The sequence below is a fragment of the Castor canadensis genome, chromosome 12, assembly GCF_047511655.1.
Source record: "Castor canadensis chromosome 12, mCasCan1.hap1v2, whole genome shotgun sequence".
Taxonomy (NCBI): Eukaryota; Metazoa; Chordata; class Mammalia; order Rodentia; family Castoridae; genus Castor; species Castor canadensis.
The window spans coordinates 92,400,033-92,544,211 of NC_133397.1; the positions used below are offsets into that span (position 1 = coordinate 92,400,033).

The 144,179-nt window shown below is 43.3% G+C and overlaps 1 long non-coding RNA gene and 1 pseudogene across 2 annotated transcripts; both read right to left on the reverse strand.

Annotated features, from left to right (window-relative positions):
* Positions 1–2,622: 2,622 nt before the first annotated feature.
* On the reverse strand, positions 2,623–83,526 carry LOC141415069 (uncharacterized). Of its 2 annotated transcripts, none has more exons than XR_012440094.1 (6): positions 83,478–83,526; positions 9,707–9,773; positions 6,913–7,089; positions 5,937–5,985; positions 5,012–5,183; positions 2,623–3,486 (listed from the first exon to the last, which is right to left on the reverse strand). It is a non-coding gene; the product is annotated as an uncharacterized lncRNA (long non-coding RNA). The 2 variants fall into 2 exon arrangements; XR_012440095.1 differs by having other exon boundaries at positions 6,903–7,089.
* Positions 76,450–79,061, reverse strand: LOC109679363 (E3 ubiquitin-protein ligase TRIM45 pseudogene; annotated as a pseudogene).
* Positions 83,527–144,179: the final 60,653 nt, after the last annotated feature.

The window sequence follows — 144,179 nt, forward strand, 5'->3', positions numbered from 1 at the left end:
TAAGTTCTATTTTCTTATATTTGCTGAGGCTTGCTCTGTGCCCTGGGATATCGTCTCTTTTGGAGAATGTTCCATGGGCTGCTGAGAAAAAGTATATTGTGTAGAAGTTGGATGAAAAGTCCTGTAGACATCAACTAGGTCCATTCGATCTATTGTACGTTTTAGATCTAGGATTTCATTATTGATTTTTTGTTTTGCTGACCTATCTATTGAAGATAGTGGGGTGTTAAATTCTCCCACAACCACTGTGTTGGAGTTAATATATGCTTTTAGGTCCTTCAGGGTATGTTTGATGAAACTGGGTGCATTGACATCGGGTGCATATAGGTTGATAATTGTTATTTCCTTTTGGTCTAGTTCCTCTTTTATTAGTATGGAATGTCCTTCTTTATACTGTTTGATCAATGTAGGTTTGAAGTCTACTTTGTCTGAGGTAGGTATTGCTACTCCTTCCTGTTTTCGGGGGCCATTGGCTTGGTAATTCTTTCAGCCTTTCATCCTAAGCCTATGCTTATTTCTGTTGGTGAGATGGGTCTCCTGTAAGCAACAAATTGTTGGATCTTCCTTTTTAATCCAGTTTGTCAAATGGTGCCTTTTTATGGGGGAATTAAGTCCATTAAGTGTTGGTATTGATAGGAATGTGGTGATTCCTGTCATTTAGTTGTCTTAGTTGTTTGAGGGTTTGACTGTGTGTAGCTAAATTAATGTTACTCTCTACTTTCTGGCTTTTTCTTTCCCTGTAGTTTGGTACTGCCTGTCCTTTCATGGTTATGTTGGGTTTCATTTTCTGTGTGCAGAATCCCTTGAAGAATCTGTTGTAGGGGTGGCTTTGTGGTCATATTGTTTTAATTTCTGCTTATCATGGAAGACTTTTATTGCTGCATCTATTTTCAATGATAATTTTTCTGGGTAGAGTATCCTAGGGTTGAATTTATTTTCATTCAGTGCCCGGAAGACCTCACCCCAAGTTCTTCTTGCTTTTAATGTTTCTGTTGAAAAGTCTGCTGTAATTTTAATGGGTTTACCTTTGTATGTTGTTTTTTCTGTCTTACAGCCTTCAATATTCTTTCTCTAGTCTCTGTGCTTGTTGTTTTTATGATAATATGTTGTGGGGTAGTTCTATTTTGGTCAGGTCTGTTTGGTGTTCTGGAGGCTTCCTGTACCTGTATGGGCACAGTTTTCTCCAGAATTGGAAAATTTTCTGTTATTATTTTGTTGAATATATTATGAATTCCTTTTGCTTGCACCTCTTCTCCTTCTTCAATGCCCATGATTCTCAGGCTTGGTCTTTTGATGGAGTCAGTGAGTTCTTGCATTTTCTTTTCACAGGTCTTGAGTTGTTTAACTCATGGTTCTTTGGTTTTTCCTTTAATTACAATTTCGTCTTCGAGTTCTGAGATTCTGTCTTCTGCTTTTTCTAGTCTGCTGCATTGGCCTTCTATTTTCTTTTCCATTTCTGTATAATTTTTTTGTGAGGTTTTCCATATCCTGAGTCACTTCCTCTTTGATAATATCTATTTTCCTCCTGATTTCTTTTATCCTTTTATTTATCATCTTCTTTGTTTCACTTTGGTGTTTATACAGTGCTTCTATGGTTTCTTTTATTTCTTCTTGTGCTTTCTCAAATTCTCTATTTTTGTTGTCTTGGAATTTCTTGAGTGTCTCCTGTGCATTTTGGTTGACCATATCCAGTATCATCTCTATAAAATTCTCATTGATTACTTGCAGGATTTCTTCTTTCAGATTGTTCTTGTGGGATTCATTGGGTTCTTTGGCATAGTTTATCTTCGTTTTGTTGCAGTCTGGATCTGGGCATCTGTTTTCTTCATATCACTCTGGTTTCTGTACTGGTCATCCCCCAAGCAGGTTAGGAGCTGGCATCTGGCAGCGTGGAGCCCTCCTAGTTTCTCCATTTAACGTGGCATGGGGATGCTATGCGCAGGCTGGTGGTGTGTGAGTGTCAGAGTTTTGCCACTTCTTGGTGGTTTTTCCTGCCTGGTGTATCTCCAGCGGCTCTCCAAGAGTTTACTTTAGGAAGCATGCTTTCTGCTTCCTCCCTCTAGTTGCCATCTTGGAATCTCTTCAATTTTTATCTAATTCAAAATCCAAGGGGTGAAAAAAGGAGGGAGTAATTTTTTGGGTTGAGATAACACTATAAATGGCAGGCACAGTAGGTGGAAATGAAGAAAGCAAATATTGTCATTGACTTACCCAATTGAAGTGGCATGATTTCATGGAAAACTTACAAACCAAATTATTAGATATCTGTCAATTAAAGGATGCTAAAGATATCAAAAACACTTTAAAGGTAATGCTTCCTAAATGCCACACAACACACACACACACACACCCTCACACAAACATGGAGAAAGAACTGCAGTAAATCCCATCTACTATCTATTGTAAACATAGCCTTAATTATATGGGAGAGTTTAGAATACACACAGGAAAATAAGAATGTTTGTGCTTACCCCCAAAATCAATCACAGTAATAAAAGATTATAACAATAAACTTTATTAAGAACATGAGTCCACTCATTAACACAAATATTTTAATCTTTCTGGTTAATGTTAACTTTGAATTCAAATTAAAATTCAGAGAGAAAATGTCCTTTTAAAACAAAATACAAGCAAAAGAAGTACATGTGAAAACCTAAATTTTAGAATGGATGATCAATTTTGATGTAAAAAAAAAAACAGGATGTGGACAAGGTGGAATGATAAATAGTAATTTTTCTAGAGGAAGAACATTGGAGAAAAATATATTTATACATTCTCAAAGTTTCTGCCTCCAAATTGCTTACAATATGCCATTTAAATGGACTCCCAAAGTGGATGCCTCCTTCTCCAAGTAGACAGTCTAGATACAGACATGAGTGATGGACAAACTGGAAGGTCTTCATCTTCAGGTGGGGTGTGACAGGAAGCATATGGCATTAGCTGTACATGGGTTTGGCTACAAGTTTATGCTAAATTTAATCCTGAGAAAATTATCAGGGAACTGAAGAATGTGGGCCATAATGCCAGCCATCTGACGTGTTCCCTATACACAGGTCACAGTCATCACAGACTCTGACAACAAAAAAATGACGAATGCTTTTATATTCAAAAGGACTAAAAAATATTGAAACAGGGTCCAGTTTTATGTGCTGTCTTCTTCTGCTGTTCCTACCCTTGGGTTTTAGCATGGTGGGGATTACAAGGGCTGGAATTAATGTCTCTCAATTGTTCTATGGACTTGGCCTTGGTCTTGGGTATTAATGACAATTACAGGCTAAGGAACAGTGATTTCTCCAGGAAAACTGGCCTTTTGGAGTGAAAATTGTCAACATCCATTCATGATTCTGAAATCCCATGAACATGAGGACCTCTTCAGTGTTCTATTTGGCCATACATACTCATGTATGTTGTCAACTGAGCCTTCAGCAGTATCACATTCCAGCATTTCAGGCTTCTTCACTTCAATGGAGGCATCCAAATTTGACTCTGAAAATAAACCCAGAACCATTGTTATCCTGCCGTTATTGGGATATAAGACAGCCATCAAGAAAAGACAGTACAATGAGACAAATAAGTGCAAGCAGGGAAGTGAATCCTATAGACACTCTGATGTTTGCATTTTGGTTGATGCTTCTGGCATATTCACAGTAATAATAAGATTGCCAATAACAATGGTACTTCCAATTTGTTGTCAAAGAAATTGTCAAGCACAGTGTGAGAAGTACTGAAAGGAGCCAAGGCAAGCTCCACTTGTTACTAAATAACAGACATGGATGGCTTTGGGCTGAACTTTAAATGAAGCCACATGACCTCTTAAAGTTTAGAACAGATCTGTTCCACCAACATTGAGGAAGAGCGAGGAAGGCATCGATGGAAGCCACAGCAGGCACTCTGGATGAGAAGATGCTGTGAAAATCAAGTAACCTGATAGACATCAGGATGAAATCAGAGCATGGAGTAATAAATGGAGGATTCACACACCCCATGTTCCCCAAAACTTTCCTGACTTGGCTTATTGCTCTGGCATCTGTGAAGGTGATGAAGAGACAGAGTGGGTGAGCCCAGGTGTTGAGTAATGGCTGGGCTTGTGGGAAGCCAATGGAAAGGAAAAGAGAGTCCAGATGGACAGGAAGACAGTTAAATACTACATGTTATTCACATGGGTCAGGGCTACATGTCCCTGGGGGTCTCAGGAGCACTTCCCAGGGGAGTCTCACAGAGGGAGACTGTGGCCCCTTATCCCAGACAACCTTCACCTCCTGACATTACTACCATGCAGCATCAGAGGATCCAGGAGTTGATATTGACAGTGACACAGGATAAAGATGAGCACGACCCAGATACAGTGGGCATGAATGGTTGAAACCTCAATCTTAAGAACATCCAGAGCAACCCAGCTACTTGGGAGACAGAGACTGGGAAGAAGGTGGTCTGAGGTGAGATGGAACAACCAATAAGCAGGGCTTGGTGGATTGTGCCTGTCATCCCAGAAAGAGGACCTGATGCCTCAGGTCAAATGGTAGTTGCCCTAGTAGGAGTGAGGCCCTGAGTTCAAATGCCAGTAATGCCAAAAAAAAATTGTTTGCTACAGATTTGTCAAGCACAGTCATTGTTATCTACAAGCTTATTGGGATATAAGAGGGTCATCGAGTTAACATAGTAGGCTAGGATGAGTCATGGTCCAAGGATAAGATGACTTCTGAAGACAGACATTCAACACACCCTTGCTGCTCATAAGCTTGTGGTGGCTCTACATGGCTCATTATCCCCTCTCCAACCTGCTGCCTATGGATCTGTGGCCTCCACAGAGGACCTGGCTGATAAAGACCTGGCCTGGCACCAGGAAGTCAGCAAAGCACTAGAGCCACCTGACCTCTCAGCTTCACTGAACAAAAATGGGCCTCATAAGTGGCTTACAGACAAACTTCAGCCTAGACATCATGGCAACACTTCATTGGGGGTTCCCTTGGCAGACCAACTGAGTTTATTCCATCATGTCAAGAGTACTTACAGTTTTGATTCAGGGCAGGGCTGACTTTAGGCCCATCCAAGGGGAGGGCAGTGCCTCTGAGACATTCTTGTGAGTCCAGTTGGTCAGGATGAGTAAAAGGGAGAAATACTCTTCACCTGATGAACCTGTGAAGACTTCTTTCACTTTCTCCTCTTGCAGCTGACTGTTGAGTCTAGCGGGATCAGAAGAAACAAAAGATGAAGTCAAGATGGATTACATGCCACAGCAACCCAGCTGGTGCTGATGAGAAGCTTATACGTGGGGTCCAATAGCATGGAGCTCTCCTTTCCACAAAGACAAAGGCAACCATTCTCTGAAGTGGGCACAGCTTGATTTCCATGGAGCTGACAGGAAGGCAGAAGGACAGAGAGATTGAGTGTGACCCAGATCAGTGCACTGGCCAGCTCACAAGCTGATGGGGGGAAGGAGACTCAGCTCCACCTGTGAGGTGCAGTCACCATAGCGGACAGGCAAGGAGAACCATAATGGTGGGTGGGCCTTTCATAAATGACATTGAATTTTACATACAGCTATGCAGTGAATAATGGCTCCCTCACTGTAGACTCCCAGAGAACTTGTAACCTGTAGGCCCTTTTCCATCAGTAGTGGTATGTGATAGGAACTTTTGGGGGCATATTTATGTTTCATGACACATTTGTCCATAACCTGAGGCCAAGAGTGAAGACAAGAGATGTGCATCTCATCATGATTTTAGCTTTTAAAAGGGAACAAGTGATTTTTTTAAGGGCAACAAGTACCGAGACTGCTTTGTTCACCTTGGTCACTCATCTTACAAATAGTTAACCTTGCTAACTGGTTGAATGAGTGACATCACTACCCACAGCAGTCTTTCTTTACATTCAATCTGTAGCAATTTTCACCTCATGATTTCTACTTTCAGAGCCCCTTAATCTTTCATTATTACCTGGAATTCAGGGAGTCCTCTTCATCATCATCCTCGTCATTATGGTTTTCTGCAAACAAATTCAGAATCAGAGAGTCATTAGGTAATTCCATCTGACCCATTTCAACAGAGTGCCCTACCTGGGCATGCAGATATAAATCATGTATGTATGAGTTCAGGATGCACTGGGAGAACTATACTCAATGATCTTCTATGTTGACTTTGGTAGTGGGGCAGGGGATAAATACAATCAAGGTGCCATCTAGACAAGTAGAAAAAAGTCATAACAACACACATTCTTTTGTAAAATTAATATATACCAATAAAAATACATGTAGAAGAAGAAAGAAACAGTCTCTGACAATATGCAGACCCTTTGTCTACAATGCCCTGATTTGGTGGATCATTATTATAGCATCAGGTGTTCAACTGGTTAAAGTTAAACTGTATTTTGCTCTACTGAGCACTGGATGTGTCCAATTTCTTCTGCATTTAGTTAGCTATGTCTTTCTTCCTTTTAAAATGCTCATTGCCAGGCTTTAGGGGCACTGAGGGGTTATATTTTCACTTGAGTGCATTCGCGGGCACTGCCTCATTCACTCTTTACAGCTAAGAAGCAAAACATGATTATTCTACTTTACAGATGAGAAAGCTGAAATCTAGAAAGGACAAATTAGCCAGTTGCTACAGTCATGAAGTGAGTGCACAGGAAAATATGGGAAACTCATTCATAGAAGGCTCTCAGCATTCTAAGAATCTACTTCCAGTCCTTGAGCACTGGGTGGATACACCTCCTGTCCCAAAGACAATGTGCCATCCTTCATGGACTAGAGAAAAAACTGCAACACTGTGACCTCTGAATGCATTTCTCCACTCTGTTCGCACCGAGGCTATTTGCATGCTGCTGTGATCTCACATGTGACTGGAAACCAGGACAGCTGGTAAGTGTTACTACTGGAGGTGTGGATTGGGCTGTGGTCCATTTACCTGCACTTACCTTGTAGACAAAGGGCTCCAACAGCTTGCTTGCCTCAGTCAGTTGCTCTCCATGGTCCTGGCCCCAGTGGTTGTCAGGGTTTCCTGAGTGCAGAGGTCCTTGAGTTGCTGACTGAGGGAGAAGGAGGACTTGCTTTTTTCCTCTCCCATCTGAACTTGAACCAGGATATCATCTTTTCTAAGGTGGGATAGAATAAATTGTTAGAGTAGAAATGGTGTAATCATACATGTTGAGATTTTGAGAGAGATTTCTGTGGGAATAACTCCATAATACCATCCAGGTATAATTCTGGCTCATTCCTTTGTGAACAGTGGCTTTTTCTGCTATTATATTCTGAATTCAGTGGTTCAGCAGAAACATGCTCTTGAGATATTTATAGACTCCCAGAAGTTTTGTGACTTCTAGGCATTTTTCTCTTAATGTCAGGGCAGGATAAAACTTTTGTTCTGGGGGGACTTTTTGTTTCTTTGTTTTGCTGTGAAATTGCCTGCCACGTGAATGTGAACCATGGAGAAAACAGGTGCACCTCTGGATTTTAAGCAGGCAGAAGAGAACAGCTCATCTCTGAGTGCAGGATATTCCTCACCCTGGTTCATTCACTCTATGAATGAGAGAGACTCTGTGAATGGGAGAGACTACAAAGTGCCACTCAGAACAGACAGTGCTATTGGCTGAGTCAATGAAACCAGAGTAAGAACAGTTCTCCTTGACCTCTGCATCATGAATGTGGCTATGTTTGGCTTCTTTGTATATCTTTTGGGGCCACATTCAATATTTTCATGATCATTATCTTCTCCTATCACTGGCTGTTACCCTGGATCCAATTTGGGTAGTACTTGTTCTTCATTATCATCATCTTCATCTTTGAGATTTTCTATGATCAAATTCAAACAAGCTCACTTAGACATTAGGCAGTTCTACTCAGCCATTAGAAGTGGAGAGACTTATCTTGGCACAGAGTCATAAATTATCTGTGTGTGAATTCAGAAAGGCCTTGTGTCTGTCAAAGAAATGCCTGCCGTGACATTTTATCCCATGAAATGAATGGCCCAACTGGAGGGATCTCCATAATAGAATCCTCTACATTTAATTGGGCCAAGAAAGAAAAATGTCATTTGTTATCTAGATTCATATATACTGGAGTATCCAGTTGCCCTCAGGCCTTTCAAGTGGTACCTCCCACTGTCACACAGCTGGTCCCCAGGCTCAGTGGCTTGACCATTGCTTTCATATCAAGCCAATTACCTTCTCTATGAAGAGGAAAAATATCCCCATCCCATCTATCTCAATAAATCTAGTGATTTCACTGGGTTCTTTATGCCTGCTTCTGTCATTTAATCAGACATGTTACCCGTTAAATATTCCAGTACCCCACTGCCAGATTCTATGTCAGGACCCTATGCCAGCCCCTGTCAGTGAGTGACTTTGTCCTACTCTATGTATGCTCATGACTTTACTTTTCAAATGCTACAACTACCATCAGCACATGAAGAAACAAATTTTTAAATCATGTTTGACATGAGAAAACAAATCCAGGAAGGATAAATCACTTCTCACCCTTGATATTTCAGGGTAAGGATACCTGGGAAGCTTCCATTCTTAGTGCAGAGTCTTTTCAATCTAAATAGCTTCTGCCTGTCATACCCTCCTTTCTCTGGGATTGCTGGTAGATGCTGACTGCTGTGCAAATGCCATGGTTCACCAAGGAGCACAGGTGGAGTTGGAATTCCCAAGCCTGAAATCAGTGCATTTCTTCTCTCCTCAAACTGAGACAGTCCTGCTCTATTAAGGCTCCAAAGGAAATGTAGATAGGAGATCCAGGAAAAGATGGCTTATCCTGTGGAGTCTTGTGTGAGCTGAGCACTGAGGAGCAGCTCAGTGGAAACTGGGCCTGTGGCCTCCTCACCTGGGCAGAGCCTGTGGGCTAGGTGCTCCGTCACCCTGCACCCCTCAGCCAGATGCTCTCGGTGGCCCTGACCATGATGGCTGGCAAAGTTGTCCTGGGTGAAAAGGTCATTGACATGCTGACTGAGGAACAAGGAGGCCTCTCTACCTTCCTGCAACTTCTGCCTTAACTGGGTCAATTCTTGTGCCTGAGCTTGAATTAGAAAACTGAATTCCCTAAGGTAGATATAGAAGGGAAAATTAACAGTTAGAACTAAATAACTGTCAGATTGTTAGGGCTTTGACAGAGATTTCTATGAGAATATCCTCTTAAAGTTAGAATTCTGGTACATTTTGGGCATCTATATATAAGTTTTTGAAGGTTAAATACACTATCCAGGACAACTACTGAAGGCTTAGAAACCCCCAGAGGCCATAAACTTTGTAGGTTTCTTTGAATATGCTTTTTTCTACATACATATAAATATGTATATATGTATGTATGTTTATATGTATTATGTATATATATGATGTGTATATATATGATGTGTATATATATATACACATCATATATATGTATGTGTGAGCTTCATATACAGGTAGATGAATATAAATTCTACACACACATGCATCTAATTCCCTTCCTTGCTGTGAATGTGAACTGCCTGTCAGTGACCTAGATGCAATATGAGGAACCAGGCATGAATTTCACTCTGCCTTATTACCATGCACAAGAGGACAGGAAATCACCTGACACTGATTCAAACAACTCTACAAGTATCAGAAGGACAATACACATGGTTGGCTGAGTGAATGAAACTGACTGAAATGAGCAGTGTATGTTTAACCTGGCATCATGAATGGGGCCACATTGTTCTTTTTCCTTTCAAGGACCCTCTCCAAATTTTACCTGTTCTGATCATTCATTTTTGACAGTGGCTCCTTTTCTTTCTCTTCTCCCTCATTTTCATGATTTCCTGCAAATTCAGAAATGACAAGTCAGACAGGAAGAAGTTCTGTGTCTCTCTGGTCTTCCAGGCCATGATGACATAAATATTTTTGTATGATTTTAAGGTACACGGAGAGAATTGCTCTGTGTGGCACATATTTTCTCTTTAAAGAAATTGTCTAGCTTACTTTCTTGATTCTTCAGAAAAACCATCTGTGATAAAATGAATCCCCATCATAGCATGTTCTTTCTAAAAGTGGGTAAAAGTTTAAAATGCCTTTTGCTCCCTTGATTACCAGATCCTTGTCCAGCTTCCTCCTGGACTTCTCCATCTGTATCCAACCTCCTGTCACAACGCTGGTGCCAGGCTACAGCTCTATGTCCTCTACCCCAGTGTGTTTCTCTTCTGCTTTCCCATCCAGCTGGTCCTGACATTCTGAGAAGGCCTAGAGTGATGTGAAAGAATAAGCTTCATAGAAAGATCACTGGGGGAGATGTGGAGTGTTCCATGAGCTGGAAACCTTGTAGCAGCTCAGGATAATCAGGACCTATGGTCACCTCACCTGTGCTGATCTTGCAAACAAGGTGCTCCACCAGCCTTTGCCCTTCATCCAGCTGCTCTCGACAGCCCTGTCCATGGTAAAAGGCAGTATCTTTCTGGGTGAGGAGGTCTGTGAGATGTTGACTAAGACAGAGGGCGGCCTCTCTCCCTTCCTGTAATTGCTGGCATAATTGGGTCAGCTCTTTGCCTGATCATGAAGGAGGGCACAGTATTTCCTAAGGTAGGTAGCAGGAAACATCGGGTGGAAATGGTGTAATGATAAGTGATAAGTTCTTTAAGAGAGAGTCCTCAGAATCCATCCCATATTAGTCTTACTGAAAGCATTGTGTCACATATTTAGTGATTAGAGCAAACATTTTTTGAGTATTTATAGAAAAAAATAAGTGAATTCCTGAGTCATTGTACATCTAGATCTAATGTCTTTGTAAATTTTTCTTTATCAAGTTACTTTCCTTGCTATGAAATGCCTGCAAAAGCTAGGCACAAAATGTAGAGAGCAGGTGTGTATCCCTCTTATTTTGATCATTCAGTGGGAACTGGCTATATATATGTGACTGTTGAAAACCAGGAGAATTTCCCACTCATCTGAACTCTATTTTTAATTTAAAAAAATAATTAGAGGCACCTAAATACCCATGTTTATTGCAGCAGTATTCACAGTAGCCAAGTTATGGAAACAACCAAGATGCCCCACTACTGACGGATAGCCAGGGCAATGCTAAGCAAAAAGAACAATGCTGGAGGTATCACATTACCTGACTTCAAACTATATTACAAAGCAGTAATGATAAAAACAGACATGAAGATGAGTGGAACAGAATAGAGGACCCGGATATGAAGCCACACAACTATAACCAACTTATTTTTGACAAAGACGCTAAAAATATATGATGAAGAAAAGACAGCCTCTTCAACAAAAACTGCTTGGAAAACTAGTTAGCATTCTGCAAAAAACTGACAACTTTATTCATAACTGCCCTAACTTGGAAGCAAGGAAGGTGTCCTTCAGTAGGTGAATGGATTAAAAAAAACTGCATGACCAAACAATTTCAATACCATAGGTGCTGAAGAGACGTGAGCTATGGAGAGGAGAAGGGACGGAGGAACCAAATGCCTACTGGGAGGTGAGTAAAGGGCACCTTCTGATTCTGGCAGAGGCTCCCTGGACCAAACTGTAGCCTCAACTTCTAGACTTCCATATCTGTGTCTCTGCGCCAGCCAGAGTCAGCACCCTCAATATGGATTAGCTTCCTCCTCTGCCACCTTCCCCCAGGTGACCTCTGATCACCCTGCCTGATTCAGCAGGCATCCTGTCAGGTCCTCTTAGCCAGAATGTGCTCCCCACCCTTTTTCTCTTAGTAATTTTCCCAACACCTTTCCCTGTGGTCATACATCCTCCCATTCCCAGCACGGGTCTGGAGCTACCTCTTTCCTTACTGCAGAACCACCACAGTAACCCTCCGGACAAAGTCTGCCTTACTGTCCTTATTTTAATAAGCGTCTTGAAGAACAATTCCAACTCGATGACATTCTGGAAAAGGCAAATCTATGGAGACAGTAAGATCAGTGGCTACCAGGGGCAAGGGGGAGGGTGGGATCAATAAGAAGGCAAAGCACATAGAATTCCCAATGTGGTGCAACTGTGTTTAATACTGGACTAGCAGGCAGATGCCATTACACACTGGCATAACCACGCATGTGCATTTAAGATCAACCAATCCCTAAGCACTTCTTCAAAACCTTGGCTTCCCCAGACTTTTAGCAAGCCAAGCTCTTGGCACATGAGACCGATTTAGCAATCTGCCTTTCCTCAGTAAGCTATGAATCCATTTGGTTTCTTGCTCTGATACTGAGCAGTGGCCTGCACAGATAAAATAAAATGAGTAAAATAGAACAAATCACCCTGCATTTCTGCAGATGTCTTATCTTGCTGCTCTTTGGCAAGGCAGGTCAGAAAGGCTGGCTGGAAGACTACTCTGGAGGACCCTGCATGTTGGGCAAGAGTGGAGTTTCCCCTGGGGTCTCTGGAGGCCACTGCTTGGGAGCACAGGGTTACTCCCAGTTAAGAAGAGAACCCGCATGGAGCAGGGTAGGATGGACTGGAACAGGAAGGGACTGGAAACAAATCACTATTCTGCAATAAAGAGAGTCATTCAAACAGACGTCACTGACCAATCAGAACAACCCCCTAAAAAACAAGTCTAGCAAGTTCAGAAAGTTCAGGCCTGAGATGGTGCTCAGATTTATGTAAGGATGGAACCACAGAGGTCAATTCCAAGGCATAATGCACATTTCTCTCACCAGCTGAGGCTGTTCAAGGAAACTGAATGTTTGCCTTCACTAACTACAGCTAGTTAAGTTTATTGCCTAGGTCTAGCCCTCATGGGGAAGAGTCAACAAATCTGATATTGCATAGCCAGATCACAACTTGTATGTCACATAACTGCTCTAGAATAGAGCCTGGCAAAATCCCCAAGTTATGCTAAGAACAGCAGCTAAGAGAACCTTACAAGCTCGGCCATTTTCACAAGACTTTGATGAGACAAACAGAATGAAGCAACTCTAACACCATTCTTGGCTCAATGTTTTCACTAATCCCTAAAATAACATTGAATCTATTCTAGGGCCAGTGTTCTTTCTAAAAACAACCCCATTAACGGTATCTTGTTGGGTTGCACACTTCCCAATAGTCACTGTTCCCACAACACCCCAAGTGGTGATGGGTGCCAAGCTGACAGCTAGACAAGTCAGGGATCTGAAGCACCTGAGATCTTCTCAGAAACATCTCCCTTGATTTCCTCATCAACATCAGTACCACTGCCCTGGCTTCTCCATTTGTTTTCCTAAAGAGTCTTTATTCAGTGCCACCTGAGATGACCTGTCCAATGTGTTGACAGTGCTATTTTGGCTTGCCACCTGGCTTAATGGAAGCTTGAAAGAAGGAAGATTCAGGACTCAAAGTTAGTATTTTAATCTGCCTTATCCACACCCCTACTGACTAAAGACCAGAGTAGCAACAGAAATCTTAGCCAAAGAGCATATGGTTTCATGAATTCAACTCAAAACATGTGCACACACAGACAAAAGAAGTCTTTTTACTTCCAGGAGTGACTTGAAATTCCAGAAAACTATGTATGTGCACATGTACACAGACACACCAAAATATATGTGTCTATGAAGAAGTGACTAATTTAGAGTAAGCAGGTAGAAGAAAAAGTAGAGATCATATGGGAAAGAAATGTTATTCCTCATCTCTACCTTTATTCAACATGCTGCCTGACTTCTTCAAATCATATAACCTACCTTACAAAAGGCCTTTAGGGTTGCCTTCTTTGTAAAATCTCATGCCTTCAGGAGGAAATTCAAACAACCAATTCATGGATAGTAACTCAAATAAGGGTTTTTCTTAAATGTGGAAGGTTGCTGATCACCTCCTCTCAGAATGGGAGGTGACCTTGGGCTATGCAGGAGGGCTCAGGGTGATCAGCAAGGTCCTTGTTAGTGAAAGGAGGTAGAAAAGTCAGAGACTTAAAGATGCTATGCTACTGCTAATCAGTGAGGGAAGTCAAGTGACACCCCACTTTTCACCTGATGAGACTTATGTTGGACTTCTCACTCCAGAGCTGTAGAGAACTAGGGTCACACGTCATTGAGTATGTGGTAATTTGCTATCACACAACAGCAAACTGATGCAATGAGTGATTATGCTACAGCCAGTCCAATAGAGAAATACTTTTGAGTTCTCCCCATTTATTATAATGTTTTTCTTCCTTGCTGTATATTTGCAAATATCTAAAAATAGTATATTTGCATTAGGGAGACTGACTTGTGAAAAGTCTTAGAAGCAACAGAAATACTAAAACTCTTGGTTAAAATTACAAGTTGTGTTGTAGATAAAAGACTTGCCAGATACCAACTTATTTGACCATAGGAAGGAATGTGTGGTCTCTTGCGGGGGAACAGAGAGGCCAGCTGGTGGCTTTTTACAACAGTATCACTAATTACAGTTAATACACTTCAACTCTAACTAGGGAACAGTATGGAATCTTGTGGCCATTTCAATTCTCAATATGTTAAATAAGCTGTGACAAGAGTCAAGGTCTCACCACCTCCTTAAGACACAAGAATACACTACATGTAACAGAGAAAACTAACAATAGATCTGCCCTATGGAGAGGCAAAGGGGCCACTTGCCTGGTGTCATCTGAGTGGCCCAAGGGGGCATAAACAAGGAACATTCACCGCTACCCATGTGCTGCTATTTGGCATGGATAAGCCCATTAAGTGTTCAGAGGAACCCTTTTTAAGTAGACTCTGCGTATATTCAGATTTTATAAATGATGACTCTGTGGCCTGGAAATATTAAGTAACTCAAATCCACCAGGCCAGAGCATGCCAGAGCTGGGATGCTAGCTCCCTAGAAACAAGTGTCTGTCGACAAAGCCCCAGGATCCACGTACTGTTCTTACTTCTGGTTACTTTGTGGCAAAATTTTGCTGCATTACTTAAAAAGTAAGTCCCTAGGGGAAGACAGATGCTGAAAAACCAAAATTGAATTTCAGTTTCCTCTCAATAAATGGGTAAGTGACATTACTAAAGGAGAAACAGCAGTAGATCCGACCTTCAGAATCATTCAGGAAGAGATTTGATTTCACTATTTTACTGGAGGAGAGACAAGGTGAAAGGTAAGAGTGCCATGTTTGCCAGGCATGGGGCTGAAGGACTCAGGTCCTTGGATGCCTCTCTCCTACAAGTAGGGGGATGTACGCAGCCCAGTCCTATGCGTGGCTCAATGTTACAGCGCACTGCTTTGAGCCAGTGAGACCTCAGCTGGCTATGCTGGATAGCTATCCTGTAGAGGGTCTTTCCATGATATGTTTCCTGGTTTTGTTGGATGGCAGTTAGAGATCATGAACTGCACACTCTGCTCTGAAACCGTGATTGGTCTCCTGTGTAACCACCAAGGCCACCACTTCTAAGCATGTGATTCTTTAGCTTGAGGTCAAGGGTTGAACACCAGTCTTGACCCCACTCTGGTGGGTGGCCTTGTGGGGAAGGTGCCTGACTGCTCTGACCAAGAGTCAGACCACAGGAAGTAGTCAATGCTTGTCTGTAGCCACAGTCAAAACCACCGGTTCACTGGGCTTCAGTGTAATGCTGACAGGGCCTCAAAATGTGCTTGCATCAGATTATGCATATTTAAAATAAAGAGAAAACTTTTACTCATTTTTTCTTCAACTTCTTTTGTCCTTACTGGGGTTTGAACTGTGGGCATTGCACTTGCTAGATAAGTGCTCTACCATTGAGCCATACCCCTAAGTCCTAAGAAAACTTAAAAACACAGGCCAATGCTCAAAAAACTAGGGTGTCATGGGAAGTTTTACAGGTGCTGGGGACAATGCAGCTTCCTTCATCTAATGGCCCACTGTAGCTAATACTAAAGCCATCAGCTGTATCCAGAGCGGTTTTCATGGGTCTATAACAGCTACTACAATACATTTCACAGACAAGGAAGTATAGCCAAGTTTTTACTAAAAACATCAATTTAAAATATTTGTTGATACTAAACTTCAGACAGTGATAACAGACCTTCCAGCACCTGGGAAGGGAGGCCACCCAGCTCCTTTCCTGATGTACCTAAGGGCCGGGGCCAGGGAGAACCTCTCTAGCTGGGAGGCCCTATGAGGTCATCCATGTCCCACTGGCAGTGAGCCTTCTATTCCCAGGGCTGCCCACTGACAACCCCAGCACAGCAAAGACCACTTTGTGGTAAAAAAAAAAGTGCACAGTTCAGTGAGTAGGGTTAAGTACATTCACAAAGTCATGTCCCTGCTTCCCAACATTCTACCATCTGTGTCTATGAATCTGACTACTCCAGGTTCTTCATGAGTAGAAACAGAGAGCATTTGTCCCTTTAAGTCTGGCATAGTGCACTTAGCATGGTATCTTGAATCTTCCTCATGTTGTCGCTTGTGTCAGAATTTCCTTCCTTTCCAAGCCTGAATAATAATCTGTTTTTTGCTTTGTTCACTCATCTGTCAGTGGCCACTTGGTTGCTTCCATCTTTTGGCTACTGTGAATACTGTTCTGACATGAGTATGAGTGTAAACATATCTCTTTGAATCCTGCTTTGCAAATTTTCCAGTATCTCTTCAGAATTAGAATTATTAGAACTTTAGTTTTCATTTTTTAGGCAGGTGCTTTACCACTTGAGCCACTCCACCAGCCCTAGTTTTCATTTTTTAAAGAACTGCAACTGCTTTGCAGGGCTGCTGTGCCATTTTACAACTCCACCAAAAGAGCACAGGGGTTCCAAGTTCTTCACATCCTTGCCAACACTTGTTATTTCCTGACCTTTTTTTTTCCTTGACAATAGCCATCCTATTGGGAGTGATACACACATAATCTGTTAAGTGAATCTTTTTTATTGATTTCTCAATAGGATCTATTAGCACATAGCAATTCTCAAAAAGAAAATTTTATACTAACATAAACAACTAGTTTTCTGTTGCACCTTTCTCCCCAAAGAAAATCTGTACTACTAGTTCATTTTTACAGACAGGATTAGGTCTCTCTTCCCACATGAAACATTAAACAAGAAAATGAATGTAAAATGTCCCCACAGGCTCACTGTGAACTGTTTCCCAGAGGGTGGCACTATTTGGGAATTACTTTCTCCCTCCCTCCCAGTTTCCTGTCCTCTGCTCCTGCCTCAATGACATGCAGCCTCCTCTCAGGCCCACTGCAATGGAGCCAGCACTTGGGACTGCACACTCTGAAACTATGAGCCACAATAAATCTTCCTTTCTTTAGGTTGTTTCAATCAGGCAATTTGGTCAAAATGTCACAAAATAATTAATATACCTTAAAATGTGAGTTTATCAACCAGTTCATCATCGGTCAACTCATTTTATCATGTGCATTCTAAAAACTAAACTGTACATCGGCACAGCTCAGTGGTATCTAGGAAATTTTACAGGAAAGAGAGAATGGTGGCATCTGCTTCAAAACCAGGGCAGTGCTCTCTCTTTACACTGACTGACCACTCAGGCTGAAAGCACACACTCTGCTAACTTTGCTCTGCTCCCTCATGGGCCTCTTAGAGACTGAGTATGCTGGAGGCAAGCTGAGATGCCCCACTGCTATAATTTTGAAGAATTACTGCCAACCTAATAAGTCAATTTTATTACACAATACAAACTGTGAACAAGAAACTCCAAATAGCTGAGCACAGTGGTTCATTCCTACAATCCTAGCTATGTGGGAGGCTGCGTTAAGGAGGATCACAGTTTGAGGTTACCCTGGGCAAATAGTTTGCAAGACCCTATCTCCAAAACCAGAGCAAAATGGAGTTCAGGTGTGGCTCAAGAGATTGAAGCCCTGAGTTCAAAGCCCAGTCCCATCAAAAAAAAAAAAAAACAAACAAAAACAAACCGGAAATCTCAAATAACTGCACTGGGCTTAGAATGGGTACTGCCTTCTGCCATCCTGGAAGGTATTATAGTAATGGGGTAAAGAGAAAAGTATCACCAATGGAAAAATACACGAACATTAACACTGACACTTTTGGTGAAATTTGGTTTCTTTTAAAACACTACCCTACAGGAAGAATTTTCATGTAGGGTACATGCATAACCGAGGCTCCCAAAATAGACAAGTCATTATTTTGAGGGATTTACTGGGCCTTCCTATTTTTTTTCCATAACAATGAAAGTAGTTGCAACATCTATAACTTAAAGTATAGCTTAAAATATAAATGTTGTGAGCTTCCTTGGCTCTTAAGAATGAAGTCAGCTGCATTAATCAATACCTGACCTTTCTCCTTACCACCTTATTCGTCACAGTTCTTACAGAATTTTGAAACATGCAAAGTACAAAAACAGTGACTTAAAGAGCATATGCCATGTAAGTCTGGTCTTAGAATGTGCAAAGTCATTTTAGTTCTTCACATATGACTTATGCCCACATTCTAGCAGTTATGTCTGCTCTAGGTTTTCCTATTTAAAGGGACAGAGAATTACAGAGAGCCCCTTTGTACAAAATGCTAGGGACAGGGACCCTCCTCACTCATTGTACCGGGATGGAGGCAGGGACTAGTGTAGGTGAAAAGAACTGAGCTAACTGTGGGTTTAGTCAGAATACAGACACTTCTACAAACAATTCTGGAAAGATAAATACTAGTATTTATTTATTCCAAACATATGAGTCTTTTAAACAAATCCTGTCTATTATGGTTTGAATCAAATGTTCCCCAAAACTCACGTGCTAAAGGCTTGGACTCCAAGGCAGTGGTGTTCCAAGGTGAGGCCTTTGGGAGGCTCTGACCTCACCAACAGGGTGATGGAATCACAGCTTAGTGGGTTAGGGGGAGGAACTTTGTCATAAAAGCCAGCTCTCTGCTTCCTGGCTGTCACCAGGCAAGCAGCCTTCCTCTGACACTTGCTTCTGTCATGACAGACTGCCTCACCTCAGACTGAGGAGCAACCAGGACAAACAGCCATGGACTGAAACCTTCAAATCCATGAGGCAAAACAACTTTTCCTCCCTAATGTCACCACAGTGGAGCGCTAACATACGCCATCATTCAAGAAATCAGAACAAGGAAATAAAGACTTTTTTAATATTATATTTTTAAGAGCCATTTTAGTTTTCTCTCTTAGCAATGTCTGACATGAGTATACTGCATTTATTACCATTAATGAACTAGTACCCACACAATAACTGAAGTTCATACTTTTTTCAGTGGTCATTAGTTCCCCTAATGGCCTTAGATCCCAGGTGGGATCTTACGCTTAGTCATCATGTCTTCTCAGGCACCTCTTAGCTGTGACTGTTCCCAGACTTTCCTTGTTTAAGGAATGCTGATCGGTATTCTGTCCTTCAATTCAGATTTTTATATTGTTTTCCTCAGTAGTTTAGGGCTATGAGTTTGGGGGGAAGGCCACAGAGGTAAAAAGCTCTGTTATTGTCCTCACAATCACACCAAAGGAACACACTGTCAATATGACTCATCACTGCTAGTGTTGACCTTGACCACCTAATATAGCTTTCTCCAGGGAAAAGACTCTTTCTCTTTCCACACTGTCCTCTGTGGAAAGAAGGGGAATGAGGCACCACCTCTCTGAGGACAAGTAGCTTAACAAACTCAAGCATGCAATTCTTCTACACCCAAGATTTCTTTCTTTCCCCAACTTACAAATGTATGCGTATCTAAGTATGAACTTATGAATACTTATCTTATACTTTAGGTTACAATTCAATGCTACTTTCTTCACATTTTGCTGCTTAAATTGTTCTAACTTTGGCTCTTTCTTAAGACACCTGTGTCCTGCTGATTTATCACCAGCATATCCACTTTGAGACTATTCATTTGCTTCTTTTGCTTTTTGAGCAGGGCACAAGTCGCTCTAGGTCACTTCATATATTTGCTATCCCAGTCTCTGAAGCAGTGTGGCTAATTTTACTGTGACCAGCAGTATTTCTGCCCATCTTCTGTGTATTTTACATGTGAATACTTTGTAAAGAAGCAGAGGCTATTTGGTTTGTTGTTTGTTTGTTCCTCACAGTGACTATAATGTAGAATTTCCCACCTAGCTCCTGGGTTACATAGGATTTAAAGATGCTATACTGTGATCCTGAAGATACTTGGTTTCCATCAGGTCATTTCTCTTGCTATGCAATGCTTTTATGTAATATCTTTCCTGGATGCCTAACTATTCCTGAGGGTCCATCCTCTTGAAAACTCATTCCCGGCAAAGCCATTGTGAAGTCTAGTACCATCCCCTTCCCCACCTCACCACTCCCCCGTCCCCCCAACTCCCCTCAACCTCTCACCTGTCCCCAGCTGCTCCTTACCCTACAGGTGGCCTCCCTGCACTACCTACAGTCCCTGCCTTAAGTACTTCAAGTAGAACTATTTTTACCCTTGACTTAGGTGACACAAAACTTAGATTACACGTGTCAGGAGCTCAGATCTTTGGACACTGTAGATCAAGAGTCTGATACGGCTATCAAAAGCACCAGGAAGGCCTTTAAAATCCTACTGACATGATGTAAAACGTATGATAAAGGTTTTGGGGATAAGGAGGCCATGACATTACATCTACAATATGTTCCAGTTTTTTGATTTTTAAAAGGTATTGTAATGGGTAAAAAATAATGATAAAAACTATCCTCAGTGTTTTGGAGTTCTACTACATTTATGATTAAAAACAAAACCCTCACAAATTCTACTTTCCCCACTCACCAATCAGCTCCAGGTAAAGTCCAAGTCTTCCTACTCCTCCCTCCTCCAAGACAGCTGCTTCCACCACCCATCCCCTGCCAGCCAAGCCCTGAAAGACCTTTCTTCTCCTCCTCTCACATTTTCTCCCCTTTCTGCAGTCTCAGGTGAAGGGGGAGGAAGCAATCAGAAGGGTCTGCCTGTGATGCAGAGAACACTTCACAGTGTCCCATGTTATTGGGAATTGGGCCCCTGTGATGAGCCTTCCTCCTGTATGGAATCTCCCCTAGCTGTGATGTCTTTCTGGAGGACGCCATCTGGCATAAAGCATGGAGCAGCACACCTCACTCCAAAGCACTCTCCCAGCAAGCTGTTCACTCTACTGTATCCACTCCTGCTAATCAGCCTTTACCCCTTCCATGTTGCCATATCTACATGTTGTCATTTTGCCTGCACACTCAGCAGAAGCTGATTGTTGTCCAGCCCTCCTGCAAATGCAGGCCATTCGCTGGGCTGCCCTGTGGCTTCTCCTTCCTTGCATCCTCTTAATTTCCCAACAGGCTCTACCAGGGTTTCTGTCCTAGAAACAGAGGTGCAGCCTCTCATTCATCCACTCTTGGCTTTGAATCCTGTCCATATGTTTCTGTACATGTGTCCACCCCTACTTCATCCACAACCCAACTACCTATGGAATGTCTACATGTGGATGTTCAATGTGCCCTTCAAATCTCACAGGTCTGAAACATAACTCTTGGTTCTCCAACCCCAAACAAAAGAAAATCAATGCAATAAACAGCAACAGCAAAAATCTCTGGAGATCCCCACACTGTTTCTTTGCAGTAAATGACATAGTAGCAGAGAACCATCATCAAGTTGCCTGGGCCAAAATTCTGAGATTCCTGCCTCAGACTCTTTCCTCTCACTCTGCATCCACTGCACCAGCAAACCCCACAGGCTTATCATCAAAATATGCCTGAAATCCAGCTGCTTCCCTGGCCTCTGCTGCCCAGTCCTGCCCAGTGCGAAGCACCTCCTCTCTCAGGCTGCCCCTTCCCTGGCCCATCGCTGTTCTCTTCCTCCCCCCAAGTGCAGCCTGGCTCCCTAGTAAGTGATAAGTGCAGCAAAAGATATGGGAAGATTAAAATTTACCAAAGGACATGTAATAACAGAGAAGGCAATCTGGTTATTTATATGGTAAAAAAATAATCTATCTGCTTTCAATAAAATTTGACCATTGAAAAATTTGTTTATCTTTATCAACCTCAAAGTTTAATTTAAAAATAGGCTGCTGAACATTGAAACAACACAAAATGCAAATGGCCCTTTCAGCAGAGCTATGAGAATTCAAGATTCTCTTCTTACATGAAAACGTTGCACCTTATAAGTAGCAGGATTTTATAAATAGTAGCATCTGCTATTGGCACAGTAAAAGGCAAAAGGTTCCAGTTAAACAGAAAGTCTGGCTCAATGGTGGGTTCACATGTAGGAATTAACAGATTGTCAGAGATCAAAATATCATTAAAAAGACTAGTTTTAAAAGGTTTCAAGCAATGTATATAATTACAAAGGATTGGTATCTAGAATATATAAAAACGCCTACAATTCAAAGAAAAAAGACCAACCACTCAAGACAAAAGCAGGTAACAGACAGACATTTAGACAAGTGGCACAAATGCTGAATAAACATAAGAAAAACCCACTCAATCCCATTCATCATCTGAGACCACAATGGTTCCATTTTAACATTAGTGGGGTAAAAATGGCTGATGTGAAAGTGTTAGAAAGGCCAGATGTGATAGGCAGCCACATTTCTGCTGGACAGAGTGAAATGGGATAACTATTTTGGAAAAAAATTCGGAATCATTTTGTAAAGCTGTACACTGACCTCAATGCTGCAATTGCACTCAAACTGATATTCCAGAGACACTGTCAGTGCACCAGGGAACTGCACCTCAGTGCTTGCAGAAGCCTAACTGATGAAGGCTAAAGGAAAGACAGAAACGATCCAATCAGTGGCAGGGGGAGGAGATGGGCAGTACAGACACACAATTCAGTATCTTGCAGCAGAGAGGATGAAGCACCTTCACCTCCCACGATCACACAGACGTCTCCTGGAAACAATATGGAACTGAGGAAAAGTCCAAGGACTGCATGCCACACGGCCTCATTTTCATAGAGCCCCAAAATAAGCAAAACTAAACACTGCTGTTTAGGTTCACACTTATACTAGGTAAAATTAACTTTTAAAAGGAAGGGAATGAGTGACGGTAAGCAAATAAATGGGAGAGAAGAGACAAACCTCACAGGCAACAGGTTCTAAATAACAGGTGGATTTTCTGTCCTCAGGGAGGTGGAGCTCCTCCCCACCCATAAGTGTGTCTGTGCTTGAGGACTTCCTTCACCGAGGACAGCCGGGAAAGGGGGAAGGAGCAGCTGTGCAGTGGAGAAGCCTGCACTGACAGTCATGTTGACAGCACGCACCCTGCATGAGACATGATGAGAACAGCACTTCACGTCTGTGGTTGTCCTCCCAACAACCCATCACCCTCTGAACATGAGGAAAACATCAGCCACCACCCAAAAGAGAGACCACCTATCAAACACCTGACCCCTCGAAACTACCAAGGTCATCAAAACAAGGAAAGTCTGAGGCGTCAAGCTAAGGGGAGACTAAGGAAACGTGGTGACTATTAATAATGAACCATTGATTCGATAGCTGGGACCAGTGTATCACAGTCTTGTAAGATGCTGAAATTGGGGGACACAGGTGCTGGGTATACAGCGGACTCTGCATTTTCCACAATGCTTAGGTAAATCTGAAACTTCTACAATAACCTGGGGGAGGGGAGAGAGGACAGGACCAGGTGGAGAACACTGTAGCTTCCTCAGAACAGATGACACTCCAGTGTTTAAGTTGAGAGGTGGGCCTATGGGTATTTTTATTTTGTTTTGTTTTCTGGTGGCACTGGGGTTTGAACTCAGGGTCTCATGTTGCTAGGCAGGCGCTCTACCACCTGAGCCACTCTGCCAGCCCTGGGTATGTGCTTTATTATATGCCATAAGTGAAGGAACAACACCTGAGTATTTTGTACCTATCAAATATCACAAAGAAATTTCACAAAGGAAGTATACAGCCAGGCAGGAAGCAGGGGCAGGGGCATTCAGAGTCACTAGCTGGCACATGCTGAAGTTTTCTGGTACACTAATTAGATGGCTGTGCCCCTAAGGCTGGCACCCCAGTGTCACCTGACATAAGGCATCAAGCCCCTTGGGGTCAAGTACAAATATCTACTTTTGGAAAGGTCTAAGTCTGAGAGAGACAGAGTGTCTAAGAGTAGCTCTTATTCAGAGCTACATTTTCTACCAAAGATGACATTTCAGGCAGTGACCACGATTTTCCAGAGGGCAAAGCTGGAAAGAGGAGCCAGTGGCCCTTCCCTGCACAGAGTGTGCTCTAATCCACTAGAAGCACACACACAGCAAGTTTCATTCCCACCACAGCTCAACTGGCAGATCAGTTCTGCCAACTGAGAAACAAGGACATGGAGACTGTCGCACTGGTGACCGCTCAAGATGCCTTTTACCCCAAGGTTAGCACTCGTGTGTGTGAATCTATGAAAACAGGCACTTCACTTACGATAGCTGGTGTGATTTATAAAACATTCTAGTCTTCATCCTTGTTTCTTAGACTTAAAGAGTCAAAGCAGAGCATAATACTGCATTGGTCTGGAATGTGTGTGTTTATATGTGCATTAAGTGCACATGTGTACGCATACATATGGCAGTGTGTACTATCATGGGGCTTTAACTGTAGTATTCTTACAGTTAATGTATGTAGCTTATATTTTATTTTCATGTGATCAACATTAACAGTATAAACTTTATGGATTATAATAATATGTGAAAATAAGAGTATGGTTGGACCCTAAGAAGACAACAGAGAAATCTCTTGAAAAGGAAAACATATTCTACAGAGACTTTGAAAGGAGCTCAATTTCCCGACCCTTTCCTATTTCCATGTTCCTTTTATGACTAACTCATCAACTGCTATGTAAACTTAAGAAATTTCACAGATCCCAAACTACTGCAAAAAGAGGAAATGAAATGAATTGAACTTTTTAAAAAAAGTTAAGCTTTCATTTTAAAGTACAAATTCATAGGGAATTCCAAAGATGGTGCATAGAGCATCTTTTAACCTTCACTCAGTTTCTCCTGAAGGTTGCATCTTACACAGCTCAGTATAATACCTGACATTAGGACAGTGTATAAATGGTTCTGTCATTTTATTGTATGTATGGTTCACAAAGGCAGCACCACCATCAAGATACACAACTGTCTATCACCACAGAGCTCTCCCTCACAATCCCCTTTATAGCTGCACTTTCGACAACCATCATTACCTTCCCATTCCCAGTGAACTCTAATCTGCTTTCCATCTATACAGCTTTGTCAAGTATGATGGGGAGACAGACGATCTAGTTGCTCCAAACTTAGTGTTGACATGAGGGGTCCTATGGAAATTCGTTGGGAATGGGGCACACCCTAGGGGGCCTAAGACCATACAAGTTCAGAGCCTTTGCCCTTTACCACCAATCTCCTTGGTATTTGATTCTAATTTGGAAATAAGACACTTTGGTTTGTGCTCAGGTATTCTATATAACAACCTCTTAAGTTTTCATTTTCTGAGATTGTCAAAATGACTGTCCTCCCCACAAAGGTATTATTCACTCTGCAAGCAAACTACCTGAGACAGGACCAGGCCTCATGAGTCAGGCTTCTAAAGAACATGGAATGCAATCAATCATTTAAATCAATTGGAGCTCTACCAAGATCTTGTAGAGCCTAGAGCTCCAATCCTAATCACGAGGATAGTACAATCCAGTCCCCAGGATAGGAGAGTGGTTAGGGTACAGAACCTACTACAAAGAGTAAAGTCTGCATATACTGCCTTCTGTACAGTTACAAATATTTTCCATCCCTCGCTGCTCTGCAGTTTTACCCAGTATGCAAAACTAAGACCCCACTGAAATCCCTAAAAGAGAAATTACCATTCTCTGTGCTATGTGATAATTCAGACTCTGTTGGGTGATTTCTCCTTTTTTCCAGGAGCCCACTCTGTACCAAGCCAGACTCTGCAAAGCAGAAAAGGATAGGTGTGGGAAGAACATATTGGAGCCCCCACTTCTGGTATGTTCTAAAGCAGTGCAGAGCCTGATGTGCTTCCTGTTTCTCCATTAAATTTCTCTGCACAGGATAAGTCTCCACTTAGGGTTAATGCACTGTCAGGATCAAAGATCAGAATATCTAATAAACACAAATTAGTCACAGAAGCCCAGGTCCCATGTGCCCACTCCAGGTTGGTCTGGAATGGACCCTGACCCTCCCAGGTGACCCCAGAGTACAGCAAAAGGCACTGGTATACAAAACCTCCAAAGGCCTGGGGAGACATCATGCTTGTCTATCTCTACTCTGTCCCCAAGCACCTGTTCCCATCCCCACTGGCCTCCCACCATTTGCACTTGGCCCCTCTCAGGCAGCCAAGACTGGCAGCAGCTGCTTGCAACCTGGCAACTCCCTATTCCGCTCTCCTGGGATTGAGAATCAGGTACAGACAAGCTTCTGATGTCACCGCACATGGGGTTGGCAGGGTGTCACTGCTGTCCCACACATTCTGACAGCTTTCCCACAGTTTTGGTGGTCAGTGGGTGGCCTTGGCATTGCAAGGTCACAGAGCCAACATCATCTATCTTCTCCCTCCATGCTACTGCCACAGAAAGGAAGGCCAGTGGCTAATGCACAGTCATGGCACTGACACCCCTAAGACACCCACACACACACAGACAAACATTGTAGATCTAGGAATCCTAATCATGAGGACACTACAAACATAAGGAATCCAATCCTGAGGAGAGGAACAGATGTCCGTTCTAAGCAGAAGCTGAAGAGGCGTGGTACCATTCTAACCAATGGGAAATGAGGCCAACATTTTATAAAACTGTCTTCAAATGAGCACTTAGTTTGGAAGACCTGGTTTCTGGAAGATGGTCTGCATGTGGCTTCTCACACAGAAGAGGCCTCCACCAGTCCAGGCTCCAGGCAGACCGATGGCTTTCCCTAGAATTTCTGATCTTAGTCTGTGTGAGCACAACAAATCCTGCGGGTAAGGTCGACAGCTGTCGTCCCTGGATCCTCTAAACAAAACAAGCCTGACTGAGGGCTGGGGGCTCACACAGAAGGCAGTACAGAAGCCCTTCTTCCCGGTGATCTGCCTTCAGAGGCCTGATACTCAAGGTTAGCCATGGTCCAAAAGATTGCTACAGTGCCATGAAGAATGGAGTTATTTGAGAAACCATATTCACACAGCTGCTATGACAGCATGTCATCGCAAATGATCTGTTCACTATTGCTGTTAGTCACTCACTGTGCCTAATTTATAAACTGAACTTCATCATAGGTAGGCTCACACATAGGTAGGTCAAGCACAGTATCTGTAGTGTTCAGGCACCCACTGGGGGTCTTGGGGTGTGCCTCCTCAGGTACAGAAGGATTACTGTATGTGGAAATGTTATGGAGTAAGCATTCCATTGCGTGGTCAATGGGAGCTAGGGGTGGGATCTGCCACTCACCCAAAACAAGAAGAGAACAATACCAAACAGAACCCAAAATGCAAGGCTGGCAGCAGACAAGACAAGCTACTTAGAAAAACTACTAAAAATGCCGAGTCTAGGGACTCCCTCCACCCCCATCCCTGGAAGGGACGAATGGTCTGGGTACTGGGAGGGGTGTCACCACCCCTCACCCATCTGGACAGAAGTCTACACTAGCAGGGGCTGCTCCTGACAGGGGCTTGCCCATGCTGTGACTTGCACAGGGCTTCAGACAGGAAGGTCACAAGGCAAGGGCTGCGGTCAAGAAACAGCCACAGCCTTTCAAAATTAGGATCATTCTTACTTCTTTTTTGGGGGGGGGGCACTACTGGGGTTTGAACTCAGGGCCTTGTGCTTGCAAGGCAGGTGCTTTACCTCTTGAGCTATGCTCTAGTCCTCTTCTGCTTTAATTATTTTTCAGGCAGGGTCTCCCATTTTTGCCCAAGGCCAGCCTCTGATGCATCCTCCTACTAATGGTCTCTTATGTAGGGAGGTGTGCACCAGGACACCCAGCTTACTGGTTGAGATGGGGGGTCTTTCCCAGGCTGGCCTCGAACCCTGATCTTCCTGATCTTTTCTACCAAGTGCCTGGGATTATAAGCATGAGCCACTACGCCTGGTCTCATCTTTACGTCTTGCAGACAGCAGTCATGCTCAAAGTTCACCAATGAACTTGTCAATGTTGTATCAATCAAGTGACTCCAATAGGCTGGAAGGCACATGTCACTGCAGAGCTGGCCCCTAGGGTCACAGACCCTAGAGGACAACACAGCCACCATCTGCACCAAAATGAGCACTAAGAGATTTTCGTTTCCGTCCAAAACGTGCATTTTGTTCTTATTTTACCTATTCATTACCAAAGAACCAAAAATGACTCTCCTAAACCATGACCTCTTCCTTTGTTCCAATTTACTCATCATGCCTTTGCAGCCACTTTAACATCTAGAAGCCACATTTGCCAAGAAAGCATTTACAATAATATAGTAAGAGTCAAGGGGAAAATCAACACTGACAGGAAGAAACCTAAAACTTGGGCTGCTCTGTCTCCCTGCAGTGAGCTCCACCAGCGGCATATGAGCCAGAGGTGCCACATCCCTGAGACCTCTACCCCCATCTGCCAGGACCACGAGGTGCTTAATGAGAAAGGCACTGCTGGATCCCATGGATCAGCACACAGTGGTGGTGCCCCATACAGCATTCTCACAGTGACAATTTATATTTAATTCCTGCTTATGGTCTAGCTTGATAAAAGCCCACATCACCTGCCCAAAGACACACACATGTGGCAGGACTATACTTTCTGCTTTTCTCAAGGACAGAAGTCAAGAAAATCACTATCTACTTCTCCTAATTTTGTAACCATAAAGTAGCAATACTCTCATTCAAAACTCTAGTGTGAGGACTGAACGTGGTGTTGCATCTCCGCTACCTGGAAGGTGAAGGTAGGAGGATGGAAGTCAAAGGTTGACGCAGGTAAGGCTCAAGACCCTATCAAAAAAAAAAAAAACCACCTAAATGAAAAGCAAAAGCACTGGGGGCATGGCTCAAACGGTAGAATGCCCACCTAGCAAGTATAAGGCCCTGAGTTCAATCCCCAGTACCACCAAAAACTAAAAATAAATTTAAAAGATAATAATAAAGCTCAGTGTGGCCTGCTTCTTTACTCTTGTGTTCTCATGTCCATCATCTAGAACCTCAGCTAGGAGTTCTTAAAGTAAGACAAAGCACTATTAGACCAGGGTATCTGTAATTCAACATTCAGGCCTGTGTCACAGGTCACCCACACAGTACTACTGCACTAGGCAAGTGAGGTAAGCTCTCTGGGCTCATTTTCATCTTATATATATATGGGGTGGAGAGAGGCAATACCCACATCACCTGGCCTTAAAGAAAACCCACAAAAATTCCTTTGCAAACTCTAAGCCACAATTCAGAGAATACTGTAGCCTGCACTATCCTGCAGGTATATGCTCCAAGATCCCCAGTGGATGCCGGGAACTATGAGTCACAGCCACATCCTCTACACAGCCCTGCAATACCTTGATAGTGTGATAGACAAGATGGCGATGGCTACTGAACGACTAACAAGAGGGTAGTACACATAGCATGGACACAAGCACTCACAGCCTGGGTGGAATGCATTTCACCACACTGCTCAGAACTGCATGTAATTTAAAAATTTAGTGGATTGTTTATTTCTAGAATTAATATTTTCAGAGAGCTTGACCACAAGCAGCTGGAACTGCAGAAAATGAAACCATTGATAAAGGGAAAGGGGGCTACTTCAGCTAAAAAAAACAGAATGCCATGCATCTACTTTCTACAATCTGTCATGGGGAAAGAAGATGGGATGGGGGAAGCAGGCAGGGGCCTACTCTCTTCTTTTTGGTTTGTTTCCTCAACTTTCAAGGAAGCCATATTGCAAGGTCATATTAGCTGTTTGAAAAAAACAAACAAACAAAAAAAGGCATTGCTTAATTTCAGTCACTAGCCCAACCAGAAGAAAATGATCATTTCACTGACCAAGTACAAACTGCGATGTTGAGAGCTTTGCTCCATGCAGGGCACTGTGGGAAGAAGAAGGGACCAGAGAACCCCTACCCAGAAATGGTTCTGAATACAAAATTAATTTCTCTTTCTGCAAGTCTGATGGTAAATCAAGAAACCTGGATCCAAGATGACCCTGAGCACATCCAAGGAACAGTGCCCAAGTCCTTGCCTCCACCCAGCTTACAATGGGTCACTGGGTGCCTGTCCCCACCCTAGCAGAACTTCCCCATCACTTTCCTTCCATTTCCAAAACCAGAGTCTTCCAAATAGTACTTCCTGCCTGGAGACTTTTTTGTACAGGGGGAAAAAGATCAACTGTAACTCATGCTGCAGTAAGGAGGAAAGGCTTTGGGTCAGCAACCAGTGAGCCTCCCGGCCTGCTCTGCTACCTACAAAGCTGGGCTTTGCCCAACTTGTTTGATCCCTCAGAGCCTCAAGTCGAAGTTCAAGGTAAGCAGGTAAAAAACAGGTTGTCACTGTGTCATGTCCAGTGTAGCAAGGGTAGCAGAAAGAAGCCACTATTCTGAGCAGCAGACTTCAGTCAGAGTGCTGTCAACCTCTGTCTCCAAGGAACACATGGGGCAATACATCTGTATTTGAGGCTAGAGATGATACAGAGTGACAAGCCTTGTGCCAGGCACCCAAACAGGCCACAGCTGCTTCCAGAAACCACAGCACCAGTCCCCGTGGAGGAAGCAGTGCTGCATTTATTTTTAAGTAGCTGTCAACACATACTGGGCAGCCGTTTAATCAGCTGTTACAGAAACACCAGAAATGTGTGCAGAACAAAGGCCATGTGAGAGGCACAGAAGAAGGCAACCATCTTCCAGCTAAGGAGAGAGACCCTAGAAGAAACCAACCCTGGTGACACCTTGACATTGGACCTGAATCTCCTGAACAGTGACAGAACAGACCTCTGTGCTGCTCAGGTCATGTGGCACTTGTTATGGCAGCCAGGTCTATCATGAGACTGTTGATGAAAATTTCTTAGGACGTAAGACACAAGCAACAACAAACTTTAAAACATTTCGTGAGCAAGTGCAAGAATGAGTGAATGGGGAAACCAAGACTCAAAACCATGAGACAACACACACCAGGATGTCACCCAGCTCCTTTCTCCTATGCACAAGGAACAGGTTCTCCAGTTTTCAACACCTACTCATTCTCCAAAACCCAGTTTAAGCATTGTCACCTCAGGGGTCCCCCCACCAATTCTCCACAGAACTGGCCTTCCAGTCCCTGTTGCAAAGACCTGATGAAGCATCCCCCTCCTTGTACCACAGCTATGGTATTTTCTAATGGTGACATTTATTTGTATGCAAAAGTAAACTCAACACATGTGGCATTCCCATATACAATGCCACCCAACCTCAACAGTACAGGTACACACACATGGCCTGCACTGGATGACTTTGAAGCAAATCACATGCAAAATCTAGTTTGCCCACAGACACCTGGGTTCACATCCCCAAAAGATAAGTACCTATTACCACATCAAAATAATTAGTAATCTTTAATATAAATCTTCTATCTAGTGTCCTGATTTTCCCAACCATCTCATAAATGTCTTTTTATAACTGATTTATTTGAAAGAGGATGTAAATCCTGTCCACAAATTATACTCTCTAGTGCATCACTATTTCATTTGAATGATAATGTGTTGAGGGTCCAGGCAATCTCCCTGCAGAAAGTGGGGGCATTCTGCACCTGTGGATTTGGTCTCCCTAGGGTCTACCACTCACTCCCCATCCCAGACATTTCCAGTAAGTTGATGGTTATGCCTAGGACCCCTTAGATGGGAGATGCCAATTTTCTCAAGAGCAGGGGCTCTTGATCTGACCATGCTAGGCACTGAGAGCAGCAAACCCCGCTCCCCGAATCAGTGGTTTAGTAAAAGAGAAAACAAGGCAGATCAGGGAGCGTAGCCTTCTTCCCATCTTTGCCCAGCTTCCAACTCCACAGGGGACCTGCCCAGGGAACAAGGGCCCTGTGTTCTCACCTCAGCTGCAGGGTCCTTCTACAAGTACTTCCCTACTGGGAAACCATACTGAAATTTAAGGGTAAATTTAAGGCTTTTTAGACTTTAATTACAAAATCACCTCAAGTATCAAATGATGTCTCTTTTTCTATTTTTAAGAAAATATTTAACAAGAGTCATCTCATGGGCAGATTAGCCTCTGTAGGGGCTCAACTCCATTAACAAGACAGGCTAGGGTCCCTCAGGGTACACCACTCTGGGAAGGTGGCATCTTATGCCTGCCCCCAAAGCTCCTACTGAGAAACACTTACATTTTATATTTAATAGGCCAATATGAGCTCTATGCCTCTAAACACCTTTTCCAGCGTGCTTCCCACCCTTCCTCCCCCAACGGTCTGGTCTCTAACTCAAGACCTTCCTGCCTTATCTCCCGAAACTGGGATTACAGGCTGGCATTCTCTATGGTGTTTCTATGAAAGGAAAGTTCTACTTTTCTACAAAGAACATTCTATTGGCTTATATAAGTCTGAGGGTTTCCCATAGCCCAAAATTAATGAGCCAAACCTTATTCCTCTGCCCTTCAAGCAGAGCACAGAGCGTTATTTTAGAGTCACATATTAATTTTAGCAACACAAATGCTACTCCTGCCAAGGCTGTCATTCATGCAACTGTGCATCCCCTGGGCAGAAACATCCAGAGAGCGGTTGGGGTCCAGGTCTGAGTTTTCATGAACTTAGGATGGAGACACTATGTCTCCAGGTGAGTGGGCTTTGGGAGTGGAAATGGGGCTCAAACTCTACTTTATTCCACATGCTGGTTGCTAAGGGAGGTCATGGAACCTTTATGAGGTGGGGCCTAGCAGAAGGTCTTTAGGTCACTGTGGGTGTGTCCTCAAAGGGGACTGTGGGACCCCAACCTTCTTCTTTTTCTCTTTCAGTTACTGGCCACGAGATGGGTGGTTTGGATTCTGCCAGGATATTCCACATAGGTTCAAAGCAAGGGGACAAATTGACCATGGACTAAAACATCAAACAGTGAGCCAAAACAAACCTCTTTTCATGATAAGTTGTTTGCCTCCAGCATTTGTTACAGTAACAGAAGGCTGACTACCACACTGGACTTTTAAGAAATCAGAAGAGGACTCTCAACATAATTTTTCAGCAATTAGACAAGCACAACTACCCCTACCTTTGGCATCTGAGGAGTCCCTGAGTACAGCGAACAGCCTAATTCTGGAGCTAACAGTTAAGAAACATTTGTCAGAAGAATGGGTATTTTTTTAATTTTGCAAATTTCCGGAAACTAGGAACCCTCTTATGGAATGGACTAGCTTCTCTCTAAGAATCTGTTGGGAAAAAGAAAGCCCAAAGCACATCATCCTCTTGAACCTCTGGTAAATACTCCATCAACTAGATCTGTTTTCCCATTCTTGAATAGTAATTCAATGACAGATTCTCACATACAGTATCCCATAAGTGTTCCGCAAAGTTCCACAGAATCTGAATAAAAAAGGAATTTAAACTTTTCCACTTAAAAAAAGACTAATAGAGATAACAGAAACAATGCAAGTGCCCATTGAAGGGTGAATGGAAAATAAGGATGCGAGATTATGTGCACATGGTAGAATATTATTCGGCCTCAACAAAGGAGGAAATCCTGCTATTCACCATGACTTGATTGAACCTAGAGGACATTATCCATAGCGCAATAAGCCAGGCATGAAGAAACAATACTCCATGATCTCACTAACGTGTGGAATCTAAAGTATTTGAACTCACAGGAACAGAAAGGAGAAAATTAGTCACCAGTGACTTTGGGGTGGGAATACCAGGAGATTTGGATCTCATTTAAAAGATGAATACATTCTGCAGACTTAATTTAAATTTACTTTAATTTTTAAAATTTAATGAAAAATTTTGAAGCTGGTATAAAATTTCACTTATATAAGTTTGTGATTTTAATTGAATAAAAGTTTAATATTGCTGTGATTTTAAAGTATAAACATACATGTGAAAGTATTCCTAAAATTGTCAGAGTTTATTCACCCACATTCTCTCTCAATGCCAGACCCTTTCACAACTGCCTTTGTGTCTGTTATTTCTTCCCTCTCCTGGGAATACCTTTGTCCCTCCAGCTTCCCAATGCTATTGTCCAGCCATACTCGACTCTTGGTTCAGGAATAAATCCAAGCATGTTCCCTTCTGGGAGACGGACCTCCACACTTGTAGAAATCAGTTTTATAAGCTCTAGGCTGTCATTTACGTGACTATCCAGAGGAAGAGTCTCCAGGAAGGGACCTCACTGCCTGTGTGGGACTGCCCATGGGAGGCACATGCAGGCTCTTAGACTGCCCATGGGAGGCACATGTGACTCTTAGCCACATCCACCGGTCCCCAAGCCTTCGCTTTCTTAGTTCCCTCTGTGAGATACATTGGAACTGCCCAATACCCTGCAGCAGTTGGTGCCATATTAAGTTCCCAAATCTTCTTCTCCCAAATTTCAATCCAAGAGGCCCCAAATCCCATATGTAACTGTGCCTTGGAGTCAGACCATGAGTATCAACATGGAGCCATAAATACAGATAATAATGTAAATATGCTAAAAACAAATGATAGTTTCCCCTTATAAACTGTATTTCTTAATTTCAGGGCTCTGTGTTTATTTTTCTTAGGTATTTCGTTTATGAGGTGAATTAGCAATTAGCTAGTGAAAGGGACTAAACCAAAAAGTACTTCTACATTCTAAAGCTCAAGTACATATATATGACTTCCTTTGGCAGCTGCCCAATGAACACCATCCATACAAAGTCATTCAAATACTGGGTCTAGGCTGAAATCCAATTAAGCCATTTCTGTCTGAATATCCCCCAAGAGCTACCTGCTGAGCTCAAAGTGGAAATAATCATAAATGCCAGATCAGCCATGTAATCACCTCCAAAGCTGAAGCCAGACGAGCATGGAAGTCTACAGGCCTAACCTTTTAACTGGGCACAAAGAAAGAAAACACACTGTGGCAACCACTGGCAGAAAGTCAAGCTGATTCCTTGTCCAGACAGGTCTTCTCAGACAATCCTTATCCAGTGTAAATGTCAATGAAAAGCATTAGTCCATTCACCTATGCACATTTCCAAAAGAGCAGGTTCAGCTCCACAATGCAATTTTGTGCACTGAGGAAACACAGGAAGAGATTTCAAGCTTTCTTTGATTCCATCATTTTATTTAATCAACGCCTTATAGTGTACACCATTGAAATCAGTACATCCTGTATATAATTTATCCCATAAACATGTGCAAGCAAAGCCAAAATGACATGGAGAAGCAGAGGGATGGAACAGATGCAGCTGATGAGTTAAATTACTCCTTATCCTTGTAATCATGATGCAGTTACAACTTGCAAAACAGTGTCTTCAGGTGACACACAACAGCAGAGACCATGACTGTTCTAACCAGGCTTTTGAGAGGCAGAAAGGCTCCGGCCTGTCTATTTTTTACAAGGAGATCCACCCTGAGGCACGCAGAGTTAGAATATCTGCAGATACAAAAACCCCCAGGTGTTTATCATGGCCAGTGGCTAGGAACTACTACAGCAGAGAAAAGAGGGGCCAATTCCAGAAACCCTTATTCTGTAAACCTCCCCAAATGTGAAGATTCTGCAGCCCAAGAGAAGACTCATCTGAGTAAGGAAGTAGGCAGTGTTCCACAAATGACATAGATGACAAAGGAACTATTTTAAACTGGAAACTAATTCCAGGTTCCTTGTCTTCTAGTTGTACGATGTTGAAGCTGCTGCTTAACCTTGAAGACTAGGTTTCTTGAGAGATGATGTCCGTCACTGTGCCAACAGAACTAAATGAAAGTCACACTCCATGCAAAGTATTGCCATCTGCCACGTGCAAATGCTGTACATGTGAAAGGCACAATGTAGATGTTGCCTTCCTATAGACCTCAAGCTAGTGCAGGCTGAAGTAAAACATGAGACCACACAGCAGGAATTCTTCATCTGCTACAAGAAAATGTGCTGATTTAATTGAAAAAACAAACAAACAAAAAAACACCTGAACTTTTCTAAGCTGCTTCTAAAACAGGTGCATACTACCCAAAATACCTGCCTTAGAGGAAAATATTCTGGGATAACCCAAATAAGTGTTTATAGTCACATAACTGTTTTAGATAAAAACTAATTTAAGAGAGAGGAAAGTATGTCTCATCTTGCCTCCCAGAGACTGACCTTCAAAGTGAGAGGAGAGGAAGTATGGCATCTCTTCAGGACTACTTCTGAAAAACAAACACTCTTCCTAATTTGACAAGTGAAAACAAGGTTTCCCAAATGTTACCATCCTAAGGCTACTTTTCAAGATATACGTCAAGTTAATTCATCCAACTTTATTGAACACCTACTCACACTGAGCTGGATGCTAGACCTGTGATAGAGGAAACTGACTTCTGCCTCACCTCCACAAGAGGAAATCAGGAGGTCATTGGTCAACATCTATAGCTGACATATGTGACAGACACATAGCAGACATCACACAGGGGTGTCCACCATGGGGCATGGAAATGTTGATCCTATAGGTATGTTAACAATGCTGGTATCTTTGCAGGCAGCAGAGTCCCATACAACCAGGCTAGCCTCTCAAACCATGCTTGGCCAGGTGATTTCTGAGTGGAAATAGATTTGTGCACATCACAGCTTCCTGATATACTTCATTGAGTCAGTCTCAGTCCATGGTCTTGACTCACTGACAATGACCACCTACCCACTCACTCATCACCTGCATACCTGGTAAAGCAGGTTTCTAGGTCTTCGTTGAAACTGCCATACAGTTCATGGCTGAGGTCAGTGTGCACTTGAGATCCTCCTCAAAAAACAAGCAAGGGGGCAGATCTGGTCACCAATCACTATGAACCCAAGTAACAATCTGAAATACAGGGAGATAAACCTATTTGCTGACATAGTGAAAAACACATTGGCTTTGGAATGAAATGCCAATTCCAACTGGGTGTGGGGACAGACACCTGTAATCCCAGCATGTGGAAGTCTGAAGCAGGATAATCAGTAAGCCTGGGGTACAAAGAAAGACCCTGTCTTAAAAATAAACAAGCAAAAAACAAACCAAAAACCAAAACCAGCAGCTCCATCACTTGCTTGCAAAAAGTCTTACTTCTCAGCTCATTTAAAACTGAGCTGCTGGGCTATAAAGCTCAGTTCTTTCACTGCAAGTGACAGATAAAAAGATTATCCTGCAGACTTACATACACAGAGTGGCATAAAAATCACCCAGGAAAGTGCCATGTACATAGTAGGTATGTACAGAAAATGTTCCCTTGTTCCCTTCAATTAGACAGAAATGCCCCTCATTATAAAGGGCCACTCTGACCTCAAACACACAGCCCTTAAATGGGGCCCCCATCAGAGAGATAACAGGATGGAGGGGAGGAGGACGACACATAACAAATGGATCATCTCTTCCCTCACATGGCATTGGTATCCCCCCTTTCTTTTGTGGTATGGGCCACTCTCCCTACTCTTGTTATAGCCAGCCTGTGACAAAGGTCTCTCCAAGATCTTTCTCCTCAGTTGTTTCTTTTTTTCTGTAAATGTTGTACATTGTTTCTTATGCACATGGTGAAAGTTAAAAAAACAAAAGTCTCCCAATCATAAGCTGTGCACACCCAATGATACCAGGCAAGGGACAGTCTTGTCCTTGCCTCCAAGGAGACAAGGGTCCTCTAGTGTGATAAAGGAAGGCCTATGGCAGGAAAACACCTTCACACTACAGATTAAGGGACGCGTGCAGAAGGGGGTCTGACCTTATCGAGACCACCTGTTGAAAGCAAGCCTCTCTGCATCTGTGTGAGGAAATGGGGAGGTTCACCACTCCCAGCTTTCATCCCCCCTACAATCTACTAAGTGTCTCTTTCCTGACTCTGCCTCTTTCCTCATTTAGAAACTGAAAACTTTTAGAAACTGAAAAGTTTCCCCATTTAGAAACTGAAGTTTGCACAGCTCTAGCTTTCTGGCACTTCTCTTCTTCAAAGCAACTAGGAAACACTGATAGAACCCTCCACCTGGAAATGCATACAGCCACAGGAACCTTGGGCTCTGAATGCAAAGCAGGGTGCCTTCCTTCTGAGGTCTCTTCCCTTTTCCCCTATGGTGAGCTGATTCCTTCTTCATGAAACTTGATTTTACATTCTGTGCTTTAAAGATTAGTCCTGACAACCAACCAAAACCCAGATGTACTTGAAAGTTGACTCACCATACTCTGCAGCTGGTCCTATCAGACCCTGAGCAGCAAGTCTCTTCTCTCCATTCATCTCAAGCACACTGCTAGCCTTCCACTGCTGTGACAAAATCCCATAAAAAAGAAACTTAAATGGAGGAGAATTTTACTTTGGCTCACGGTTTCAGAAATTCCAGTCCATGGTCAGTTGGCTTATTGCTTTTGGGCCTGTGGCCAGGCAGCACATCCTGGTAGGAGTATGTGTGTGTGTGAGTGTGTGTGTGTGTGTGGGAGGGGGGTGCGGCACAAAGCTGCTCACATCATGGCAGCCAGAAAGCAAAAAAGAAGGGCTTAAGTTCCTATATCCCCTTCAAGGGCACACCCTCAGTGACCTAATTTCCTTCTACCAGGTTCCATTTCTTAAAGGTTCTATCACCTCCCAATAACACCACAGGCTAGGACAAACCAAGCTGTTAGCTCATGGGCCTTTTGGAGACACTTCTAAACCACAGCATAGATCAAAACCCTTCTTTCTTCAGACCTTCAATCTTTGAGGCTAACCCCACCTCACGTGATTTCTAATCACACACTTCTCCCACACACACTTTTTGCAGTGGTGGGGATTGAACCTAGAGCACCTCACGCATGACCACTCTCTTACATACTTATCCATGATTTCACTTCCTGTGCTTTCAGTCACCCATTATTAACTGCAGTGAGAAAATAATAACATTGTCTTGGCTCTGACCACACTCAACTTTTACTTCAGGGTATGGTTATAACTGTTCTATTTTATTATTAGTTACTGTTGTTAATCTCTTACTGTACCTAATTCATGAATTAAGCCTTACCACAGGCATGTCTGCATGAGAGAAAACATAGTATATACAAGGCTGGTATTATCAGTGGCTACAGGCATATGCTGGGGGTCTTACACATATTCCCTGCATTGAGGGAGGGTTGCCATGTATTCTATTTTCCTTTGTCCTCAGCCCTCAAGTTTAAAGCTCAGGAACCACGTGCCTCAGAGTTTCATATGCTAGAAAGGAAATAAAATGATGATAATCACTTATTTAGTGATCATACACTGGGTGCCACACAAAAGGCCACACACGTGTCATGATTATTCTCAGTTCTACTAGCAGGGTGATATCTCATTAACCCCATTCACAGCAGAGGATTTAAGTAATGTCAGAATTTGGACCCTACTGACTTTCGAGTCCATGGTCCTCCTTGCCCATGCATCCTCTCCTTGTGTTGGGCTGGAGACCAAGGAAGGCAGTGCTCCTGCCCACGGAGTATGTGCTAAGGAGGAAATGTGCAATAAGCTCTGTCAAATGCTGGTGCAGAGGGACCTAATAAAATTATACAAACACAGAATTTCCAAATAAGAGACTGCCTTGTCAGCCCAAGCTGAACTTACCAAAGAAATTTCAGAGAATTCTTACACATTTTCCAAAATGTGCCTTTTCTTTTTCTCTTTTAAAATGGTATGTCATTATGATTTTCAAATCTCTCTCAGGCATCATTAGGCTAATGATGTCTCCTATAGCCCAGAACACATAGCAAAATGGCAGAGGGGCAGTCCAGTGGCTAGGGTCCAGTGGCTTCTTGCAGTGGATATTTACACCCACTTTCTGCCCTCTTCCCTATGCTAAAACAACCCAGCAGCCTTTGGCTGCTATTGTCTCATTCTCTCATATGTAATCATTGTATAGTCGGTCCATGAGGACACCCTCTTGGCTACCAAAATCTGCAGATGCCCAAGTCCTGTATATAGAATGGTACAGTAATTTATATATACAACATGTTTGTAATGGTACAACTACTATATGGCAGAGGAGGGGGGAAAAGAAAAGAGAATGTTAGAGTCAACAATATCAAAATGCATTACATATGTGCAACTACAGGACATAACAATATATACTGAAAGCTGTTGAATAAAGGCAGGGATGGGAGGAAAGGGATAAGGGAGAGTAATGTGGGAGGGGGAGTTTGAAATGAGCAAAGTTCAGTATGTTCACAGCTGGGATACATCAAGAAACCCCTCTGCACACTGACTTTGGAATTAAAAATGAAGAACAGGACTATAAAACAAATAGTCTGTGGGGACAGGGGACACTTGTGTGAGTGGGGAGGTGAGTGGAGGAGATGAAGATGAGAGAATATAGTTGACAGGCTTCATATACATATATGAAATAAAATGATAAAACCTCTTGTAATTGCTTTAAGTGAGGTGGGGAGGGAGTTGTGGGGACAAATGGGGCAATCTAACCAACTTACAATGTAAGGCTACTGGGAACTGTCACAATGAATCTCTCCTGTGCAACAAATATATGTTAGAATGGAGACCTGAGGTCAGGGCCCCCAGTAGGCCACCCCATCTGATGCAGATGTGTAGCACCTCCACCTGAGATGAGGTCAGGTGCACCAGGATGTCCCATGGAGTGCTGAGACCCTTTCAGCAGCAGGGCCTAGTGTGCTTCTCAAGGGTCCAGGGAGTCCAGCTGTGGTTCCTCTCAGACAGGTGGAGGTGGACTGGCTCTTACTCACATGTACACCATCTCTTACAGTGCCAGGGCATAGAGTGGGACCTGTCCTGAGAGCCTGGACACCTGCCCAACCACAGCACCGAGAAGCCAGTGCTCATTACTGGTTCCCACTTTGAGTCAGCTAGGCAAGATGGACTAAAAATAGGTAGTAAGCAATTGTATAAGCTGCAGGAAGCCCACAGACGAGAGTCTGTTTAATCTGATCAACAAATTCTAATGGCAAGAGCATTGTTTCTTAATGGTTTGCTTTCATTTGTACATGTCCAGGTCTATTTATGGGCTTTCAGGAAGAAGAAATGGTCCACCATATCTTTACCTCACAAATCAACTTCCAATTCTTCCTGCTCCACAAACAAGAAACAACATTCTCCATAGCAGAAGCAATGAAAATCAAGACGTTTTGAAGACAAGCCCGTTCTGGTCCTTTGCATACATGACATTACCTCACTGTAGGCTCTGATTCATGTCTGCCTCCTACACAGTTAGTGAAGCCAAGATTCAACATCAGTCTGAGGAGTGCTCAAGCCTGTATCTCATGGGTCAAAGCAGTGATGTTTCATGAATGGCCTGACCATCACCTGGGCACATTTCAGAAATGTAAATTATTGAGGCCCACTCTAGACTACTGAGGCAGAAATGAGGTAAATGGGCAGAACTCACATAAAAACAAAAACAAAAAACCCCATTTAATCTGGAGTAAACCCAGGCTTGAGAATATCAAACCAGAAGGCAGTTAGATGCATGCCAGCAAATCATGATGGACAATAAACGCCTTAAAACGCAAATAAACACTTTACTACTGGACCCCCCAGTGCACTTTATTGCCCCCATTAGGATGCTGTCTAGCGAGAGAACTGAAGCATGAGGAAGCGTTTCTTCAATTAGAAAGAACACCCTTATCTAGATGGAAAGAAAGTGAGTATGCTGTGAACACCTGGGTCCAAGTGCCACTTTTAACTGCAACCTTCACCTCCCATTGCTTCAAAGACAGCTGGAAGCCTAGAGCCAAGAGTCCTGGTCAGTCAGCTGAGGCAGGTGGGTGGGCCTGCTAGGTGCCTAGGACAGTCTGTGCACAGGTGAGGCTGGGGCTGGAGACAGGGAAGAGGAGTAGAGAGGGTGCATTAAATATATCACTGTTGCTGGGTTTGGTTCCTGCCTAATCTCAACATTTGGGTGATGGAGGCAGGAGAATCTCCGGTTCAAGGCCAGCTTGTACTACACAGCAAGACCAGTCTCAAAATTAAAAACAAAACAAAAAAAGTCATAATGCATTTAAATAACAATTTGTATCAGTTTAGAATTCTAGAATGAATTCAACTAGAATAAATATTTAAGAATTCAAACCAGCAAATAAGAGATCCACCGCCCTGCCTATAGTATTCTTCTGTCAAACACAACTGAATTAATGCAGAGAGATTTTGTTTTAAAACACAGAGTGCTGAATTACGGTGGCTTATAGGGGATTTAAGTTATTTAAGAATGAAGAAAAGAAACAAAGGGAAAGGAGAAAAAACATCTACTCCATGTATAGAGAATGCTGAGCAAGAACAAATGGAAAACACTGGGAAGAAGCATTACAGGAGGGGAGTAAGTTGTGGAGGGGCCCTCAGCAGAGTCTGTGTGACCTCCACTAGTCACAGGCAGCACAGTGACTGACTGGGAAGCACAATGTACAGATGGGAATACTGAGAACACATACACTTAACACTTCCTGTCGTAACAGTCAGTTCACAGTAGTTATCCTTATTAATAATTACAATTTGTTTGACTTTATGATGATATGAAAACAACACACACTGAGTAGAAACTGTTCAACTTCGGATTTTTTCCATACTAACCAGGTACAGTCAGATCCCCTCTGTGGATGCTGGGCAGAGGTAGTAAATCACCACAGGTCCCTATCATCCCCAACACCGTGAGCCCGGCCAACAGTGTGCTGTGTTCCCAGCACTTATTATTTTTTTTTTAGATATTGGCCCTCAATAAATTACATGAGATATTTAACATTTTTTAATACAACAGGCTTGTGTAAGATGATTTCTGCCAATCTGTAAGCTAAAGTCAGTGTTTTGTGCACATTTAAAGTGGGCTAGGCTAGGCTGTTCAATAGTGTTAAATGCTTTTTCTTTCTCTCAGTTCATGATGGACTTACTGGGATGTAATCCCATCACAATTCAAAGTGTATCTGAATACCAACCACAGGAAAACAGAAATCAAGCATAGAAAAGAGGCTGAAAAGTCATAAGCTAAATGCGGTTGACAGAAATAGAGAAATGAATTCCCCTGGCCTTCTGACTGACTTTTATGCAATGATTTTGCTCCACCAACAGCAGTTTAGGGGTGTGGGAGTTTCCAGGGCACAAAAACCACTGAGAGCAACAGCACCTAGGCTTTCTAGCTTTTGTCTCCAATTCCTGATTTTTTTCACCAGGAATGGTTTCTGTCCTCTCAACAACCCACTTCTAACCCCTTCCAGTAATTCAAATAAAAGTGAAACTTCTTTGAAGCCAACACCCTCATCTTGATAAAGCAGGATGATCTAGGAGGGAGGTGTACCTCAAATGTGATTTATCACTGGCTGGTGGAAGGTGGAGGTCAAGGAAGGGAGGGAAAGTAAATGACCAGATGGAAGTCCCAGGTCCACTTGATCTCCAAACAGGCCCCGAATCTGAATGCCAGGCATCTACATGTGATCCTCAATTCCACTCACTCACTACCCACAAGGAAAGAAAGGAGGGCGTCTCATTTCCAGACATGGAGCCTGGCCCGTGGGGGTGTCTCTGTTAGGTGGGGAGGTTGCCAGTACCCCAGTACCCAGAGAACAGCATTCCCACTGCAGCAAGGGACCACATGGGGCTCCCTACCTTCATCAGCACAGGCTGCTATCACAAAATGCCTAAGGACAGGGGCTTTCCTAACAGAACTTCGTGCCTCACAGCTGTAGAGGCAGCAAGTCCAAGATCAAGGTTCAGGCAGATCCTGGCTCACCTAGCTGCCTTCTCACCTGGGTCCTCACATGGTTCAGAGACAAAAACCTTCTCTGGTGTCTCTTCTTAAAGGGCACTAGTCCCATCACGAGGGCTCCACTCTCACACCCACTCTGGGGCTTCACAATATGAATTTTGGATGGATACAAACATTGTGCCCATGGCACTCTCAGGTGGAACAGGCCAAGGCTCCAGTTGGAACTGTGTCAAAGCTGAGGTCAGGCCCACATCTTTCACCGCACTGAGCTTAGGTTCGGGGGCCAGGGCCCCAACAAAAACAAAAAAGAATCCAGTGATGCAGGGATAGAGGCAAGCAGAGCATTAGTCGGCAGCTACTCAGTGTCCCACCACCAATGGGGCCAGAAGCGGGACTGGAGAAAGGTTCAAGCAAGGGACAGGAAAGAGGAAAGCAGAAAATACACACCCGGAGAACCCCTGGAGGTCACCATGCCACTGAGGCCACCATGCATCACCTCCTCTGATGAAATAAGCCAGTGCTCAGAGCTGGCCCAGCACAACCAAGTGCTCAGACAATGGGGCAAAGGTTATCTGCCCCCAGAGCCCTTTGTACACATATTTCCTTCCTTCTGCCACTGGTGCTGGAACTGTCTGCAAGTGACCATTCTGTCTACAACACCAGTCACAGTGCCCTCCACTGAACACAGGATCAATAAAAGGCTGGCTGGCTGACTGGACTCATTAACTAATAGAGAAGTGGAGCAGAAAGATGCAAGAGTAAGGCAAGGCAGAAGGTAAATGAGAAAATGGACAGATAGACCAAGAGTAGACACATACACGTGTCTACAAAAGCAAATAATGCAAACTGTAGTAAGTGCAGGGACAGGGAATACCCAGGTTAAGTAATCTGTGTCTCCTGGAGTGTCACCTGAACCAAAATTATTGTGCCACTACCAGCTATAATATTTATTTTCTTCAGCACAGCAGATAAGAACAGATAAATAAACAGACATAGCACTTACTAGGAATTACACAGCCTGAGCCCAGCCTCCTGTTATGCCCTAGAGTGACACTTGTGTGTGAAAAGTTTTCTAAGACATTTGCTTACAAAGCACTAAGGCAAACATGATCATTGACAAGGCTGTGCTGGACTCACTACTGAGCAGGGCCAGGACACCCAAGCAGGTGCTGAGGTCGCTTTCATGGCAGAAAAGCTTGTCTGCAGGTGCCCCTGGGATATGAGAAGAATGCCTAAGAAAGCATGAAAATAGGATTTCCTATTGGCTGCCCTGGTGGAGACACTTTGGATGCTGTTTCAACACCATCATTCTGAGTAACAGCAACTACATTCAAGTGTCCCTACACTAGCACCATGACTACTTTCTACTGTGTCTACAGATGTCTCAGGGGAAGACACCTTCCAACTAGGCTTCTTGTGTTATTTCCACATGGACACAAACACCAGGACTCCCTCAGGCTCCAAGCAACACTACAAAGAACCAACTGACTACTTCGGAAATCATTTAGATGAGTGGATGCAGCTACATGCTGCCCCTCATATGAGAAAACAAAAGCTAACAAGAGCTGAAGTCAAAGTCCGGCTGATCCTAGACAAATCACACACAACTCATGCCAGGGTTGCCTGCCCCACCAGAGAGGAAGAGGAGGACTATGCATTGAGAGCCTAAAGCTGTGTCAGGAGTCTTCAGGGATAAACATATGATGTCCTCCTTCATGCCTCAGCACAGCGGATGGGGTCACACACAGCCAGAGGGAGGGAGTGACATGGCCTGCCCACACACAAACTGGTACAGACTAGGAAAGGCCTTCAGGGAGAGAGAATGGGTGAGGCAGAGACAGTAGGCAGGAAGTGCCAGGCAGGGGACACAGGAGCAAAGCAATGTGGACAGTATGAGCAGTAGCAATCACTTGGCTTGGCATCAAGGCAGGTCAGCCTCATGCCCTGGGTCTGGATAACTTTTGCAACTAAAACATAATCTTCATTAACTGAAAAAATGGAAAAAAACCGAACAGCCAAATGAGTGATCCCCAGAGCCCCCTTTGCACATGAGACCCAGACCTCCAGGCAGGGAAGTTCTGACATCACCCAAGAAGCCTGAGAAAAGATGTGTTCTCCCTAGGGTTGGGTCCTTTCCAACCCATCAGTTATCAAAGCCCTAGTTCACATGTAAAGCCATTTTCAAACACCATTAGTGACAAGTTAGTCTTCAGCTCTTTTCATGCATGGACAAGAACGTGATTTTCTATACTTTCTAAAAACTAAGCATGGCTGATACATTGGGCACATGGCCTGTGAGGGAACCAACAATGATCAGGTCACAAGGATATCCCATCTAGGTCTATGAGCAAAGGAACACATGCCAACTCTCACAGCAAGAGCAAAACAAGCGAAGCCATCTTTCGCTGCAACACTTTTTTTTTTAACAGAAAAGGAATTTATCTACAGCAACTCTGTATATCAAATTCATGAATTTGCCAAATGTTTTCTCTTCGAACAGATGGAGGCTGGCCTTCATCACAAAGATGCCATATCCCACCTGAGGTGGCTCAGTGAAGCAAGGTTCTCCTTCAAATTTATCTGCCACAGAGCAGTTGAAGTAGCCTATTCTACAACATCTAAGAGTAAGCCAAGGCAAGGCTAATGCAGCCACTGAGAAAGAGATTTAATACGCAGCCAGAGCATACTGGTTGGGCCCCCAAGCCAATGTCTGGTGTCCTTACAAGAAGATGGCATGTGTGAGCACAGGCACTCGATGACTCACCTACATGCCAAAGGAGGCAAGTGAATGCCGGCAAGTCACAAAGTGAGAAAGAGACAAGAAAGAGCTCTTCCTACAGGATTTCAAGGGATACTGGCCCTGCAGACTCCTTGATTTCAGACTTCCAGCTACTGACAGGTAGAAAGAAATTTTGTTTCAGTGTGGACCATCTTCTAAGACTCACCCACCCCTGATTTCCATGAGAGAGATTCTAGACTTAAAAGTAGCTGCAGGAAGGGATTAAGACTTTGGGAGGGTGTGGAATGGGGTAACTGTGTTTTGAACATGGAAAGATATGAATCTGAGAAGGGTACAAAAGGCAGGCTATTAGGGATTGGACTGTGTCCTCACAAAAAGATGTAGATTCCAGAATGTGACCTTTCTGCAGATAGGGTTGCTGTAGATGTAATTAGTTAAGATATCATACTAGAGTAGGTAGGCACTTAATCCAGTACGACTGGATCATTATATGAAGACAGCCATGTGAACACACAGATACACAGGGAGACAGCAGAGACTAGTGATTCAGCCACAGGCCAAGGAACAAGGAGGATTTCTACTAGAAGCTGGAAAGAAGCAGGAAGGATTCCCCAAGGTGTGTGGTGCTGCCCATACCTTGACCTCAGCCTCTGGGACTGTGAGACAAATAAATTTCTGTTGTTCCAAGCTTCCCAACTGTTTTATTTTGAGGGCACTGGAGTTTGAACTCAGGGCCTCACACTTGATAGGCAGGTGTTCATACTGCTTGAGCCACTCCACCAGCCCAAAGCTTCCCAGTTTATGATACTTTATTATACCAACCTAGGAAACTAACACAGATAAGTTTATGGGAATGCAAGGACTACTTCAAGGAAAGATTGTGACAAAAAAGATTCCTACCCAGACTGTCAACACCTCCACAGTCCAAAGCTTTTCAGAGGATCAGCTATCAAGCAGTCATGCTAGGGACAAAGGACCAATCCAACTTTCCCTTCAACTTTAAAAATTTTGGGAGCTTTTGAAAATGATCACAAGGTCAAACATGAAGCCCACAGAAGTCTCCACTATTAAAATATGCTCAACAAAATTAAAACACCTGAGATCAGATAAGTGCTTTTACATCTCAGGAGAAAGATATTGCAGCCATCATTGGACCCAGTAACCACAAAGCAGTGCTCTGTGGGGCCCATAACGCTCAGAAGAAACACCAAAAGAAACAACTCAAGCACTTAGATAAAATTAAAAGCTTTAAAAGGAAAAATCAATAGGTCATCTCCAATGAATATGTACAAAAATGAAAACATTGGTTTCTTAACTGGTAAATGCACCTATGGTAATACGAGGTGCTGTGCAGCTTTCCACCACCATAACAAATACCTGAGGTAACAAACGTATAAAGAGGAGAGAAACCATTTAGGCTCACAGTTTGGGAGGTTTCAGTGTACAGGTTGTTGGCTTTGTGGCTGCACATCATGGCAAGAGCACATGGTAGAGCATCACCTCATGGCCAGGATGCAAAAATGAGAGAAAGGGGAAGAGGAAGGGGCTGGGGTCTGACCATCCCACTCAAGGGCAAATCCCCAGAGACCAGATGACCTCTCAGTAGTTTTACCACCTTCCAACAGAGCCAAGCTGGGATCAAAGCTTTATCACATGGGCTGTAGGGAGATACATAGGTCCTACTACAGCAGATGCTGTCAACAGGAAAATTGGGCACAGGAAGCCTGACGACTCTGTGCTATCACTGCAGCTTCTCTGTAAATCTAAAACTACCCTAATAAACTAATGCTGACCTGCATCTCAGAGAAGCTCCTGACTAAGGTGTCACTGCTGCAGCTGGCAACTGTGGAACAAGACAGATGGGGAAGCTGCCTTCTGGGGACTTAGGCAAGACTCAAGAAAGGCCAGAGCTCTGAAAGGAGGTTTTTAGATTCTCTAGAGCTCGGCTTTGCTTTCTTTTTTTGGTGGTACTTGGGTTTGAACTCAGGGCCTCACACTTGCTAGGGACATGCTGTACTACTTGAGCCATGCCTCCAGCCCAAGAAAAAAGTATAGCCCATGCTGGTCTTGAACTCATGATCCTCCTGCCTCTCCTCTTGTCCTCAGCCAACATTGCTTTCTGCTGAAGCAGTTGGGCAAGCAGAATGAGCCTGCATCTCAGCTACTCCACAATGAGCACTCAAAAGTGGCAAGCCTTATCTTTGGGTTTCTTTAAGGTGGTATGGAAAAACTGATGGAAATGAATGGAAAAGAAATTGTTCTGAGGTTACTTGCAGCCTAGCTAGAGCTGAGCTGGCAGTTGAGTAAGCCCTGTTCCACACCAAATGTACTCAGCAAGTAGGATGGCAGCTTCATGGATTAACTAGTAGGGACTGAATTAATTCATTTTTTGTCACTATAACAAAATATCTGAGGTTGTGTACCTTACTAAAAAAAGGTGGGGAGGGGGGCGGTTATTTATCTCACCATTCCAGATGGTAAAATCTTAGACCAATTGTTCCCATTTGTTCTGCCTCTGGTAAGGACTTTATGGCAGATGATGATTTGTGTGTGAGGGAAGGGCAACATAAGGAGGACCAGGCTCATTCTTTCCAAACAGCTCTCTGGCAAAGAAATTAGGATTTCACAAGAACTACTTCATCCTTTCAGAGGGCAGCACTCCCAATGACCCAGTCACCTCTCACTAAGCTCCTCCTCTCAAAGATCCCACCCCTCTCCACTCCTGCATAAGGGCCAAGCTTCCAACACATGAAACCCATATCCTCCATATCCCACACCATGTCCAAACCACAGTCAGGACTCTCAGGGAGACTTTGAGACCAAGATCCTGGGCTGGAGCTTTGCGGGATCAGCTTGTTGCAGCTCCCTTTGCCAGTCGTGTTCTAGATGCTTTTCTACTGAGGGTAAGGGTGGAGGACAAGTAGAGAAGTGAAGTGCAGGTGATCCTGGGACATTACCTCCCCAGTAAAGCTTCCTCTTCCTGCATATGGGTGGGGTAGAACTGGACTGTGCAGGGCAGAAGCTGACAGAAAGCTATTGTCGATTCCATAGCAACCACTTAGGATCTATTAGGATCTAAAGAGCTTGCCTATCTCTAACCATTTCTGAACAATGCTTGGAATTTGTAAGGTGTTCTAGTGTATTAGCAACTGTTACTGATGTTGAGTTTGTCATTGTTAATATTTAGCTTTTTTTAGAAATGAACATGCTCCTAAAGGGGAGGGTACATTTCAGCTGCTATAACAAAATACCATAGACAGTGGGGCATAAATGAACAACTACATAAATTAAATCATTCCTCACAGTTCTGCGTACTGGAAGTCCTAGATCAAGGCACAGGAAATCCAGGGACTGGTGAGGACCTGCTTCCTGGTTCACAGACAGCACCTCCTCCTGAGATGCAAGAGGCAAGGGCCTCGTGTTAATCTTTTTCACGGGGGCTCTACACTCTGCCCACCTAATCACCTCCCAAGAGCCCCACCTCCTAACACCATCACCATGGCAGAGAATCACAGCGTTCTGATTTTAGAGGAACGCAGCACTCAGGCCCAGCAGTGACCATACATGAAGATTATGACTGGTTTTCACCATTCCTAGTGTTGGTCAGGAGTAGGTAACAACAATATAGACATCACTTACTCCACACCCACTTGGACATTACACAGGACATAAAGGAGAAAAAGGATCTGAGGAAGAACATTAGAATTTGACACCAAATGAAAATAAAAAAGCATGTATGTGTTTGAAACTGCCGTAATGAAACTCAGTATGTTGTACAATTATGTTGTACATTGTGTCATACAAAGTTTTTAATATTGAAAACTTCACTTGAAAAACTATTTAAATATTTTACAATAATTATTATTGTTATTACCCTTACAACCACAAATTTAAAATAAAAGTACACTTCGTGTCTAACACATGTAAGGCATGCTTAGTTAGGATGATGCCATACAGAAGGAAAAGGCAGAAGTGGACAAATGGGAAGAGGGATTTGGTGAGGAGTAGAGTCAAACTAAAGGACCCAGGAAGCACAAGCATGGAGGTGCAGGGCTTTGCTCCACATGAAGTGCATAGGTGAGCATGTGACATCACAGAGGAAGTCAGCAGTGGGGTTGGCCACATACAGGTTCACACGGCCAGTAGTGTCCTCCAGCTATTTTCCCCAGATCAGTTCTGCCTTTTCTACAGCTAAGAAAATTAATACCATCATAGAGAACACGATTCCATGGAATAAAATCTGCCAGGTAATTACTGTGTATATGTGTAAATGGGCTCTTTGAACCATGAACAAACCAAGAGGACCAATTCAAAAGCTGCAATATAAGTGGAATAAAATTATAGCTCTCTGCTGCTCTGTGTACACCACGTTCAGGGTGTGGGAAGCAAGTCAGTTCTCTCTTCTATCTGCCCACCACAAGGTCAGGCACGAAGCACAAAGCACGGGTAATCCCCGTCAGCATCCACATTCTGCCCTCTGAAACCCAGTTCAGTCAGAATGTGGCAACCTACCGACCCATCGTTTGATAGTGGAGAATGGGCATGCCGCACATTCTGAAATGGTAGTCAGGTGGCAATCAACTTAATGCATCCCCTTTGCATGGCTTGGATATGGCTTGAGTGCGTCTCCCAATGGTTCATCTGTTGAAATTTAATCACCATTATGAGGTACTGAGTGGGTAGAAACATAATTTGACCATGGTGTTTAGAAGCGGGGTCTTTGGGAGGTAATTAGAATTAGATAAGATTATCAGGGTACAACTCTTGGGGATATACCCAAAAGACTGTTACTCCAGAGGCACCTGCACATCCATGTTTATTGCGGCACTATTCACAATAGCCAAGTTATGGAAACAGCCAAGATGCCCCAGCACTGACGAATGGATTAAGAAAATGTGGTATCTATACACAATGGAATTTTATGCAGCCATGAAGAAGAACGAAATGTTATCATTCGCTGGTAAATGGATGGAATTGGAGAACATCATTCTGAGTGAGGTTAGCCTGGCCCAAAAGACCAAAAATCGTATGTTCTCCCTCATATGTGGACATTAGATCAAGGGCAAACACAACAAGGGGATTGGACTATGAGCACATGATAAAAGCGAGAGCACACAAGGGAGGGGTGAGGATAGGTAAGACACCTAAAAAACTAGCTAGCATTTGTTGCCCTTAATGCAGAGAAACTAAAGCAGATACCTTAAAGCAACTGAGGCCAATAGGAAAAGGGGAACAGGAACTAGAGAAAAGGTTAGATCAAAAAGAATTAACCTAGAAGGTAACACCCACGCACAGGAAATCAATGTGAGTCAATGTCCTGTATAGCTATCCTTATCTCAACCAGCAAAACCCCTTGTTCCTTCCTATTATTGCTTATACTCTCTCTACAACAAAATTAGAGATAAGGGCAAAATAGTTTCTGCTGGGTATTGAGGGAGGGGAGCGGGAGGGGGTGGAGTGGGTGGTAAGGGAGGGGGTGGGGGCAGGGGGGAGAAATGAACCAAGCCTTGTATGCACATATGAATAATAAAAGAAAAATGAAAAAAAAAAAGATTATCAGGGTACAGCTCAATGACTGAACACTGGTGACTTTCTAAAAAAAGGGATGAAGACCAGAGGCAGACAAACAGACAGACACACACATACACTCCACCTCTTTCTCCATATGATCCCCTACACATACCCAGCCAGAAACCATTCCCACATGCAGCCCCATGAACTTCCTACAACCATGAGCCAAAATAAACTTCTTTATAAATTCACTTGCGTTGGGCTGGAGGTGTTGGCTCAAGTGTAGAGCACCTGCCAACCAAGTGCAAGGCCCAGAGTTCAATTCCCAATACCACCAAAAAAAACCCTACTCTGTGTTATTAGCAACAGAAAAGTGACCAAGGCACTCTTTAAATTAATAGAAGACCTTTAGTTTGGGTCTTTTTTGTTTTCTTCAGGAGTGATTTTAATAAACATATTTTACTCTTGATTTTTAGTAAGAATTATTCTCAATTTTTTCTCACAGCTACTATTTTAAAGAAATTGAATTTCTGTGTTTAAAAGAACATGTTCTCAGAACACATTCTTGATGCTCTTCTTGTAATAACCATGATCTTCTTGCACACACTTACCCAGCATAGTAACAAGGGCATCAGTTCGCAGTCAAGGGAGAAACGTGCAGAAGCTCCAGGTAATGATGAGTGTGACTGGTATAGCCACTGCATCCTATATGACTTGTGATAATTTGCCCTGCTGGTAAATCCCACTGGACTCTGCTCGAAACTAATGGGTCCCCTCTGGCCACTGCTGCCCTGCCCCTAGTCAGAGACAGAGACAGAGACAAAGCAGGGAGGGCAGGTGACAAGGAAACATAGCTGGCCATGTTGCATACAATCAGCAATGGCATGCAAGAACAGGGGATACTTGTAATTTGAAATTTCCCACTAAGAAAAATTAGAAATTCACACAAAAATAGGTACATTCTTAACAAAGAGACACCCACAAGCCACACAGTGTAGACTACTTAGTGCATATAAACACCAGCCCTGAACAACCATCATCAGATGACAAGGTATTCAAACACCATGGCATGACCTGATTTCTAAATGAGTCTATCTGGTAACGATTTTATTTATTTTTTTTATTATTCATTTATTCACATGTGCAAACATTGTTTGGGTCACTTCTTGGTAACGATTTTCCACTATAATCTACATAAAATTTCTTAGGCCATATTTCTTTAGCTAAACATACAACTCAAAAAGAAAGGCACCTTTATAGACAGATATACACATCACAATCATCCCTTGATATCCATGGGGGATGGGGGTGGTTCTAGGGCACCCCCTTACCAAAATCATCAGATGCTTAAAGTCCTCTACATAAAATGAAGCATTTACACAGAAACTCCAAACATCCTCCCATATTTTAAATCATCTCTACATTACTTATAGCGCTACTATGATGCAAACGCTGTGTAAATAGATGTTATGTAAATAGTTGGGATGTTTAGGGGACAGTGACAAGAAAAAAGTCTGTGCATGTTCAGTACAACAAAGGCAAACCTTTAGTACATGTGAGGAATGAAGGGACATTTTTAGCCTGGGGTTGGTTGGATCTGTGGATACCAAGTACCACATACTGTAGTTAGTGCTGTTACAGGACTCTAGGGAAGGAGTAAAAAAAATTTTGTGTTTGAAGAAGCAAAGATGACAGACACGATGGGAGATTTTCTACCTAAAGTTACCTGCCTGGGAGGTTCCAAATGCAGCATAGATGGAAATGCACAGAGAACGTGGGCAACAAAAGGCTTTCCATGAATCCTCACGCTTACCAGGTAGAGAGGAGACAGGTCTGCTCAGACTGGGCAACTGGAAACCAGAGGGTGAGGAAGCACGGAACAACTGCATTTGTTAGGGAGGAAACAACAGAATAAGGCCGGTGTAAACAATGCTCTTGGCAACAACCAAAAGGAAAGTGAGTGCCCACAGGAAGGACATGTGGGCCAATGGTAAAGGCAGCCGGGGGCGGGGGGAGGACTCGGGCTCTAAGGTCTCCATCAGAGGCAATGTGTTTTTGTCACTGTTTTCTCCATATCCTCCTCATTGATGACAGGCTAAGGGAAAAGTGACATGCAGTCCTGACTCAACTGTGCACCTAAAACACAAGGCTAACCCAGTGCTGGGGAGAGGGGTATTCAGAAGCAGGTATCAGGGTCTACCTGAAGCATGGGATCTTAGAGGGGGATGAAGCGAAATGTAAGACAATGGCTACATTCCCAGGGAGGAAAGGAGCATTTTGCTTTCTCTAGGCTTTACCCTGAATGAACATGGGTGGGTGGAAGGCTGCTCCATGCTAGTGACCCACAAGGGGCTAGAAGCTCTCCTTTGGGACCCAGTCAGCAAGCTTCTGTTGAACTGAGTCTTGAGAAGTCAAACTCCACAGTCTTAAGTCAAGGTTCTCAAACTCAGGGCCAGAGATGAAGAGTTCCCCAGAGGCTCTGAGAGGCTGTGGAGAAGACACCATTAACCTGCCTCTCAGCCTCTTTCAGCCACCATGCTCTCAACCATCCTTGAAGTCCCTTCAGCCCCCAGCAGTGTCCCTGCAGGGAGCAGGCAACAAACCATGGTTCTCCAAGACTTCCTGTCTGAGGAGTTCTGGGATACTTCCACAAGGCCTCATTAAGGCAGGCTGAGAGGAAAAGGAAACTCAGCTCAGGGACTGCCCTGGGAGAGAGGAATTCAGCCTGAGGAAGCTTGTGCGAACAGCAGGAGGGAAAATACAGACTTATATGAATGGTGACCTAACAAAGAGAGTAGAGGGTTTTTACATCAGACAAGAAAAGGCTAGGAGTAGCTGCCACTGGCTTATTTGTTTTTCTAGAAGGGTTTATGAATTTAAATCAACTATCAAAAGACTATTTGAGAAACATCAGCTTTTTAAACATTATTGTCTTTGGGCCTAAGAAATGAACATTAGTTTCTACTTAAGGAACATGAGAAAGGAATGGGAAATACCCTTGAAATATTTGTTCAAATTAGTTACATTTCTTACTAGAAAACCAGAATGAAAAAAAATGCAAAAAGAGGACAGAAATTATGATATGAACATAAGAATCACCAACACTGATTGAAAAGTACAATGATAAGCAATCTAACACAAACTGTTTAAATACAACCCAGTCTACTACCCAAAATGACTTCCTTGAATATCTGAAACAGTTTCACTAAAGGCTAAAATACACTTTCAAAAACATTATTTTTTTCAACCTGGTAAAAATCTCTAAGTTTAAAATAAAGGAAAATAATTCAGATTACTAATAGCCACATCCTAGACACTATTACCTGGTGCTGACTTCACATACCAATGAAATTCTGCATAGTGCCCTGGTTTTAGAGTGTCTGTGGCCTACACTACAAATGACAGACTGTGGCTCTTTCTCCTTTGTAAGGAAATTATATTAAATATGATCATTTATATAAACTTAACCCACATACAGTAGCTTTCTGTAAGTTTCAGGCCTTCTGAGGAGTTACAAAAAACACTAATGTATTAGGGACTTGTGTCTTACCCATTAGAAAGATAAAAAGCCAGATGGTTTTTGTTTTATTTTGTGTTGCCAGGGATGGAAGGTCTGGGCCTTGTACATGCTAGGTAAGTGCTGTAACACTGAACCATGCCCACCACCCCCAGTCCTCTTATTACAATCTATGTAATTTCCAGTGGAGATGACAGAGCCATCAAGACATACAGTAATTCCCGCAAGTCACCTGGGGAATGGCAATGCCCAAGTCTAAACCAGGAGTTCAAGCTCCAGAATCCTAAATCCAAAAATCAGATAAAAGTCTAAAAAGTTACTTTTTAAAAAATTGAAGGGCTGGGGGTGTCACTCACAGGTAGAGTGCTTGCCAAACATGCTTGAGACCCTGGCCTTCATTCCTGGGTAACACCACCCACAGAATAAGACAAGGAAGACAGGCCAAAGCCTGAGTTGAAGACTAAAAATCCTAGTTTTTCTCAGTTTCCCACCTACATTAATTTTACCAACAGTTCCTCGATGCACACATTTCAAGCCATGGAGCCACCCACAGCCCACACCTGGACAGGTGGCCACGAATCTATGGAGGTTCCAGAGGGCAGCAGATAGGGTGCTGGGTTCATCTTCACACCACATTTCACAGAAAACAGGTAGCCCAGTTACTCTTTTGAAAATTATTCCAAGCAGAGTCACAATTTGTGCGCTACATTTAAACATGTACCTCTAAGCTTCCCTAGAAATGCTACTATATTTTCCTACATTTGCTTCCTGAAACCAAGAACTGAGGGAGTTACAAGCACAGTGTGAGTCATGACTAGTCAGTGAGAGGACAGGAGAGAATGTAAAATAAAGAAGGCCTCGGCTGTCATGGGAAGGAGAGGCACATTGAAATAGGGCTCCATCAGCTTGAGACTGGGAACGGCAAGGTTGCACACTAGGGCTGCCCTGTCATGCACAGTACAATAAAAACCATCTTTGGACTTTGTTACAGGTTTCTGGTACTGAGCTCCTAAAACCCTTGGAACTTCCTGAGTGATAGGAGAGTCTTTTGTTGTTCATAATGAGCCCCAGTAGACAACTGAATTTATGCTCCTGGAGACAGGGTGGGTCCATAGACAGCCTCAGGACTGAGACTGTCACCAAGAAACTTTCAGCCCCACCCCACCAGTGGGTTATAAATGATGGGAACTGGGGAGTTCCTGGATTGATGAGCTCAGTGCGGTACATGCTGGAAGTGGGGTACAACTGGGGAGCACACAGCTCTCCAACCCTCCCCTGTGAATCTCTGCTACTATTGGCTGTTCCTGAGTTGTACGCATCCTTACAAACCATTCAACTGAAGTGCTTTCCTAAGTTCTCTGAGCTGTCACAGCAAATTACTGAACATGAAGAGGAAGTTGTGGGAGGCACCAACTTGCAGCTGATGGGTTAGAAATACAGGGGATTCCCAGGACTTGGGAGCAATTGGGATGGCCTCATGGGAATGAGTCTTTACGCTCTGTGAGGTCTGCATCAGCTCGGCTTGTCAGTGTAAGAACTGAAGTACGGGATACTCAGCTAGCGTCAGGATGTGGCTAGTCTAGTTCTGTCTGCTACAGGGTGAACTACACACAGGTCGCTAGAGTCAATCATCCAATTAGTAATTTCTTATATTGATATATGCTGTCATGACATCTGAGTTACCCTGGGTGATGAAGACATTACCAAAATCAGTCTGTTTCTCTTCACTTTTTAATGTGGTTAAAAGAAAGTTGAAAGTTACCCATCTTGTTCACATTTGTAGCTTGCACATCTATTTCTACTGGGTAATATTTGGAGATGTTTTCATTTCTGAAAATTTAGACACTGAAACCATTGTTTACCTCAAATTTTCACATGCAAAGAGAAGGCAAATCTAGGAATGAGTACACAGGATGTAATAAAGGGGGAAGGACCAAAATTTACCAAGTGCTTATTTCATGCCCAGAATCACGAAGTACCTTGCACAATCTTACCCTACTGACCCCTCGACTGAGGACAGCCTCCCCCTCCTCCTGCCCCAAAAGATGGCATAGAGTCCTGTATCAGCAAAGAGCCAAGCAGGGCCCCAAATGCAGCAGCTTCCAAACTCACTCTTGCACTTCCCTGAACACCAGGGCCAACAGACTTCTTTCAGAAAGTGCCTGATAAAGACAGCATTTCAGGCTTTGCAGACCCATGGTCACAATTACTCAACTCTACTACTGTACCACAGAGATAACATGTAAACAAACACACCTGGCTGTGCTCTAATAAAGCCAGACTCACAGAACAGGCAGTGAGTAGGATCTGGCTTATGAGTGGATGGTGATTTGCGAACCCCTGTTCTACACCATGAAGGGAGACAGACATTCCTAAATAAATGAGTCTATCTATCATCAGGGTACCAAAATATATAACATCTATAAAAGACACCTTGTACTAACACTGACTAGGTTCTTACTGAAAGAAAGCTAAGTGAAGAATGTAAAACTCTGAGCATTACCTGTCAGACTTCTAAGCTTTTATTAGACATCACAAAGTGGCATCAGGTATTGTCACTAGACAATTAAGTGGATGGCAAATGGCATTTGCTTCCAACAATGTATGTGACAAACATAAAATTAAGTTTGTCCCATGGGAATATAGAGTGGAATCCAGGATCAGATCAAATACACAGAGAAGCCAGGGCTTCTTCACCAGACCCAGCATGCTTCCATGGGGACAGGCCATAACACTGCATCGTGTGTGTAGACCTGACCTGGCTACAGGTGTCACGCAAAGCGCAGGTGTCCCCCAGGTGGCAGTAGGTACGCTCCAGTGTGCCAGAGTTCTTTCTAAACCAACAGCACCATTCCCAAGTTTGACCAACATTCTACAAGAAGCAGACAAACACTAACCTAAAGACCTTAAAAATATTAATTCATAAAGTTACTAACATTACCCACATTCGAAAGAAACATTACAGAGGGAACAAAACTGCTGCACTCTGAGTAGCAGGGAGAAGACATTTGATGGAATAGGGAGAACCCTGTTCCCTGGATCTCCCCCCAACAGTCAGACCACCTTAAAGGGGGTCCAGTGGACAATACAAAAGGGGAATGCAGCACTAGAGAAAAGTAAAAAATCTAAGTCATGTAAGAGAGGGAGAAAGAAATACATCAAGTTCTTCCTCATACCTTTCAGTCACTCCCAGGACCAACTACAACCCAGACATTTCCCAGGTGGGAAGGTGTACCCAAACTCCATGTGTCTCATGCTGCTAGCACTGTGGCTTTTCACACCCACCTGTCCCAGCTATTCCCATTTGTGCTCCCCCCCTTCATTCTTTCACATCCTTTAAACATCTTTTTTAAAGGCACACTACAAAGCGATTGCTATTGTTTCTTCAGCCAATAAGGAGAAATATCAAAACAATGCCATAAAGAGGTAGGTAGCAGCTTCAGGAGTCCTACTTCACAGAAGCAAACTCTGACCACGGAGTAACAGCAAGTTTCTCCTGTGGCATGTGTTAGTCACCTGCTGCTGGATAGTAAATCAGTACAAATTTAGCAGCAGAAAGCTAGAGTTTATTACCTGATCCTCTGTGAGTCTGGAGTTTGGGTATGACTCATCTGGGTTCTTAATGATACAAGAAACAGCTAATACGCATGCCTACACAGAGGCTTTCACACACCCGTCCCTTCAGTAGGCTGTCTGCCTGTTACAGGAATGCCCAACTGACTGCAAGTGTGTTTAATAAAGAAGTTTTGGTCAACATCAGATTACATTAAAGATCATAATGCAGCTGGAAAATTCCTATCGCATATTAACGCCACAGACATCACTCATATGTTTCTGGGGACACTGCTGTAGCAAGCCTACGGTGCTGGCAGTCATGGTTTACACATTTACTACATAATACTTTTTATCTATTTTAGGGAGTACTTGTACTTACATTGCTTAGTTTAATCTCATGTTGCTGTTTGTCACAGCCCTAGGAGCAACAAGCAATAGGCAGATAGACAGATTCTGTATCATCTAGCTTTGTGCAAATGATGATTAAATCACCTAATGAAGAACTTCTCGTTTAATGGCTATAACTGTAATTCTTTTTCACCATGTCTTTAGGGAACAGGTTACCAATTAAAATATCAGTAAAACCCTCTCTTTGGCCAGTGACTCAAAACATGATAATCTAACTCCATCACCAACTTTATGCCCCAACGAAGAATCCACTAACAAGAACTATGGTCACCTTTAAAGGGAAAACACATGTCACAACTAAGGACAGACATTCTATCTGCTGTCAGGGAGTCCCTTCAAAGAATGGGCCACGTGCTTCAAAGTAGATGCCAAGAGCTGGCAGTGGAGCTGGCCTTGGGGATGCCTGGTAGGCCTGTCCCTGGAATTCAAGGGCTGTTTCAGAGGCAACCAAATTTTAAAGGACACAGTAGTCCCAATGTACACAAATTCTAGTTGATTTGTTTTAGAAGAGCAGTAACACTGTTTTATAACCACTCTGAGACAGGGTCCTCTGGAATAAATGAACTCAAAATGCCATTGTGGAGGGCATTTACTCTCTGACTTTTAAAGGCAACACAGTTTGGGTAAAATTGATACTTCCCTGCTACTGGAAATTGAGGCAACCCTGTGGGGCACACTATGGCAAGATGAATCACAAACCATAAAGATGCCCAAACTGTGTAATTGTGCAACCCTCTCTGAGGAATTTATGCCAAGGAAATAATCCTGTTGGAGAACAGAAATACACTCAAAGATGTCCTCAGACATCTTATCTGTGCTGGAACAAACATTTAAATGCCAACTCAGCAGACTGCTGATACAAGGGATGGAACTTTCAACTCTAGGACACATCATACAACAGGAGCAAAAATTCTAAAGATTACTAATAAAGTGGAGAAAAAGAGTCTCACTGAGAAAAGAAAATGAAATTATACGAAATGCTTACATGTACTTACAAGCTGCAAGTATGAAAATTTTCTTATAATGATGAGATTATAAGACGTGTGTTTTCCACATCTATAAGAGTTAGTATGCTGTGCTCCCTTCCACAATGTCATACACTAAAACACTAGAACAGTACACAGATTAGCATGGCAGATTAGCATGGCACAAAGATGCTAAGGATGCCACACAAATTCGTGAAGTGTTTCATACGCAAAAAAAGTAAGTATATTGTCCTTATCATTAAAAGAAAACTCACACCTCCAAAAAACAAGTAAATAAACAGCAGTGCCAGAAAAGTATCTCAGAAGTCCAGGTGTCAAGAAAGTACTGTTCAGTTGGCACTTTCAGGTCTTACCTAGCTTGTTGCAAACCCCTCCCAAGAAGACGAAAGCAAAAGACTACTATCATTTTGCTCCTTCCTGCTTGCCGCATTCCCAATCAAACAAGACTGGCCAGCATTCTGAGACCACTGCAGGCCCTTGCAGGAATGCAGTTCTGGGAAGGTGCCCCTTGATAAACACACAGAGCTCAGGAAGCCAGAGAGGGAGGCACAGCCCTTGAGGTATGTCGCTAAAATAATGAAGGATGTCTGCCTGCACACCTACATTAACGTGCAGCCTGCATAAGCAAAGGCAGCCCAAAGATCACACAGTGCTAGCACCCAGCACTGCTGCACAGGAAAGCGAGTATAACAACAGCCCCACATGAAAACTCTCAGGAGGAAAGCTGCCCAAACCAGCACTTGGATAAATTGCTTAGTAACTTCAAGTTGGCCACTTCATCTGTTCAGCAGGGCTAAGGGCAGCCTCCTAGGGCTGTAGAGGAAATCAAATTAGACAACACATATGAAATGCTCAGCTGTGCTAAGTGCTCAATAAATACCAGCGATTACTACTGCCACATTAATACTTGAAGAAAGCACTTTGACGCTGTCCATCACTATAAGGGAAAGCTTCCAGCAATTGGTGTTTACAGCTCCACACAGAGGGAAGCACGACGCAAGCTAACTATGAGTCAATTCTTTTTCCCAATCCTTTTTGCATTGTAATGTATTTTTTTAAACATGGGGTCAAAACCTCCAAGGACCATTTTGCAACAACACCCCTGAGAACTGAAATCTTTAGTGGATGAGACTTTTTAAGTCATTGCCATTTTCCTGATAACTGCAGGTCATTACAAACTGCTAAGTCCCCCACCCACAACCCAACCCAGTTGCCATGACATTAAATAACCACACACCCCAAAACACAAATTTACATTAGCGTTTCTTTTAGCTCATAAACTGAATAGGTTTCCCCACTATGAAAACTTAAATAATTAATTAAAATTTATACAAACAATAATTAGGCCTTTATCCAACTTAAATAAGATTCTTTGAGATTTTCTTCTAGAGAACTGATTTTCTTTTCTTAGTGTAGAAAATCCTGTGCCATGATGCCCTCCTCCTGTGGCTGAATGGTGAGGCTTGGAGACTTATTCTTTGCAGTCCCCCAGATTTTAAGTGTTTTTCATTTTAGACAATTTAAAATTTTGAAACTATTAAGATAATGTAAAAACCGGCTTTGAGATATAGTCACCGATGGCCTCTTTATTGACACAGTGCACAGGAGGGCATAGTGGCAGGTCTAATAACTACCACAATGTCAATGGAAGGCTGAGAGTACACGGATGTCAACACACCTGCAGCCACTATGACATGTGAGGATAATCCCTGCCATTTCTTGGATTGTTCCACTATAGCCTCACAGCAGGAAAACAAATGTAAGTTAAAAGCCAGCAAAAATTGAAATATAAGTTTTTCTACCCCACGTCCATGGACTCCTTATGAAGCCCATCTACTCACAACCCTGCCTTAAGACATCTCTCAGAACTTTATACTAGATCAAGACCCTGGGCCACGTGATATAACAAATCCCTAGATTCCAGATGAGCCCCTTTCAAAACAGAGGGCACCCTGGTTGCTGGGAGTATGAGGAATGAAGGCTGACATGAGAACACACCAACTGCACAAGAGTCCCAGTCAGGACCAGGCTTTCTAGCTAGATGCTTGCCCAGGACGCACTGCCTGTTTCCTTGGACCAGGCCTCCCTCAGCTTGAGAGTTAGAGGGCATGGTCAGAGATCATCCGGTTCAACCCTACTCTCACATACAGAATCAGGCTTCCAGATGCCTAGTAGAAAAGGAAACCCAAAGCAGCCAGGTCCAGAAACACTGCCCTGAATGTTCTCCAGCCAACCAGATGTTCTCAGTCAAGTGAGTAGTCTACATAAAGCTATGGAAACTCACATTTACAACCTTTAACTGGTCAAAAGAAAGTTAGAAACAGGATGACTTTTCTTTAAAAAGTATCAGAGCTCACTAGGGTGTGGCAGCACAAGCCTGTAATCTTAGCTACTCAGGATGCAGACATCAGGAGGATCATAGTTCAAAGCCAGCCCAGGCAAAAAGCAGTGGAGACCCCCATGACAACTAGTGGCTAAGGTGTGGTAGCACGTGCCTCTCATCCCCAACTATGTGGGGAACCACAAATAGGATCACAGTCCAGCACAGCCTGGGCATAAAGTGAGACCCTATCTCAAATAAATAAATAAATATAAACAAATAACCAATGAAAATAGGCTGGGGGAGTGTCTCAAATGTTAGAGTGCCTGCCTCACAAGTGTGAGGCCCTGAGTTCAACTCCAGTATGAACAAAATATGCATTGGAAATCTAGGAGGGCACAGTGGCCCATGCCAGTAGCTCCAGCACTCAGGTGGCAAAGGCAGAAGGATCACAGGAGAAGTTTGATACCAGTCTGAGCAAAACAGCAACACCCTATCTCAAAGGAGTCTTGTGTATATGTGTGTGTGTGTGTGTATGCATACATATATATCAGAAATCTGCATATAAAATTAGAAGTCACAAACTATAACTTTAATAGCGCATGGAATGAAAAGGAAATAATATTTTAAAAAAAAAGGTCATATTTGTGCTCATTTTAAATAAGCCAAAGGCACTGCAGTGTAGTCATGCAAATGAATACAACTGAGTCTTTTTTTTTTTATTTGTGAAATCAATAACCTTTTATTTGGAAAGTTACTAAGATATACTTTTTTACACGTGGCAATTTATTTATTTTTTTTTCATTTTTCTTTTATTATTCATATGTGCATACAAGGCTTGGTTCATTTCTCTCTCCTGCCCCCACCCCCTCCCTTACCACACGCTCTGCTCCCTCCCTCTCCCCTGCCTCTCAATACCCAGCAGAAACTACTTTGCCCTTATTTCTAATTTTACAACTGAGTCTTTCTAACCTATGTAAACTCAGGGAGGGTGGAGGACTAAGTTGTTGCCCCTCCCCACTGACCTTCCACCCCCACCCTCAAATGATATCATAATTAGGGATAAGAAAATCAGCTACCAGCTTTAACCATGACCTATTATGACCCAAGGGAATGGTCAATCACTCACTCATCTCCCTCCCAACAAACATTCCCCTAGAATTTTAGGTCAGTTGGGCCCTAGAAGAAAAACGGGACCTTCAAGATCCTCCCCAAGCCAGCTTCTGAGCTTCTTGCAGCCCCTGGGCAGGGGACCTGACTCAGCAGACTGGGTAGGAATGGCTGTCAGAAAGGCTCTGCAGACTCTGGCCCATGTCTACAGATGGGAGATCTTGTGCCCAAAGTGCCAAGTCTCTGGGCACCGGGCTGGGACTGCTGTGCCAACCCTGTCATCACACAAGGCTTCCTCAGGCAGTACCTAAGATAAGGGCCACCCAGACCCCAAGCTGCATAGGCCACATCAGGCCTCTGCCCTCCCATACCAACCAGGAACTTTGCCCAGAACTGCATGGCTAGCTCAGAGCACAAGACACCAGATGCACGTGGAAACTGTGCAGGTTGCCAGAGGCTTCGCACTTGCTCCAACTTGAACACAATCCACATGGGGTCCTGGGTTTTTTCCTTCCCTTATAACAAAACCACTTTCAGACAAGCTGGACAACCAGGGCCTCCCTACCCAGGCTCCGTCCGGTCTTTCCACACTGGGGCTCCCAGCTGTCACACCAGTCTCTCCCTCTACTGCAACTGACACCATCAAACTGGGGATGCAGCTATTCAAAAGGCAAAGGAAGCCCTTGGGTCATACAAAGGGAAACACTCGGACTTGGGAGAACTGCCCAAGAGGAAGCTAAAACTGTGGGATGAGTAGTCAGAACAGAGGCCCTTGGAAGGGGAGCCAGGTCTCCATGCCACCTGCAGGAAAGACGTGTGTACAGCAAGGACAGGGAACCAAACCACCCAATAGCAAATGCTATTCACAGCTTCAGAGCGGAGGTTCTCAACTTTGAATACATACCAGAATCACCTGGGAAACTTGTTCAACAGAAGGATTCCAGACCTAATCACTGATGGTTCCAGGAGAACATGCCCTATGTGACTCTGGCAAACATGACCTCAGCTAGGCGATCATGGTGACAGTATGCACCCTTGATATGAAGAGAACTGAACTTTACTTCTGGGGTCACAACTGCAGTCTGATCATGGGAACAGTATGTAATGACTCTCAATTAAGAGAAGGTTTATAAAACATCTGGTCAGGGCTCCTTAAACTACCAAGGTCATCAAGTCTGAAATAAGGTCTCAGACAAAATTTGCTAAGGAGAAACGACTAAATGAATGGGATTCTTCATTAGCTAGAAACAACACAAATCCAAATAACGCATGGAGTTTAGTGACCAATTATGCACAGACATTGGTCACTGTTGCCAGTAACAAAGTTAGGGGAAAGGGCATGCTGTAGGTACCAGGGAACTCTGTGCACTACCTTTCCAACTGTTTGGTAAATCTAAAACGTATTCTAAAAGTAGAAGCTTATATAAAAACACATGTGCATCTATATAAAGGATATTATTAAAAAATATTCTAAATTAACACCCCAGTCCCTCCAAAAATAAAACCTAAGCTGAAAGTACACATATGCACAGAATACCATGGTCAACTTTCAACAATAACAAACTATTCTTTGGAAAAGTTAGTAACTTAAGAAAGAGAGGTGAGCCAGGCATGGAGGTGCACACCTGTTAATTCCAGCTACTGGGGAGGCAGAGGTAGAAGTATCAGGAATTGGAGGCTAACCAGGCAAAGTTAGTGAGGAGACCTAATCTCAAAATCAAAAACAAAAACAAAATACAAAACAGAAGGGTTGGAGGCGTGGCTAAGTGGTGGAGCACTAGCCTCTCATGCCCAAGGCCCTGAATTGGGATGCCCCAACACTGCAATAAATAAATAAACAGACAAAGGGGGAGGATGAAAGAGAAGGGAAAGGAAAAGGAAAAAAAGGAAGATAAATACACCTGCTGTTTAGCTTACATGATGAGGTTACATGGTTGAAGACTGATCAATGTTTTGCTGTTCTTTAAACAGAGAATATTTTATAGTATTTAAATATGTAAAATGATAAAAAAAAGACTTTCTGAATGTGTAAATAGGGGGAAAAGTGGCTCCCTTTAATAAGACTGAACAAGGACTTATTTAACATACATCAAGTTTTTTCCTGAAGCCCAAACAACCAGGAATCGAAGTATTTATTCTGTCTTTGAAATTGGATCACAGATCAGACACAGTGCCTCATGTCTACAATCCCAGCTACTCTGGAGGCAGAGACTGGGAGGATCATGGTTTGAGGACAGACAGCTAAAAAAGTGAGTGAAACCACATCTCAACAAACAAGCCAGACTTGGTGGGGCAATGGTGTGCAAGTCTGTACTCTAAAGTACCCAGGGGACCATAGTCAGGAGGATCTCAGTCTGCCAACTGTCCTGGGCAAAAACATGAGAACCAATCTGAAGAATAACTAAAGCAAAAAAAGGTTGGGGGAGTGGCCCAAGTGGTAGTGACCCAGCCTAGCAAGTGCAAGGCCCTGAGTTCCAACCCCAGTAATGCCATCCCCCCAAAAAAAGTCCATCAGAAAAGCTCATATCTGAAATTAAACTTGTGTTATTCTCAAATTAATGACAAATACTACAACTTAATTATGGTATTTCATATAGTCTATCATTAATTAGCTATAGTATTTCACAAAAACCATTTTACACTAATCCACGTTACCAAAAGCTAAAGGAAACACAGACTGGGTTGGAGTGATTTAGAGAAGGAATCACTAATTATGATTCTATTTGTTTTCAAAGCTAGCACAAATTTATTTTTACATGTGAAACAGAGATGAAATGTGTCCACCTTTGGAAGATATTTTTGTAATGTCTTACCATCAAAACAGCCCCGCAATCCGGGTGCTGAACCTGCCACAGTTGCAATCTGAAACACTGCATTTAAAACTATAAAAAAGGCATGCCTGAGACCCTGGGTTCAACCAGATACACACACATCTAACAGAGTGAGAAATGGCTTAAAATTCCAAGGAAGCCCTCCAAATTATACCACCGGGAAGATACAAAACAAACTTGTAAAATGCCTGGACAGTACTGATTTGCAATACTCATCAGTAATTTGACTAAATAAACCTCTAGATTAAAATGTGAAAGCATAATGCATTTATACCATTCTCAATAAAAAAAGGAAATAAGCAAATTCACTGAGACCAGATGCCAGCATTCCACTAAAAGCAGAAGTAGTTTTACTAACCTAAGGTCTCGGCTACATAGTCAACATGAAGGTAAAGTACAGACTGGTTGACCCAAAAATCAAGTGTTCATTGTACACAAAAATGGTCTGACCCTCATCCAGGCTTGGAACAGCAACAACAATGAAAGAACGAAGGTGTTTGCCCAATAGACTGGCAGAAGGTAACATCTTTGCCCAGTGACAACTCTAGTCTACCTTGTATGGGGAAGACTTTCTGAAGAACTTGCAGAAAACATTATGCTTCTCCAAAACACTTGAAATAAATTCTACCTCATAGGGGGTGGGGGAAAGGATACACAACACACTTCCCATGGTGTCTTCCCCCACACAAAGGTAAGGAACAGTCATTTTAAATACTTGTTAGTTAGGAGTAGGGTTCATTTCAGACTTGGAAAAATGTCCACATTGGTTTATAGGTACCCTGAGGGCAGGCCTATGTCTGGTTCCTGGATGTTTTCCCATAGCCCCTGGCACACAGCTGGTATCTATAAGCATTAGACTATGAACACAATTTAGTTAAAACTCAATCCTGACAGCAGTCCAATCTACATGTGGTATCAGGATAAACAATATGCAGCACTGTCTAGTCACACTCATCCTCTTCCAGCCCCAAATACGTTCAGAAAAATGGAACAACACACATCTGCCACTTAAGTCAATCTTTCAATGCTGCTATGAAGGAAAACAAAAAACAAACCATCTTTAGTAATCAAGAGATTGTACCACACCAGTTTGAAAAGAAGGAAAGGCCCTACAGAATGTTAGCAACACCAGCCAACCCTTGTTTCATAAAAAACACAACAGGTGTCCAGAAGATAAAAATGAGTTGTACAACTTTAGACAAATCAGTAACAGAGGAGGAGACTCCACCTCTACTCAGAAGAATCAATACATTTGGAAGTTCCAATTTAAAAGTGCTGTTAATCAAGTTCAAATTAATACAATTTAATCCAGCTCCCATGAAAAATCAAGAAGTCACTGCCTTAAGGCAACCTTTTTTTGAAAGGAGAAAAGACTGCAATTAAGTCAATCCAAAGCCATATAGAGTGCAGGGTCTGTAGCTTTAGTTTTGGGGCACCCCCTAGCCCACCCACATCCCAGCCTAGGCCCACTGCTGAGGTTTCCCCACAACTATTCACAATTGGGACCCCTCTGGGCCAGTTCACCCCCCCACCCCCTCCCGCCAAAACAATTGATTCACAACACTGGCCTCCCTCCACCCACCTGGAGGAATCAAATGATACAAAGCCAGCACAAGTAAAAAACATGCATACATTGTTTTGTAGCACATAACTTCAGAATTTCCAATCTATCCAAAAAGTTACTATTCATTTTTCACAGGCTTTTCTCAGTCCACATGAGATAACAGTGATTGAAGAAAAGACGATTGTACTTTGAAAGATCTCAGGAAGTCCAAACATTTACAAAGTGCTGGTTTTGTGTTTATCCTCGCAACAGAACAGGAAGAGAGATGGTAAGAAACAACAAAGTCAAAAGAAAGAACACTAGGACAGGAAATGATTTACACAAAACAGATTTTGATAAAGCCAAGGAAACTTCAATTGGCAGGTCACCACATTTCTAGGCTTTTCCTACTTCATCAAGTAAAAGCCTAATTATTAAGGAAAAAAACAAAATTCAGACAGCAGCATACTCTAGGCTAGCTAATAGATAGCTCTGTAGATGTTTCCAGTCAGCAACTAATAGCCAAATTAGAAATTCCCCTTTCCTTTTCCTTAGTAAGGTCTAATTTGTGTTATTTTTGTTCTCTCCCCTGAAGAGCATAAGAACCACACAAAGAAGGAAACAAAACATTGAAAAGCTAATGTATGTAACTGACTCAAAACTGATCAGGCTGAACCCAAAATCTATCAATTTTACTGATAACAACATTTTTTCTAGAGACAATCACCAATGCAAGAATTCTGAGCTAAAAAAAAAAAAAGTATTTGATTAGACCAAACTCTGCAAACCCATTGCTTATTAAGACGGGCTGATGAAGGTCCCTCCGACATTCCCAGTGTCTAAAGCTAATGTGCTTTAATCACTTCTCTTGATACCTGGGTATCCAGATGTTACCTGCAAAAATCAACATCTCCTATGTGTATGGTACAAAAATGCTGAGTTAAAAATAAAAAGGCAGCATGTGCCATACTTTAACATTACAAAGAAGATCCAATTAAGTCAATTTCACTGAAGAAGCTTCTTTACATATTTAACTACACAGGTGTACAAATGGTGTTTAGATCTCTATTTTACACTCTGTTGATTAAAACAGAAAAATGAAATTGATCTCCAAAAGGCAACTGTGTGAAAGAACACACTTCACTGACTTAAACACTTAAGTAGCACAGCAGCATTTCCTTCTCCCAAGGCTGCTTGAATACTGACATTGAATCAGTTAATTCTGAGTCATGGGGGCTGTCCTGCTCACCACAGGATATTCAGTACATCCCTGGTCTGTACCCACTAAATGCCAGTAGCACTTAAAAATGTTCCAGACTTTGCCAAATGTCCACATGAGCAAAACAGCTCCAGTCGAAAACCAGAATTTTATCTACATGGGTGGAAGGTACTCAAGCCTCAATCAAGCATTTCAAAATATTAACTTTGAAAAAAGTATTTGTGGATTTGCAAAAGTGAATTGTTTCTATTTCTGATCCTAATCTAGTAGCCAATCAGATCCAAAAATGAATGGGAAGCTGCACGAATGAATGTCCAGTGTGCTGAAAACACATTTCCTTTCTTAGACATGCAACTCTGAACCACCAGAGACATTCATTAAAAGAGGATCTACCTCTACAGAGGTTGGATTCAGAGTTTCTACCCAGGATGGCCAAACACACTAGGAACACAGCACAATCAAGTGTAACAGGCAATATCACTAGACACCTGATCAATGGTAGCCAATCAAATAAGCTTCAGTTCTTCCCATATAAGCTTCAAAATAAACATTACAACAGCAGAGTGTCACATACCCTCCTTTCTTTTTTAGATGATAAAGTCAGTGTTTCTTCAGCTGCTTCTGGGTCTTGTCCCCTGAACCCTATAGACCATGAAGCAAGGACTGAAGTAAAATAAAAAAAGAGCCCTTCATTTGAAGGGAGGGAAATCTTCTAACACCAAACTGGGTAGGGTCTAAGACAGTAACTGAAATGTGTAAAGGAAAAGCCATGCATGTTAGTAAAGAGGCCAGACCAAAATCAGACCAACTTTAAGGTAAATGGCTAGAACGAGACTACAATGAGATACACATAATTGTGGAAGAGTGAAGGGAAGAAACAAAAGCACGAAAAGAGCTGGGTGCCTGTAATCCTAGCTACTCAGGAGGCAGAGATCAGGAGGATCCTGGTTTGAAGCCAGCCCAGGCAAATAGTTGCCAGACCCTATCTCAAAAATAACCAACATGAAACAGCTGGTGGAGTGGCTCAAGCGCTAAGAGCACCTACCTACAGCAAGCTTCAGGCCCTGAGTTCAAGCCCCAGTACTGCAAAAAAAAAAAAAATTCCAAAAAAACAAAAGCACAGAAACAATGGAAAGACGAATCAGGCTTTCTTTAATCTCTTGCTAGATTCTATTCATTATTTACCCTTATCAAATTTCTGGAAACAATTTCTAAAATAACTTCCTGAATTCCTTGTTATTTCCTGGTTTAAAAAAACTCAAGGAACTTGTGGCTTTTGTGGCAATGTCTCCAAGCTGGCTTCCACACTCAGAGCAGTGAGAAAGCACAGCTTATCACCACTTCTAACCAACCCTCTCATACACCCGCATAGATGTGAAAACAGGGGTATAAGCTTTTTAAATGATTGTCCTTAAAATGGACATGGCTGGTGAAAAGGAAAGAAAATGCAAATGCTCTTGTCTTTCATAGCCAGCCTCCTAAGTGACATAATTAAAATATTTGTAGGCTGGCAGATATCCTTACATATTCAGCCAAAATCCATACATTATTAAACCAAGGCACGACCTTGGAAAGAAATCAATGGCTCAAGTATGATATATTTGATATATTGTAAGAATTTTTGTAAATGTACCCCCACCCAGCACAATTTAAAAATAGATTAAAAAAAGAAAGAAGGAAATCAATGGAGACCTCAGCAACCTCTGTTCTCTAAGAAGGCCCCAGGAATCTTTGTAGGCATTTCCTTGTGACCCTGCTACCTTCTAACTTATTTCTCACTGGCTGGCTGCACCCACAGTGACTGCAGGAATTACTAAGCCTAAATGAATCTTTGCTGTTACTCATCCTGGAATGTGCCATTGCTAGAGCTGGCCCCACAAGTCGCAATACAACTACAAATCTAACCCTGGCAATGGGAAGAACCTGTCCACTTTGTAGCCCATCCAACCCCTATGCAAGAAGGTAGCATCTCCCAACACAGGCCCATCTGCTCAGGAAGAAGCTGCCCAGCAGGGGTCCTCAAAACCCAGAAGGATAAGTTTAGAATGGCCTTGCACATATAAAACTGATTTGGAATGGCAGCCAATGTCACAGTTCCCATAGTAGCAGCTGCTTCCAAGAATCCAAATTGAGATGTGATGTGGACCTTCACTACCTGAGAAGTAGATGTGAAAGCCCTCGTGGAATTCTTAAGACCTTCACAGATGTCCCATCTCTAAGATGAAACTATATATATATATATATACACACACAAACAAACAAATATTCCAAAATCCAGAAAGACCCCAAATCTGAAACACTTCTGGTTCCACGCATTTTACAGCAGGGATACTCCACCCGCACAACAGAAAAGCCTTCCACCCACCCTGTAATACTGCAAGTCCTTTCAGCAACAGTTCTCAAAGTCTGGTGCCTGTTCCAACACAGACCACCTGAAAATAGAAAATTTCCAGGCTTCACCCCAGACCTCTGCAAGATGCCCAGGCAAGGCCATCATTCCAGGCAATGCTGAGGCTCACTGAGTTTCGGAGTCAATCTGAGGACAATGAGGGGTGGCCAGGAGAGAGCAGCCAGGCCAACATGACCCATCTCAGCTACCTGCATAGCCACCTAAGCAGTTATTATTCATTACATCCTTCCAAAGTCCAGGGCCTCCTCTACAATGTGGCTGATAAGAAGTTCCTAGAGTGAACCTATATCCAAGTTCCACTCCCGACCCATGACTTTTCCATCAGTGTTGCTCAAACCTTAGACCATCATAAAAGTTTACGGTTATGCTTTATGCATTTTCAGGTACCTTGGAGGATGAGGTAGTGAGACTGTGAATTCCAGATCAGCCATTTATTAGCCATGGGGCCTAAGGCCAGGCAACCCACAGTTCTCTCACAAGGAAAACAACAGAAAGTGTCTTACTCAGTTCTGGTGAGGATTCAATAACTTATTTGGAGTAAAATGCTTGGTTCAGTAATTAAAATGTCTGATGTGTGGTATGCATGTGTCTATAAAGCTAACGACCACTAAAAAGATATGATTCTAGATTCTGTACTTAAGGATTAAATATAAAATGTGTGTCAGAAATATGCTGAAGACTAGTTCCAAAAAAAGTTATTTTACATCAGCAATTTAACTTCTAGAATTCAAAACACATTTGGAAATATTTATAAAATGCACAAGGTAATTTGATTATTTGCATTCACTTTTAACCAGATCTAATTTTAGTGTTCTAAAACTAATTATATGAAATATTACACTATTCCTAATAACTGTATAGGTTATACCTTTCCTAATAAAGCACAATCTAATTACCACTGTTATTACTCAAAATTATTTGTACTATGGCTTTTTTAGCTATCTCAATTTTGAAAATGTAGAATGAAGCTTAAATTATGAAAACTGCATAGGTCTGCACTCTCCAACATAGCAGCCTCCAGCCCCGTGTGGCAACAAACTTCTTAAGATGTAGCAAGAGAGCTCTCAGACGTGCTATAAGTGTATGATACAGGTTGGACATTGAAGACCTCACACACACACAAAAACGAATGTGCACTATCTTATTATGTTTTAGACTGATTCTATGCAGAAACGACAGTATTTTAGACATATTAGGTAAAGGAAAATATGTTAATATTATGTTTCTTTTTACATTTTTAATGTGGCTATAAGAACATTTAAAATTACATCTGGAAGCCAAGTACAGAGGCACACTCCTGTAATTCTAAGCACTCAGGAACTGAGGCAGGAGGATCTGGAATTGGAGGTCATCCTGAGCTACATAGGGAGACTCTGTCTCAATAAGATGATGAATCAATTTAATTAAACCTGGGGACCACATTTGGGGCTCCTTGCATGGCATTTCAATGGACAGCACTGCCCCTGCCAAAGATGGCTTCAAGTGGCATTTGCAGAGAGAAACCCCACAGAAAGGGCACACCCCATTTTCTGCAGGCAATCTACCCTCCTCCCATGAAAGCCTGACTCATACTGAGTTTTATACAAAGTGATAGTTGTGAGCCAGGAGACTGTTACAGGGATTTCCCTGCACCAGCCTCAATGCACAGCCTTTAAAAGCAAACTGACTGCAATGTTGTTGTTTTGCTATCATAGCCGGCAAACTGCTGCTCAGTATGTGACACAGATAACCTGGTGGCTGGGGGTGGGAGGTGGGGAGGAGTTATTAGGAGGTATTCTGGGAGGGGGTAGGGTCTGCAGGCCCACATCTACCAAGCTGGGGACCATGGAGAGCCACCAAGAGCAAGTGGTGACCAGGCCTTAATGTTAACGTGTGATGAGCAAATGGATCAGCAGGAGTGGTTTGGTCAGGAAGAGGTTTTGATGTCCAAATGAAAGTGAAAAAGAAAAGTCAGATGTAAGAAATCTTTGAGGCACAATCACCAGAGGTTGATAACAGGATTTGGGAGGTAAGGGGGAACTCAAGGGTGAATGAGCTCATCAAGATGAGGAAAACAAACAAGAAGACAGGCAGCCCAGGAGATGGTACAGAGTTTTAGAAATGACGAGTGAGATATTGGTTGATTCATGCCAATAACAGGAGGGAGGAAGAAGAGAGGATGGGTGCACAGACATACTAGAGTTCAAGAGTGGAACCCCTCTTAGGCTTCATATATCAACCCCAAAAACTCAAACTGGCCTAGGTCAGAAACATGCACACAGGACTCAGGGTGCACCTCACAAACCCCATCACACGTACCCAAGGAAGGGCAATCACTCATGGGAGGCTTTGTCACAGGAGTAGACACCCAGACCAGGCAGCCTCTCCACCCAGGCCCTACCTCTCCACTTTACTCTTCATTCAGGGGCCAAGAAACGTTTTCCTTCCAACACAAAACCCAGTATGTCTCTGATGTTTCTGGCTTTTTTTCATGGTCCTCATAAAGAAAAACAAACAACAAACTACACTAATGCCCCCAGCTGAGCCCACATGTTAAAGGGAAGGAGCTGTGAATGGACTAAGTCAAGACTTCTTGTCTTCAATCATTCTGCTTAAAACATGACCAGCCTCTGGAAGGCCAGTGCCAAGGCTTCTTGCCTATTATGGGGTTCTCTGACTAAGGCTTAATTAGCTGACAGTCCCTGCTTATTTCTAACTACTCTGGAACCATCCCTGGCAGGTATCCCTGGATAAACACAGATTCCAGATCTGGGGTGGTGGAAGGAATGGCACATCCTAAAATCAGCCCTGTTTGAGAACACAGAGCTACACACTATTAGAGACTTAACTGTTTCTCCCAATATTCCTATACTGAAGTCCCAGCCACCAGGTGATAAGTAGTGTGGAGGATTGGCTCCAGGTCCCCTAGAGTACCGAACTCCTCAGATGCTCAAATCCTTTATATAAAATGACATACTATTTGCATATCACCTATGCACATCCTTCTGAACTCTAAAATCATCTCTAGATTACTTCCAGTATCTACTACAATGTAAATTCTAAGTAGACAGTTGTTATGTTGCATTGTTAGGGAACAATCACCCGCAATAAGCCTGTACATATTCAGTACAGGCATAATTCTTTTCCAAATATTTTTGAATCCTAAGATTCAGAACCAACAGATACAAAGGGTCAACTGCCTTGGAGACAGGACATTTAAGAAGGGAATAATGTTAAATGAGGTCCTAACAGCAGGGCCCTGATCCAATAACACTGAGTTCCTTCTAAGAGGAGGAAGAGGCACCAGAGACCTCTCTCCCCGTATGTGCACAGAAGACCACATAAGGAAGGACAAGCACAAAGACGAGCCAGGAAAAGAGCCCTCACCAGACACCAACCCTACCAGACCTTGATCTTGGACTTCCAACCTCCAGAACTGACAAGATAAATTCTGTTGCTTCAGCCTCCTAGGCTGTGGGATTCTCTTCTGAAGTCAGGGCAGACTAATACACATACTAAACAGGAATAAACACTCCTCGGTGTGAGGAGGCTTTCCAGGGTAACTCTGGCTCATAACAGTGACACAAGGACACTGAAATTGCTCCTGTCTGCTTCCCTGGAATGGCTCATCTTTCAAGAGTCAACTCCCATACAGGATCTGCTCCCAACAACATATGCACACATCTGTACATTGGCAAGGCACCCATCCAAGGGAAGAACACTATTCATACAGTGCCTCAGAAGAAAATGCCCCTATCTGGTAGGTTCTGCTTAGCAGTGACAGGGCTGAAAGAAAGGACTTAACCTTGAGTTCAAGTTCTATAGTGCTGGCTCTATCTCTGAGCCCCACTCTCCTCACACAGAAATAGGAACCAGAGCCAATTTCTGCCATGTTATTGAAAAAAATTAAATATGATGGCCTATGTGGGTAGTGCTTTGTAAACTCTACAACTATTAGTATCTATTATTTTTATCTCATTATGGCATCTTAGGCCTTCATGAACAATCAGCTAGCAAAAGCATCCTCTTTTCCAGAAGCAATTACAATACACAATGGGTTTCCTTTATTCAAAAGCCTTAGGCCAGATGTGTTTCAAGTTTGGGATTTTTTTTTTTAGATCTTGGAATATGTGTGCCTTCATAGTGAGATATGTACGTATCATCTGAAATGGAAACTCTGGGCAAAGCACTGTTTATTTTACTAGTAAGTTATTTACTATCAACCCTCTTCTTTCAACAGTTTGCATTTGTAACACTTTTAAGAAGACCCAAGTATAAACAAGAAATTCATTTGTTTCATATGTACCTACATACATAGCCTGAAGATAAGTTTATATGGTATTTTTTGTGCACCCTCATCTGACTGCAACCTGTCACATGAGGTCAGGGGTGGAATATTTCACTTGTGGTATCATGTCAGTGCTCAGACAACTTTGGATTCAAGAGCATTTCAGATTTTCAGGTTAGGGCTCCTTGACCTGTACTTGAAGCTTCTCTTAGTAGAAAGAAGTGGGTGACCTTAAATAAATAACTTCTCAACAGTATAACCAATTCTTTGCCCAGTTTCCAGCTGGGGCTGACACAGACAGATTCATCTACTGGAAACCAAATGTTCAGGCAGCTACCAGAAGCTTATGTAGTTGGGTTTGGTTGGTTTGTTAGAGGTTAATATGCAGGTACACAAAAAAAGATTACATAAAATTACCTTCAGGCTATGGGTATGGGGTGTACCAGAAACATAAATGAATTTTGTGGTTCTGTTTTGCTTTTAAGTTCAGTTTTTTTTCAAATTTCAATAATTTTATTTCATAACATGCTGAGTTTATTACCATATAAGACATCAGTAGAATACACAGAATCAGTACAATACACCAGAAGAATACACAAAATATAGAGAGAAGACCTTGCCAGGGTTGAGACAACAATGTCTATTTCCTCTCCCAGAATTCTCTAGCAGCAGTAAGAGTTAATGCTTTCAGTTCAGTTCCTATGTATACAGACACAAGCAAGTTACTTGCTAAAAACCAAAGACTGAAGAGGAAGAAACTGTCTAGACCATCAGGCTTGTGTAGAACTGCATCAGATGTGTGAGATCTTTCAACAGAAGTCTTTATCAACATTCTACTTATACTCACTACATCAAATAGTAACCTTCCAGGCTTCCAGAGGGAAGGGGACACACACACACCCACACACATATATGTATAATGGTATAATGGTCACAAAATATACACTGGTAAATCCACCCAAAAGTGTGCAAACAAAAAGTGGGTAGGAAGAAGGGAAGCTTTTATTCTCAGAGAAATATTCAAATAATATGCAGCTCAGCGATAAATTAAAAAGGTTGTAATGCATTAGAAAGGAAGGAGTTAAATTACATCCATGATCCAATGGATCATGATAGTACATACCAGTACATAGATAGTTCCATACCAGTACAAAATAGGAAGGAAGCCCCAATGGTACAGAAAGAACACTGCCAAGCTACCCTTAAGAAAAATGTAGTAGAGGTCTTATGTGCTTTAGCATGTAAGTACAACCATTCCTAAATAACACCAGTGAGTGACATAAAGAAGTACTTGAAGGCTAATGTAAGATAAGGCACTTTGTTTTTAATTCTCTCAGTCTCTTTGGGATTGCTCAAGCTCTGGGGGTCCTTGGGAAATCTGAAGTTGTACTGGGCCAAGCTCATACCCAGGAAGACATCAGAGTGCCACGGTCCTCAGCAGACTCCTCCCTGCACTTGGCCCACTTGAGTATGTGCATTCAGACTTCTCAGCAAACTTCCCACAGCAGGACAAGTGGGGACAACCTGGGTGGCCTTTGTGTCCATGGCCACAGCCTAAGTACCCACCTGGCATGGTGCCTCCACAGGCACAGTGCGCAGTTTTCTGGCCTCCACTAGAGCAGAAGGTGCAGCAGTGAAACATGCCTTGATGTGGGCGGTGTTTTTTCCTCACAGTCACGTTGAATGGTGAGCCTTGCAGGTGCTGTTCTTTGATGCAGACCCACACAGTGTAGACCCCAGGTTCCTTGGGAGTATAGGACACATAGTATGTCCCATCCTTGTTGTCCTGGACCACTGTTCTGACTGGACTGTCTTTCTTGTCTTTAGGGACAACTGCGACATGTATGTTGTCCCCACCCTTGCCCATGCTCTCTCCTGCAGCATCCTTACAAAGCAGCTCCCGAGCTCTGTGGAGATCTTCTCCTTGAAGCACACATTTGGCTGGATCGACCTCTTTGGTATTAATAGCTCCATAGACTTTACAGCCATGACACTGGCCTGCTTTCTCTTGAGGAGAGAAGCATATCTTATCATTTACTCCTGGGCGGGCACTATATTCAACTTTGTTCAGCTTCCTGAGTCATTCTACTACCACCCCTGGTGATGAGGATCTCTAAGTCTGAGCCGCTGGTCAACAAGTGTTCGGTGAACTCCACTCCAGTCCACATGTCTGCCAGCAGCTGTTCCAGTTGTGCTTTCTGCAGCTGCAGGGAGTTTTCCTTCTGGACCCAGATGTCTTCCAGCTGCTGCAGCAGCTTGTCCCGGTGCTCCTCGATAGCTTTGATGTAGCCCTCAGAGAATGCTCGGACATCGGCTGCTACAGTCTTCACTCGCTCCTGGAGGGCACTGTTCATGCTTTTGATCTGAGCCAGGGCTTCCTCCAGGGCCTCCACATGGGGCTGGGTGCCTTTGAGGAGCTCCCACACAGAGTCTCCATGCTTGTGGATGACATTGCTGGTGAAGTTGTAGGGGTGCTCCCGATGCTCACCCACCACACAATCCCGGCACACAGGGCGGTCACAGAGCTCACAGAACAACTGCAGCTCTTCTGCAGGGTGAGCAAGACATAAGATGGGCCTTCCAACCCTGCTGTAACCTTTCAGATCATTTAGGTCCACCATAACGTGGTAAGTTGTTTTCTTCTGCTGCCTATGAGCCTGGCAGCAGAAGTGGCAGAGATTGGCTTTGCAGGTCTGACACCTCTTCTCCACTTCCCTGTCGCTGCACAGATCACATACCAGGCCCTGGCCTTCCCCACGCAGACTTTCCAGCATCACATCATTCATGGCCAGGTGGTCCATGGTTAAAGCCGTCACTCCACCCACGGGCAAGTCCACCTGAGCATCACATACTGGACACAGGATGCTAATCTGTGGCTGCAGACTGTGAGGCTTGAGTTCCTGGAATATTGACCCCTCAGAGCTTGTGTCAGAGTCTCCCCCTAGTATGTCCACAACAGAGAAGGGCTCCAGCTTCTCCAGACACGTGGTGCACACCGTGTGCAAACAAGGCAAGAGCCTGGGGGCTTTGAAAAGCCCCATGCACAAAGGGCAGTGGGTCTTACCTGAGTTCCCAAACGCAGTCCCACTGGAGAGTTTGTGCACAAAGCCCAGAAGTGGCTTCCTGTTTTCTGACATATTTCCTATGTCTATGGTCAGTATCAGAAAAGGAACTGGACAGTTCTATACTGTAGAAGCTGGTTAAACCCACCCAGAGACAAAGACTCCAGAACTTGAACAGAGACCATGAGGACTCTCTTGATAAATAAAAGGGCAAACGGGAAGAGGGTGCCTCACAACCATCCACAGATCCTGAGCAGTAGCAGGGCCCCCTCCTTTCCATGGCATCCCATACCAGACACGCTCACGCCCCTCTCAGTTCCCCAAGTCCTCCTTCCCTTATGCTTCAAATCTAGGTCTTCAGCTAGTTCTAAATTCTTGATCCCCGCATTTCATGACCTCCCTGGCCAACCCCCTCCCGCCCCACTGGTCCCGCCCCCAACATGTGACAAGTATCCCCTTCGCCCAGGCACAGTGAGGTAGGGGATCCTCCTGCTCCTATCTGCGGAGGGTGTTGCGGCTGGCCAAGGTGCTGCGAGCCCTAGCCGGCTCCTCAGTGGCCACCACCCTCCGGCCTAAGTTCAGTTTTAAGGATTACAAAAGATTCACTTAACAGAGAGTTTACTAAATAGTCCACAGACCAAATTCTCCCATTGTCTGGACATCCTGGGGACCAGGCTATCCATGGTATGTAAGAGGTTCTCAGCAGAGGTGCAAGGATTCTGGACATCTCTTATTTCTACCACCTCCATGGGAACCCAGCACCCCTATACCCCAAGCCCAGCACTCAGTATTCATATATTCAGGAAGCATATTGCACAAAAACTGTGATAAGTTGTTGTAAACGGCAACACCTTTCAGCCCTCAGGCAGCTGGAGACTTAGCAAGGAAAAGATGAAGTCAAACAAACCATAGGGAAGAATGTCACAAATGCCAAATGAAAGACACAAAGAAAGTACTGTGGAGATTCAAGGACAAAGCCATCACCTCTTCTCAAGAAGATTAAAGATGTTGGTTAAGATGTTAAAAAGAAATGGCCACCAGGAAGGTTGAGAACTTGAGACACCCAGGGGTTGAGCAAAAGAGCCAAGAGGTAACACAAAGGCTAGTCAGGGACAGGGGCACCACTATAATCCCATCATGACACTGCCATGTCAATCAAAAGAACTTTTTCATTCCCACTGCCAGGAGGACTGCCAGTCCTGAGGCAGCAAAGCATGTGCAAGTCTGTATGTGTTTGCATGTGTTGGGCAGGGTGTAACTTAACAATGTTGTTTACTTTCAGAAACAAACCTACTTTGGGATTTGTTCAAAGTGAAGTGCAGAAAAAGTCTAATTTTTTACATGTACTATTAATGACAACTTATAGCTTACAGTAGCTGCCTACCTTTGATAATCCGTTAAAGGGCTGCTTTGACCGCTTTCTCAGTTGTCTTAACTTGCGCATCTAACAACACAGATGGCATCAATCTTTAGCTTAGGCCCTTAGAAAACATGCAGCAAACTGTTTCCATCACTCATTTTAGGAAAGAGAAACAATTTAGAAGCACCATTTGCAGTCCTTCTGGATGGGAAAACTAATTCCATAAGCCTCTGGGGGGAGTTGTGGGGAGTTTCCAGTTCATTTGTGAGAAAAGTTAGCTTACTAGTTTTCCCATGCATCCTTCACCACCCTCCCCTGCAGTTCTAGCAAGCAATCTTGAGCTCTTAGATCATTAAGCCTCATCTTTAATGTTAGAAAACCCTTTGCATAAGCCCTGTCACCTCCAGTGCACAGTGCAAGCCAGTATGAGCAGTTAGAAGCATTGTGTCCCAAAGAGCAACACACCCTGGTCTTGCCAGGATAAATTAAGTTAACTCAAGTGCTCATTCTGTGGAATCAGGGAGTTTTAGGATATTTTAAAAGGTCATCCAGTTTGTTCACACACAAGGAAGATTTCTGGTGTATTTAATATTGTTCATAAGGCATTTCTGAAACACTGTGTACCTAAGATCTACCGTCAGAAAAAGTTCAGTAACTTCCAATGTAAATGACAGAGGTCAGGAATATGACTGTGTCAAATGGAGCTGGGATGAAGGAGATATAAGCATGTCAGAAAGCAAAACTCAAAGCCAGGAAATGGACCACAGCTACTTGACAAGGGTCTTTCACAAGCTCTGCCCATCTTTAAAGTCAGTTTCTCCACAAGTGGACAGGGAATTACAAGGAAGTCAATTCTCTTATGGCAATTGGCCACCCAGTTCCTCCTGGCCTGTCATGTTCCACCCCACTCCTCATGCAGCAGTTAAGAGGCTCAGAGCACAAAAAGGAAGTGAGACAAAACACCTCCACAATCTTATTACTGCTTAAAGATCTCAATTTCAGCCTTGGGTAGCCACCTGCCCACTAAGAACAGGCTGCTTTCTTCAATCAAAACTACACCTCCCCTGTAATCCTAGTTACCCCGGGAGGCCAGCCAGGGTAAATACTTTGAGAGAGCCCATCTCAAAAATACCCAACACACAAAAAAAGGGCTGGTGGACTGGCTCAAGTAGTAGAGTACCTGCCTAGCAAGTTTTAAGCCCTGAGTTCAAAACCACCACGACCAAAAAAAAAGTACACCTCACCTACTTGGAAGAGAGAAGTACCAAGGTAGGGTTTTCCCTGCTTCCAAACGTCTAAAAACCAACATCCAGAGCCCATGTCTGGGTGAAGTACACTCTTTCTCCAAGTGCCCGCAGACTGCCATTCTCTTTACATAAGGCTCGCACGCGCTTAGGAAATCCTATTATCAATTCACGCGTTTTACCTGCAAACACTTGGTAGTGAATTAAGGGAATGCTCCCAAGCACAGTTTAGATCCCTTTTGATAAGTTATAGCAGTCCAGGTTTCTCTTCTTTCTTTTTTTTTTTCGGTCAATTATAAGACTTGAAAATCGTGGCAAGAAACACACCTAAATAACTTTAGTTCCGACATAAAATCCCTTCGGAGAAGTCTGGACTGGACCATTCCATTAAAGGACTTCCCTATCAGTGGTCTTGGGCAAGCCACGCCCACTGGCCTCTGGATTCAGTTTCTCTTTGGGTGAACAAGACAGCAAGGACCACCCCCAACCCAGTCCATACTTGATCCTGCTCATCCCATTATACAGATGCACACTTGGCAGAATCAGCCTTAACTGCTGGCAAAATAAACAAAGCCAAATAGAGGGGAAACGGCCAACCTGCAGGGCCTGTGGCCAAAGCCTGCTTCACTTAGGGCCCAGCTTTGTCCCTAAAGCTGTTTACAATACTAGTTTAAGTCAGGTGCCCATGAGCCAATGACCCCAGCATCTTGCGCAGTCTGGACAATCTTATTGTCTACAAATTAAAGTGTCTTGCAAATTACACCCCTCTACACAATGCCAAGCTAACTGCACTCTGAGTGACCGTCAGTGCCTTCAAAGTCATACATCAAATTCTTCCACAACCACTCGGTGGTTAAATTGCCCTGAACACACTGAGAAGGCAGATCAATTGGGAGAAACTTTGGTTCAGGTAGCTCCAAGTCTTGGAAATCCGGGGCAGGGCGCAGAGGCTGAAAGCCCGCACAAAAGCGCCCTTCACCAAGGCAATGACCTCCTTTATGCGAGGTAACAGTAGCTTTGTGCGGGATCATAAATAATTCTAATAAACACAGTAAGTTCTCCCGGCCCATCGCGGCCTCCCGCGTCCTGGCGCTGGTGCCCTGAGATCCTCTGCTATTCTTCCCAAGCACACGCGTCCGGTGACCCAGGCCACCGCACGGTCCCATGCCCGCCCGAGCTTCGTGTCCCTCGTCTGCTCGCAGGCCCAGCGCAACCTGCGCTCTCCGGAGCCCGTGCTCCGCCGTCCAATCCCCTGCCCGGTTCCCCCACGAGCCCTGGAAGGGCGCCCCGGCCCCACACCGGCCCCAGAGCAGGGAGCAGGGAGGGCGGGGAGGAAGGTGTGCAGTCGGGAGATGCCGGGCAGTCAGCAGCTAGGGACGCCCAGCCGCAGCTGGGCCAAGGGCAGCATGCGGGCGCGGAGAGGACCAGCTCCCACAGCCCCTTCCCAGGCGCGCCCCGGCCGCCACACCAGCCGCGCTCCCAACTCCGCCCAACGGCCCCAAGTTTGCGGCCCCCGCCGCGCGCCCGCCCGGCCGCGCTTACCTCGCCATGGGCCGCCCGCCGAGGCCGGAGGGCAGCGGGTCCCAAGGCGGCGTCCGTGCTGCGCCCGCCCAGGCGCCGCTCTTTTTGTCCGACTTCCCTCCTCCCGCCGCCGGACGGACGCTGCCAGCCCGGGCGGACCCCGCCGACCCGGGCGCCGCGAGCCTCCCAGCCGCCAAGCCTTCCCCGCCGCCCGCTCGGCCCCAGCATGACGATCCCCGCGGCAGCAGCGGCGACGACGACGACGAAGACGACGAAGACGACGAAGACGACGAAGACGACCCTCTGCCGGCGCGCAGCGCCCGCCTCCTCCGTGCTCTCCCTCTCCTCCCGCGCTCCTCCCCGACCGCGCCGTGTCGCCGCCCAGGGGCCGGCCCAGACCCGCACACGCGGGGCGGGGGCCGAGACCCACCTGGGGGCGCCCCGGCGCCGCCGCCGAGCCCCGCGGCCGGGCCCTGGCACGCGCACGCGCTCCGCCAGCCGGTTCCGGAACGCGCCGCCTCGGGGCCGCCTCGCGGACCGCGCGTGGAGAGGAGGACTCGTCCCCAGCCTGGACCTGCCCGCGCGCGGGGTGGGGCGGGGTAGGGTGGGTGACGCGAGTGAAAATGCAGGCATCAACTTCCAGCCCCTGGGGACTGCCAGCGGTCTTGCATCCTCTTTTTTGTTTGATTTTCTTATCACAACAGCCTAGTTGTTTGGCGACCGCCCCCCTCCCGGAAGCATTCCCAAGGCACTCTCAGCAAAGCAGGCCTGGTGTCCGTCAGAAAAAGTGACTTACATAAAAATGTGAGTTCCCCCCTGTAATTGCTTGTGGGCATTTTTATTTATTTGCCTTGCATTTATTTACTTTCCCAAGCAGACACGTTTTTACTCCATCCTTTCTGTCAGGGCCACTTCCTAAGAGGAGGAGAGGAAACCCAACCAATAAATTCTATTCTTAGTGTAACCAGAGGTTCTTTCTTTTCTTTTACCCCAAATTTCTGAGTGATAGAAACTGTAGGAGGTTGAAAGATGGGGACAGACAGGGAGAAATTCCCAGTGGAGGGAACTTAGAACTCTGCAGAGAGATGGACTGTGGCAGGACCCATGGGAACAGGAATGGACCTTCAATCTACAGGGAGCTGAGGATTCTGGAAGAGGCTCCTGAGTGGAGGCCAGGAGAGGGGCAGTGAAGTGGAGACATCCTGAAGCTCCTTTGGCACATACACCAAGAAGGTCTGCCAGTAGAAATAACAAGCAGAAGTTTGTATTACTTGGAGAGGTAATAGCCTGGACTGGGGTTACGCTATGTCTGGGGTATTTCTGTAGCTGCGATCACCCTCAATTAATCAGGGAATGGATGGGGAAATGCTTTAGGAGAATGGAGAGGAAGGACTGAAAAGAATTCAGCAGCTGATTGGAGGTAGGCTACCAAAGAGAACAATACAAAAATATAATCTGAGCTTTTGGGTGCAGGTAACTATAAAGATAATGGTGTCAATATCAGAAATAGCAGTTAGGGAAACTGATTTGTGAGGGATGAGCAGTGTTTGATTTTGTATATTCTGTTAGATTTAATGAATATTTATTGCCAATTTATTACATGGAGAGGGCTCTACAGGAGATATGTATTCAACGTGGCAAGTCGCAAATTCCTGCCCTCAAGTGACTTTTTTGCTGGAAAATGAACCATTATTGCTGTAAATATCCTTTGGAGTAATGAGCTTTGTTGCTCTTTCATTGTGCCATCCATCTTAGCATGGATACAAAAACCTTGAGGGCAGGGACCAAGTCTGATTCTCCTCCACAGATGCACACCCTTTTCCTGTGTACTCAGGATAGGGCAGCCACTTCAGAAGTCTTTCCTGCTGGCACAGAGGCTCAAGTAGTAGAGCACCTGCCTAGCAAGCACAAGGTCTGGAGTTCAAACCCTGGTTTAAAAAAAGAAAGAAGTCTCTCCTGATGGATGGAAATTCCATTTTCTTAAGAGTTTCCCAAGGGACAGAGGATTGTGTGACTTAGTGAAGAGACCTACATAGAGAACTTATTTTCTTTTCATTTCCTAGGGCATAGTTGAAAGGGACAGTCACATAAGGTATGGTGCTTTCTCACTTAAACTACCATGTACCTTCTTCCTACCTTTTCAGACTCAAGAGGGAACAAACATTAGAAATGTACAAAACTTTCTCAGTGACTGACAGCATCAACATTTTTAAAACACAATTATAGGGCTGGGGGTGTAGCTCAGTCGTACAGCATTGACTAGTACTCAGGAGGCCCTGGTGTTCCAAGCAGAAAAATAAAACCATACACAAGCAATTGCATGAGATGAAACTCATACAAATCCCTCAAAAGTGAAATATCTTCTACATATGATCTTGACTTGCAGTATCTAATTGTTTAGATAAAAGGGAAAAAAAAAGAAAAAGCAACACTATCAAGTTGAAGGTTAGAAGGAAATACAGGTATGTGCAAACACCAACCAAATTCTTTCAGTATGTGTCTTCTCAAAACATTTATTGTGATGGTACACATCAGACATCATAACTTTAAAACCTGAATTCTAACTTGCTCTGATTTAAAATCTATCAAATTTTAAATCATGTTTGATTGTTAGCAGCAGGGTAAAATTCATTTCGATAGGAAAAATCTGAAGAGAGTTCTCCAACGTTAGAAAAGCTAAGAGCATCTCACTCAAATTTCCATTTTGAAATCGCCTGCAGGTGAAAGTAATGTGTGAGACATTTCTGTTCGCTGCAATCAGCCCTCAATTAATCAGAATGCCCCTGGAAGAAGCTGTGCTGCTAAATCACATTTCCATGTTGGTTTAAGATTAACCAGAAAGCCCCTTGAGCTGGACCATCAGTTAAAACTTAAATACACCTGTTGCAAACAGATACCTTACTTTAGAAAGCACAGTACAGTAAAGGAGACAGAGTGCTTCAGAGACATCTCCAGCCTTGAACTGAACCACCCAAGAACAAAAGTGATGAGCAAACGGAGAGGGAAGCGTGAGGCATTCTCCTTAAAAAATGTAAGTGTGGAATGCAGGGTTTTGCTTTTCTTGTTCCACATTTCTTTCTACATCGCTTTCTACTTCACCATCACCATTAACTGCACAAAGGAAGTTGAATGCACAGATAATCTTGACTGATGGGGAAATTCATGAGATGATCCCCAGGGAGCTTCCCCTCGGAGGCCCTTGGGTCATGGGTTTTCTTGGCACCTACCTAAAGCAGTTCGGGACAGAGCTTCGAGGTTCCTCCCATCATGACCACCTTCAGACCAGGGCTTATGTTGTCACTGTGGTAGGCCATGCATCTTCAACCTGGGGTCTGAACAAGTCTCACATTTTGCACATGCCTGAACTGCTATCTTTCCAAAGGGTCCAATGCTGTAGAGATGAATAAAAATAAAATTCATTTTGCAGGGTGACTGAACTCACCTGTAGCTTCTATTTTATTTTATCAGAAGATATTTAAACTACAACCGCTAACAGAGAAAGATCTTCAAAAACTATTGCCTATGTAAGAAAAGATCTCCCTATAAGGTTTTGGAGTCATCACTCATTGTAACCAAGAGCTGTGTCTACCTCAGCTGAGTCTCCCTGGACAGGGCCTGAGGACAGACAGACTCTGTAACCTGCTTTTCCTTGCAGTGCCTTCAGCCCTAGATAGGCCCCTTCTGTGGAGTTGCCAGAGCCCATGTCTCTCTCGTTCTAGCTCTGCTTGTCCCTGCTTCCTCTTGTTGTGTTGCTCTCTTCAGCTAATGTTTTTCATTACGTTTAGGGTGGTTTTCCCTCCTCTCCTTGATCAACTCTGTCTGTATTCTTTTCTCCTTCTTGTAATCACCATTTCATTAAAGAGCTGTCTGGCTGCACCATGTCATCAGCAGGGCTTTCAATCTTCACCTAAATGCAGAAAGGTGATTGATGACACTGGGAAGACTCATTCAAAGGTATGTTGATTTTTTTTTTTGACAGTATTGAGGTTTGAACTGAGTACCCAGCATTTGCTAGGCAGGTAGTCTACCATTTGAGCTATGCCCAAAAAGCTCAAAAAGGGTTGGCCCTTTTTGACTGTAGTTATTTTTCAGACAATGTCTTCTGATTTTGCCCCGGCCTGCCTTGGACTATGATCCTCCTATCTCTGACCCTCTGCCTAGCTGTGATTAGAGATGTTATAGGTACAAGCCCCCATGCCCAGCTTCTTGGTTCAGATGGGGGTCTCACTAACTTTTTGCTAGGACTTGCCTTACATTGTGATCATCCTGATCTCTGCCTCTGGAGTAGTTGGGATTACAGGCATGAGCCACCATATCTAGCCTTAATGGACACTGTACCCAGTGTAACAGATGCAGCTGGCATCTAGCATTATCTTTGGATGGCACTATTCCCCACACATGGGCCTGTTTTACAGTGGCCCTTTCTGAAACATAATTTGGCCAAATAGTCTAATGTACCTGAGTGCAGGGCAGAAGTGTAGGACATTTATACCTCTCAGAGTCACCTCAACCAATAATGGGATCCAATGTTTGATAAATACTCCTGCTCTCTCCACCCTCTGGTAATGGAGAGAGCCCACAGTATCCCGGGGTGGCGGGGTAAGCTCCTACCATCCCCAGGAGTTACCTGCTTCATAACAAGCCTTAAATGGCTTGCCTCCCTCTGTCTTCTCTTTCCTCTACCCTGCCGATGATACTTCCCAGGACCCTTTCCCAAAGGAACTTCTTACAATCTAGTCTTTGCCTCAGGTGATATGTGGGGTAACCCACATTAAGATGTTCTGGAAGTCAGGAGCTCATTCCTGTAATCCTAGCTACTTGGGAAGCAGAGATTGAGAGGATTATGGCTTGAGGCCAACCCAGGCAAAAAATTAGCAAGACCCCATATCAACGAATACACTGATGGTACACATCTGTGGTCCCAGCTACTACACTGGAGAAGAATAATGGTCAGAGCCAGCTTGGTATAAAAGGCCAGACCCTACTGAAAAATAACTAAAGAAAACCAGGGCTGGGAGTAGAGCACCTGTGTAGCAAGAAGGAGGCTCTGAGTTTAACCCCAGTACAGACAAAAAATAAAAAAAAGATGCTCTTTGCCCTATGCCTTTAAAATAAGCTCCTTCTAGATTAAAGAGAATATTTTAGCTGTTGTCTAGTACAATTTGGGGTTATAATTCCATTACTGAAACAACAAACCTGGACAGGTTACTTTGTGCCTGAATACCCTAACTATAAAGGTTTGCACAAGAGCAGTGATTTTCAAAACATAGGATTGCTCTGAAATATTTGAAGGATTCTCCAGACAAAAGTGAAATGTGGAAATGAAAGACATTTATAAAAGCATTCAAATTAAATTACAAGAGTGCAGGGGAAGAGGAAGACTGTCCCCTTGGCCTTTGAGAGATGGCTCTCCATAGAGCTCTCAGGTTTCTGCACATCTTGCTGACAGAGGCACTGGCAGCCCTTCTTCTAGTCTGTTTTTAAGAGCACTGTGTCACGAACAACTGTAACAGAGGGAAATCAAGGCAGAACTTCCCAAAGTGCCAACATGAGGCTTGTTTGCTGCTCAGGATAATAGATGATTATCTATTACTTGTGCAATGGTTGTGCAGATTTGTATGTTTTGGCCCATTACAATATTCAAGTTCTCTGAGCTCTGGTTCCTCAGTGGTGATTGGACCCTCTGGGTGCACACACTCTACCTGGTTCACTGTGTTACCTCCATGTGATTCAGGAGGCAGGGGCCCAAGCAGACATGATGCTCACGCTGCTTGCTGTGCTGTGAATCCTAAAACCTTTGTGGTCTGTGCCTGGGATCTCATGCCTCTTTCCAACAACAACGTTCATGAAGTTAGGGGAGACTCACGTTCTAACTGGCAAGTTGGGGAAAATCTCAGTACTTAATGTTCACAAAATATTATTCAATCATTTTCCAGTGATATCGCTAATAACAGTAGACTAAGAGGAGGTTTATATAATACAAGGATCACAATTATCCACTAACAACCTAAAAATAGAGTATAAGACCACACACAATTCAAAGTTCTTAACTAATTGGCTTACAGTCTGAGATTAATACAGTTTTTACATTTTAAATAGACAAGTGTATAGAAGTTAGCAATTTTTCCCATCTTGATAGTTTTCATACATTTTTTGAGGGGAAAAAAGAGGTTTATCACTGTATAAAATACTGACCATCGATAGACCTAATAGAAGAAAATTATAAATGATTAGGATTTAAGTAACACATCACAAATAACTGTGATTAAAATGTAGTAATAGCTATATGAGTGACAGCAGTAAAGAAAAAACCAAAAACCTGTTTCCATAAAAATTACTGCCAATGTATGCACAAATGGTGAATTTGCATAATGAGCAATAGCTGCTGCACAGAACACAAAAAGGCAACTGTTTTTAAAGCACTGAGTGAGGTCACACACGCTGATAACTTTATTAAGGACTGGCTTCACGTTGCAAACCCTTCAACTATTCACAATGATAAACGGGAGAATTACAGATCTTACCTTGCATATTGGAGTTCACTGGCTACATGAAGGTGAGGTATCTGTGTGACTACTTCAAATGAGACAGAAAATTAAGATTGTAATAGAAGAATTTTAAGTGAAAACTCTCAAATATAACGTGGCTATATTGGTTTGCATATCTTGGTGATATTTTTAAAGAACTAAACTTTGCAATGTGAGGACCCTGCGTTAAGAGGACTAAAATTACAACTAAAATATCAGCAATGAAACTGAAAAATACAGTTTGGAGTCAACATGCAAACAAAGGAAATTAGGCTGCTTAGAAAGTTTCAACATATGATCTGAATGAATATATACTGTGTTTTACTGTATCTGATATTTGAAAAAGAATTCTGGTTTGTATGTTCTACATTGTTCAAAGATATGTTGGAAAAGTGTCTTCTGGCCAGTGGTAATTAAAGTTGGCTAAGGTATTTTACTTCAAATTTAATAGCTATCAAGTACAAAATATTGGCATTTATGATTTTGTTAAGAGTGCTTGACAGCTACTGTTACTCTACCAAGCTTCTGTATTAGTGTAGTTGACCTGAACCCTACATTACAAGATCATCTGTTTTTAAAACTCTAGCCATTTAGAACTACTTGTCTTTGTGGATTGCAATCATCTTAGTATCATACAAGTACACTGAAAGGTGTGCAAGCTTGTAACTGACATCTGTAAGTCCCAATTCCTAAATTTTCCATTCTTTTTAATGTCATGAATTTCATTATGAGTAAATGTTATTAATTGGAAGGTATGAAACACATTTTGCTAATAAAACATATTTTCTATTGTACAAATTAGAGCACTACCTAAGATTTTTAATTTGTAAAAAGCTCCAATTTGAAAATCCCTAAAGTGACTGATTTTTTGGGCTATTTCATGTCTGAAGACTCAATTCCTCTAATGTTAATTTCAACCAAGCTTCCATATTTTCCCAAAGACTGAGATGTTATGCAAATTAGACACACACATTAAGCAATTCTAATCCCCAAATCCCCAATCCAAAATTTCTCCTAAATCCAGAGCTTTCTAAGTGCCAACATGATAGCAAAAGTGGAAAAATTGCACACTTGGTCTCTTTTGATGAGTTCTAATCAAAAACATGGGTGCATGAGAAAAGATTATGTTGAAAAATCGCCTTCAGGCTATGTGGATAAGATGTGTATGACACATAAATAAATGTTGTGATTGGAGCTGGGTTCCCTCCCCAGGGTGGCTCCTTACACATACTGAATTTTGAATTAGGGATTTTGAATTAGGGATGATACTCAGCCTCTATATCTAAAGCACACATGTACATCCTGTGCAGCCTTCCCTTCTCTGCTGCACCCAATGGCAATCTTTACTCACCCTCTGAAATAGATGCCCCAGCTTTTCTGATTGTCCAATTTGCAATTCCCTTTTTATCTTTCTTAAACCTTTTTTTTGGTGTGCATCACCTATACTTTTGCTGAAAGATGAATGGAATAATTTCTACATCACAACAAACAAATAGAAGTCAGGAAATTTTGGTATTTTGCCAACTCTAATAAAACTTTTTAATGGAGTAAATGTTTAGAATTCTTGACTGGGATAATATTTTGGTTTTTCTACCTGCAAGATAAAAAGATTCTAGGGAAAGCTTACTTCAAAAGACTGAAATAGTCTACGTCCCTGATCATGCCATTATGGTTCAGGGTGTTATCCCTCACTGTGTAACAAATTACCCCAGTATTCAGTGCTTAAAGCAATGCACATGTGTTTCCTCACAGTTCCCGTGGGCAAGCATTCCTAGTATAACCAGCTGGGGCCTCTGGGTGTAGCCCTCCAAGAGGTCCACTTGTGCTCCTGGCCATGGGTGTGATCTTCCTGGGGCCATGAGCTCTGCTTCTACAGGGACCCATGGGCTTGTTGCAGGATTCAGTCTTACACAGGCTGTTGGACTGATAGCCTGAGCTCCTCAGTGTCTTTTCACTGGCGACCTCCCTCAGTTCCTCTCGACGTGGGCCTCTCCATAGGTTAGATCACAACACCAAGGGAGAATGTCTGAGAAAGAAGCCACAGACTTTTGTAACCTAATAGCAAAAGGGACATCTTATCACTCTTTCATGTCCTATTTATTAGAAACCGGACAGGAAGCAAGACACTCACGGGGAGGGTATTCTGCAATGGCGTTGGCCCCAAGGCTGTGGAGCATCAGATATCTCCTCAGAATGATTACCACAGGGCTTTATTTTTTTTAATTTTTTTATTTTTTAATATTTAAAACAATTTTATTCATGAAAATATGCTGTACAATGCACTCTACACGGCCTCAACATGGCACACACGCAGACGCACACGCTGACGGCACGGCCACGGTACACTGCCTACTATACGCGCTGGGGATACCGCGCCCACTGCCCGCCCCGACTGGACACTTATAAATATGGGAGAGGGGCCAGAACTGGCACAGAGAAAGGGGTGTCAGATTAGGGGGTGGATCCGGAGGTGAAGCCTGCTGGAGAGGCTATCACCAGTACTGGAGGTGTGGGGATTGGTAAAGGTTGACTGATGTGGGAGAGGAGACACCGGGGCTGGCTAGGAAAGGAGGAAGAGGCTGAACCATGGGGTTGGGAGTCATGGGAGGATGGCTTAGGGCTGGAAGAGGACTGCTCAGGGTGGATGGCCAATCTTTAGCTGTGTTTTCCAGAGAGAGTTGCTGGCTTCGGGTAGTGAGACTAAGACCAGCTGGGGGGAAAGTGTCAATTTGAGAATCAGATTGGAGTTTGCGGTGGGCTATGCGTCACGTCACCGCAAATGAAAGATTCAGAAACCTCCCCGCCCCATCTCTTAGGTGGCTTCCCTGGCCAGCAGCCAACCAGGTGGCCCAGCTTGCTCTTCCCCAGTGGATTTTAGCCTCCTCTCCCTGATTCCTGCCCCTTGGAGGACAAGGGAGAGGCGAGTCTCAGGAGTTCCACAGGAATGACAGGGTGCCCCATCTCTCTCTCCCTCTTCCCTCTGTGGTCAACTTCTGAGGGCTGTCTCTAACTGATTTGGGGCTGCCTCCTGGGTCCTCCCATGGCGCTAGATCAGGGATGGGGACCCAGGGATCAGGATGGGAAGACAGAGGCCCCTTGGGGATGGACCGGGGCACCTGGGAGACAGCCCTCAGCCAGGTACCCAGCTTTGGTTAGGGGTCAGGGCCCCGGCCAAGCCAGGGGGCGGTGGAGGCAGGGCTGAGTCGAAGTTGAAGTCCATTTCGTCGCTGTCCATGAAGTCGTTGAGGATGATGGACTCGATGTCACAGTCTAGGCTCCCGCTGAACATGTCGAGGTCCAGGTCCGCCTGGAAGCAGTAAGGAGCGGCACCCAGCGGCCTGGCGGCTGCGGCCGACCGCATATGGCCCTGGCATCACGTCCAGCAGGAGGCCACCAGGTGGGCCCCCAAAGGCTGCGAACGTGGCCCGGCGGTGCCAGGCCCGCGGCTCCTACCTCGCCGGACAGCGTCATAAGGGTGATGGGGTGGACTAAGGCACTGCGCGAGGGCGCTGGCGGCGCATACGGGGCCATCCCTTTGCCGGGGTGGGTGGTGGCCGCGCCCGCCAGCTGCAGCTCCCTGGGCGCGCCCAGCACCGGGCCGGGTCTTGGGGCGGGCGGTGGGGGTGGCAGCAGGGCGAGCAGCGCCCCCAGGCGGAAGGGCTCGGCGGCCGGCGCGAAGCTGGCCTGCTTGTTCTCCTGGATGGTCTGCATGGGCAGGCGGCGCAGTGTGCTGAGCAAGGGCGGCCAGAAGCCCCCTCCCCCGCATGGGTGCCGCCCTTGCAGCTGCCAAAGTAGGCGGGCGTCCCGGCTCGGGCCCCTTTCCCACAGGGCTTTATAAAGAAACCTGAAGTTTCTCTTGCAATCCCCACTCCACCCATCCATCCAACTTCTATCTAGCAGATTGCAGCTTGAGTAAGCTCCAAGTCACATAGTGACACTTAGTATCCTTTGGAACATCTTAATCTCACTGGGTTCAGGGACCAGGAAGTTCTCAATTTCATCAGAGAAAGAATTCAAGGACAGATACAGAGGAGAGACTAAGCAGGAGCAGGCTTTAATTCAATGCACAGCAAAGTGAAGCAAAAGCAAAGAAGGCATGTTCTCCAGATGGGAGAGCAGGCAGGTTCAGGAAGGAGTGTGGCGCTAGGGGACCCAAGACCTCAAGCTTTTATTGGGGTCTGCAGACATGGGGATGGTCAGTCCTGAAAAACTGGGTTAAGTGTCATTAACTTCCAGAGACATCATCAACTCCTCTCACATGTATACAGGACAGGGGAGTTCTTGGCCTTGGTTTGTCAAATCAGGGCTGTCATTTTCCACAAGCTTCAGGGACCGAAGTTCAGTAAGACCCTGCTGTATGTCATAAGTTGTTCTGTAATGTCAGCAATCCAGGATGTGATTCCTTATTGACATCGTTCTCAGCCATCAGGTTTCCAAACTCCCTGCTTAACTCCTATGTCATTAAGAGGTGGGACCAGGCAAGATATTAGAGAAGTGATTGGGTCTAGAGGGCTCTGCACCAGTGAATGACTGGATATTGGTGGATTAATGAGTAAGGATCAATGGGTTATCATGGGAGTGGCTCTGTCTTAAAAGCAAACTCTCTCTGGCATGATTGCTTTGTCTCACAACACCATGTACCCTGCTGTGTCATGACCCAGCAGGAGGGCCATCACCAGATGCTGGGGCTCTTGGACTCCCCAGCCTCCAGAATGATGAGCTACGTAAGCTTCTGTTCTTTCTAAATTACTCTATGTAAACTGAGTGTGTGGCATTCAATTAGAGCAACAGAACATAGACTAAGGCACAGGTGTGGATGGCTGACACATCTGTTCCCAAAATGCAAAGGAAACCATGACTTTCCTATCCTTATCTGGCCAGCATCTTGTACCCATCCAAGCCAAATTCTGGGCAATGGTGGTGGCGGTGATCAAAGGCCCAGCATTCCTGTCACTGTATACCCAGCTGTTTTATGCAGGTCCTCACAAGTGCAAATGCTGAGCGAAGCTCCACTCAGTGACATTGCCGAGTGTGTGGTGATGAAAGGGGCCTAGAGCTCCTCTTTTCCTCTGTAATCACACCTTGTCCCTGTCTGTCAGACTGTTACCATGCCTTGCTGCATAGAAAATGACTTTATAAGGCTAAAAGAATGCTTTCCTCAAATTGAGGTTATCATACAGCAGGTAGACTGCAGCTGAATCTCTCCTGTTGCAACCAGCTGCCTCAGTGCTTTCTGGAACTTGCTAACTGGTGCACACTTGGCTTGCAGTCTGGTGCTTCCTTCAGCTCCTACTAAAAGTCCCAAGATCTCTGGGTGGCCCGAGTCCCTGCTTCATCCATTAGCAGCAGCTGCACCAAAAGCTACCTGGGCAAAGCTTCATTACCACTCAGCTGCCACTGCTGATAAAATTAGCATCTGCATGATTAGGCCAAGTGAAATCCTGGGGATATGTGTGACAAACCATACATGCATAGAAATACCAGTATTGTATTAATTCATATCCTAATCACAGAGTAGACAAAAAAGAGATGACAGTCTCAATTTGGGGACAAGATGGAATGTCAGTCATATTAAGAACCACTCAAGGGGAGTGACATGGGACACTGAACAAGGAAAGACTGGTTTATACCACTTCACAACTCAAACCATGTATGTGGTTTCAGACTCATTGCAAGAGGAGATCTGATTTCAGGCTTTGCCAGCCATGATGAGGCCTAAGTGATTGCAGAGCAAGAACAATTTGACTCCCTGGGTGGGGGCGGGGGTCTTCCCCTCCTCTTCTCCTGGCAGATTGCAGGGCGAAGAACAGCTCTGTTGAGAGCTATTTTAAGGCTACTAAATTAACTAAAGAGGCATAACTATTCTTAGCCCAAGCATATAAACTTTCATCACCTTAACCTAAGACCGAAGATCAGGGTGAGCTGGATTGCCTTCTCTTCTATCCTAAGCATGCTTTCCAAGTGTTTAGAAACCGTTCTCAACCTAGTACAAGATGATTTCTGACATTTGATAATTAGCTGTTCATCATACAAGCAGTTCACAGGTTTCCTAAATCAGAGCCTCAATGTGAAGCAAAGTGGTATTGGAAATCTACAAGCAGTTCCTTTAGCATGCATTCTTTTGAACATTTCAGTTTTCCAGGACATAGGTGATGCCCAGCTCTCCTAAGCTCTGGCTATAAACCCACAACTTTATCATCCTTTCTTGAGTGAAGTCTTACAGACACAAACTGAAGGAAAGAACTCTGAAGTAAAACAAGAGAAATGGAAGGGCAGAGCCAGGATAAGGGATCAGGACATGTGGGAGGAAACACAGAGCGTGGGTGGGCTTCAGTTTGCAAAATACTTTAAACAAGAAAGTTTTTTTTCATTTAATAAACTATATTCCTTTCTAAGTCAATGTGTTAGGACAAACTGCAAATTTTCAGGATTGACAAAATAAGGAGTTAATTTTTTTGTCATTGAAATAGTTTCTAAGGTATTTAGAAATTGTTATAGCAATGTCCTTTTTCCCACTAATTCTTCCTCTCAGTGTCATTAAGATAGCTTCTCCAATGGGAGAGCAAATGATGAGCACTTTACAACTAATGACCAGTGTGTGCTGTAAGCCGTGGAGGTAAAGCTGGTCTGTTCTGTATTGTAAGAGGTGACTCGGACAGCCATGTGCAACCAGGCACTAGCCTGGCCTCCCAGCCCTTCCCTACATAACCTGGTATCTCACATTCTGCAATATAGAGCAGCCCAATTCACAAGGGATGGGAAGGATTGCACAGAAGAACATGGGGCAAAGTGAAAAAAACAGAGGCAACTCTGGACAAGCCCAATAGATCTGAAGTTTCTAGGGTAGCTCCCTGTTCCCAGCAGGTAGAAGGAAATAAAGAGGAGAGTAAGCAATGGAAAAGAGCCCTGTGCTTGCTCCAAGGAGGAGAAAACACCTCATAGAGGTTGGAGGGTTCTGAGAGCAGAGGACTATGATCCCACTCCCCTCTTTGGTAATACTGGGGTTTGGCTCAGAGCCTTGCGCTTGATAGGCAAGGCTCTATCGCTTGAGCCATGCCCCAGCCCCTTTTGTTTTAGTTATTTTTTGAATGAGGTCTTGTTTTTATGCCTGGGCAAGCCTGTACTTTCTGCAATCCTCTGGATCACTTCTTGCATAGCTGGGATTTCAGGCCTGAGCCACCACTCTCAGCTCTGTTCTCCCTTTTTGAGCTAGCACCCAGGAGGTGGAAATGCCTTCACCTATGGTCATTGGAATGGAGCTTTTGATTGCCTCTGGAGTCTCCCTCAGGCCCTCAGGAGAGCAAGACCAGAACACTGGCCCATGTAGGGAAAGGTGGCTGTGTGAGTTCTGGTAACAGGTGTCGGACCCCAAGAGGCGTGGGAAGATCCAGTGCAACTCCAGGTGACCTGTCTCAACTGAGCATAGTGGTTGTCCCTGCAGGGCCAGCCTGGATAGGTGTCGCTCCCACGGTGCCCTGTGACTTCCTGTGACCTGCATGTTCAGACCAACCTCAGAAAGAACATGTGTGGGAACATGTGCATACGAGTGTGAATGTGTGTGCATGTGTGTATGCATGAGTGTGCACAAGCAAGTATGTGCACGTGCCTTGTAAGTGTGTGTAAGTGTGTGTGTGTATGTGTGTGTTACTTAGGCTGAGTTCTGTTACCTGGGGTATGGTACCTTCAAGTACCGTACTGGTACAAGTACAAGTACTGGTTAGTTGCAGACTAATTGACACCTCAGGGTGTCCTGAGCCATGATCCTTCTACCTCCACCTCCTGCATAGCTGGGATTAGAGGAACGCACCACCACATCTGGCAAAATTTCTGGGTTTTAAGCCATTAAATTCACAGTGCTGCAGCAGCCACAGAGAATCAACATAGGTATCGTTGGACTCATTTAAAATAATAATTTTACAGTAATTAGATTGGATCCAAAGACAATAAATCAAAGATACAGATGTAGAGTCCCTTGAGATGTTCAAATATGTAGGGGTGGCCCCTCTCAGCCAAGCACACCATCACTATTTGAATAACGAATGTCTCCTAAATTCTGCCTTTCAAGTAATCTACTATGTCAGTCTATCAGTCTGGTCTGGTTTTTTCCCTCCTCTTCCTCCTTTTTTTTTTAAGGCAGAGTATTACTATATAGTCCAGGTTGGTCTTGAACTTGCAATCCTTTTGCCTCAGTCACTCAAGTGCTGGGATTACAGGTGTGCTCCATCGTATCTAGCTTTATCAACATTAAAAAAATGTATTACAAAACTTATGCCCAAATTTTGGAAAATAAAGTAATCTCAGATCATCCTATGGCCACAATCCAGCCAGTGCTATCTTTTCAGCTTATTTTCCTTTCAGGATTTTTTTTTTCAAATGGATCTTATTCTCATAGTTGATTATATTCTATGGTCTGAAAGTGTAGTACTAAAATTTACATGCTAAAACCCAGCACTCACAGTGAAGCTATTAAGAGATGGACCTTTGGGAGGTGATTAGGTCATAAAGGGGGAGTCCTCTTGAGCAATATTAGTATATTAGTTCATTTTGAGTTGCCATAACAAAACACCAAAGGCTGGGTAACTTATCAAGTAAAGAGGTTTGTTTTCCTCATACTTTGGGAGACTGAAAGTCTGAACAGCATTCCACAGCATCTGATGACGGTCCCCTGAACTGTGTCAAAAATTGTCATGAAAGCAGAAAGGGTAACAGCCATGTGCAGAGGAGACCAAACACATGGTACTTTTATGTTACAGTAACCACTTGAAGGACTGATTTAAAACCATGAGAGATAGAAATCCAAAAGACAGCACAATCCATTCATGAGACTGCTGCCCACGTCTCCTCACAGGCCACGGACCTTACAGGTTCTACCACCTCCTAACTCAGACATCTAGGGACCAAGACTCCAGGCATGAAGTTTCATGGTGATGCCCTCAAAAAAGAGGCCCAAGGGAGCTGGCTGCTTCCTCCTGCTGTGTCATAAGTGGGCCCTCGCAGGCACTGAATCAGCCAGAGCTCCCAAACTATAAGAGATAAGGGCATGTGGTTTATATGCCAGTCAACTTATGGAATTTCTGTTATAGCACAGAAAAAGAGCAAATATAGTCTACTTTTATTGCCTATACAGCATATCACAACTTGCTTTACTTAAAGATATTTCCTTCATGATGCGTTATATGTTCATACTGCTTGCTACCTTCATTGGGTTGCTAAGTGAGTAAACCAGAATTCAGCTGCTGGACATTTTTACAACCTTTCCATACAAACTCTTTAGCAATTATCTTCCCGTATACATTTTTCCATATTTTGAAATATTTCCTCAAACTAACAGTTGATGCGATTCTTAGAATAAGGAAATTAATTTTCTATTGTTTATTCACATTTCCCAATCCTTTTAAAATCTATGATAGTGACAATGAATGTAGATATTTCATTTTACTCTGATTAGAATTGGGTAATTTATATACTAATAGAAAAAGGTAAAAATGCCACTTAGTTGTTTCTATTTGCCTGACTTTGATTACAATTTAGAATTACTGGGTCATCACTTATATTTTGATTGTTAATTCTACTTTCCTGTCTGTTACAGTTTGGTTCTCAAATGCCCCCATAGGCCTAGATGTTAAAGGTTTGGTCAACAGCCTGTGGTGCTACTGAGAGGTGCTGGAACCTTTAAGGGTTGGGGCCTAGTGGAAGGAAGTGAGGTTATGGGGGTGTGTCCTTGAAAGGAGTTATTTGGGACCCTGGCCCCTTCCTCTCTTTTGCATTTCCCAGCTGCCACAAGCTGAGAAGCCTCCTCTATCATGTGCTCCACCATGAGGCTCTGCCTCACCACAGGTCCAAAGCCATAGGGCCACACAGCCATGGACTGAAACTGTGAGACAAAGTAAATCTTTCTTCCACTTAAGTTGATTTCCTCAAGTATTTGTCATGGTGACAAAAAGATGACTGCTCAAGAATGACCCATTTGTATTCTTTTGCATTTAACTGTCCAGGCTGCAATATTTTATTTACTCATGAGCACATTAGCTCATAGATATAGTGAACATTTTTCAATCAAATTCATCTCAATGTGTCATTTGCTTTCTTGTCTTGGTTTTCACAGGAAAACTTCTAAATGTTCACACAGTCACAACCTTCTTTTTTGAGGTACTGTTTTTCTTCTGGGCTTAGGAAACTAGTTCTCCTTCAGGATTTTGCTAAGTATTATATTCATTTATTTAAGGTTCACCTTTGTATAGCTGTTTCTGTTTTCTAGAAATTCAGGTAAGGTGTAAAGTAAATGAAAGCCCCATTTTTCTTCCCAGACTCTTATCTGATCCAATGGTGAGTCCCTCCCCCACCCTGCCTACTGGGCATCCACCAGACACAGATCTCTGTGCTTCACCTGCCCTGTTTTTTTTCACCTGCCTTTTTAAGCAGCGACTGGACCAATTCTGTGGCAGGTGAAGGAAGAGAAGAGCTCATGGGTGAACCAGGAAGTACCCCTTCTTTTGACCTTCTTTGTGTTCTCTTAAAGAGCTGATCACATTGGCCTAGTTTTCCCAGAACATACCAGAACTTTCTGACACAGTCATCCATAGACCCTGGGGCAATGCTAGGCACCTTTCTAGCTCCAGAATGTCATAGAGTTGGAGTAGTACAGTGTGTAGCCTCTTCAGCTGAGCTTCTTTCACTTAGAATTATGCATTGAAGTCTCTTTACTTCTTTCATAGCTTGGCAACTCATTTATTTCTAGCACTGAACAATATGCCATTGTCTGGTGTAATACAGTTTCTTTACTCAGATATTATTGTTGTTACTACTTTTCATACTTGCGTTATGAAGTATAGAAGGTATAGGCCTGTGGGAACTGGTGAGCCAGCTGGTTAAGGAAGACATGCACGTGCACAAAATGACCCAGGAACAAGATGGCAGGTTATCTGTCTACTTTGATGCTATTCTGCATTTAATTAGCTAGATAGAACAGCCTGCTACACCAGGCAGTACAGAGAGGAAAGAGGACAATAGAGAACAAAGATCTCATGGTTGCTATGGAGAACACATGCCTAAGGAGAGACAGGTGGGTGTGGCTGCTGGGTCCTGGGATGAGAAGGTAGACATAAGATGGCTGGGCAGAGGGGGTAAGGTGAGAAACTGAGGCAGGAGGTGTCAGAGAAACAATGAAGTACAGGAAACATGAGAGAGGATGGGAGAGTCAGGAGTCAGAGTAGGCTGCATACATGGTAGACAGGTTCCCTGAGCTGTCTCTCTAAACACCAGGAACAGTCAACAGTGAGTACAGGGAGAGTGCAAATGTCCTGCTTTCAGGAAGGGAACGGAGGTTGGGGAGGACTGGGGTGGAGGGTCCCAGATGCCTGGAGGAGGAAGCTACAGGCCACCAGGAGGGAGGTGGAAAATGTCTATTCCAGAATGCTAAATAGGGGAACAGGACAGAAGAACTTTGGTGAACATTTTAGAAGTTAAACACCAAGGAGATTTGATTTGCCATATTTTGAGATGGTCTGAAGTATTTATAAATGACAAATAGGTCCTATGAATATAGGAATTAGCCCTCTAGATGAATCAGGCTGGTGGTGAGGAATGGGGAGGGACACTTAGGTAGGTGATAGATAGATGGATAGACAGACAGACATCTATAAAACATATACACACACATAGCCTAGATCCTTCTAGAAGTGAAGGCAGGTTGATGATAAAACCCAATGCTGGGAGGGTGACTGCTGTGCTTATTTGCAGACTTGGAGTGAAATACAGCAGCTGGGGGAAGAGACCAGGCCCACCACACATGGCTCATGTCTTGTCACCTACTACCCTGCTGGACTCTCACCTGTCCTGCCTCTGAACCAAGGGTGAAGGCTAACCCAGCAGGCTGCCTAAGTTCTCCTGAGAGGTGCTCATTTAGAAAACCATTCCCTGTTTAACCTGTTTAATGAAGCATCCATACAGGCAGATGCTTACACGGAAAGGATGCTCTATTTACTTTTTACTCTGCTGTGCATCCTGCCCCACTCCCTGTCACAGTCACATGTTGAATGTTTTACCGCCAGCTCTGGTTCACAGCAGACTCCCCCTGCTGTGCATGAAAAATCTGCAAATAAATAAATTGGTATCAAAAGCTTTCTCTTAGCTGGGTTCAGTGGCTCGAGAATGTACTCCTGGTTACTTGGGAGGCTGAGACTCCATCTCAACCAAAGCACAGTGATGCATGCCTGTCATTCCAGCTATACAGGAAGCATAAATAGCAGGATCACTGTCCAGGCCACCCCCAGCATAAATGTGAGGCCCCATTCCCAAAATAACTAAGCCAAAAGGGCTAGGTATGTGACTCAAGTGGTAGAGAATTTGCCTAGCAAGCATGAGACCCTGAGCTCAAACCCCAGTGTTACCTCCTCTAAAATAAAATAAAATAAAATAAAATAAAATAAAATAAAATAAAATAAAATAAAATAAAATAAAATAAAATAAATAAAATAAAATAAAATAAAATAAAATAAGCTTTGTCTTGAGATAACCCCAACTACGCTCATCTCTTAGGCTCCTTATCTCTAAAGACCAAGAGAGACAGGGAGACGTCCACAGCCACAGCATTTCTCTTTTCCTGCTTGGGACTGCCCACTCCACCTAGTCACCTGCTCACAATGTTCTCCCTCAAGGGACAAGAGTCCAGCTTGGTGGTTCAGGCCACAAGCCCTGGAGCAGAGCTGCCACTTGCCAGCTATATGACTTCAGACAAGATCCTGAACATGTACCTCCATGTTCTTGTCTGTGAAGAGGGGACACTAATGTTGGGGCTATTCTGAGCAGTTGGGAGCTGATAATGCATGTGCACTATCCTATAAAAGATGAGCTGCTGACCTCAGCAGGGTCAGTCCAGCAAAGGGTTGGAGCAAAGGGGGAAGCAAAGGTTTGGGGAAATCAACACTTTCCTTCCTGTCTCCAATATTTGCTTTAACCTGAAGTTCTGGCTTCTCTTCTTCCTGATGCCCATGGCCTGTCTTTGTTGGGAGCATCACCAGCTAGCCGCCTTCTGTCCCCATCACCTTCCTTCCCCCTGTGGTAGAGCTGTGTGTTGCAGAGTCCTTCACATTCAGTCCAACTGAAGACTAGTCTCCATTTGAAGCAGAAGAAAGCCTTTCTTTAGTCCCTTTTTATGCTTAAGATTTGTTATTATCATCTACCCGTGACTTTCTTTGTACGGCTGAGGGTAAACAGTGGCTGATAACAGACGTAGATCCTAGTGGACTTCAATGCATCAGAAACCTGTGGTGTGTGCATACCCTTCTCATCCTTAATGAAAAGCTACATTGAAACTGTACTAGGTATATATTTTTGAAACCTAACTTATCTGTCAAGACTGGCTACAACTCAACCATTAGTGGTCTCTGAACATGCAACCAAGTCCTCAGGGAATCCTAGAATGAGGCAGGCTCTGTAGAAACCACACAGGTCCCCTATGATCATCAGAACCTCAGTCCTCTTCCGTGATTCTGTTGGCACAAAAATAGCTATCTCCATGACATTGGCCTTGAGGCATGGCCTTCATGGTTTCTCTCATTTGCCAGTACTTGGTAGTTTCTATTTTTCTTGGGTTAACTACACCAGGCTTTAGCATTGACTGAACTTAGGAGCCACTGTGCAGTTCAGTCCAATTCAGACTAGAGACAAGGCACTGTGCTCCTTCCTTGCTGGAATTTGCCTCAAGTGAGGTTGAGCAAATTGTGAGGGAGGTTTCTCTTCCTGCCATCCTTTCCTGCATCCTTTTTCCTCCCCTGTCCCTGGCACTTCTTCTGTCCTTCCCCTTGGCCCTGCAACTCCCTCTGTGTCCCAGGAATTGCTCATCTTCCTGGCAAATGCTTCTCACTCAAGCAGGAGACTCTTCATGTTTGAATCTTAGAACCTCACAGGAATAAGAAGTCATTCAATTTAACCTCCTATTTAGCAAATGAGGAAATTAAGTCCTAGAGACATTAAGGGAATCCGTGATCACAAAGCTGGTCAGGACTGAGGATTGAGCTGAGCCCAGCCTTGAAGCAAGGGTTCTTTGCCAACACATGGCTCATTCACAGGCTCAAGGGAATTCCAACTTGCTTGTTGGCATCATCTTACCCAGTGTGTGATCTTCTGCTCTCCGAGCCTCACCAACCACAGAGATCCTGATGTTGGTCCCTTTTCACTCACTCCTCAATTACAAAATTCTGGAGCAGTCTATGAATTCCACTGTGACCATGAAGGTTGTTAAACTGCCCAGTTTTCTACTTGTTGGAATGGTAAGCAGAGCCACAAAAGATGAGTACTGAATACCTGTCAGGTGCTGTGCTTGACTCTCAGTTTCTCATTTAATTCTCACACCATCTTATGTGGCAGGTGAATAATTAACCTTCTTTTACAGAAGAGGAAGCTGAGCCTTTGAGAGGAGGAGGAAGTTGGCCAAGACACACCCCCGGCAAAAAGAGCTAAGATTTCATACAGCGATGAGCTAGCTCTAGTGTCACTACACCCACCAGACTGGAAGCACTTACTGATTGCTTTTGTTTTTTGTTTCCTGTTTTTTCTGTTTTGTTTTTGCAATGCCAGGGATGGACTCCAGGGCTTTGTGCATGCTAGACAGGTGCTGTACCAGTAAGTTACTTCACAGTCTTAGACTCGGGGTACTTAAGACATCATTCCAGACCAGTAGCTCCAACATCACCCAGGGAAGTTGCTAGAAATGCACATTGTAGCCCTGCCCCAAGCCTACTGAACCAGAAACCTGAGGCATAGGGTGCTGGCACTGCTTCTACAAGCCACTTCCCCGTGTGCTTCCCATGCACACTAAAGCCAAGAACCTCTGCACAAGAGTACATGGCTGCCCCTGTGGGAGGCTCACTGTCCTCAGAATCACTGCACTTCATCAGTTGAACAAAGCTGCATGGTGTGGAAGGCACTTTCCCCTTCCTAGTTTGCAATTATAAACCCTTGAGAGACTTTGCAACATGTGGAGAGGCTGAGTCTGGGCCAGCCCCATACATTCTCAGTGCAAGTAGTTCTTTCTACTCACTAGGTACCAGGGGCTCTTATGCTCTGGGCCAGACCTGAAGATAAATAGACAAGGTCCTAAAATAAATGAAAGCCACCCTCTCTACAAATAGGTCAATAATGTCCTCTACTTGGGCTTGGACCTTCTCAGTAGATTGGGCACAGGTTCCTGTCAGCACTTCTTTTAGCAAAACTCTGGAATCCTCTCTGCCCTGTCTTAAATAGAACGGTTTTTATTCATTGTCTGGGCAATAGCAATCAATGACCTCATAGATACAGAGATATGTCAGAGCTGCCCACTGCCCTGCTAAGCCTGGCTTGAAGTTACAGAATTTGTTGTGGCATCTGTTATGCCATTGAAGGTTGGCACACCTGTGGGTGAAATCCCAATCAAAGTGAATCATCTCTGTGCAGAGCAAATCCTATACCTCTTCACTGGAGGCAAAGAGAAACATCTTTGGTTTCACATAACCAATCAGGTGTGCTGGAAGCCTGATGAGAGCAGCATCAGTTAGTTCCTGGGAGGCTGAAAACAGATTCTCTGCCAGGTGACTAAATTCTAGTTTTCTCCTTTCTCTCATCACCTCCCTCCCACTCCTTACATGTGACCTCCAAGGCCACAGACAGAAAACAATGTTTCTAAAAACAAATAGACTTTTGGAAAATCTATTTTTGGAAAACATGTCTGAACAATGTGAGGGAAATCTAATGATGTCTTTCTAAAAAAAAAGAAAAAGAAAAACTACTCTCTGCACATAGTAGGCACACAATTAAAGATGCACATTGATGGCTGTGATGTCTCTGTCTTCTTGATGGACAAGGACCTCAGCTTGCTAGCTGTTTGGCTGCATAAGAAGATGCACAAGAATCCTCCACCTGCAATTTGCCTTCCAGGATCTCATCATCCAGAGAGAGAGGCCAGCAGGGAAACCTGCCACTGTGGGACAAGGGGAGTAACCAGGGCAGATGCCTAGTGCCTCGTGGTCTCCAGGCATGTTTGCATCTCTCACTTGATGCTGATGACATCTTGTGAAGGAGGCAGGCAGTCAAGATTGTAGATATGAAAGAAGAGGAAAATGGAAGGCTTCCTGATTAAAAGACAACTCACAGTGAAACTTCTATAACAGTTCTTATGACTGTGATGCTGAGTTTTGCTTTCTGAACAAATGCTCTGTGCCCTCCTGAACTGTCTGCTAAGGGGCAGGTCCTGAAGATGCAGACTGGCATCAGGTGTGTTTGCTGATGTGAATGACTAAGTGTGCCAACAGCCTGGGGATGAGGGGACTTTCTGTTTCCAAAACAGACCCAGTCAGGACTCAGTTCTGCCAGAGCAGATGAGATTGAGAAGGGCAGTGGGGAAGGAATATTCCCCATGAAGGAGGGAGCCAGGGGTCCTTCTCTCAGGTTTCACAGGGTCTCAGAGGATGTAGGAGTCAGGGACCTTGAGAGCATCTTAGGAGGGATCTCTTCACAGGGGCCTCGTGGACAATACAACGTGCATCCACCAGGCCTGGCAAGCATGTTGGGTTTGCAAGCAGATGATGTGAGAATAAAGACATGGGGAGGGCTGGCCGGGGCTAATCCCCTGGCCCATCCCTCTCCAGACATAAGTGAATGCACACCTGCTGTTCTGCCCAGCATAACAGGGGTCTTTTCACTCCTTCCTTCTCTCCTTATATTTCTACATTACATAATTCCACAGAAGAACTCCTTCTATGTGCACAGCACATCAGAGTTAGAAAGCATCACTTCCCACAGTGTCTCAGGCTTTTCAGAGTCCTGTCTGGCAGGTGTCTACTATGCACATCTGGCAAAGAGAGAAGTGAGTGGTCCTGAGTCACACAGCTGGAGGATGGCAGAGGACAGTTTTGAGCCTGAAAAGAGAAAGGGCTGTGTGTTTAAAACCTAGATGCGCAGAATAAGAAGGGACAAAGGAAGCCAAATCTTGTACATTCATCCTGTTTTTTTTCCCCTAAAAATGTGAGTTTTAATGCCTTCTTTGTTGACACTGCTTTGTTTGAATTAAACATCTGCTGTGCTAGGCACTGTTTTCACTCTCAGGTTTTCTGATGCCAAGTCTAGTGAACTTTTCATTTAGGCACAGCTGCCTTAACCCATTGCCTGGTTCTTATCTCCCCCTGGCCCCCGACTTCTCATGCTGTAGCTCAGTCCAAGCAATGGAGGATGCAAAGTTTGCCCCAGGTTCTTGCACACAAGCAGGTGGGCTGTGCTGTTTGATGTGCTGGGCACCATCATTAGACAGTTCATTCTTATGTGAAATGCAGCACTGCAAGCACTTAGGAGAGCCCAAGTTCCTCTCTTTTGCCTCTTGGGTTATCCCTCATCCCAGGCTTTGTAAAATAGCATCCCTTCTGCAAACAGTTTCATTTGCAATACAGAGATCTTGGACCAGAGTTTTCTGATCAGAAAAAAGCAGGAAATTGCCCCTTTCTCTAGGGGTAGGGGGTGTTGGAAATGTCAGTCTCCAAAGTTATTAATTCCCTTCCCCAGCATGTGGACAGAGGACTAAAATAGAGCTCTTTCTGTCTGGAATCAGGACCCTGTAGAAACTGCGATTTGTTTGTCATCGAAGAAACTGCCACTGTGTTGTTTGGGAATAAATATAAACCAGTGCTTTGACAGGGAAGAAAGTGTTTCCAGGGTGCCTAAATGTGCAGCACCCATAGCCACCCCTTTCAGAAGAAGCATAGAGCTAAGCAGGGGATAAACAAGACTTTTAAAAAAGCTTGTCCCTATAACTTCTTAAAACCGTCACCTTTGCCTGGAAAAATACCCAAGCTGGGCTGGCCAGCAGCATCCAGGGAAATCTCCTCTGAGCTCCTGGAGCAGTTTGTTATTCATTTGCAGGCATTTCCTCTTGGCTCCCAGCTATTTCATAGACACCCCGATGGTCTGCCCTGCAAATCCACTGGCATGTTTACACAGAACCATGCTTCCTGCCATGACTTCATGACGAAGGGTTGTGGATAGTCACTGTTCCCTCACTTTGGCAAAAGAAAATGTAACAGAGCTGCAGAGCCATGTGTGCTGTCTTCAGTCTAAATATTAAGAGAGAGAGAGAGAGAGAGAGAGAGAGAGAGAGAGAGAGAGAGAGAGGCCCAGAGGGAATTTCAAGGTTGCTGTCAGTCACCCAATTTGCAGTGACTCTCAGATGGTGTCCTTTATCCTCAGCTTTCCTTGACAGTAAGAAAAGTGTCTGTCTAGCTGAATGAGGCATCCTACTTGCTATGCCTGGAAACTGAACATTACACCCTGATAGGCACCACATTGTTTTTGTTACAAATTGTCCAAATTGTCATTCCAGTTTCTGAAGCACCACAAAAAACCCTGGGAGATTCCTTTTTGCAGGTGATTGTGCACCCTTCTCTCTTGCCTGATTGGGTTTGGGGTTAGTGAATACAATCTGGTGCTAATGACGTTTTGGTCAAGGGCAGGCCACATGTTGATGATGGTCCACAGGGAATAATGGAGCTGAAAATTTTTCATTGCCTGGTATTTTTACTGTCCCTTCTTTGTGTGTAGATATGAATATAATTTCCACTGTGTTACAGTGGCCTGTAATGCCTAACACAGCAGCATGCAGGGCAGGCTGTCACCTGGGATAGCTCCAAGGGCTATACCATAGAGCCCGGGTGTGTAGCAAGCCCCCCACCTGGGTTCAGGTAAGTACACTCTCCAGTGCTTGCACAATGACTAAATCCCCCAATGATGGATTTCACAGCAAGTATCCCCGTCATTCAGCAATGCATGGATGTGTGTTTGCAAAACACACACGTGGAGGTCTTGTCATGTCACAGTATGATATCCAAACTATCCTAGCTAACACCCACAATGCCTGGAACCTGAGAACACCTGCCACAGTCACAATACAACAATCGCAGAGGAGGGGTTGATATGGAAGTGAGGTACACTTTCCTCACTATCCATACTGTGAATTAACTCCTTACTAATGAGCCCTCTCCCCAGTGATCCCAGGTCTGTGTACAGATTATTGAGGGAGGAAGACATTTGCATTATGTTCAACGTTCTCTCCTGCAAACTCTGTCCCTCCCATCTGCTCTTTGCATCTTACACAGTTTTCAATTGTGATGTATCCCCTTCCACACCAGCCAGTCTTCTCTCCTGAAATCAGCTATTTGACTCCTATAAATTGCCTTGCAATCAGATTATTTTCACTGAACTTTAGAGCTTCTTATCAACAGGAGATACATTCCAACACCGCTTGTGGATGCCAGAAGGCACACATAGCACCAAACCCTAATATGCTACATTTTCCCCTTTATATACATACTTTTGTTGAAGGTTAATAGCTAAATTAGACCCAGAAAGAGATTAACCATAACTAATAATAAAATAAAATGATTGTAACAATATTCCAAAATAAAAGTCATGTGAATATAGGTTTTTTTTCTCTCTCAAAATATTTTCTTGCAATATACTGTATTTTCAGCCCATGGCCGACCACAGATAACTGAAACCATGGTAAGAAGATAAGGAGGCCTCTGTAGCTACCACACAGCACTTTCTTCAATGTCGGAGGTTAATAGAATTTATCTTTTGTTCACATTTTATGGCTGACCATCAAGCTTCTCAAATAATAGGAAATTCAAAGAATTCGTTCATCCTCAATTCAGTCTACATCCTATATCGGCATGTGAGGAGGAGACGGAGAGATATTGTCTATTTCAGTGTGGTCACCACCACAGCCGTCAGGAGCAGTGGGTCCTGGCCTCCACCCCATGCCTAGAAGTTACCTGTGTATGATTTTGCTGTGGGCCACGCCTTTCTCATTTGTAAGGTGAGGGTTTTGTCTCAGAACACCTTTAAAGCTCTCTTCTGACACTGAAATTCTGCTAATGAACACATGTGCAGTTGGGACTCATTTGCAGGTTTGAATCTACGGACTCAACCAACTGCAGATTGAAAATAGTCAAAAAAAATCACATCTGTATGGAGCAGATTTTTTTCTCTGTGGATTCCAAGGAATGTATCTATTTCCTTTCTTGTAAGAAAAGATTTTTCTGTGGAACCCAAATGCCTTGAAGTTGTGGTACAGAAACCCTGCCGGAGCATACCCTGTTGTAGCTGGGGGTTCAGGTCTCCTCTTTATTCTAATTGTTGGAAGATCTAGTTCTGTGGAGCTTAACTCCTCCCCTTTAAAAATTCTTAAATATTTTTAATGAACACATCGTAGGTATGTATATTTATGGAGTGTACTGTGACATTTCAATAGAAGTATATAATATGTAACACTCAGATTAGAATAACTGGCATATCCCTGACCTCAGACATTAGCATTTCTTTGTGTGGGAACCTCCAAATCCTCTCTATGAGCTATCAAGGTGTGCCATCGTTATGGAGGATACTGGAAGTTGTTCCTCCTATTCAGTGGCACTCCTGTACCTGTTAGCCATGCTCTTTTCACCTCATCACTCACTGAAATCTTCCTTTTTAATTCCATCCTTTGGTGTTTAGTTCTGTCTTTTGAAGCCACATGTTCAGTGACTCTACCTCTCCTGTGACACTCTTTATATGCTAAAGATGTCACCTGCCATCCAGCTTCCACTCTCCTCTTCCAGCTCTTGTGTCTGTCCTTTGTTTGACATGCCTGCGGTGGGACCCACACAGGCCAGGTCTTGTTTGTTGGGGCTGGTTACCAAAACCAGATGGGCTTCACTTCAACAAGTGCCCAGAACAACGGGCCCATTGTTACCCTCCCAATGGACACTGTGCTCTTATTAATGCAGTCTAAAAATCACCCTGAATTTCTCTGGCAGCCAAGACCCAGTTTTGACTCTACATAAACATATGGTTACCCAAAGCCCTGTTCAGGAAAAAAAAAAAAAAACCATGGGAAAAAGCAAGCAATCTCTTCCATACCACTGATGGGCATTATTTTTTCTAATTTAATTATTTTATTAAGTGAAATTTAGCAGCTTCTTATTGATTATTTGATTTAAAAGCATAATTATTTTGGATGGAAAATTTTAAGGTTTTCACATATTTTTCAATATGTGCTTGCATAAAATTTTAACTTAATAAGAAAAGAACACTTTTATTGCTTCCATTTCTAAAATCAATGCATGTTCTCTGTGGATAGGTTTGAGTTGTGATCTTTGGAACTCTGAATTAAAGGTGAATCTACACATTCCATTCACTCATTTCTCATTCTTTAGTGTGCAGGTATTAAAAATGTATCGTCTGCTGTGTTTTGAAAGACCAGGGTAAGTGAGCAAAGGACATGTCAGCAATTAAGTGATGTGGCTTGGAAGGAACACTCAGCTGCTTTCTGGGTGGCTTAATTGGAAACAAAATTAATTATGAAATTCACAGATGAAGTTTTATAGCTATTGAATTTACAGTCATTTTGAAATCCATCTGTACTTTTTGGTGAATTCCTTGTTTGGGATTTATTGGTTTTTAAGTAGAAACAAATCATCCTCACACTACGTTATTAACTCTAGGCTGAATTTAACTTTGAGTAGAATCCTGAGGCCTTTTAATTTTGGTTTGCTAGTTAACATCATTAAGAGCAGAGATGGAGTGGGGTCCTTCCCAAGGCAGATGCTCACACAGTCAACCCAGCAGAGTCTGGAAGACAAGGTAGCACCAAATTATTTAAGCATCCAATAGTTGGCTTTAAATATGTTGTTCTGTAAATCAAGAACTATGTGTTTTTGTTTATTGAAAGTAAATTTAACCTGAAAAAGGCTTTTGGAAATGTTTGTGAGATCATGTGGTCATGGAGCTTAGAGCATTCCAGTGTTCCTTCCAGCACAGAAATGAGCCCTTTCTCTGGTACCTGTCACTTTTAACTACCAGGGCTGTGTTTTTTTTGTGCTAGTAAGTACCACCCCCCTTCCTGGAGAGAGAGAGAGAGAGAGAGAGAGAGAGAGAGAGAGAGAGAGAGAGAGAGAGAGAGAGAGAGAAAGAGAGAGAGAGAGATTGTGTGATTTTGATTTTGTTAGCATCCTTTAAAAATAAATTATTTTTCTTTTAAATGCAACACCTATATTCATCATAGAAAAATAGAAAAGTAAATGAAAACATAAAAGAAGAAAAATAAGCCCATCATCCTAGGCAACTTTCTGGTGTGTTTCCTTATTGTTTTTTCAATTAACAAATATGAAACTATAACTTCTAAAACTAAAAAATAGTATTGTTGTTTATACAGAATTTCATAAGCTTCTTTTTTGTCTTCAGATTATAAAGTAGGCAGTTCCATATATCATAGCATTCAGTCTTTGATAACAATAATATATAGTTGAAGCACAATCATCCCTCAGAGTCCTCAGAAAATTGGTTCCAAAACTGTCACAGGTACCACACTCTGGGGATGCTCAAGTGCCTCACATAAAATGATGGAGTATTTACACATACCATGTTTTTCAAATCTTCTTTAGATTACTTCTAATACTATGACAATGTAAGGACTAATGACAAGAAAAAAGTCTGTAATATGTTCAGTACAGATGTAATTTTTTTCAAAACATCTTCAATCCACAGTTGATTAAAACCGCATATGTAGAATCTTTGGATGTAAACATCTGACCATGCATGTGTGAATGTCTGTGTATAGATATAAAATGCATGCATACTCCTATGCACACATGTATATCTCTCCCGATGTAGTACATTTGTGTGAATTCAAATCTTTTGCTGTAATGAATGTCATTGTACATATATCTTTAACTAAATCTCTGATTATTTGGTTAGAATAAATTGGTAGAAGCAGGATCACCGGGTTTAAGGAAATTAATGGGTTTTAGGGCTTTTGATAGGTAAGGACCCCTGGCTTTTAAGGAACCTTTTGGCAGTGCAGACTCATTTCAAGAGCAGGTGAGAGTGATTCACACTGTCCTTTGTAGCACTAGGAGTTATTTATTTTTTTACTTGCCAATTTTACATTAAACAGTTTATTCTAGTTTTGATTTGCATTTTTAAAGAAATACTTGTGACTTTTCTATGTGTCTTATAGAAAGGCTTCTTTTACAAATGATCTTTGTCATATGTTTATGCCATGATTTTAACTATTACTCTAGCCCTCTTCTAAAAGCCACTGATGTTTTAAAAGAAATGACTGTGCCTGGCATATCCTAGACCTAAAAAAGAAGAATGACACAAGTGTAAAATGGGAGGACTGTTTTGGGGTGAGAACTGATGGGTGGAGAATGAGAAAGGTGGAGGCGAACATGGTCAAAGTACTTCATAGGTGGGGGTGAACATGGTCAAAGTACTTCATACTCAAGCATGAAATCAGTTAAAAATTATTTTTAAAAAGGGGGGATAGGAAAGAGTATAGGTGAACTTGATCAAAGTACATTTTATATGTTATGGAACCATTACAATGAAACTCATTTTTTCAGTGGATGTACACTAATAAAAGAGAGAGAGAGAAAAGACTGTGTCTGTTAGTAACATATTGTATTTGAAAAGGTAACTTAATTGTGGGTTAGAGATAATTAACGATTCTTTCCAAAGTATTCAATTTACTTTCCACTCAGGCAACCATTGTCTTTCTTTCTATACTCCCATTTCTTTAGTTGGATAATTATACCATGTTAAGGACAATTTCTTTACATCTAAGAAAGGACATGAAGAATCACAACTTGCTTCTGGGACACATAGCTTCACCAGCAGGAATCTGCCTGAGTTCAGTACTGAGGGCCTTCAAGCCAGAAGCCAATCCTGGTTCCAGTCAGTGGTTTCTCAGGACAATGGAGAATGAGGGCTGATGTGCACCAACCTGTTGAGGGAAGTTGAGTGAGAGGGTCTTTAACCCCAGGTTTCTCTCCATTTCTTCCTTTTTTTCTCTCTCTCTAACACCACAGTGTGAGGACGGTGACAAATTCACACTTTTATTTTCTTATCAGCTCTTTGTGAAAGACTTCTTACAATTTCAACAGCTGTTAGTGAAGTCCACTAATGACACACCTAATGCTCATACAGTTCTGTTGTATGAACTGTAAGCAAGTGAAGACCTGGATGAGCTGCCAAGTGTGTTAATCCCAAAAGTCACCACAATTACTACCCAAAATCTGAGGCTTAGGTTATCATGGGGTGGGGGGGGGGTCGCATATTTCTTAAAGATCCCTCAAGAGCCTGTGGTATGACAACTAGGGAAATTTTTTAGAAAGAAGTCATGAAACAAGTGCCCTGTCACTGAAAATATTTCTAAAAAATTGCATCTGTACTAAATGTGTATAGACATTTTTTGTCATTACCCTCTAAACAATACAATATAGCATTATCTTAACATTTACATTGTATTAGTATTATAAATCATCTGACTTGATGTCTATGAAGAATTACCTAAATTCTATGCAAAAAAATACTCTATTTTATATAAGGTACTTAAGCATTTGAGCATTTGTAGGAATTCTAGAACCTGCCCCTTTGGGTCCCAAGGGGTGACTGCATATGTTAAGAAAGATTTGAATGACATGGAGCTGTTTCAGTTGGCAAGGGGATGACCTCAGTGTTGGTTATCACACTTTGCCAACTTTGACAAATAGCCAGAGCATTCTTATGGCAAGCAGGTGCTGATTCAACAGTGCTGGGGGACAGCTGAGTACTAAGCATTTCTGAAAGCCCAGGGATGCTAATGCTGATGCTGATGGTCTGTGGACCATACCTCTAGCAAACTTCTAGGCACATTCCTTATAGACTTTGGATGCATATCTCTTGCAGAGATGGCCACATGTGTGTGGAGGCTAAAACCTTCTGAAGGGGAACGCTTGAGCACTAGATCAAGTAAAACCAGCTGCTATAACAGGTGAACTGGAAGCTCTGGCTTAATACAATAGAAGTCTACTTCTTTAGCAGGGAAAGTCCAGTGTAGGCTCAGATCCACAGTCATTCAGGCTGATGCAGGCTCTGCCATCTTCAACACAAGTTTTCAGGTAACTCTGGGCCTTGACAGTTACCTGGCAGATGCGAACAAAAAGCCTGGGAAAGACACACCAGTTGTCATAGAAGAGACACACCTTGCTTCTGCTCACCCCACTGGTGGGGACTAGTCTTACAGCCAGCACTGATGTAAAGGAAATAGGAGTATCTTCCGTGTCTACATGCGTTCCCAGCAGAGCCTCTGCACAGAGAGAGGAAAGCATGGGCTGTCCCATCTTCACAAGAAGACAGCACTCATTCCCTGCATCCTTCTGCTGTCAGAAGGCTGTTTTGTGCAGTATGGACATCCTCCCACCCCCCAACCATATTTGATTCTGGAGAAGATAGCCATTTCAAATAGCATAAATTAGTCCTAAAATGCCCGCAGTTAGGTGATGAATATTTTGGCATAGTGGATTTTCACCTAACATAGCACATGGGGACATGACCATACAACAGTCATAACTGCCTGCAGTGGAGTAGTTAAAACAGATGTCTTTTGGTATGTGTTGGGGGGGTGCAGTACTGGGGATTGAACTCACACTTGTTAGGCAAGTGCTCCATCACTTGAGCCATGCCCCCAATCCTGTTTTGATTTTGTTTGTTTTTCATATACAATCACATAGTTTTCACCTGGCTGGCCTCTAACCTTGACCCTTCTACCTCTGCCTACCAAGCACCTGGAATCACAGGTGAGCACCATGACAACTGGTCTAAATTACAAATATCTATGAAACCCATCCCTTGCTTGCCCACTGACCTCCCAAATATTCTCATGTGAACCATGAGAGAAAAGTGGGAGAGGGGCAGTTCATTCTTTTCCATAGATTCCTGGGCTTTGGGCCCAAGGAGGAAGAATTATACAGCCCTTTTCTCTTTGCTGTTCTTTCACATACAAATGCCAAACTTTGAGGAGGCAGAAAAGATGATTCCTTGCTTATTTGAAACTCTGATTAGTCTGGATAAGCAGCTCATCCTTCTTGGGTGTAGTTTATCCTCAGTCAGCAGTGGGAACTTGTCTCATTTTCACCCTCTCTGAGCTGACTCATTCATATTAATGTGATCACTACAAAGCTTAACTCAAAGTCTTCCCTACCAACAACAAAAGTAAGCCTCCTGAAGAACTAGAGATTTAGGGCAACATCTTATCCATTTAGCCCTAATTTTTTTTAAAAAATCGTGAATTTTATAGATGGAATGGACTATTATGCCAAAAGGGATATCAGCCTATGAAAAATAATCCCAGCACTTGGGAGGCTGAGGCAGGTGGATGGGAGATTTGAGGCCAGCCCAGGTTACATAGGGAGTTTCAAGCCAGCCTGGGTACATAGCAAGACTGTATCTCAAAAAAGGAAAAAAGATAAATCAATTGCTTTGACTCCCTGTGAGCTACCAGGTGACCCAGGGGATGAAGCAGAAGAATACAGAGGTAAGTAGGGGTTTGGGAAGAGCCTAACCCCTCTACCACATCTTCTTTTTCTATCTAGTAAAGAGAGCAGTGTGTTCCCCCCAAGCATGTAGGAAGTTGGATTCACTAGATTATCTCTGGGGCTGGGGAGGCAGGGCCTAGCAAGGGGTCACTCATAGCCCTGTGAGGCTCAGGGATGAGTTTTTTCTGCACACACTCTCTTCATTTATCCTTTGGGGATCCCTTCTGAGAGAAGCAAATGGAGATTCCAGAGAACTCAAATGCTTTCTCCAATTTTTAGGAACCCTGTATTACATACCAGAAGTCAATTTGGTGAAAATGATTATGTGTACAAAAGATTTCCTCCTTTCCAATACTAGAAGTTATTTATTTATTGGCATATTGTAGTTGTATTGGGGGCACATTGTTGCATTTACAAAACTGCTTACAATATATCTTAGTTATGGTCACCTCCTCCATCTTTCTCCTTTATTCCCCTTTTCCTCCTTCTTAAACAGTTTCAACAGGTCTCACTGTTCCATTTTCATACATGAATATATAATACTTCTACCATATTCACCCTCCTTTACCCTTTCCTTATGCCCTCCCCTTTCCCACTGGTGCCAACCCTGGGACAGAACCTGTTTTTCCTTCCTGCCCTTAATTTTTTTTTAAAAGATATTTTTGTTTGTTTATGATGGTTATACAGGGAGTTTCACTGTGACATTTCCATATATACATATATATGTATGTATTTATAGTATACCCTGAATTGGTTCATCCCCTAGGGTCCTCTTCTTATGGTGATTTCAACAGATTTGAATATTCCATAATCATAATTATAAAGTACATCATTACTTTCTTCATTTACCCTCCCCCTCTCAACAGTACCCTCCCCTTAGCATTTTACATTCTTGTCCTTCATTGTTTAGGTGTCTGTGCATTGTTTGGTGGGATTTTTGCCTTGGCATTTTATGTATAAATGTGTTGACCACATATCTTTTTAATTTTGCCTCAAAGCAGAATTTCCATGAAAAATCATTAAATAAAACTTGCAGCCATCCTTAGATGTCTATGGTTGGAGATCATAATAGGAACTGGTTTAAGATTCATTTTCTGAGTTTTATGAATCATAGTTGCAATATTGAAAATATTTATGAGTTAATATATTGTTTTAGCTTGGGTTCTGGAAAAACAGACCCTGAGGCAAGATGCAAAAGGGAGATCATTCCCTTGAGAGGTCTGTACAGGGGAGTGGGGAGGGAAGCAGGACAAGCAGAGCTGCAGAGCCAGGCAAAGACCTGTGGAGGATGGTGTCCACTCCATGCCACAGGATCACTGACCAAGGGGGCAGAAATTCTCAAGTGTTCATACCCTCAGGGCCACCAGCAATTGGTTGAACCTGGGTACTTCCAGGAAGCCCTCCTAGCAGAAGCCATCAGAAGCTGTTGAGGGACCAGGAGTTAAAGGGACAAGCATGGAACACTTACAGTGCCTGCTACCAATGACATTTAAGGTGAGACAAAATCATGTTTCAGGAATGATTCTCTAAGACTTTATGATTGCTGGTATATTATGGATTTTGCCTTCATTCTTCATTCATTCTTTCATTCACCAGGCTCTACTTTTCTCTACCTTCCCTATGTCCTACCTCTTCTATTCACCCAGTGTCTAAATTAAAGAGTAAAAAGTAGTGAATAAAGAGTAAAAATCTATCATCCACATCTGCCCCAATTGTTGTGATAGGCTCAGATGCCATGCCATCTTTTGTTCTCACCCAGTCCACTGGGAAAGAAGAAGGAAGAATACCAACAAGGGAAGGGGCACCCAGGGGTGCCTTGCAGAGACTTGAGCCAGAGCTGGAGCAGGTAGGTCATCCTGACATCCCAGCTCCTCCACACCCCTCTCTGCCATCTCTGGACAGCTGCTGCACACCAATAAGGTGACCTTACTCACCACATCTCTCTCACAGCAGGTTTCCAAGCCAGGGCAAAGGGAGGAGACAGCAGAAACACAGGGACTGGGCAGGAGCTGGCATGCAAAACAGGTGGGGTCTGCCCAAGGGCATTGGTCACTGCAGCTGGCCTGACATGTGTTTTACAGATAGACTTTGTATGTGCCACAGTAAGCTCCTGGGCCGGACACAGTGCACAGTATCTGATTTTACCTTGCTTATACTCTAGCTCAGGCTCCATGGGAACAATTTTAAAGAGCCCGTGTTTTTACCTGACAACAAAAGGAAAAATGAGCCGGTGTCTTCTCTGCAGGTATTGCATTGAAAATCTAGTGCCACCTGGGGCAAAGTTATTGAGAGGTATATTAATCGTATTCACATGTATCTGTATTTGCTATGGTTAGAAACCTACTGAAAATACACACGGGGCCACATTTGCAAATCAGAGCATCACAGCTTTCATGAAGATCTTAGTCCATACCCCCTGACTTGCTCTTTAACTAGAATCTTGAGGTGCCCATCCTTAAGTTTCAGATGAAGTATCTTGGGCTCTCCTGGATGGCCAGGGTGTCAGGTAAGTCCAGAAAATGACTTGCCAAATCTCTGGTGCACCAGCTGAGAGCAAATCTCAGGCTAACGAGAAGGGAAACAAGCCCCAGACAAAGGAAAGGAAAACACTGTCAGTTCTCCATGACTCTGAGTCTCAGGTATCAGCAGAATGGCTTTGGAAACACAATAGTGCTCACGGGGTTATGCACAATACACTTTTAGCTGCTGGAAATATTTTGCTGTTTATAAGCAGAGCTAACTGAACCCTCTTATTCTGTGTGTTTGTGTGACCTGCATATTCAGAATATTCTCACTAAATCCACTTGAGTGAGAATCTCCCCAATCTACCCAAGTCTTTATCAGATGAGCAGGAGGTGGGTACCAGAGTTCTTCTTCCATTAAACACTGTGGCCTGGAGTAGTTCTTTCTGTCCTAAAGTCCTCTGACCTGTGTGACAGCTCTATAAAGAAGAGGTGCTGGAGAGAAAGAGAAGCCAGGTGGGAACACATTGCCAGTGTTTTATTCCATTATGGAGTGCCAGCCATGAAACAGTCCAAGCAGTTCTAGAAGCTGGGTCCCTTCTGCCTTCCTGGGGGAAGTGTGCAGGGATTTAAAATGTCTGTAATCCTTTCCCTACCTGCAGTGTGCTTGATCCCCCCAATCAATAGCTCTCCCAAGACTGATAAATTCTAAGAGGAATCTCTCCTCATTCTGACCACTATGATTACCTTTGTCTCAAAGGGGACAATTCCCTAGCAATTAGGGCCTTCCATAGATGTCACAGAAATCATGTTTTACTGCAAAGGATATTTTGTGGAGGGCTCCCAGAAAGCTGTCAACTGAAACTGATCACCACACACTCCACTCCAAGGGCTCAATAGGATACAAGTTTTAAATTTAAAGCATTATTATTTAAAAATTATTTCTTCTGGTGACAGAAACAGTATATTTAATTTAGGAATGCATGATGTGAGAAGATGACCATCAGGAATAATCCCAGTACTAGCAGTAATTCTCTATGGGCATTTCAGTATGTGTATGAGTAATCTGTGTACATATTCTATATATACACACAGATTGTACACCTACGCAGCACAGTGTACCAATTCTATGGAACAAACTTTCATATCTCATCTTTTTCAGTTGATATTACATTGTATCTTCTCACACCATGTAATCTTTTAAAAAATATTTAATACTTAGAAAAAGATAGGAAGAACAACCTATACCTCCCCCAGGAAAAAATGTATTTGGTACAGTGAAAGACCCCTGTGTACCTCTCCCACCTCTCAATTTTTGGATTTGGGTGATTATCTTAAACATCTCTTTACACTTCCATCTCATAAATGTATGTTTTAAAACTAGATATTGAGTTGTTTTTAAGCTTAAATAGATAAAAAGAAGTAAATGAACTTAAGTAATGGTACCATATATTTTCCTTCAATTGCTTTTTGTCCCATCATTATTTATAGTGTTGGGGGATGGATCCAGGTGGAGTTGGCTCAATCCAGTCATTCATCTCCACTGGTGTATGGGGAACCATTGTGGAAACGTACAGCAATATAGCCACAGTTCTGGAATAGACACATTTAGTATCATTTCCAAGGACTTCTCTGTGACAAACACCTTCGCTTCTAGGATTCTTAGGCATGTCATCTTTTTCACATGTAAGAGTGTTTCTCTAGGGACTAAACCTGCAGTGGAATAGCCGGGCATGTGTATCCTCTGCCCCACTGGGCACTGCTAAGCTGATCTCTCAGTGGCTGCAAGTTTTACTCTCATGAGCACTGCAGAGAATTCACATTGCTTGGAGATCTTACTGATACATGAGATTACCAGTTTGATGGGGTAAAATGGCACATCACTGTGGCTTTAGTTAGCACTTACCATTGTGCAAAGACACTTTTTAATGGATTCCTAATAACATTCCATCATAAGGAAAGACCACAATTAACTGATTCTCCCCTAATTATTGTACATAGAATGTGTCTCCAAGATTTTACTGTATTAACAATGCTTCATTGAATACAATTAATCAAAATTCCTAAACCAAATGGCTGATGACTATTCTGCATGATAAATTTATGAAAATATACATTATTCAGAGTGCTCAGATAGGTGGCCAAATTTCCTCTTGTGTGGATAGTCACTTAGAAACTTATGAATGTGCTTATTGGCTAAGACTTTCACCCACACTGGTTTAATATTTTTTAATAAACAGTACCTATCAGCTTAATAGGTAGGCAATTATAACTTGCTTAAATTGGCATTCTAGGTCCTTATTGGTGATCTCAGTCATGTTTTTATATGTCTAGTGATCATTTGTATTTATTTTGAATATTACTAACACATTCATGTTATTTATTTTTATTTTTATTTATTTATTTATTTATTTATATTCATATGTGCATACAATGTTTGGGTCATTTCTTCCCCCATCCCCCACCCCCTCCCTTACACTCTTTCCCCCTCCCTCTCCCCCCCACCCCCTCGCTACCCAGCAGAAACTATTTTGCCCTTATCTCTAATTTTGTTGTAGAGAGAGTATAAGCAATAATAGGAAAGAACAAGGGTTTTTGCTGGTTGAGATAAGGATAGCTATACAGGGTGTTGACTTGCATTGATTTCCTGTGCGTGTGTGTTACCTTCTAGGTTAATTCTTTTTGATCTAACCTTTTCTCTAGTTCCTGGTCCCCTTTTCCTATTGGCCTCAGTTGCTTTTAAGGTATCTGCTTTAGTTTCTCTGCATTAAGGGCAGCAAAATGCTAGCTAATTTTTTAGGTGTCTTTCCTATCCTCACCCCTCCCTTGTGTGCTCTCGCTTGATCATGTGCTCAAAGTCCAATCCCCTTGTTGTGTTTGCCCTTGATCTAATGTCTGCATATGAGGGAGAACATACAATTCATGTTACTTATTTTTAGTTTGAGTTTTTACAAAATGAGACAATTTCTCCCTAAATAAACAAGTTATTTTTGTATAATGGTCTGTGCCTAGAGTAGAGAATTAATAATCAAATCACATGGTGCTATTAAGAGATAATTACATGGATTCAAACTTTGGACTTTCTTTGGTTTTGATTTTAGTTTGAGCCAAGTCACTAGATGTTTCTTAATAATGATAAGCCTGGCAATAATAAGTTTAATATTTAAGATAAATAACGTATGTAGAAAGAATATTTTCTATAAATCCAGGATTAGTATTTAGAAGACAGAAACCCCAGTGGACCTGAGAACTCTTTCCAAAGCATACACACACGATTATTCACAGTACAACCTTTTGGTGAAATTCATATTAAATGTGGATGTAGATTAGAACTTAATTCAGGGCTGAGACAATTTTCTACTATGATCCAGAGTCAGAAGAAGCTCCCTTTAGCTAAGAGAAGAGGTGCAATACAAGCTTGTAAGGAAGCTCATTTGCAAGGGAAATGCAGTATTTCTACAAGCTGAGCTGATTGCTTTCCTTAAATGGGAAAAAGACCATCATCTTCTCAACATGATAGGAAGCTCACTCTGAGGAAGACCACGCCCACCTTCTTTCCACTTCTTCTCCTCCCTATACTGGGGCAAAAAGACTCAAGATATTGACATGACATTTAATTAAATGGGAATAAATTTGTAACTATTCAAGAATTGTGACAAATAGCATGTTTGAAGTAAAATGGAATAACCATAATTTTGAGAGAAGTATAGTTTAGAAATCAAAGGATCAGAGACCAAGAGCCTAAGTATATTTAAAGTTCATTGTCATTTTTCATAGTGTTACATTCTATAAAGCCCTGTTGAACACTGAATTAGCAAATACTGAACATTGTTTCTGGAGAAATATGGGTGAGGTTCTTGCAAACTTCTAGTCACATTTTCATCAACTGATTAATACATAACCTTGTTTTATATGTGTATCTCTTTAACCAGACTAATTAAATACATATTGTTGATTCATTAACATTGAATTCATGGCCAAGAGCACTATAACTCATGCCTGCATGAGGTTTATCTAACACATATATTTTCTTCATAAGGCACATGGCAGCCTTCTTGTGCATTAGAGACAGTAGGCAGCACATCTGCTCTATGCTTGGAGACCATTTTAGGCAGTAAAATTTCTTAAGAAACACAAAAATGTGGTTGATTTAGTGGCATTAAATGGACTGTGAAGAGGATGCTTTTTAATAGCATGGGAAAGAAGGCAGAACCTCACATTGCTCCTCATTGGCTGGGAACGCATGTGTTGGTTGCCTCAAAATTTTTACCATGCTGCATGTGTCTGAGAATGATCTCGAAGGCATATTTATTTTGACCTTGAAAGAGTGTTGATTTAGGGTCACAAATATATTTTAGCTAGTAGGTGAATTCACAAATAGAATCCACAAATGAAGAGGATCAGCTGTGTTTTAATTGCCCTACTTTGGCATTACTCTTTGTAGGCACATAGGGTGAAGCCAAGCTTTGTGCATGTGGGAGCTGTTCATTGTTTTAGCCTTCACTCTTCCTTTTTCTGATGACCTTGCTTAGTTTTTCTTGAGGAACTCACCCATCTTCTACTATGACATGCTTGAAAAAATTTTAGTAAAAAATCCTGTTCTCTTCTGGCCAAAGGACAGATGTATTCCCCCTGCTGGACCTGTGGAACCTTCTCCCAGGGAATGTGAACCTTGAGCAGAGTGTGGGTAAAGCTGAGTCACTTAGACGTGGGCCTTTGGCTCCTTGCACTTCACACCCCACATCTGTTCTGTCATGTTCTTTCAACATCTTCCCAGATTATTAGCTTCATCCTGTTATTCCATTTGATTATTTTTCTGTTTGAGTGAGCCAGAGTGAGTTTCTACTGGTTCTGACCAAAGAGCCTTGGCAACATACATCCTAAGGAGTGGATAGGGCATGTACTTTCTTCTCTCTCTGTTAGTCAGCTTCTTATTGCTATAAAAATATCTGAGATAATCAGCTTATGAAGAGAAAACCTTCATTTTAGCTCACAGTTTTGGAGGTTGCAGGCCATGATTGGTTGGCCCTGTTGTTTTGGGTGAGGCAGCACAACAGGGTTGGAGAGTGTCATGGAACCAAACTGTTCACCTCATCACCAGAAGCAAAAGAGGGGGTGGAGGTCCTACTAACCCCTACAATGTCACATCCCCAATGACCTAAAGGCCTCCCACAAGGCTCTATCTCTTAAAGGTTCCACCACCTCCCAAAAGTACCCTGCTGGGGACTGTGACTTAACATATGTGATTTTAGGGGACTTTACAGATTCAAACAATAGCAATCTCATTGGTTCCTTCTCCCCAGGTGTGGCACAAACATTTCAGGCATTGGGGTGGAGATAATGGAAAAGCAGGATCATCTTCTGCACACTTTAAGATCAAAGGATGTGGCTTTCAAATGAACTTGTGGGGAATTTCCATACATTCTTTGTGTGTATGCTTTATATTTGGAGTTTTAAAAGCTGTAATATATTCATAGATAGAAAGAAAGATGGGAATATGCAAATAAGCCTGGCCATCTACAGCTTCATTTATTGACAGTTAAACTTCAACAACCACAGAAAGCCAGGCCTCATTTTTCTATCTGCAGTATTGAGTGCATTGGACAGCAGATAATGAAGAATAGAAGGTTCTAGAAAGCAAGAACTACTGTCCTCTTCCTTCCTAATGCCCTAACTCCAGTAAATAGGGAAGAACTCTATTATTACTTCCCAAATAAATGAATTGCAAGACTCAACATATTCCATGTTTTTTCCAGTTAAATAATTGGTCTTGTTTTTAGTGCTGTTGAAATGTAAAGTTGAGTTTATATTATGACCTACAAGTGTATTCACAGATATTTATATTTGAAAAGTGATGATGGAATTAACGATTTTAAAGGCAGGCTCTTATTAAAATCCTACAGAGTCCATCTATTCATCTGTTTAGTAAACATCTAATGAGCCTCTGCTGTGTTTTCATACACTGATCCTTTAAGCATTAGGGACCCAAAGATTCATTCTGTCATTCACAAATAATTGTTGAGCACTTTAGAAACTCAAGTATTTGAGGCTGGAATCTTTCATTCTAGTAGGAGAGGTTTAAATACAAACAAATGATAGTAAGACACACTAAGTTCTTATTTGTACAGTAAACATGGACTACTCAGAGCTTCCTTGAACCAGGAGCACCAAGTCACCCAGAGCTCCTTAGGAGTGCAGTCTCTGTAGGTCCACACCAGGATCAGAATCTGCACTTGAACAAAGTGCTCTTGGGGATTCCTACACTCCTAGTTTGAAGTGAACAAAGGAACTGGCAGTAGTTAATTCTAAGATCTGAGAAGTGCTGAGGCAGGACCAAGGACTGTCTGGAGCAGAGGCTGTGCTCCTCTGGGAGGGGCTAGAAGGATCATGAGGAGTTTGCTGAGAGATGTGGTACACAAAGGTGTGCGGGAGTTTTCAGGGAAGAGGAAATTCTGTGAAAGTGAGAGTAGGGAGGTGAGAGAAAGGGAGTGGTAAGTGTCGCCAGATCAAGAGTTGGATCAAGGATGGAGTATGGTGGGGCATCTGGGGCAGCAGGAAGACTATAAACTATAAAATGGGAAAAAGACAGAGACCAACACCATTAACTCCAAGTCTGCCACTGCCTTCCTGTTTCCATTGCACACAGCTGTACTTTCCAGATGGCAACCTCTTTGAACTTCATTGACATCATCATTCTGCAATGTACCATGTTGTCTGTGGTACAAAGTCCTGAAGAGGTCTCAAGGATGAACACTCACAGATTTGTCCTTCTAGCCATCTACAAGAAGGTAGGAATGTTGAGTGTGTGTATTTACAATGTAATTATAACACAGAGCATATGCAGCACATACCATAAGACCAGAGTCAGCAAGCAGGTGGGAAGAGGGACTGTCCCTCTGGCTAGAGTTATTGGGAGGGAATTTTAGAGAAGGTGAGTTTGGGGTCTGGAGGAGGGTCTTTTTTATTTTTTGGCAGTACTGGGGTTTTGCTTGCATGGCAGGTGCTCTGCACTTGAGCCATGCCTCCAGATCTTTTTTGCTTCAGTTATTTTTTAGATAGGCTCTCATGCTTTTTGTCCCCAGCTTGCCTCAGACCCTGATTGGGAGGAGGAACTTGAATTGCCTCTCCATTCCTTTCAGTAGAGGAAACCTCAGGCTGATTCTTAATTGCCCATGAAGAGGCAATTCTACCAGTGTTCAGCCTCAATGAGGCATAATTATTGACTAGGGATTTCTACTCTTGGGTGAAGAAATGTCATTTTTTTTGTCAGTACTGTACTAGGGTTTGAATTCAGGGTCTCATGCTTGCTAGGCACTCTACCATTTGATCTATGACCACATCTCCTTTTTGATTTGGTCTGGACCATGATCTTCCAACCTATGCTTCCAGCATTGCTGGGATGCCAGACTTGATTCACCATGGCTTATTTGTTGAGATGAAGTCTTGAAAAATGTTTAGCTGAGTTGGCCTTAAACCGCCATCCTCCTTATTTCTGCCTCCTGCATGGATTGTAGGCATGAGTCACCACACACAGCCATATTGTTTAATTTTTCTTATTCATATTAAAACCATACTCAAGTCTTAGCTGCCAAAATGCAGAGAAATTCAATTCTTGTCAAAAGTGGGGATCCTTTGCCACCATTCCAAGTCATGCAAAAGCCCCAGAACTTTTCTTGGAAAAGTTCCCTGAAATCTAGCAGGCCAGATTTCCCTTGTCCATATCTTTGTTGTCTAAGTTCTGGCATCCTTTGAAGGGAGTCTCTGTTGCTTCCATGCCAAGCTTGGGATGAGGACTATTAAGGATTAGGTTGAGAACCACCATCTTGGGCTTCCTTTCCTCCTGGAGAGATACACCACCAGTTCCTCAACCTGGGGCCCTGCCTCTTCCAAAGATACTGAAATGGCACACCAGCTCTTCTTCCCCTCCAAACCTGTCCTCTATCTCCTTATCTCCTGGAGGGCTCCACCTGTTATTTCTCAATTTGCCTTAAAACCAAGAGTGGGCCTCTGTGGAAGACTGAATAATGACTCCCAAATATGCCTATGTCCTAACCCCTAGAGCCTGGGAGTGTGTAGCTTTATATGGAAAAAGGACTTTGCAGATGTGCTTCAGCATCTTGAGGTGGGAAGATTATTTTTTTATTTTTATTTTTAGCAGGAAGCAACATTTTATTATGCCAGCACAGACTCAGTGATCTCATGTACAAAGGCTAAGCCCTGAATACAATGAGGTCTCACCTTATATACCCTTGCAAGCAGGTTACAGAAGCAAAAAGCAAAGCTCAGCCCACAAGTGGCTGCATGTGACTTCATTAGCTATTTCATTTCCCCGGGGTTATGTTACCTTCTTTATGTTTCAATTCTTTAAGTTTTATCTCTCTGCTATGCCATCACTTCCTCCTGCCTCATTATCAGAACACAGCCTGTCTGTTTCTTTTTTGGTCCTCCTCCCTGCTGCATCATTTCTCCCTTTGAGGCTTGGATCACCCAGGGTCAAAGAGCATCATCTTGAGCTAGGGGTTTGTATTTCCATAGCATCATTACATGTGTGGCTGTTTTCCTTTTTATAGTGGCCTCCATAATGGTCCTGATAGACTGCAGTACCAAAGGGACCAGGCAGGGTAATATTAAGCATGATCCTAGGATAAGACCCATCACTCTGCTTTTATGACAAATGTAGTCTATTGTTTTCTTTACTCTGGGACTTTTGGTATCATGTATCAGTAACCTTATTAACCTGATTACTAATTTAACATCTGACCTGTTGGTGGTTGCATGATACAAAGTATGGCTGTGAAGAGGTCTCAACAATGGCTCTCTTATAACATCCAGCACATGAGAAAAACCTTGCAAGGACCAATCCAAAAGGTAAGAGTCCAAGTGTGAAGAGGAGAACAGGGGTGTGTCCCATGTTTGAACTTCCTCCGTGTGTAGACTAAGTCAGCTTTCAGAGTGTCTAGAGCAGGGCTGGCATCTGTTGTTTGTGGGTCCTGTTGTGTCCTGGGAAGTGGAGTCTTGCCAAGAAAGGGCACAGGTGTTTCAGAGGGTAATCTTGGATGTCGAGGCTGAATCCAGGATGCACTCCCACTTGGGAGAAGTTGACTTTATTCGGCTGTGGTGGGTGTGAGTAGTCTCTTCCAAATACTTGTCTCCCATCTAAGTACTAACCAGACTTGACCCTGCTTAGCTTTTGAGGCCAGACCAGATTGGGCACGTTTAGGGTGGTATGGCCATAGACTGCAGATCTTTCCTGATTGGTCAATATTTGTTACTTTAACTGTAGTGAGATAGACAAGACAACAAAAAAGGGCCCCGCTAATGGGATTTTAATGGTTGGACATTTTATTCTTTTGGGAAGATTATTTTGCACTATCTAGGTGGGCTCTTGTGATCACCAGGGTCCTTATGGATGAAATAGGGAGGCAGGCGAGCCAGAGAAAGATTCAAAGATGATGTGCTGCTGGCTATGAGGGTAGAGGAAAGGCCATGGGCAAAGGAGAGCAGGTGGTGTCTAGAAGCTGGAAAAGGCAAGGAAATACTCTCTCCAGCCTCCAGAGGGGATATGCCGTGCTCTGCCACCTCGGTTTTAGCCAAGTGAAATCCACTTCAGACTCTGACCTCCACAACTAGAAGATGGTAAATATCTGTTCCTTTGAGCCAAATTTTAGTTAATTTGTTACAGCAGCAGTAGGAGACTTTTAGAGTTCTTCTTTTCTGGAAAGAGGCAGCATGGAAAGCTAAGGGCATCAAACTTAGCTTTGCTCCTTGCTTGTTAAAATATTCATCATAGACTTGATTTACTGCCAACCAAATATAGCCCACTGCCACAGAAAGAGGGCTGTGCACCTCTGAAGAGGTTAGGGTCACTTGTCAGGATATTTGGAAGGGATTAGTGCTTTTGTGTGGAGATAGGGCAAAGAAAAAGGATTAGTCTAGAATGTTCTCTCCAGTATTTTCCATACCTGAGTCTCCATTACTTTGAATTAATTAAGAAAGCTTTCCTTTTAATGGTCAAATAAAAAATCCCTTGCTCTAAACACTGGATCATTTTTTCTTTTTGCATTTGGAAATGAGCTGCTGAGATGGTTTATAGTCCTTGATTTGAACAACATTAAAATAGCAGAAGGGACTCATACCACACACAGTTTGTATATGAGTCAGGTTCATTTTGTATTTTCTACTAAAAAGATTTTTTCAGTGGTTCCAAAGCAAGTCATCTGTTCTGGGAGACCTAATTAGCCTCAGGAATCTGCTGTCCTCTGCTCAGCCACTTAGGTTGCCAGCCCCAGAGGACACCTCACAAATATTTGGGGCTGAAGAATTATAGATTTTGAGAAGTCGCAGATCTCATGTTCACTCCCCACGTAGGTCAGGAGCTGGGTGTTGGGCCTCACGAGCCTCAGTCTTCCTGTCTATAAAATGGGAATGATACCACCTGAGAGTGTGGGTCTGCTGAAAGGCTGAATGAGAGTGTGTAGACACACCAGGTAGTTCTGAGACCTTCAGTAAATGAGCGCCCAGTTCTTCCTGTCCAGGTTTCAGCACTTCCTCCCCATTCCCAGAGCACCTCCTTCTACAGGTAGGGCAGTGGCCTGAAAATTAAGATAGCAGTAGTTGGTTCTAATCTTTACAACCCAGAGAACCTCACTGTTCCCTTGCTACCTGGACAAAGAAAACCCATGGTGTTTTGAGTGCAGTCTCAGGTGAGGGGGGGCACTAGGACAGAGGATGTGACCTGGCTTAGAGGACATCACTAGGGGATTTCTTACTCCCTCCATGGGTGGCCTGCTTAGCACCATGCAGAATGTGTACCTAGTCCTGTGAAGATGTCCTTCAGGCTTACGGTGGGCTGGACAAGGTCATGCTAGAAATCTAGCACTCCCCGGGAGGGTCACATGCATGTCCTGTGGTCAGCCAAGAACACCCTCTTCCTTTCCTTGGATGTGAAGTGTGTCCCCCAGGTTTCATGTGCTGAAATTAAACCCCCATTGTTAGGTATTAAGAGAAGAGAAATGTAATCCAACTACTGTGTTCAGAGCTGGAGCCTTTGGGAGGTGATTGGGATTAGGGAAGGTCATCGGGGTGCAGCCCCAGAATTGAATACTGGTGGCTTTATAAGAAGAAGGAGAGAGATCAGAAAATGCACACATGTGTGCACACTGTCTCTTGCGATGCACTGCCTCAGGACTGCCAGCAAGAAAGTCATCACCCAATGCAGGTCCTTAACCATGAACCTGTAGAACAGTGAGCCAAAATAAACCTCTTTTTCTTTATTCAGTAGCATTCTTCTGGTTTTTCATTATAGTAACACACAAAAAGACTAATTTTCTAAGACATGTCATACTGCAACAGAACAAAATGCTTATGTCCTGAAAATGGACTGTCGTTTTCATTTTGCTTAGATGTCTTTAACTCAAATTCATTTCCTACATAACAGGCACAAGGGTCATATTCTCCAGTCTTGACTCATCTCAAGCACACTGAACAGTCATTTTCCAGCTGTGGGGGTTTTGGCCACCTCCCTCAACCTCGGTTTTCACAAATGAGGCTGTGAATCTGATTGTCACATGTGTCGTGCTGTAGACTGTATTTAAGGTTGAGATCTCTGTGAGGTGCATTCCTGGACAAATGACTATTCTTGACCCTCATGGATTCATCAGAGGACTGTAAGGTTGTCCAAGCTCAGAAAAACAGCACTTGCCTTCTGGGCAGAAGCATGGACCAAAATTGTCACATTTGTTCCCAGTTACTTCCACTGCCATTTTCCTCCCCACAACTCTCCCACCTACTCAAGACAGACTGGGGGTCACCAGTGACACAGCAGCTGTCCCACATCTGCATGATATCAGGCAGAATTCCCAGATGCTGTCTTTGCATCTCTCTGCACACTCTAGGAAGGCACAGTTGCCCCACAAGCCTGGCTCTCACTCCTGGTGGGGAGACAGAGCCATGCCCTCCCCACCGCCAACCTCAAAGACATCGCTGCCCTAACTCCCAGGGCCTGTAAATGTGTACCTCACACTGCGAGGGACTGCAGACATGAGTGAGTGACACAGAGATGGGAAGATTGTCTTTCTTGGGCCCTATGTAATCAGAGAGCCCTTCTCAGGGCGGGAAGGAGGCTGGAAGGCAGAGTCAAAGAGAGGATGTGACAAAGGAAGTGCAGAGTTGGAAAAATGCAAGTCCAGTTGTGCAGGGGCTCTGGAAGCTGGAAAAGGCCAGGAGGGATTCTCCCCACCAGCCTCAGAAGAAGCTGCCAACACCTCCATCTCATGGCGATGCCTCACCTCCAGGACTATAAGATAGAAAATTTGTGCCATTTTAAGTCATTAAGTTAGAGGTAATTTGTTACAAAAGTGAAATTAATAAGAGCATTCAATAAACAATATTTTTTTAGGCAGGGCATGGTGGGTACATGCTCTGCTACTCTGGAGATGGGGATAGCAGGATTTCAGTTCAAGTCTAGCCCAAGAAAAAGTTAGTGAGACCCTATCTCAGAGACAAGCCAGGCTTGGTGGCACAGTGCTCTGATCCCAGCTATGCAAGAGGTGAAGGTAGGAGGAACATGAACTTGGGCAAACATGTGAGACTCTACCTGAAAGATGAACTAAAAGCAAAAGGACTGGAGGTGTGGCTCAAGTGGTAAAGCATGTGCCTAACAAGCACAAGGCTCAGTTCAAACCCAGTACTGCCAAAAAGAAGAATGAATATATTCTAGAAATAACTATGGCTGCAGACAATTTCGATTCTGAACCACAAGCTCCAGCAACATAAGTGCAATGTATCTATTCGAAAATCATCCTGCAAAGAAGATATTGACATGAAAACAGACTGGGGCTCATACTCCAGTGCCACATAGACCTAGAAGTTGGGCCTTGGGCTCTGCCATGTTGTCCTTCATGAAAAATGGCTCCACACACTGTGTCCCATGACTACCACTGCGTCTGTTCTACTCCTGTTACAAAACCTTCCCCCATCCCACTGCCCACTCAGACGCATACCAAAATAAAGGAGAAAATGAATCTTCACTTTTTCCCCATAGTTAAATCACTTTTCTGAACAGAGCAATGCCTAAATTATCCCAGGTTCAAATACAATTCAATTAAAATGTTTTATTGACCTCTTTCCACGTCTCTCCATTCTGCCATGATGTGTGCATGAATGTCCTGGCTGATGCTCTTCAGAGCATCCACCATGCCTGAGGGAGAGGCGAGCACTGGATTCTAGTTATTAGTTTCTGCTCAAGGAGTCATCATCCACATCCTCACTGCATTCTGATGTGGCCAAGTGCAGAGAGGCACATCTGCAGCAGCAGCATGGCCATAGGGAAAACACGGGAGTGGGGAGGACCTACCTGTCACCCATGAGGATAAATGTGACCCTTTTCCAGCACCATATTCATTCCATAAAACTGGCAATGTGAAATGTTCAGAGCAATGGCGTCAACTCATTCTTGATGGAGCATCTGAGGAGGATAAACCAAGCAGTTATTGGATAGTTAATGAAATGCAGACCATTTTGGGAGACAATGGAAAATTATAGGGATCCAAGAGCTGGATGTGGAAGAAGTGGGTGAAGTGTTTGCAACACTCATGCCTGTCTTCTGATCTTGGAGAATACTGCAGGCAATTCAAAAAGAGCTGCTACCAAGATGACCACCACAAGCCATGAAAACATTGGTAACCATGTAGTAGAACAAATTGCTCTGGGGGCTGCAGAAATGATTGCCATGGACTCGTTCTATGCTGCTCTGGATAACAAGTTCCAGTGGGCTCCATCCACACCTAAGAGGAGCAAGTCCTTCTGAAAGCCATCTGTGAGTGTTCCTGAAGATCAAATTGAGGACACACAAGGAACAGCCCCTTGCACAAATTTCTGCCACATTGAGAGTGTCCCCATGACTGAGGCATCATTCACATAAAATGCTAGCCAGAATAAATCCACATTGGGGGAGGGGACTTTAGGTCATCAGATCACCTGGTTGAAGCCTTTGGAAGCAGCAACTGACAGGAAAGGATAGAAGACAGGTCAATTTGAGAGGGTCAGGGCTGGCTCTGGGAAGGAGAAAGAAGATCAAAAAGAAGGAGGGGAGTGACAGCCTAGGTCGGGCCAGAGCTATGGTGGAAGCTGGGGAAGAGGTTAAGTAGGTGAAAGAAGTTTGTGTGAATGACCACATAGGGGAGGAATAGGAACTTGCATAATGAAACTCTCCCCCAGGCTGAGGGACCCCAGTCTCAACATCTGCTGTTGTCATTGACTAGCAAAGAAGCTCAGGCACAGGAAGTCTCTTCTTGCAGCCCTATAATGGAAGACCCTGCCAATCTAGCTTGCTGGGTATCTATGAATCCATATGAAATCTATAGGGTTGACGGTCAAGCATGAGGCCACAGGGAGAGTCAGGCACACACAAATTATCAGCAGAACACAAATTGTCACCACCATCAGAGCCTGGATCTCCAATTTCTCCTTTGCATAAATGGATGATCAGCTTGCTTCATCAACTCTTTGCAGTTTCTTTAGAGCAATGCTATGAGAAAGCCATGTGTGACATTGACTGAAGTACCCTTAGATACGCCAAGGGAATGGGTTGTATTTGCTGAATCTCATATGCCATCCTATTCTTCTTCTGCTAACTGACCTCTCCACCAATGCCTGGGGACAGGCAGCCTGAGCAGGGACTCCACTGGTCTTATGGTCATGTCTCTTGCAATGACCCAACTTCCTTGTCTACAGTCCAAATCAGTCCAGGTCATCTGTAGCTTGGCTTCTGTCTCTTCACCACCTAAACCTCTTTGAAATGTTTTCCTCCCGTACCTGCTTCTTTCCCATGGTACCGCATGAGTGGCAGGAGGCTGAGGATGGAAAATCATGGCAACCCTCCCTTCCTGAGCAGCCCAGCTGCACTTCCACCTGGGCTGGCAGATCACCTGTCCTTGGCTCTGAAGAACACCCATGATGTGATAAGCCCCACAAGAATCAGGGTACTCCTTTCCTGTGGATTGTTTCAGGATGCGCTTTTCTTTTCAGTTGGAGTGTCTGGTGCCCTTGGTTTCTGACAAGAAAATGGTTAGAGCTGCTGAGATCACAGTCCCACTAATTTTCTGCATAATACTCAGCAAAGTTCAAGAAATACTGTAAGCCACGCTTTCCCAAAGGGGGCAGAGCCATTTCAGAGCACATGGATTCTCTAGTTCTTTACACCAGGGGTCCTGGAGTCCCACAGAGCTGTCCCCTGTCCCCAGGAGACAAGAGAGGGAAAGGACCCTGTGCCTTCCTGCTCAACAGCATCACTGAACATTTGGATGGCCTTTGTGTAAGATTTTATTTGATCCAAAGAAAGAATATGGAGAATTCTTAAACAATTCTCTTCTGAACAGTTATCATTCTCTATATAAGAGTATTTCAATTGTTATTTAATTGTGGAATGCATACAGGTGTCTAAAGTGTTAAATAGCACTGAAAACTTATAAAATCCTGGAAAGATAAGATCTATGCACACTCTGTACTAATTCAATTTTAAGCTCCAGGCTGTGGGTGCCCCATCTTTCCTGGACTCCCCCTCCAAAAAGTGGATTAACCTGCAGTTTTCCATCCCTCTCCATCTCTGTCTTCCAGCTCCTATGGTCTTGTTGAAATACCTTACCTGTGAGTGGTTTTCATTAACTGTATTTTAACATATTGTTTATCCCTTTCCTGTGAGTTCACTTGGGTCTCTGGAAAGAGAGGAGTGAAATCTTCTCTTCGCAGGAGTACAATGTGCCACCTGTAACCATGTCAGTCCCAATACCGCTTTCTAGCTCTAAGTCAAAGCTCACTGAATTTCGCTCTAGTGTGTTGTGTTTGGCCAAGGCCATGTTGGTCCAGGAGAAGTCTCATTTCATGATATCAATCACTATCTTTGGCTGTGAGAGGCAGCAGTGACAACACTGGGCCTGGGTGTAGGGTGTGCATAATGAGGAGTTGAAAATGGTCTTGGAGACTCTTGAGATTAGCATTAGGGAGGTTTTGAGTGGGGTGTTCTAGGGAACAGTGCCTGGATGGAATGAAGGTGAGACCCAGCTGCCATGTAGATGTAACAATGACCTCACCCCATCCTGCTGGGAACTCTGGACCAGGATGCCCTCTAGAGATAACCTTGATCCAGGTGAGGGGGCTGGGATGGTGCATCCCCACCATGACCATTCTTAGGATACTGTCTGTCACCAGGAAGGAGGCATGACCTTGGATGAAGCAGGTTCCCTCAGCAAGGTCAATTTCCAGAGCAGGATACAGCAATGTGTGGCTGGTAGCCAAACTGAAGGTATGTGTGCCCAGTCCTGAGGGGTCCTGAAAAACTTGTGTCAGCCCCTCTTTTGTTTTTCTCCTGGATGCTCTCCATCAGCTTCTCTAACTAGGAGAGACTGACCAGTTTAGGGATAAATGTTTGTCCAAACTTGATTTCTACTCTCTCTTGCTCTATAATGGGTAATTTCTAAGAAGCAAACCATAACGGCATCGTGCCATATTCCCAAACCAGATTTTAAAAGCCTGATTTGGAGTTGTGTTCCTATGGGACCTCTGCTCTTGGGTTTAAGGTCTGACATCACTTGTTTAAATGGTGAATGCTGTTTGAGTCTCTTCCTTACCAGGACTTGGGGTCAGTGAGGGACAAGCCAAGTTTCATGTCCTATGAGTTCCTAAAGGCATCAAGTCGTGACAAGCAGAAGTATCCATCCTGTAACTGGCAGGCATACCAGGAAATTAACCACCAAAATGTAGTTTTCCAAAAATTGTGCATTTATATAAAACTCTGAGTGATGTATCATTGGCTTTAGCCTTAAATCCTCTACATTTCAAGGGATCTGGCATTGCACTATTACTTAGACGTATGGAAATTGTACAAGTCAAACATGAAAGGCATTCTTTTCTCTTTTCAAAAACTGCTTGCATGTTCTGTGTTTCAAAAAACATCATCTAGGTTGGAAATCTGAGTATATCCCTCACTAGTGAGGTTTGGAAACATTTTTAAAGCTCTAAATATTTTTAAATAATAAAGGAATATTTCAAGACATTTAAAAATGCTTAAATTCTTTGCTACTTCTCAGTTTTAGCCTGTGGCTTTATATGTGTTATGTGTCATCCACTTAGCTACAGTCATGGGATTTTATGTAATTTTTGACACATCATATCCATACTTCTAGATAACTCCTTTGACTCAGTAACTAGACTGTTCTGTACATTTTTGTGCTCCTTTGTTGTCATCTCTGAAGACACTTTTTTTCTCATATGTTATTATCTTTTACTTCAAATTTCTGTCTTTCTATCTCAGATCCTTTCCTTAGGAAACACAGGTGATAGATGGAGCCAAACCTGACTGGCTGATTCAGACCTAGTGTTTTTTTTTTTTAAATCTCAGTAATTAAACCCAGACAGTCATTCTCTGTGTCAACACACTTCATGGTGCCTCCTGTAAGTACAGAAGAGAAAACATGGCTGAGGGTCTGGGAAGGGCTTGGAGCTCAAAGCCCCACAACAACCACAGAGGACACCAACTCTAGCACTGGTCTCTGAGCACAGACCATTTATGACTCATTTCTAATTTAATCTCCCAGGTGACTCTTGCTTGAGCAACTTCCTTACTCTGAAAGATGGGGCTCATTGGCCTCACAAGTGCACAGGGAAAAGAATAATTAGAGATTACCCAACACACTCTGCAGAGAGCTCCATGAGTGTAAAACAAACAAATGAAACAAAATCAGCCACATCTTCTTTGCAAATACAAAAGTCATCCATCCAGCATTTGGCCAGGGAAGAGGCAGGCTCAGCTGCAAAGGGGGCAGCTTTGTCCCTGGAATGCCTTATCCCACTCACCACAGAAAATATATCCAGTGCCTTCCGTCTCCAGAGCTGATTTCAGCACGTGTGTACACGTGTGTACAAAGGCTTGGTTTACATGAGCGAATTCCTGCTTCTCAAAGCTGACTTGTCTGTCTTGCAAGTTAAAAATGGAAGCCTCTGGGTTGTTGCTCTGGGACAGTTAGTCAGAGGAGGGTGTCATGGGATTGAAGGTGAAACTTGTGAGCCAAGTGTGCCCCAGCTTCTGGAGAGGCCAGGGTTGCCCTGCACAGCTCCTTCCAGGACACATGACTGTAGGTGAGATTCAGGCTGAGTTCACTCAGTTTCAGACTTAGGCCCTCAGCACCCACTGTATGTGATTTCATTTCTTCTTGTCATTATTTGTCATGGGAGACACTGATCTTCCTATTGTTGCTTGGCCTCCTCTGCCTCTCCTTCTGTTTAAATCCTCCATCAAGAAAACAAACATAAAAAAGAAAAAGAAAAATCTAACCATGAGTAAAACTGGATTTCCTGTGCCCAGAACAGTGCAAAAAGTCCACTTCATTTATCTCTTTTCTGCATTCTGTGCCATATGGAAATAAGAATAAATATCCATTAGCTTCCAATAAATAATGCCTTCAATTAACAAGTAACAACTAACTCTGGTCCCAATTATCAGCAGTGAAAACAGGCAACTGGATGTGGTGCAGCATAAATGTCCTCAAACCACGTAACAGAAGGTTTCAGGTATGGAATATCTCAGCACACATGGGAAGACCTTGCAACTGGCTTGCCCTGTAAGCAGAGCCACGGGCCCTGGAGAGAGGCAGCTGGTTCCACAGAGGGAAAATGTCCTCTGGCTTTGGTATCTGGCCAAATGAAAGCCTGCATCTGTCAGAACATTCACATAAATAGGAAGCTTGCACAGAGCCATAAATAAAATGAAAGCGAGGAAGCCAAGCTTTCCCAGGACTTGGGTCAAAGGCCAAGTGGCCAAGCAGCCAGCAGCATCCACTCACACGGAAATTTGACCACTTCCCAGAACTCTCCTCTCCTCACCCTCACCTCTGCATGTTTCTAGCATCTTCTTTCAGATCTCTTTTGGGTTTGTAGTCACATGCCCTTGGAGAAGCAGTCACTTGGTACGAGGTGACTGTGAGGGGAGTAGGGAGAGGAGGGGACAGGCTGGAGGCCTGGACAGTGGATGGGGGTGGCAGGGACAGTATGCCCTTGTCCTTGAGGCAGACTGACCTGGGGAAACTGTGCACTTCACAGCAGTGGGGGTCCCCCTTAGAGGCCTCCAAAATGTCTTGAGAAAGACAGGTGTTTGGTATTGTTGTGAAAGCTGTGCTGGCATCTGACACCTGGCAGGTGGTTCCAGGATCCCATCACCAAGCAGGGCTTTGGCAACACTGGGCAGGGTTGCTCCAGTTCTTCAGGACCTGTCTATGGGACTCCTCTGGCGGAGGGATGCTTTCCTGCCACCCACCAGCCACAGGGGAAGAATTCGGGCAGCTGCTCCCCACTAACACTTTTCAAAAATTGCCTTCTTAATGATATCTAGAAAGCCAAAGGCACCAGTGTGACTCTTTGGTCATCTCTGGTCACCTCTGGGTATATGTCTGGAGGGCTCTGCAATGGCTCCCACTTCCATCCTCAGTTGGGTGGAGGACACAGCCTTTCATACTCACACCACCAGCTTGTGATAATAATAAACCCATAGTGATCTTTTCATTGCTCCTCAGTCTTCATCTCTGGCCTGATTTTCTTGATGTTGACAACTGCATTTCATTTCTCCAGTCCCAGGACCTAGCACTGTGTCTGGCCTGTCCAGAATGCCTAATATGTGGCAAGTGAAGGTATAGCTGGCCAGCTAGCCCGCCAGCACTATGTTCACTGAGCACCTCATCTGCCTCGTCAGGAAGCGGCTTCCAGGGAGCAAAGGTGGAGGGGACCCTTCCTTGCCTGGGACCTGTGAGCTTGTTCTGGTGCAGAGATGCACAAGACTGGCTGAGACTAAGGTATGTATACTCATGACTAATCCAAGTGACAGTATCTACAGAAAAAAAAAGAAAGAAAGTTGAGCCATAAACAGACAAACCTAAAATCAAGAGGTCTGCCCAAAGGGGCAGGGAATAGACAGAAGGCAGGTACACGACTTCCAGAATGATTACTGGAGACACCAATTTAGTGCAAGAGTCTTGGGTCAAAGTGGGGAGGTGTTGGGTTGGATCCATGAGTGATGCAGAAAGGCTATGTGTCCTTTCTAAATGGAGGTGAAGACTGGTATGGACAGGGGAGAGAGTTAACAGTAATCGACCTCTTTCAAACCTTTGTAAGAATAAAATACTCCTGCATTAAGAATTATATACAGATGTTTTTGACATACTTTGGAGAAAGGCCATGATGGGGATGGAGTAGAAAAGCAGTAGGGGATACTGAGAAAAACACTGAGAGCATGACGTGAGTAGGGCATTGAATCTTGGTGACCCACGAACCCTTGCCTGTATGCTGAGAAGAAAAGCACCCATGTAGAGGGGCTTTGTATGGATCAAACAAAATCATAAAAACATACTCTTCATAATCTGTAAAGTGTGATTCAAGTATAGGTATTTAGAAAGCCTGGACCTGTGAACTGAAAGTGGATGCTAGAAACACATGACTTCTGAATCAATTTGCTAATTTTGCAAGAGAACTGGCTGTATAAAACTGATATATTCAGAGGCCAGATGTGATGGTTCATGCCTGTAGTCCTACCTACTTTGGAGGTAGAGATTTGGAGGATCACAGTTTGAGGCCATTCCAAGCAAAAAGTTTGTGAGACCCCATTGTACACAATGGCTAGGTGTGGTGATATGTGCCTACCATCCCCAGCTACTCATGCTAGGCATGTGCCTAAGATCCTCAGCTTCTATCCCCATCCTTGGCTGTTCTGGGAAGCATGAATAAGAGGATTGTGGTCCAGGCTGGCCAAGGCATAAAGTGAGATTCTAGCTCAAAAATAACCATCACAAATGGTCTGGTGGAGTCTCTCAAAGGTAGAGCACCTGCCTAGCAAGTGTAAAGCCCTGAAATCAAACCCCAGTACTGCACACACACACACACACACACACACACACAAATAACCCATATAAGGATATATGTTGACTTTGAATTATCTGTCTATGCAGGAAAATACAAATAGTGGCTAACCTATCACATGTCAAAACATGTAAATTATAAACCAAGCTAAGTAACAAAATGGGCTCTACCCTTTGTCTTTTTTATCAACCTGGGAGTCCAATTCTGGATATAAGTTGCTTAGAGTCTTTAGCATCCATGCTGGAATGTGACACTGCAGGGTCAGCTTCTCAGGCTGCCACCACTTCTTTTTACACCCCCCAGCTCTTTCCCAGCAAGGCCAAGATCCTGGAGTGAATTTGCAAGGACACTTTGCCTGCAGGTCCAAGCTCTGCCCACACCTCCTGCAAACTGTTGCTGCCTCCAGGTGATGACCCCAGGGCAGCCATTGAAGCCCCAGAATATGTTGAAAAGGAGGCAGGCCCATCCCCACAGACAGGGTCACTGCCTTCACTCCTGGAACTAAGGGAAGTCTCACAAACCTATTCATGAGGGCATTAAATCATCAGCAGATATTGGAATTAGTCTTGTTAGGAATTGCTTAAACTACGGTCATTTAAGCTGATGGTTGATACACACATCTGTATTTCTGGTCATGCATCTTATAAATGGCGAGGATACATTCAGGCAGATGTGAATGTGTCATTAGGTGATTTCATCAGTGTGGGAACATAGAGAAGAGGGAACTTACAAAAGCTAGGGCGACTACACTGTCACTAGGTGATGTGATCTTATGGGACCACTGTTGGATATGTGGTCTGCCATTCATGGAAGCATCATTACATAGTACGTGACTGTTCTACACGAATAGTTGAATAACATTGAAAGAAATAAACTCTTAGTTAACAATGTCATCGTAAGGAAAGTATCAGGCCAAAAATGATGAGCTCTACAGAAGTTTGAAAAAATAGTTCATTTCCTTCTTATATAGTCTTTTATTAATAGCCAAATTTTATTTCATTAATAATCACCATCTATTTTTATTAATAGTCATATATTGTAGGGATGGACACACATTTTCCATAAAGGGCCTGATGGTAAATATTTTAGCCTTTGCAGAACAAAAAGGATATTATGTATGTGTTTATAAACCAAGAGAGAACACCACCATCCACCTGCCCTGCTTGCCTGGGGTGACCCATGTAGGGCGGGCATGTGTGTTGAAATCATATTCTGTTCTCAGAGGGCCATACTCCCTTCAAGTGTCTCATGGCCACACCCAGGAAGGCTGCCCCAATCCAGGTTGAAATAATGTGGTTGGAGTGCAATCAGACCCAGAGGAAACCAGGGGGATGAGAACAGTCCTGCCTGGTGTTTGCAAATGCTGCTGGGAATATGGCAGCTCAAGCTCATTGACTTAAAAAAGATGACTGGGATAAATTGTCAAAGGAAAAGGCAGTTTTTGACCTTTTATAGACAACACAATCCAATTTTGGTTAAGAAAAATTGTAGTGAAAATTCAGAGATGTATACAGAAAAATCTATGATCTGTACTTTCATTTAAATAAAGCTATTTCTATTACCTGTCCATCCCAAAATATGTTTTATTGCTGCTGAAATGCGATGCTAAAGTAGATGTAGAAAGTTGAATGGTAGAGATCTGAGCATAGAAATACACAGGACCCTCCATCTCCATGAGCTCCACACTCATGGATTCAACCAACCATGGATCAAAATTATTTGGAAAGAAATTGTGTCTGTACTGAACACATGCACACACTTTTTCTTGCATTATTCCCTAAACAATACAGAAGAGCAACCATTGACATAGCACTTATATTGCATTAGGTATTTTAAATAATCTAGAGATGATGTGTACAGGAAGATATGTGTGGGTTACATGCAAATATTATGCATTTTATGTAAGGGACCTGAGCATCTGTGGAGTGTGCTGTTTGCAGGGGGTCCTGGAACCAATCCCCTGTGGCTGCACTAGGGGACTACACTTCTGTGTAAGGTACAGAAGTGACACCATGAACATATCTGAGGACTATTCTCATTGGATAAACATTGACCTGTGAAGGAAAGCTTGGGGATGGAAAGTGTTACCTTTGCCTTTTGATCTGAACAATCTCATCACTAACCAGGTCATAAATAGAGAGTGTTCCCAAAGTTGGTAGCTGGGACAGCAAGAGGGTAGGAAAGATGGGGCCCAGAGGCAGTAGAGTCAACTGGAGACTAAGAGAAAAAGAGGAAGTGACAACAAATTGCATAAACATGTGCTGGCAAACATGGAGTAAGTGTGGCCAGGGAAATAAAAAGGCAGAACAATCACAGGCATGTCTGCAGCTAACAGACATTCATATGTTTGTTGACGACAGGATGAGCAAAGAGGAGAAAAGACTGCCTTTGTATCATGGACTTCTGCCCCCATGCCACATTGGCCTGTGTTTTCCCTGGGCTGTGGTCTTGGCCTCATTACTGAAGCAAGAGATAACATGGAGGAGGAAGATGCACAGGAAAGCTAACTAAAGTAATTACATGTTAGGGCTTCAGACGTGGCAGAAAGTCCTTCACAATAGAATCTGAGGTGAATAGAGGGAAAGCCCAATTGAGACTCTGATGAATATTGGCACGTTGTATGTATGTAACAATCTCACTGAATCCAATTATTATGAGCAATTAATGTGTGTTAATAAATTAAAAAGGAAAAGAAAAATATTTAGAATCTGACAAATGAATACAGAAAATAACATAAATCTCACCACACCAACACCTAAGTTGACTATATTGGATTTAGGTATTTGTTAAGGATCAGAAATTACAGAAGAAATCAAATTCTCTTCAGCCCCAAGCCTCATTTTCTTCTTCCCTCACTAGAGGAACCACTGTGCAGAAGGGGTGAATTGCTTCCTCATAGGAAAAATTTTGTACTTTTCCTATGGATAGTATTAAGTGACATAATATAAAATAATTGGTATTGATTTTTGCAACTTGCTTTTTCCCATGTGACATTACATTCTTAAATTCATTCATGGGGAATCATGTTGCTTTAGTTCTTTATTCTTCACACCTGCACAGTAGATTTAGTATTCCATTATTAAATTACCAAAATTCATCCATTTTGACTTTTCCCTTTTTTGGCTGATGTAAGCAACACTGCAATTAGCACTGTTGTACTGGTTGATTGTTATGGGTGTGTTAGTCACCTTTCCTTCGCCTTGATAAAATACCTGAGAAAACCAACTTCAAAGGAGACAAGATTTATTTTGGCTCATGGTTTCATTGTTCTCTGTCCATGATCACTTGACTTTTGCTTGGGGTCTGCTGTGGCAGCACAATACACCACCATGGGAATGTGTGATGGAGCAAAGCAGCTCTTTTCATGGCTGCCACAATGTGTCATAGGTCCCCAAATCCCAAAATGGTACACACCCAATGACATAGCTTCCTTATCCTTCCACCTCCTAAATGTTCCGCCATCTCCCATAGTGCCAGAAGCTGGAGACCATGCCTTCAACACATGAACTTTTGGGAACACTGCAGATCCAGCAAGGGACAAGGATGAATTTCTCTAGGACAGAGCCATAAAGGCAATGCTGCTGGCCAGAGGATATACCATGTGTTCCTGTTGACCAAATAGTGCCACATTGCTTTCCAAAGTCACTGAGCCAGTGTACACGTCTCTGCCAGCAGTTTGAGAAATCCTAGTTTTCTTCCTCTTTGCCAATACTTCTGACTATTAAATAAAATTACTCATCTTCCTCCTTATTAGTGAATAATCATGGTTTCATGTCTATTGGCTCTTCAAATTTTCTTCGCATTTTGCTCATTTATGTCCTTTGCCCATTTTTTTCCCTATTGGTCTGATAATAGCTTATTGGTTTGTAGGAGTTGTTCATCTATACTTAGTTCTTATCCTTTTTAGTTTCTATATATTATAAGCATCTTTTTCTAACTTGTAACTTGTCTTTTTCACTTTGTTTTCAGTGTCTTTTTCAGATAAATATTTTCACTAATTGGAGTCAGTTCATCAGTCTTTTCCTTTCAGTTTTAAATGAGTTTAGACTGTGTTTTAAAATATCTTTTTTAGGGCTGGCAGAGGGGCTTAAGTAGTAAAGTGATTGCCAGCAAGCATTATGCCCTGAGTTCAAACCCCAGCACTTTATATATTTACGCTAATGACATTAAGATATTGTCCTATCTTTCTTTCCAAATGTTTTACAATTTTGTTGTTTGCATTTAAATTTTGTTAGCTTTTGTTTCCTTTGGTGTTGAGGTTTGAACCCAGGGCCTTGTGTGTTCTAGGCAAGCACTCTGCCACAGAGATACATCCCCAAGCTCTGCATTTAGATTTTTAATGCATCAGAAAGTCATTTAGTCCTTCTCCACCCTGAAATTTTCCCAAGCACCATTCATTCTGTTGTCTATCCTTTCTTCAACATATTACTCCACTTCTCTTGTGTTCCCAGTTGCCACGTGCTCCAGCCTGTTTCAGATTCCCATTCTGTCCCATCCATCTTCTTGTACACATTTTGCCACATCTAGTTTTTGTAGAGCAAGTTCAACCAATGTTTTTCTTTTGATTTTTTGTGATCAGAAATGTTGATGGAAACTCATCACTATTTTCAGCATTTTCTGGTTCCTTTAGGGGTGTGACAAAGTATCAGTTAAAAACTTTTCCTGTAAGGAATAAAAACTGCTTCTGACTATTTTTAGAAAAAAAGAAGGAGGGGCAGCAGGATGTGTTTGGAAGGATATAAGGCTCACAGAATTGGCAGGAGACTGAGAGATCTGGCTTTGAAAGTGAGTCAGATGCAAGGCAATGTCAGGAGGCAGAGCATGCTAAAGCATTAGCCACAGAATAGCCCAGAAGGTGGTGGTGCACTTGCCTTGTACTTCCAGCTTG